A 142,018-nucleotide genomic window follows, 5' to 3' on the forward strand; every position below is an offset into this window, starting at 1 on the left:
GAGTATGATTAGTACAATCTTTACGGGGCAGCAACTCAATCTTTACAGCGGACAACATGGCATACATTTATCAAAATTATAGGTGCACATACCTTTTGACTTAGCAAATTCCACTTCTAGAAATGTATACTACAGATACATTTGCATGCTTGCAAAGTAACATACGTTCAAGGTTATGCACTGCAGCATTGTTTGAAACAGCAAAAGTTTGGAAATAAGTGCCCACTAACAGAGAACTGGTTAAATAAAGTATGCTACATCTATTCCGTGCAGCCCCAAGAATGAGGAAATGCTGTCTACTGACCAGAATGATTTCCAAGATATAGATTTCTAAGCAAAATCCAGGAAATGGGTTTGGTATTTTTTCATTTGAGGAAAAACTTCTATATGTATTTGCTTGTATAGGTACAGACTACCTCTGGAAGAATATACAAGAGACAGATAACCTTAGTTGCCCCTAAGAAAGGATAAGGTATGACTGCAGGAGGAGAGGGTAGTTAAAGTAAGAGTGGAGTGAAAACTTTATTTCTTTAAATTTTTAACCATATTAATATACTAGGTAGTCAGGAAAAATAAGCTGAATTAAAATTTAAAATAAAAAATTAAATAAAGCACATGCAGTTTAAGGTAACTTATGAGTAAGGCATAGAATGCCTTTTTTCAAAAGTACATTCACATTGCTGTGAAGTTATTTCCACATCCATCCCCATAACTCTTCATCTTATAGATCTGAAACTCTCTACCTATTAAACAATAACGCCCCATTCTCCCCTCACTCTGTCCGCTGGCACCCACCATTATACTTTCTGTCTTTACAATTTTGACTACTCTGAGGACCTCAGATAAGTGGAATCATACAGTATTTGTCTTTTTGTGTCTGGCTTATTTCACTTAGCATAATGTCCTCAAGATTCATCCATGTTGTAACATATTACAGAATTTCGTTCCTTTTTTTAAGGCTGAATAATATTCTATTGTATGAGTATGCCACATTTTGGTAATCCGTTCATTGGTTGATGGACACTTGGTTTGCTTCCATGTTTTGGCTATTGTGAATAATGCTGCCATGAACATGGGTATACAAATATCTCCTCAAGATCCTGCTTTCAGTTCTTTTGGGTATATACCCAGAAGTGGAACTGCTGGATCATATAGTAATTTTTTTTTTTCCTCAAGGAACCACCATACTGTTTTCCACAATGGCTGCACCGTTTTATATTCCTGCCAACTGTGCACAAAGGTTCCAATTTCTCCACATCTTCACCAACACTTGTTGTTTTCCTAATGGTAGTGAGGTGGCATAGTATGTCTTTTGGGGAATCAGCAATATGGTTAGTTGATAGTGGTGTCAGACCCCAATGAGACTTGGTCTTGCCACTTACTAGCTGTGTGACTTTGGACATTACGCCAGTTTCCCCATTGGTAAAATCAGAATTATCTCGGAGGGTTGGTGAGAATTGAATGCGCATGAAGCACTCAGGCTCACAGAAAGCACTCAAGAAATATAAGTTATTATTCTTTCCACCTTAAAAGCTCCAATAATAAACCAAATTCCGACTTGCTCTGGCTCCTTCTGGACGAGTCAGGAGGCAAAGAGACAAACTAGATGATTTTATCAAGGAGTTTTCTACTTAGAGGCTTGAGTCTGAGGACTTCACACAATCTTCACAGACATTCTTCCTTCCTGCTGTCCCCACTCAGCCTGCAGACCTCCCACCTGTGCCCAAAGAAGAGTGCTTGAAAGGAAGAGGTTACTCAGAACCCAGCCGGTTTATGTTTTCTCAGGGGTGGAGGTTGGGAAGAAATCCTGTTGACACAGTTTTGTAAAGCCTGTCACTCAGTCCCCTGCCTATTACCTTTGCAGACCGTTATGCATATTAAAGAAGGGGGGGCGGCAAATACAAAAGAAAAATAAGCGAGAGTGAGTGAGAGAGGGAACAAATCAGGATGCTTGAGGGAATCCACGTGGTCGCCAATCTGTAACTGATCAGAGCAGCGACACTGAAGCAAAACCCTCAGCGCCTAACGCTAAATATATTGCAATGGAGAAACCGTCCACAATGGGGTGTCTATGTCCTTAGCAGAGTCCTGGGGCTGCCGTTTAAGAGACTCTCCCCGTACTCCCACCCTTTTTGCACCTAGTAAACCACGCGATGTAACAACGGAATCTGGTTCTGTGTGTGCGCTGTGGGAGTGTGAGCTTTGCAAACCATCTGGGCTCCATCCTGCGCGGTTGGAACCACGATCGATCCAGGACGAGTTGGGGGAGTTGGAGCTTGCCTGTGTCTCCTTCCTCTCCCTGCTCCTCTCTAGCCCCCACCCCATCGTTCGCTCTGCACAAACGTTTCGCGGGTGGAGGGACGTAGGTTTTCAGCACCAGGAGGCCGTGGACCTTCTCTGGAGGCTGCAGTGCATCCAGAGGGCCAGAGCTGATTGCAACCTGCTCACCACGACCCTCCCCCTCCTCCCCAAATTCGCTGCCCCAGGCTGTTATATTACAGGCGGGGCGCTGTACCGGTGCGGGAGTCCAGGAAGGCTGCGTGACCTTCCAGCGAACTCCACCTCGGCCAGGGGTGGGAGGGATGGAGGCTGCCCCGGGGCCTGCTGGCTGTGTATCGATCCCCCAGCCTCAGCCAACACAAGTTCTCCCGGTACAAACCCCTCCCTCCCTTCTGTGCTTTCCCAGCCTTGCAGGCTTCTAACGCCTAGCTTGAGGCGCCCTCCTATCTTTCCCGCAATAAAGTGAACCGGGTGGGTATGCATCCCCCGCCCTAACCCTCCCCTTCCCCTTCCCCCCTCTGCCTACTAACCCCGCGCACAGAGCTCGCTGCCGGCGGGCCCCTTCCACCCAGTGTATCATAATGCCCAACGCTCTTCTCCTCCCCCTCTCTTAATCAGAAACGTGGTCGCGAGCCCCCCCCCCCACCCCTGCGTGCATACATTAGGGTCTGCTTTGCATGCAGCGGCAGGCAGAGAACTGAGGAAGAAGGGGCGGGGGCGCTTTTGCCCGCCTCTTCCCTCCAGGCCCCGTTAGCCACCCAGTTTCAGCTTCGTTGTAACGCCGCCTCGTTAGCGGAGCACGCCGCGGCCCCAGTGCCCGGGCTGGAGAAACACAACCCAACTCTCTGCAGAAGGGCACCAAAGCCAGAGGTTTCTTAGCCCCGAGCGCACAGTAGGGCGAGGGGGTGGCGAGAGGCCGACCACTCGGTGTGTGCATTTTGGAGAGAGCTCCAGCCTGAAAATGGGAGGGGCTCTTTTTTTTTAATTATTTTTTAAAGCGCATTCATTGAGGCCCTTTCTATTTTGCATATTGTAAACTGGGCAACAATTCCGTCTTGCCTGTAGCACAATAAGGGCTCTTTTATTCTAGAAGTGTTAAATCCGGGCTAACCCCTCCCGTATCCGTGCCTCGAGGCGGAGAAGGCGCACTCGTCCCCGGCCCGGCAGCCGCGTTAGACTGGAAGCTGCTCTCCCGGGCGGTTCGATTCCCAGCGCATCCCGGGAACGTGTGTAATCGGCCTCTCGGCTCTAGAGGCTGCAGGCGGCCGGCCTCCCTCCGCCTCCATCCTCTCCGTAGCCCTCACCCCTCCCCCTCTCCCCGGAACCCGCGCTCCGCGTCGGGCTCCTGGGCTTCCTTCCCCCCTCCTTTTCCCGAGTAATGCCGCTCCCGGAGGGCGGGGCACGCAGTTATCCAGGTTGCGGGGCGGGCGGGCGGGCGGCAGGCTGCGGCCCGGGCCTCGGGATGGCGTAGCCGCGGCCCGGCGTCGGCAGCGCGGGCCCGAGCCCGCTATACAGCTTGCTGGGCCGGCTGGCGCGGCCCGGCCCTCGGCATAGAGGCCGCGGGGTGCAGGCGGCCGGGCGGCGCCGAGCGGGCCAGGCAGGTTCCGGGGCCCGCGGCCCCCCCCTCCGCCTCCCCGCCCCCCTGTGTTGTCGCCTCTCCCTCTCGCTGCTTCACTTCACGGGGCGAACATGGCGCACAGCTGTCGGTGGCGCTTCCCCGCCCGACCCGGGACCACCGGGGGCGGCGGCGGCGGGGGGCGCCGGGGCCTAGGGGGCGCCCCGCGGCAACGCGTCCCGGCCCTGCTGCTTCCCCCCGGGCCCCTGGTCGGCGGCGGCGGCCCCGGGGCGCCCCCCTCCCCCCCGGCTGTGGCGGCCGCGGCGGCGGCGGCGGCGGCGGGAAGCGGCGGGGTTGGGGTTCCAGGGGGAGCGGCCGCCGCCTCAGCAGCCTCCTCGTCGTCCGCCTCGTCTTCGTCTTCGTCATCGTCCTCAGCCTCCTCTGGGCCGGCCCTGCTCCGGGTGGGCCCGGGTTTCGACGCGGCGCTGCAGGTCTCGGCCGCCATCGGCACCAACCTGCGCCGGTTCCGGGCCGTGTTTGGGGAGAGCGGCGGGGGAGGCGGCAGCGGAGAGGTAAGGGGGCGAGGAACCCCCAGGTCCGGGGTCTCGACCCTCTGCGGAGCCCCCTCCCCTCCCCCATCCGGGATTGTGGAGCATCCCAATTCGGGGACCATCCTGGGGTCCCTGACCCGGGGCAGATGGCCCTCCCATCTCGGGACCCCCATCCAGGGGTGCAGACCCCCAGGCGTCCCCACCCCGGGGTTCGGACCCATCTGGCCGAGGGCGTTTGACCCCCCACCCTCCTTCCCCTGACCCTTCCCCACATCCTCTGGCACAGACCCCTCGCCCGGGTTTCCCATCCCGGGACTGAACCCCTCCTCCCTTTCACAGATTACCTCATCCGAGCGAGATTCCTCCCTCCCTTCCTCCTAGAGACTTGATCCCGCCACATCCCCGCCTCCCTCTCTGGGCAGATGTTTTACTCCTGGGGCAGTTTTCCTCTTGGGCATCTCTCGGGGGATGGCCTCATCCAAAGCCACGTTCTTCTCCCACCCTTGGGGACCGATGTCCCTTCTAGCACCTTGCTTTCGAAAACCTGATGAACCCTCGCTCCGTCCCCGGGCCCGGTCCCTACACTACCAGCCACTCCCCCTTCCTTCACCTCCACCCGCACCCCCCCCCCCCCGCCCCCAGAGGAGAGGTCCTCCCCTCATCCCGCCCTTCCCCACCAGGAAAAAGCTACTTGCCTCTCCACCTTGCCTCCCTTCGCCTTCTTTCCCTCTGAAGATAACGGCGATCTCCTCCTACAGCAGTCTGTTTCTCCCATTTTACAGAGCTGCAGTTTCTAGCCTATTGGTAGCAGGGGATTACTCTACCTTCACTCCACCCTTTCCCTCCTTTAGAATGAAGGATTAGTGGCATCTTCGAGGGGAAAATTGTCCACTGTCCCCTAGGCTCAGAGAAGAGCAGCTTTCCACCATTCCCCCTGGAGAGGAGGCAGGTTTTCCCTCCAGCTCTGGGGAAGGGGGCCCCCGTGAGGGGCGGTGTTTGTGGGGTACTTGGGCAGCATCCTCCCAGGGGAAGCAGCTGCTCTCCTACCCCACCCACTGCGCCTGAGAGCACGCAGTCTTCAAACCTAGCTCCCTCCCGCCCTTCTCCTTTTCTCCGTCATTTCATTATTGATCCACCTTTTCCTAGGCCAATCCTGGGGCTTGGAAGGGGTGGGGGAAGCAGGGTTGGGGTGAGGAGAGTAGATAAGGGACAGTTTTACTGTAGTGAGGTGGTGGTGGCTGCTTCTGATTGAGAGAAAGAGGGTTATGAAGAGGTTATGAAGCAAAGTTATTCCTTAGAAGGAGTTAGCGTTCTCTCTCTGATTTGTTTGAGGGGGACCCAAGGTGGATGAAGGATCTCCAGCTTTACCCCTTCCCCATTTAGTACTGGGGCGGGAATGGGGATGCTTTGATAGGCATTATTCTGCCCCCTTCAGCCAAAAGGAAAGTTGCCCTGGGAAGGGAAGTTGAGTTCAGGTTCAGCCAGTGGCGTTGCGCATTTGTTTTACATTGGATGCAGAAGGGGGAGTTTGAATCGTAGGGGAAGGGGGAGAATGGGATGGGGGATGCTAGGAGGAAGAGCAGCTGCTAGGGGCTGAAGCGGAGGCGGGTAGGGGGTTGCTGCTTTGGAGTGCTCTTGATTGAAACAGAAAGGGAAAGATAACAACCAGCCGTTTCCTGCGTGCTCTGCCGTTGGTGCACACAAAATATCCTGGGCAAACCCCTCGTCCCCTATTGTGCCCCGCACCCCTTTAGATTTACAGAAAGATCCTGGGCAGAAGGGGAGGGAGGAGATCCCAGGGACCCTGGCCCCTCCTTTCAAGGAGCTGGCATTTTTTAGTTGTTAGTCTTCCTGCCTCCTTTTTTAAATCGTTTCTAAGGCATCCTGATCAGGAGACTGACAACAACCCGCCTTCTGACAGAGCAAGGAGGACATGATGGGGGCGTGTTCCTTGCGATGTAGCTAGCTGCAGCGTCCCTTTTCCCTGCCTCTCTCTGCTCTCTCTCCACCTCCTTTTCCCAGCCTTCAGAAGGCAGCTGCAGTCAGCAGGGTTGTTTGAGACTATTTATTGGTTGCTGTAGATTATTATTTTTTTTTTGAAAGGCCAATTCTGTATTTTTTAAGCTAACAACACAGATCCCATGTAGTTGGAGAACCAAAGGCCTCATACATGACAAAAAGACTGAACCGTTCAGGTTACTTGCATGGAGTTGGTGCTTAAATGTGAGTTGATTTTGCTTTTTTAAAAGATACAGCAGCAAAAAAAAAAAAAAATAGACTTACTGACATTTCATTTACCTGCTTGTTTTCAAAATTGAGACTTGCCTGGTTATATGTAGAATTTTAGCCCCATGTATATTTGAGTATAATAAGAAAGTCTCTATTAGGAGAAGTTAGTCTATTTTTAAGGGGATCCTGAGAAGCATTTTCTTTTTGTCTAGCATGCTTATTTATTTTATACTGAAGGACCAAGTGTTCACATTCCAAATGTTGTTATCACATATTCAAAAGCAAAGTTTTATGCTGACAGCTTCCAATCATAGCTTTTCAAGAGACTGGTTAGAAAGAGAGCCACCTGGATTCAGGGACCTAATGTCTGGGCACCAGAATATTTTATCTGTTGGTCTTTGACAAATCACCTCTAAAGTTTTAATCAGGTGCTAACATTTTCTTATCCACTGGCATTATTTTGCTTAGCAGTAGTGTGTAGTATAAGGCCTGTCAAGGAAATGCAGTAATTTCAAATAAGATCATATTAATACTTTTTTTCTTTAAAACTTTTGCCTGAACAGTAGTTGCTACTTCATTATGAGGAAAGTGGTTGACTCCTTACATTAAACTGAAGTATTTTTTCTGAATTAGGCTTGAATGAGCTGTTGTTCCATTGGTAAGCCTTTTATATGGTAGTTTGAGTTAATCTAGGATGGGTTAATGGTATGCATTCATGAGTGCTAACCCATGGTATGGCTTAGTACTAAACCATGTGATTATATCCTTTGACCTGGTTGTTTTCAAGGTGGAAACCAAGCATTTTGTTACAGAGTCTTACAAATCAATGATAAAGTTCCAACAAGGAGGTTTAGGGTTCCCACGGGCTGACATAGAGTTCTAAAGATTGTTTCTCAGAAGTTGCTCACGGATCTGTATCAAGGCTTGTCTGGATTCATGAAGACATGGTTTGTGATCCAAAAGGATTCTAGCCTCTTTAAATTCTGGTTCGCTTTAAGTGAATAATGACTATAACTTCATAACAACACATAAGTTAATACTTATTGAATACTAAGTTAAGGTGGTTGAAAGGTGACAGAACTTCCAGATCAGTTCCCTGTTTAAACTCCTTTAGCTGTAGAAGATTTGTCCTTTACTGCCACAGGTTCTGAACTTCCCTCGGGATTGATATCTCTCTGAGAAATAACTACATGTAAGAGTTCTTCATGACCAAGGTCTGTCAGAATGGGATTATCTTAAAAAGTATATAGGTGTTGCTGATCTCCTATTTGGGCTTTCTGTGTGACAGTTATGAAGTAGAATTAGAGTTTTATTTGATTGAGCACTGTGAGAAATCACAGAGGTCTGCTTTTTCGCCTTCCCTTTCCCCTGCATGGTATCAGGGCCCCACTTTTCTGAGGATTGTCTCAGGTGGTATATATGTGACTCTACTTTGCCATCTAATTAAACATAGTACAGCATCCTCTCTGTTGACTAGAATTTGGGCTATTTTAATGTGAACCCCAGAAATGGTCTATTTATCAGCAAGTAATCTTTGTTTATTACTTTCATAATCCAATTGCCATTCCTACCACCTCACAAAATGTTAAAAGCAGAATTTCCACCCTGATCATAACATGGTGAACTTTGATTAGATATAAATGGAAACCGAATCACAACATTGGTATGTATTTGTATTTGAAATGGCAGTTTAGTTTGGCTGGACTAAGGTGGGCTCTTGGGTTGGGCTTAGAAAAGATGGTGGTCCTGGAGTGGGAAAGTGATTTTTTTTTTTTTTTTTTGATTTTCATTGGGCATATGTGCCAAGAGTGGGAGTTGCTCCTTCATTGCCTTCACAGCTAATCCTGAGCTGGGCAGAAGGAAAGTGAAGCAGAGAACACAAGTGGACTAGAAGAAGCCCCTCCGCGAGAAAGTCGATGGGCATGGGCTCTCCTCGCACTCATCTCTCATCTCTGTCACTCACCAGTCTGGAGGGTTTCACTTCTAACTTGAAACTTCAGTAAAATGAAAAGATTGGGCTAAATGTCAGCTCAGGAATCTTTTCTGCTCCAGTGTTCTGATTCCTCTCTGTTTTATTAATTGTTTGCTCAGGTCAGAACTTCTTATTCTGAATTTATTTAAAAAGTCAGAGTGAGTGAGCCTGTTTGGTAATTTTTTTTTTTCTTTTTTCTTTTTTGGCTGCATTGGGTCTTTGTTGCTGTGCGCGGGCTTTCTCTAGTTGTGGCGAACGGGGGCTACTCTTCGTTGCGGTGCGCAGCCTTCTCATTGTGGTGGCTTCTCTTCTTGCGGAGCACAGGCTCTAGGTGCGCGGGCTTCAGTAGTTGTAGCACGCGAGCTCAGTAGTTGTGGCTCGCGGGCTCTAAGAGCGCAGGCTCAGTCGTTGTGGCGCACAGGCTTAGTTGCTCCACGGCATGTGGGATCTTCCCGGACCAGGGATGGAACCCGTGTCCCCTGCATTGGGAGGCGGATTCTCAACCACTGTGCCACCAGGGAAGCCCTGTTTGGTAATTTTTAATATCAGAGTGTATATTTGCCATTAAACTGCCATTATTATTGGGAAGAGAAATTTGAACTTGGTGGGAAAGTTTTCATTGTATGGACAAAATGTAAGGATTTTATGGAAAAAGTTCTTTGCTGAAGTCGACCAATTTCATTTATAAGAAAAGTAAAGATAAAATTTTAAGTATAACTCATTATCTGGTGTTGAGAGGCCCTCTTGTTTGGCTAAATTTGTTTTCATGTTTTCAATATTGTAGATTCCTGACTCTCCAAAAGGGAAGTTATTTTCAGTCTAGGTGGTATATTCCTTTAGGTGTGTGAGCTTTTAAATGAAAAAAATCCAATACACTAATGTATTTACAGATCCAAAGTGGTGGTACCAACATTGCAGGGAGTAGTTGTTAATACGCTCTAAAACGTAGTTTGGTTTGTACTGAGCATCACAAATGCAGTCTTTAGAACTTTTCTTCATCTTTCACTGAAAGGCATATCACTTGTCCCCATCTTTACCTTCCATCTAATTATCTTAAGGCACATGCTCTTGTAGGAAATCATCGTTCACAAAATAGTGACTGATCTTTTGATTGGAAGTTGAGAAGAGAAAATACTCCCCTCTTGACTCCCCTCCCATCTCTGCTCACCTGGGAGCTGGCCTTCCATAGAGCAGCTGTGCAGGCTTAATACCCGTTGCCTTCCTTGCCCTGTGGCTGGGTGGGGGGTGGCGACACTTGTTTCGCTTGCTCTGAGGCATAACAGACTGCAGTGCCTCTCTCTCCTTTGGAGACTCACTGTTTTAATTGTAGGTCTCCTAATTAAGATCTCTTTGTGCCTGCCCACATTCCACTAGTGTTGGCACAGAACTTCAGCTTCCTTCTAGCACTTAACTGAAGGCCTTCAATCCGGCCTTTTGTGAATATCTTGTCTCTTTCCATTCTTCCTCTGCCAAGGTGGAGAGCCCAGTGGCATAGACCTATGAGAAAGGGGGAAGCTTTGTGACTGTCACTACTTTGGGAGGAATTTATTCTAGAATTGCTGGGATGGGACCTTCTTTTGTTTGTATATGTTATTTTCAGGAATTAAGAAAAGTTAAATTACTAATGAGTCTGACATGAGGTACCCACATTTTAGTCAGATTCTTAACCCTATAGGCACTAGTAGGAAGAAGGAAGCTCAAGAGTTTACTATTAAAAAGTGTTTGTTTGGGTCTTATCTAGATTGATTTAAAGCTTGATAAATAAAAGCTTATGGAGTAAATCACAGACTTGGGGGTTTTGTGGTTGCGAAGACAGTCAATCAAATGAAATTACTGATTGTTCCTAAATTGTATCAGATTTTAAAGCATAGAGTTAACTTTGATATTTGAATTAACTTTTTTGATTAGAAAAGACTGCAGGAGGATCTAGAAATTATTGAGTTAATTAAGAATACTCTTGTAGCCTCCAGTATTTCTTGAGAAGATCAGGAATTGGCTAGGTTTCTAGAGCAGTTTCAGAATAAGGGAAAGTAATTTTTCTGGAAAATGTAGTTTCACTCTAGTTCCCATTATGACAGTGCTCAGAATACAGCATGTCCTTTTAACGGATCTATATGTGCCATGCTAGAGGAAATGCAGTCTTTATTAAGAAGAAGGAATCTTGAATCCTTCACCTGGACCCAGATGGTTTCATTGAACACATCAATATGAGGCGGACAAAGGGCTACTTTTTTGTTGTTATTGTCATTTCCTTGGTTGTGAAGAAGGCCTGAAAGAAGGAAGTTTATGGCATGCATGAAATAAAGCTGGAGGCCTGCGCTCTTATACCTGAGTGGGTGGTTTTATGGCCTAATTCTCTAATTGCTGGCATTTATGACAGTGTGGATGCAACTGGCCCTGTGGCTGAGGTGGATTATGTTGGGAATAGGGAGAGAAAAGGGGTCCTTTTGTTAGCCTTTTCATTTTCCCCCTCAATAAGTTCTCTGAGAAAGCCCTGAGGAAATACAGAGACACTTGGACTGAGGGAATGGCATCCCATAAAATGGTTCTTTATGTTTTGAAAAAGGATGAGCTGCTTTTCTTGATCTATCCAAAGAAATCCATACCACCACTGTTAAATATTTCAATGAGCTTTGTACCTTGTCAGGTTACACACCAGGGGAAGCCAACCAGGAGGCTGGAGGTGCTGCTAGGCGTTTGCTTTTAAAGACTAAGACATTTGAAAGAAGAATGTTGTCGTGTGACTTGTAGTTGTTTTGGATGATATAAATCCCCTTGTAGGATTCGTATGAAACTTCTTAGAGGCCAAACTTGGTTTAACTTTTTAGATTTTGAATGCAACTATTCTAATGAGTTTTAGTCTTAAGGAAACTGTTAAAGATATAAATGTAAGAGTTAGTTGGCAGTTTTCTGTGCTGTGTATGAAAATTCCCCTTTCTTTGAAATGAGTAGTTGTTTTTCTGTTGGACAAATAGACTAAAGGGATTTCCCCAGCTGTTTTACCTTTAATTATCGCTTCAGCAATGCCTTGTGGGGCACCAGTGGGTAGGATCTATTCAACTGCCATTTATTTCTGGAGTTGGAGTTTTTTCCATATATTTTATCTGTTTTCTTGCATTTTTGTGTTTTGGGTTTGGTTGGAATGTTTGGGTGTAGATGTTTTGATGTCCCTCATCAGTAAGAGCTACGAACCTTTCTAACATTCGAATTGTTTTAGAGAGATCCAACCCTTATGGTCCACGCTTTGCTGAAGCATCATTGTTTCATTCTCATTTTACAGCATCAAAGTAATTGTGGCTTTCTGTCTTGAATTAAGGGAGTAATATTACTTGTGAGGAGTGTTTTTGGAGAAATTTTTTTTCACTGAGCTCTCCTTTGTACTATCTCAGTTCTAAAAACTGGGGAGTAGTTAATCACACGTATCTGTAATAAATATCTACACCTAAAGGAATAAATATTTACACGTGCTTCTATTCAACTTCTGTCCATCCATGAGTATTGACTGATTTTTAGATCAAACACAAGCATACAACATTGTCCCTAGATTATTGCCTTTAATTATAAGCAGTAAAACCATGTGGATAACATCTCTTAAAGCTTAGTTAATGAGGAAATCCTTTTGTAATCTCTCCAGCAAGGATTTTTTATTTGTGCATATATAAATACCTTTATAAAGGAAGGACAGAATCTCATTATGTAATCTGTAATAGTGTGAGATAGTACAGCACGGTAATTAAGAGCTATTAAGACCATGGGCTCTGGGTTCAGACTGCCTGGGTTCAAATCTTGGCTCCACTATTTATTAGCTGAATGACCTTGAAAAACTCTCTTAACCTCTCTGCTTCAGTTTCTTCATTTGTAAATCAATGGTAATTGTGCTTCATAAGATTATTGTGAGGCTTAATTGAAATTATGCATGCAAAGTACTTAGCACTTTGCCTGGTACAGAGGAATCCCTAATTATTATTAGGACTCAGATTGAAAGGACAGGAGTGCTTAATCTTTTTTTTTTTTTTTCCCTCCAAGGTAGCAGGTTTTTTTTACTTGGAGGTATACATATATATGTGTACACATATATACCTATTCGAGTGCTATAATCTTGACTTTAGAATGTTCTTGATTTTGGTAAGGGTGTCAAGTTCATCAGTAAGCTAGGTGGAACCAAACTGAAGCCAGTCACACATCTTGGTAACAGTGGGTACCGTTGGTATCCAACTAGAATGTAATTAGCGATAAGGCACAAAAGGGAATAAAAAGAACAGGACAGTAAATAGGCAGGTAGGTAACCAAGGAAGGCAGTGCCTTCATGAGTTACATAACTGTCAAGCCAAGGCAGCTATACTGGGGTTGCTACCCTTGGTCCCTGTAACTAGTATTCCTTATCTTTTTGAGTATGAGTACTTGGTGATTTCCTAAAACAACTCTGAGGTTCTTCAGGGTTCTTGTCCCCCAAGTTCAGATTCATTAGTCTGTACTTGGTAACTCTTTGACATTTGTTCTCAAGTTTTAGCTTAGGGAGAGTAAGTGTAGGTCTGTGGAGATCAATGCAGCTAACAATTTAATTACAGAAGAAATGCTAAGTTGTAACTTAACTTGAGAAATAAAAATAACCACAAGTAGAGTAGTCAAAACCAAGTTAAACTTCACCTAGTAGAGGATAGTATGCTTAAGGAGGAAAAATATAGTTCTGTTTTATCTCACCTAAAAAACGATGTGCTGAAATACTTAATACACTGTCTTTTACAGATGAAGAAACCAAGGTACAGACATGTTAAATAGATTTCCTAAGTCATATGGCTAGTAAGTGGCAGAGCTAGAATTCAAATCCAGCTCTGTAACTATGTGAAGGCTTGTTCGTGCTCTCTGCACTGTGGTACCTTCAGTCCCTTTCTCTTCTCACCCCATCCAATAAATTTCTAAGGCTTGTCTGTGATACTATTGTATTGTTTCTTTAATCTGTCCCTGTTTTTCTGTTTTTACCATCCTACTTTAAATTTCCATTACCTTTGCATGGATTAAAACCATAAGCTCCTAACCGGTCTCTCTGCCTCCCTTTTCACTGTATAGTGGTGCCAGTGGTTTTCTTAAATACAGATCTGATTCTGTCACTTTATTCCTAAAACCCTTTGACTACTCACTGAATGTAAAATAAGATTTAAAATTCCCAGCCCTTTATAATCTAGCTGGCCTACATTTCTACATTTTGAACATTATCTCCTGAACACACATTTTCACTTAAAGTGCTTCAACCATATTGAACTACCAGTCTATTAGATATTCTTCACAGTCTGTGTGTACCTGCCTTTATACCTTTGCTAATGCCTTTCCTTTGCCTTAAAATGTTTCCCATCTTGACCTGCCTCTGACTTATTCATCTTTCATGGCTCAGTTCAGATCCCCAGATCCCAGCTCTTCCGTGAAGCTTTCAAGATACCACAACTAGCTGAAATTCAACTTCTTTCCTGTTTTCTTACTGCACTTTATACCTACCCTTAAAGAATTTACTCCAGAATACTTTACGTTGTAAATACTTTTGATTGTGTCTGTCTTTCCCCCTTTAGATTATGATTTCCTTAAGACACAGACCATTTCTGAGTCATCATTTATGTTTTATATTGTTTACAGTGGTGACTTTTCATATAGAAGGTGATCAGTGAATGTTTGTTGAACTGAAAATTTGGTATACATACAACTTCTAGGAACACTTTGCAAGGACATATCGCATAAGCTATTATGTTGTTCAAGACTATTAGCAGGATAGTTTTGAGTAATTTTGAAAAATAGTAAGCTAACTTAAGCACAGCAGAGGAAAGTCTTAAGAGCCATCAAAGGACATTTTTGTAAAAGTACCGATTGGGGCTTTAAAAGTGATGTTGAGTGTTATAAAGCAGAAACCAACACACCACTGTAAAGTAATTATACTCCAATAAAGATGTTAAAAAAAAAGTGATGTTGAGGAATCCTGATGGGATGGCATCATCTTTTATATAGATAATGCTGGCACTGATCACCCACTTACTTGAGTGTTGTTTCCACTTCTAGGTTCCTCAACTTAGAGGGGATGAGGATACCTTGGAGAGGTTTCTGAGGAGACTCAAAAGATGATTATATGATTGGAAGTCAGTCCTATGAGGAAAGGTTGGGAGAATGAAAAGTTAAGAGGCAACTTAATAACTCTTCAAAAAACATGAATGGATCCATTATTGGGAATGGTAACCAGCTGTTTTCCAGCTCTACTGATGCTAAAATAAGAGAAAAACAGGTTTAAATTGAAGCAAAGGGTAGTTGTGTAAGGAACTTGTTGCTAATGATGGTTTTCATTATAGTGATGGCGAAAAGATTACTGAAATAATTTTATGATCTTCTCTGGAGGTTAATTTTAAAGGACAAGAGTCCTGCCTATGTATGTGTAAAATGACTTCTCAAGCTACCTTCTCATTCTCTGAATCAATAAGTATATTTCTATTTAGATCCTAGAGGGCATGGATCATGTTTTATACTTTTTAATATTCCCCAAGGGGTCCTAGGGTCTCACTGGCTCCCTAAGAAGTATTTGAATTGTCAATTTATGGCAATAATTAACTTTCAGTAGTAAGCTCCAAAGAAATGTCTTTATGAAATTATTATTATTATTATTATTATTTTTTGCCGTACGAGGGCCTCTCACTGTTGTGGCCTCTCCCATTGCGGAGCACAGGCTCCGGACGCGCAGGCTCAGCGGCCATGGCTCACGGGCCTAGCCGCTCCGCGACATGTGGGATCTTCCCGGACCGAGGCACGAACCCCTGTCCCCTGCATCAGCAGGCGGACTCTCAACCACTGCGCCACCAGGGAAGCCCCATGAAATTATCTTATAGTGGTTTTATAGGAGAATAAAAACTTAGTAAATGGAGCTAAGAGGGAAACCTTAAACATCAAGAGAAACCAGGTAAAGTAGAAGGCGTGGTCTCAATATAGGAAACAAATAAATATTTATAGCTTTTATGTCCATTTTCAGTTGTAGTCTAAAGAGCTGTGCTTCAGAATATCCCTTGTTAAGGGTATCACTGCTTGTGGATGCATTATAACAAGTGCTTTGTAAATCCTTTCCAGTCTAATAAGTTGGCTTCATGTGAATGAGGATTATAAAGGCCTCTGACCCTTGGCTTTTGAGGCCATGAGGAGGGCTTACATTACTTAGAATGAAACCTTTTTAGATATGTTGGGTTGCAAAAAGCATTTCCGGTACAGTCAGAATGAAAACTGTGAATTGGGATTATTCATATAGATTACCAAAAGTCTGGGCAGAGCTGATACTCACACCAGCTCATTCTCCTACTAGCTCTTAGTTCCAAATCCTTGAGTGGGTTATTGAAGCTTTAGGACTTTGGAATTTAGTACTGGAATTGTGTATAATTTCCTTCTTGTAGATAAATGGATACTAGGCTTATTTAAGGTTATTTGGCTTTAAATATTAAAAATATAATGAATATTTTCTAAGTTTCATATAGTGAATGCTGTCTACTGTTAACCAGACCATCTCATAAAATGACTGGAGTTCAAAGGTGAAGCTGGATTGTTGCAGGGATACTGCAAGTGGTGGCACAGTGAAGGGCGGCTTGATTCCCTAATTGTAAAATTGTGTCATTTGAGAAACTGGGAATTGGAAATATAAGGGAGTCATACTTTTCCCGTAACTTTTTAAAAAAATTTTTTATGTATTTTATTTATTTATTTTTGGCTGCATTGGGTCTTTGTTGCTGTGCGCGGGCTTTCTCTAGTTGCGGTGAGCTGGGGCTGCTCTTCATTGCGGTGCAGCGGGCTTCTCCTTGCAGTGGCTTCTCTTGTTGCAGAGCACAGGCTCTAGGCGCGTGGGCTTCAGTAGTTGTGGCTCGCGGGCTCTAGAGCGCAGGCTCAGTAGTTGTGGCGCACGGGCTTAGTTGCTCCGCGGCATGTGGGATCTTCCTGGACCAGGGCTCGAACCCGTTTCCCTTGCTTTGGCAGGCAGATTCTTAACCACTGCGCCACCAGGGAAGCCCCTTTTCCTGCAATTTTTTTTTTTTTTTTTTGCGGTACACGGGCCTCTCACTGTTGTGGCCTCTCCCGTTGCGGAGCACAGGCTCCGGATGCGCAGGCTCAACGGCCATGGCTCACGGGCCCAGCCGCTCCGCGGCATGTGGGGTCTTCCTGGACCGGGGCACGAACCCGTGTCCCCTGCATCGGCAGGCAGACTCTCAACCACTGCGCCACCAGGGAAGCCCCCTTCCCGTAACTTTTAATTGCTAATCATACAAGTATAAATTCAGAAAGCAAAAGATTATAAACAGCTAAGAATAATTCTCATGATTCTTTATTCTACTTGAGAGATTCCAGTGTTAGTTAGACTAATAAAATACCAGGGACTTTTTTTTAAAGTAAGTTAATGCCACATAATGTGTGCTTCTCAGAATGTGATGATGAACTTCCAAATATGATGTAGTAGTCAGAAGAGTCAGTTGGTTTTTTAAGCTAGTAAGAACACAAAACTTCCCAACTCATATATTGAACATTAATTCGTCAAAATTGTGTTGGCTGACAAAGTAGCTTTGTTGTTTTGCCAAAGGTAATGTTTACTTTTGTCATGTAACTTCACTTTGCTCCTTCAGAAAACTAGCTTTTTGGACAGATAACTCTTTTTACCTTTAGAGGAAAGAAAGTTGTGAATTTCTCAATGTTACTTTAGTTGCTGTTGATCATTCGACAGCCCAGAAGGAAAGATGCAACCTGACTTTTGCAGCAAGATCAGAACAAGCTGGAAGAAAAAACTACAAATTTTATAGTACAAACTTGTAGTTGAATGAACATATAGCTCAAAATGAAGTTAACTGCTGAAAGTTGGCATATGGAGGACACCCAAACCTCTTGTAATAAAAAGAACCATCTCTGAAAACAGTGTTGGTGTTTGTTTAATTTTTCCAGCCTATTCAAGTGGATCTAGTCATTTTGTGGTACTTTCCTGTGAAACAGAGAAGAATAAACCCTGTCATTGTGCTGATTAATTTAATTTCTACAGTATATCAGTTAAGTGGGCTTATTTCTTCTGCTTCAGCAAGTAGATAAACCAGTTCAGACTTGGAACCTAGGAGTTTGGAAGTCCTGATTTTTTGTTTGTTTGTTTGTTTGTTTTTTAAGGTCCTGTGAAGTAATTTGGGGCATTGCCAAGAATCTGTATAGCTTACTATCTGATGTAGTGCATTCATTTTGCCTTTTTTTTTTTTTTTTTAAGACAATGAGCTTCTTTTTGTCTACCTCTTTTTCCGGAGCAGGATGGGTGGAGTTCACCTGTCTCATTTGTTTAGCTGTTTTGAGCATCTTTGCTTCTTGCTCTTGTTGATAATGGAGTGAGGATGAGGAGATACTTCTTTCTTTAATTATGAAGTGGTATCATTTGTATTTCTTAGGTGAGAGTTGGTAGGTAGAATTGAATTAAATATTTGAAAACAATTTCATTCTTGTGTGGGTGAAATTTTACCAACTGTTGTTATTGAAGAACATTGTATTACTGTCTTTGCACTCTTTAATCCTACGTGACTTTTGGGGTTAACATTTCTCAGTATCAGGCAGAGATCATATTTAAAACAGTGTAAATCTCTTCCTATCTGTTATGCATTCAAACAGCCACAGTTCTCTTTGAGGCACCAATAGCCAGAGAGAATCTGGCCTTGGCCCTGTCCCTGCCATTTTGTTGACAATAGACTATGATGTCAGTTCAGTAACTGTGTACATTTCTAGACTGCTTGGATTTCAGAGACCATCTTGGCTTAAGAAGTTTGTCTCCTGATATCTGTGTATTTGACTATGCTTGTATTTTATTCCTTTCCCTTCTTATAAATTCAACAACATCATTGTTAAATTCACTTTTTGGAAATGATTTACAGGTGTCACTATCTTTTTTCTTTTACAAATGGTGAAAAACTGCTTGCAAAGAGGCTCATCTTCCCCCTAAATGGCATTCATAAACATAGCACTCCACAGTGTAAGAAATGGTGACTGGAAATCTAATCTATTCTTCAAAGAACATCTTTTATGTACCAGGCAGATGACCAAGTGTTGGGGCATTAGCATTGAACAAGTCCCTTCCCCGCTTCCCTCATGGAACTTACTGTCTAATTTCTCTTTACTGAGCTCGGCTTAAAATATAGCATGAATATAAATACTAAAATTATAATACCTTGCAAGATACTTTGGAAGTTGGTAATTTGAAGGCCAAAGCTCTCAAAACTAGTATTAACAGAACTGTTCTTGGGAGCAATTCAAGTAGTAGTCTTCAGTTACTGATTCTTTTTTTTTTTTTTTTGCGGTACGCGGGCCTCTCACTGTTGTGGCCTCTCCCGTTGTGGAGCGCAGGCTCAGTGGCCATGGCTCACGGACCCAGCTGCTCTGCGGCATGTGGGATCTTCCCAGACCGGGGCACGAACCCATGTCCCCTGCATTGGCAGGCGGACTCTCAACCACTGCGCCCGAGTTACTGATTCTTGAGAGTCGGTTATACCAAGTGTAATATATGAATCAAGATATTTAAAGTACTCCCAGGGTATTTAATAGCTTTCCCCTTCCTGTTAAAAGGGAACTTACGCACTAGCACATCCTTTACTGCCTTCTACAACTGAAAAAGTGCCACTCTCCACTTGTGCTCTGGATTCCATCCCCTCTCATCTACTCGGGTTCATTCCCACAGTTATTCCCCCTCTCTCCTGCATCACCAGTTTCTCTCTCATCAACATATAAAACTGTCTAACTGTCTTAATATCCGTGTATTAAAAAACCCTTGACCCCAGGTCCTCCCCCCGCTACTGCCCAATTTTCTACTCCCTTTCACAACAGAACTCCTTGAAAGTGCAGTATGTAATTGCAGGTGCCACTTTCTCACCTCTCAGCCACTCCTCAACCCCTGCAATTGGGCTTTTATCCCCATGACTCTAGGAAATTGCTCTTATCAAAATCCTCAAGGGCCTCTCTCTTGCCAGATTGAATAGATAATTCTCAGTCCTCCTCCTGTTCAACCTTTGGGCAGCATTTGAACCAGGTGACCACTCCCTTCTTGAAACACTCTTTTCTTGGATTCTGTAACACTACACTCATCTGATTTTTTCTTAACTCATTGGTTATTAATTTTCAGTATTCTGTATGGCTTCCTTCCTCTGCTTAACTCCCCTGAATGCTGGCTTCACCTAAGAGTCTGCCTTTGGCCACCTTCTCTATCTGTGCACTTGTCCTCAGTGACCTCATCCAGGCCTCATCTGTATGCTGAGGACTCCTAAATCTTTGTCTCTAAACCTTGACTACTACTTTGAGTCCCAGGCTTGTATTTCCAGCTGCCTATTTGACATTCCATTTGCATAATAATAAGAATAAGCATGATGAGCGTTTATTGAGTGTTGTGGGCCAGGCAGTATTCTCAGTGCTTCACATGTATTATCTCACCTAATCTTGCCCACCTGCTGAGGTAGCCACTGCTATTCCCAGACAAGGAAACAGATATGCATTGAAGCACTTGGATATTTAGTAGGTATCTTACACTTCCCATGTCCAGGAAGTCTTCATTTTCTCCTTTCTCCTTGTTTCAGAATGACTCTGCCCTTTACCCAATAGCTCAGGCCTAAAATTTGAGAGTTATCCTTGATTTCTCTCTATATTCACATTCTAAATAACCCATCAGCAAATTCTGTCTGTACTACCTCCAAATACCTTAAATCCAACTTCCTCTTATTAATTCTCCTACCAAAACCCCACACTTACCCATTATAATCTTTTTTTTTTTTTTTTTTTTGCGGTACGCGGGCCTCTCACTCTTGTGGCCTCTCCCGTTGCGGAGCACAGGCTCCGGACGTGCAGGCTCAGTGGCCATGGCTCACGGGCCCAGCGGCTCCGCGGCATGTGGGATCTTCCTGGACCGGGGCACGAACCCGCATCCCCTGCATCGGCAGGCGGACTCTCAACCACTGCGCCACCAGGGAAGCCCCATTATAATCTTTTGGCTGGACTATTCTCTTATCTCCCTGCTTGTGTTCTTACCTCAGTGAAGTTTGTTCTTCACACAGCAACTGTAGATTCCATGTGTGAATCAGTCAGATCTTAACTATTCCCTCACTTTAAACATGTTGGTATCTCTCCCCCATCTCCCTTCTCCCCAGTGCTTGGATAAATCCAGATTTCTTACCCTGTCTGGCAAAGCCGTACATGATCTGGCCTCCGGTCAGGTCTGCCTCTTCCAGCACCACCTCTTCTCACCTCACTCATTCTGCTGCACGGCCACACTGGCCTTTTGGTCTGTCACACATGCTATGCTCGTTGCTGTCTCTGGGCCTTTGCACTTACTATCTAGCTAGAATACTGTGCCACCTAGATCTTTATATGTCTGTCTTTTTCTCATCATTTCGGTCTAAATCTGGGTTCAGCCACTTTTTTCTGCAAAGGGCCAGATGGTTTCTGTCGCAACGACTCCCCCCTGCTGTTGTGGTCCAGGAGCAGCCATAGACAATACAGAAATGATGACACACGGGGCTGTGTGCCGATAAAACTTTATTTATGCACACTGAAATTTGAATTTCTTATAACTTTCATGTGCATGAAATATTCTTCTTTGGATTTTTTTAACCACTTAAAAATGTTAAAAACCATTCTTAGTTCATGGATTGAACAAACCAGGTGGCAGGCCGGATTTGGCCTGTGGCCCACAGTTTGCCAAGGTCAGAAGCCTTTCCTGACCACCCTAGTGAAAACAGCCCTCACAGGTAACCCCCATCAATCCTTCGCGCCCTCGTTGCGTTCTTTATTTGTTACATGGTTATTTACTCATAGGGCAGGAATTCTGTCAGTTCTTCACCTGTGTAGAGTCTGGCAGTGCCTGGCAACACTCAGTAGATACTTGCTGGAGTGATTGAATGACAGTCACATTTGAATTTTGGCTGTAGACTGCTATCTGGTCTCCAGTTATTCAGTCTCTTTCCTACCCTAATTTCATATGTATGTATCTAGAATAGACTTCAAACTTCAAAGTTATGCCTTGTCCACATTTGAGACCCAAAGGTAGCTCCTGCTGTTTATTGGATGAGCTTTGACCATACCATCCTAGAATTGACAAGGTTCTGATACTTTATTTGTCTTTGATCTTGGCCCTGCTGTGGCTACCCCTTTCCAACCAAATCAATTTTTATCAATTTTTGCATCTGATTTCCCACTTCTCCCCATTACCCCCTCCCACTTATTCTTTTTTTAAAAAATATTGATTGATTGATTTGGCTGCACCGGGTCTTAGTTGTGGCACTGGGGATCTTTGTTGCAGCATGCGGGATCTATGTGGGGATCTTTAGTTGTGGCATGTGGGATCTAGTTCCCTGGCCAGGGATCAAACCCGGGCCCCCTACGTTGGGAGCGTGGAGTCTTAACCACTGGACCACAAGGGAGGTCCCCTCCCTCCCATTTATTCTTCCTTTTTTTTTTTTAATTCTGTTTTTTTTTTTTTAAATAAATAAATTTATTTATTTATTTTGGCTGCGTTGGGTCTTTGTTGCTGAGCGCGGGTTTTCTCTAGTTGCGGCGAGCGGGGCTACTCTTTGTTGCGGCGCGTGGGCTTCTCATTGTGGTGGCTTCTCTAGTGGCGGAGCATGGGCTCTAGGCACATGGGCTTCAGTAGTTGTGGCATGTGGGCTCAGTAGTTATGGCTCACGGGCTCTAGAGCACAGGCTCAGTAGTTGTGGCGCATGGGCTTAGTTGCTCCGCGGCATGTGGGATCTTCCCAGACCAGGGATCGAACCTGTGACCCCTGCATTGGCAGGCGGATTCTTAACCACTGCACCACCAGGGAAGCCCTCCCATTTATTCTTAATCAGCCATTGTCCATGATTTATTTCCTTTAGAGCTACGGTCTAAAAAACTTTTGTAGGTTGTGAGCCTCTTTTTTTCTTTGAGGATCTGAAGAAATCTGTGTCTCTCGTCTGGCAGATGCGCATATAAACAGAGTTTTGCCTGTGATTTCAGCAAACTCTCTAAGCTTACTCCTGCCTATCAACTTGTCTGCAACTAAATGCATGCTTAGCCCCTTTTCTGATAGGAGAGAGCTCCCTTCCGTTGCACTTTGTCTTCATTCTCAATCAGTGCCAACCCCTCCTCCCCACCCCTTTTCAATTTATTAGCGATTTGCTGTTGAGAATTTTCAGTCTCTTCCTGGCTGCTGTGTTCTCTTTCAGCATGTAAACACATTCAACTCAAAAAGTAGTCCTGGACTTCCCTGGCGGTCCAGTGGTTAAGACTCCACGCTGTGGGGAAACTAAGATCCCACATGCTGTGTGGTGCAGCCAGTAAACAAACAAACAAATAAGTAATCCCCCCAGGCAAATCTTTCCCTACGTTGTGCCCATTGTCTCCTTTCCCATGTAATTGAGTTTTTTCAGAAGAGTGGTCTATACTGCCGTTTTTTGTCACTTTCTAATCACACCTTGACCCACTGCGCTTTGGTGCCTCCTGCCTCTAACACTGCCTTGAAGTTGACCTTGGTAAGGTCATAGGTGACTTCCCAATTTTGATATCCTCTGTACAAAATCCTTTTGTATCCCTCCCCAACTTGGCCATCTCTTGATGTGTATTCTTCCCTTGACTGTTCATGATCTTTCTCCTTGGCCATTCCATCTCTGTCTTCCTCCTTAGCGTCCCTTTCCCCTGTACGTGAAGTGTGGCTATTCCCTGGGGATCTGCCATGTATCCTCTTTTTCTCTCTGTATTCTCTCCCTGGGTGACTGTTTATACATACAGTTTCAGCATTCATAAATTCATTGAATCAGATGCGTTTTCTCCAGATCATTATATCTTACAACTTGGACAGACATTTCAAATTCAAGCGTCTAAACTGATTTCCCTCCTGCTCCTAGAAACCTCTCTTCTTTCTTTTTTCCCAATCTTATAAATATATCACCATAAACCTAATCAACCGAAGCCCAACACCTGCAAGTCTTTACTGATTCTTTCCATCCCCTGAACCTTTTATATTGAAACCTTGTTCATTTTGCCTCCTAACTGTCTATGGAATCTGCCCTTTTCCTTAATCCCCATTGCCACTGCAGTCATTTTATAGCTGTTCTTACTGCCTCTGGTTTTAAAGGCAGTCTCTACTTCCCCACTGCTGTCATAGTGATCTTTTGAAAATATAAATCTAATCATGCTTCTCTCCTGCCCGAAAGTGTTACTGATGAGCTGTAGCCCTCAGGATGAGGCCCACACTTCCTTGAAGATAAACTTCAAACTCAGAAAGGCATTTAAGACCTTTCATGATCTGCCTCTGCCTTTTTTCCTCCTCAATATCTTATGCTCCTTTCCCACATCAGCTAGGGCCTCAGCCCTACTGAACTGTCTGTAATTTCACTCCATGCCATGCTCTTTTGTATCTCTGTGCCTTTGTATGTGTTATTCTCTCTGCCTGAAATATCTCCCTTCAACCCTAATTTACCATCCTTCAGAAGTTTGAGTAAGCTTTCACCCTCTCTGCAGTGGCTTTCCTGACTCTTTCTCCTTGACTAGGTTAGTCACCTTTCTGCTGTGCTTCCATATTCATTTTTCTGGCATGTGTATTCCTCTGGCATAGCAGGAAACACACTGCATTCCATTCGTTTTCGTGTTTTTAAAAATTAATTAATTAATTTTTGGCTGTGTTGGGTCTTCGTTGCTGTGCCAGGGCTTTCTCTAGTTGCGGCGAGCAGAGGCTACTCTTTGTTGCAGTGTGTGGGCTTTTCATTGCCGGGCTTCTCTTGTTGCGGAGCACGGGTTCTAGGCACAAGGGCTTCAGTAGTTGTGGCATGTGGGCTCAGTAGTTGTGGTGCACAGGCTTAGTTGCTCCGTGGCACATGGGATCTTCCTGGACCAGGGCTCGAATCCATGTCCCCTGCACTGGCAGGCGGATTCTTAACCACTGTGCCACCAGGGAAGACCCCTCTCTATGAATTCTTAAAAGAAGAATCTTATTGTCTATTTCTTTTGAGTCCACCAGTATTTTCTGCTACTGTGCTATTACCACATAATGTTTTTTAAACAGTTAGTGTACTGCATTTCCTTTATTTTCATTTTACAAACATTTATTACTCTAAATTTGTGCCAGATACTAAAATACAACAATGAATAAGTAAACTTTCCCTGTCTTTAAAGAGTGAATGCTCTAGAAAAGGAGACAAACTTGTAAACACATTCTTTATCCATTATGCTAATTAAGCACTGGTGATTATATATGTCTTTAAAATACAGCACTAAGACCTTGGTATTTTACTTTTTTAATTTATTTATCTTTTTGGCCACACTGCCCAGCTTGTGGGATCTTAGTTCCCCAACCAGAGATCAAATGCAGGCCCTTAGCAGTGAAAGCACAGAGTCCTAACCACTGGACCACCAGGGAATTCCCAAGCTCTTGTTACTTTAGAGCTTGTAGCGATAGACACTCAGAGAAATGTGCCAGCAGCAGTGGTAGCCAACTGGAATAAATTCCCAAAGGAGAAGTGTTACTCTTCTTTAACTAGAGCTACTGAGACACACAATATGCCTCCTTGACGTTTCTTTGTCTTCTTTAGGTGTTCTTAGTAATTTTCTTAGTTCTGTGGCCTCCTCATATGATGGAACCATATATGATGATACCAAAAATTATAAGCCTTCAAAACAAAGAATTTCAAACAATTACGTATCGGGCGCTTTTGATACTGTCTATTTTTTTTTTTTTTTTTTTTTTTGCGGTACGCGGGCCTCTCACTCTTGCGGCCTCTCCCGTTGCGGAGCACAGGCTCCAGACGTGCAGGCTCAGCGGCCATGGCTCACGGGCCCAGCCGCTCCGCGGCATGTGGGATCTTCCCGGACCGGGGCACGAACCCGTGTCCCCTGCATCGGCAGGCGGACTCTCAACCACTGCGCCACCAGGGAAGCCCCTGTCTATGGTTTTTGATGTTATTTTCAGTTGATACATCAGTAAACCTCTGTAGGTGAAGAAATTTGATTTTTTTTTAAACTCTAAAGACTAACCATTTGGGAGACAGAAGAACGCTAAGGTACTTACCACCTAATTCAGTGCTTTGAAGTGCTGAGTCTCTTGCTAGAAAAGAAAGAAGGTTATGAGCGGTCATCCTAGGCCTTATTCATCAAAGGCCAGTTGTGGCCAAGCTTGTTTAATAGAAGAGTTTTCAAAATAGCTTTGGAACCTCCACATTAGATTAGGAGGTGAAGAACTCCAGGTGAGTGATTTCTGCTCTGACTAAATTGGGAAGAACTTACAGGAGGAGCTAAAATCTATTTTAGTTGGGGGTAGGAAGGAAAAGGCCTTGACGTCTATCAGTTGCAAGTTTATCAGATCACTGGTATTACTAGGAACTGTGTCGCATCTAATCACTGCAGATGATTTAGGTCTCGATTACTTAAACTCTCTCAGATTTCTAATGCTGGAGTGGTGCCTAGTACAATACTGAGGCATGGAGATACACATTGCCATCCTTTGGAAGAATTTTGAAATTTGTTGAATATTTCTCCATGAACCTAATACTAATACAAGTGGAAGAATGAACTATTCCAAGATTTAAGCCAGTTTTTTATTCCAGAATATGAATTACATAGTAATTTATCCTTCACCGGCATTTTAAGGGATTTTGGCTTTCTAAAGGAAGGCTGAGATTGTGCACCTGCCTGTCTGCTTTAGATACTTCTTGGAAGCAGGATCATGTCTTACTACTTATCTTTGCATTGGGAACAGATAGCATATAAATGGTTTTTGAATGAATGGACAAGTAAAAGAAATAGTGTTTTGTTTGCAGAGTTGTCCTAGTAGTACATAATTCCTTGAAATACAGAACTTCATGTAGTTTTCTAAAATACCTTCATCATTACATTTATCTGTAAACATCATTGTAATACTTTGGGTTCACTTAGATTCTCTTGTGGAAAACATATTCCTATTGCTTCATCACAAATATAATAGCCACTAAAGGATTAAAATTCTGCCATTAAAATAAAAATCATCAAACGTTAAGACATTTATGGGTAACGTAGAATTTGCTAGTAAACATATGTTTGGAAGTTCTCAAATAACCCCTAGAGATAGGGGTAGGGATAATAAAGAAATTCCACACATTTATTATTTTAGAATTAGCTTTCACTTGGGAAACGACATTAGCTTCATTGCATTCCTAATCTCTGGAAGCTAAATACGATCCAACAGTATTTTATGGTGCTCAACTTGGCAAGGATATTTTTCTGTCTTTGGAGGTAAGAAAAGGGTAAAATCTTGACGATCTCGTGACACCATTATCCAGAAGGAATAGGTTTGTTGCTTCTTGCCTATACTTTGTCTTGGAGTGCTGTGCTCATCAGAGGAAGCCAGAGTGAAGGGAAAAGTATGGGTGGCTGTTTGGGCCCAGATTCCAGGAATACTTCATCCTGTGTAGCGTGGGGTCTCCTGTTTCCTCTCTTAACGAGTGTCCAGGCTTATGATGCCATAGTGCCAAACATGGATTTAATTGCAGCTTCTCTTGTTACCTTTTTTGTAGACATTTTGACTTAGTCTTTTGATTTCTAGGCAAGCCTAAATCCCTGGGAAGCTAGCACTGTTACCTTGTTTACTGCATCTTCCAGGAGCCCCATGTGTTTAAAGGGGATGATGGGAGCGACAGGAGAGGCAAAAAGGACTTCATTTGTAGCGCCTTCTTGCAGCATTTTTTTCCCCAGTGCTTTCTCAGCTTGTTTTTCCTTAGATTTTGGGGGACTCTTACGTGGAATTGGAAGTTCAGTTAGCCGACCAGAGGTCTTTAACATAACAATGGTGGCTTTTGTTTTTGGCTAAACTGTCTGGATTATTTAAACAATGGGTGCTTATTTTTTAAAGCATGCTTCAAGAAGTCAGTCTATATTTGAAGTGAAAAGAAAGCTCTTGGGTGGAAGTCAAGTCATTCTTTTCTTATTCCAACTATAAGACCACAAAGAAAGAGTTAATGCTTTCTGTCATTTTGGAAAGTACTTGGAAACTTTAAACATTGGCAGAGTTAGTTAAATTACTGCTTGACAGCTCAGTAGTACTCTTCTGGAGCACACTGAATTAGGGTTGTACAGTTACATATTGTGAAAGTTAGAAATATAGACAAGTGACTCACTAAGGTTGCTGATAATAAACATAGCAATGTGGATCTCTTATGTTTCTTTTAAAGATTAAACATTTTTCATTACTTCAGCTGTTGGTTACTTTACCTGTTGGCTGTTGTATGTATAGTTGCTAGAACTCTCTCATTGCAACACTTGGAGCATAGAACTTACGCATTTAGCAATGTAGTCCCCTGGCAAGCGTTAGGAAATCCTCAGATGTCTTTGTGAAATGCATAGATTAGCAGTTGTTCCATAAGGATAATGCAGGGAAAGAATGAATTAAATCAGAAACTTTAAGGATTTGAAAATGGGTGTCATCTTACTTTAATAGTAGCTGAAAGAATAGGGTATTTTGTACTGTAGGTAATTTATTGGATTCCTTTACATATTTATAGTTTAAGATTGTAGCCATTATGGTAGGAAGTTATTTGTAAATAACTGTATGATCTTGGGCAAGTCATTTGGCCCTTCAGAACTTCAGTTTCTAAAACCACATCAATAATAAGAACTACAATATGGACACCACATTATAGTTTTATGAATGATTTTACATAAATTATATAACTTACATAAATTATTTCATTTATTCCTTAGAACGCTCCAATAAATTAAAAAATTGAGACCTCAGACAAGCCCTTCCCTCTCTTCAGTGGTAGCATGTGCCGACAAACGAGAGGATGAAGTGGCCCCCTTTACAGTTGGGGGGCTTTAACTGTTGGAACTTAGTTTGGGGATTATCAGTATAAATTGGAGGTACAAGAAAGTCTGTCTATAATTCCTTATTTTGTTCTTATTTTATGTGGATTTTGTTTCTGGCATCTGAAATTCTTATCTCTTTGTAGAAAACTCTTAGTTTCTGAGTCGGTGAATTTCTATTAATCAGGTTGTTTAAATAGACCATATTTCTTGACAATTTGTTCAAAATCGGTTAAATCCTTAGTATTTTTTTAAAAGGCAGGTTAAAAGTTAGAGGTAAAGAGAAGTTTTTGCCTTTTCTCAGTATGACTGAAAATAAGATGCTTCCTTCAGTTATTCTTGGATGCATTCTTGAATTGATGTGGTCAATTCTTCATCCCTTTCACAAATGCTGCTGCCCACCATTAAGTCTCTTATCACAGGGCATTTAAAAATGATGCCATAAAATGCATGTTGAGAATCTTTGGATCTCAAATGTATAGAAATCACATCTAAATGTCAATTCCTGAGTTAAGGAACTGACGATAATGGCAATTTCAGTCTCTATTAATATTTAGTAGACAAGAGATTATGATATTGTAGATTATTCCTTATGTGTCTGTAGACTTAACTACTTGTTGAAAAGATATATTTGTTTTATTGGGGCTGTATATTTCTGCCATTGTACTGATTTGCTTACTTGAATTAAAGTCATTCTTTAATTGTTTTGGGCTGTATCTATAGTTTGAAATTTAGGACTGTCCCCTATGTACTGTGCACCAAAGATGACTTATCAATGCATTGTTCAATTACTACACAGCTCCTATTTGTCTGTAATGAAGCCATATGGCTGGGTCCATTTATTTCAGTATTAAGTTATTTTATAATAATATCCATATGAATGATGATGAGTAATACATAGAGGCTAAATTTTCCAAATTCATTTGTGTCTCCTCTGGGCATTTCTTTGGGATATGTTCAGATTCATGTTTTTTTTTTTTTTTTTTTTCCTGATTTTAAAATAATTTTCCTTTGTTATAGGATGAGCAGTTCTTAGGTTTTGGCTCAGATGAAGAAGTCAGAGTACGAAGTCCCACAAGGTCTCCTTCAGGTATGGCCAGTTAAATGCATGGCATCTTTACGTTTTGTTTGTTAAGAGACTGTGACTTCCCCTTGCCTTCTTTGCATGTAAAGGGTGGTCTTAAATACTGGGGTTTTTTGGGTGCATCCTTCCCTTTCCCTCACACTAAGTAGGAAATGGCTTATGAGCTAGACCTCTTTAAGGGACTTCTCTGTCAGGCCGCTTTTGGTTTATCCTTGATTATGCTTCTCTGTGGGAACCACCAGAGGCATGAGGGCTAGATTTCCATGGAATGCTTGCAAAACCTGGTAGGCAAATTGAAGGTTACCTACTGAGAGCAGCATCCTCAGATATACACATTTTGAATTGTATGGCAGTAAATATGACTTTGGAAATAATTTGGCCATTGTTTTTTACAGATGAAATTTGGTCTACTATTGTCAAAGAACTAAAAACAAAATGTTGGCACTGTATGAAACTATTTTATCTCATCCTTGAAAAACTGTGTTAAAATAAAGAAAATAAAAACGACATGGGTATTTCCATTTATTAGCAATATTTGTCATTGTTCTCAATAAGAATATATCTAGAATGTCTTGAAATTCTAGACTTAACAGCAGTTTCCTGCAAGATGATCCTCAGTGGAAATAACATTTAATGGCTTGCAGAATTCTGTTCTGTATAGGAGAGGGCTATAGATCTTTTGATGAAAAAAACATTCCCCATCTGTGCTGCCATTCTGACTTCTTGCATGGTTGTCTTTGATTGTATGTGCATAGACAGTCTAGTTAAATATGATGTTGTTAGCTGTGCTTTTGGTCCTTGATGTTGACATAGTTTGTGATGTTTGTTAGCATTTGCATTTCATTTGAGTCATCATATATTATATAGTAATCTAACTCAAACACATAAGTTGACAATTCTTCCTTTCCCAAGTGGGGTGGTATTGCCATTCTAGTTGAGAGGACTTAGCCAGTAGTATTCCAGTATCTGTGCCATTCAGACAGTAGCAATATTCTCTTTAAGATGTGATGATATCTTAAAACTTCGTATCAGGTGATGATAGAGATTGTCTGGTCTAACCCTTCATTTATAGATAATAAAATGAGGCCCAGAAAAGACATGATGAGCAGTTACTTCTGACTGATTTGTCAGTTCTTTGAATGTGTTGTGGATTATGGAAGTTAGCAGAGCAGGACTCTTCTCTATTCTGCTTTTTCTACCTGTCCACCAAAAGCTTTTTTTAAAAGATGGATAGAAGAGGTTTTCAGAATTAATAAAGGCGTATGAGTAGCCAGGTTCAAGTCTACCAAGATTATAAGGAATCTTGTGATGTACTTCTGGGTAGGAGTTTATTTTGTTAATTCACAACCCTTTCTTGTCGGTTTCCTCTTAAGTTTTTTTCTTGGCTGTCAGTGTACCTTAAATGTTGTTTGTTTTTTGTTTGTTTTTTTAAACCATCTGTATATACTTTATTAAGAACTGTTTCTCTGCTGTCTTCTAGTCCATTACTTTCATTGTAATTTAGTATATATTGGGAACAAATTTGTGAATCTTAATCTATTAAGAAGTTTCAAGTTAATTGGTGAGGAAAGCATTTATATTTAGAAAGCTCAACAATAAGACCTTTGTTGATTTCTTTTCTGTTAGAAAGCTGGTTCCATAGTCTAAAATGTTCATCATAATGGCATAAATCTCTTCTGGTGCCTCTTAGGGGAGGTTTTAATCTCAGAAGAATGTTGAGTCATATAAAACATTGAAAAGTCACGAGAGAAGAGATGATATGATAGAGGAGGCAACTCTTAATACATTTAGAAAGTACAGACTATATGTGGTGATCAATCTGTGGTGTATATAAATCAAATCACTATGTTGTACACCTGGAAGTAATATATATTGTATGTCAATTATACTTCAATAAAAAAAGAATGCATCTTTAAAAAGAAAAGAAAGTACAGACTATACAAAGAATTTTAGGGAGTTCCCAGGTGGCCTAGTGGTTAGGATTCCAGGCTTTCACTGCTTTCAGTGCTGGGGCCTGGGTTCAATCTCTGGTCAGGGAACTGAGATCCCACAAGCTGTGCAGCATGGCCAAAAACAAAAACAAAAACAAAAAAAGATAATTTTAGAAAACAGTGGTTTTCTGAAGTCTCTTGATAAGCAGCAAATTGAGCTGATTTATAAGTTGGCAAATTCCTTTTATTTAGAATAGAAGAAATCTGATTTAAATTGTCAGTTTGCTCTTGACATCAATTATGGTTAAATCTTTTTTGTAATTTGAGACTAACTAGTTCAAGAACCTGTAGGTAGGAGAATAGATTAATGGACATCTCATGTCATTTCACTGATTAGTTCACCTACCACTGAGTTCAGTGATCTTATTCTGATGTCTCATGAATGAATGTTTTTCTTTTCAATGAAACTTTCTTAACTTACTCTGGCAAAGCAGATTGAAAATATAGGAAGCTGAGCTGCCTATAGAAGTTGGTATATTATTGTAGCCTATAGAAGTTGGTATGTTGTTGACTGAAGAGCATCTTGTTCAGATTTATTAAAGCCAAAATTCTGAGTTGAAAAAATGGGATGACTTACTATAAATGTTTTCTCAGATATTAACTCTTGGTGGCTACGACATGGAAAAGGTCATACAGATTTTTTTAAAACACACCTTTTTTTTTAATTCAGAAAAAACCTTCTTGTTCACCCAAAGTTGTAGGAAAATTAGTTTTATATATTAATTGCTCAGTTGAAAACCTCTTATTATCTTAGTTTTTCTATCAAAAAGGTAGTTAAGTGTTCTTTTAGGTAGGATGTTATTTACTTGATTTCTTTGAGGCAGGTTTTTGGTGAAAAGAAACTAAACACAATTAGGATGTTTTATTGACTGATTAGACCCAGGTAGAGTTCAGTACAGAATGGCTTGTGCTAAATTATATTCAGCTTAGTTAAGACCTAAACTACAAAGCTAAATATATGCTCTTCATTGTTTAATTTCTATACACAGTTAAAACTAGTCCTCGAAAACCTCGCGGGAGACCTAGAAGTGGCTCTGACCGAAATTCAGCTCTCCTCTCAGACCCATCTGTGTTCTCCCCTCTAAATAAATCAGAGACCAAATCTGGATATAAGATCAAGAAGAAAGATTCTAAAAGTATAGAAAAGAAGAGAGGAAGACCTCCCACCTTCCCTGGAGTAAAACTCAAAATAACACATGGAAAGGACATTTCAGAGTTACCAAAGGGAAACAAAGAAGATAGCCTGAAGAAAATGAAACGCACACCTTCTGCTACATTTCAGCAAGCCACAAAGATTAAAAAATTAAGAGCAGGTAAACTCTCTCCTCTCAAGTCAAAGTTTAAGACAGGGAAGCTTCAAATAGGAAGGAAGGGGGTACAGATTGTACGCCGGCGAGGAAGGCCTCCATCAACAGAAAGGATAAAGACCCCTTCAGGTCTCCTCATTAACTCTGAACTGGAAAAGCCCCAGAAGGTCCGGAAAGACAAGGAAGGAACACCTCCACTCACAAAAGAAGATAAGACAGTAGTCAGACAAAGCCCTCGAAGGATTAAGCCGGTTAGGATTATTCCTTCTTCTAAAAGGACAGATGCAACAATTGCTAAGCAGCTCTTGCAGAGGGCAAAAAAGGGGGCTCAAAAGAAAATTGAGAAAGAAGCAGCTCAGCTGCAAGGAAGAAAGGTGAAGACACAGGTCAAAAACATCCGACAGTTCATCATGCCTGTTGTCAGTGCCATCTCCTCGAGGATCATTAAAACCCCTCGGCGGTTCATAGAGGATGAGGATTATGACCCTCCAATTAAAATTGCCCGACTAGAGTCTACACCGAATAGTAGATTCAGTGCCACGTCCTGTGGATCTTCCGAAAAATCAAGTGCAGCTTCTCAGCACTCCTCTCAAATGTCTTCAGACTCCTCCCGGTCCAGTAGCCCCAGTGTTGATACCTCCACAGATTCTCAGGCCTCTGAGGAGATTCAGGTACTTCCTGAAGAGCGGAGCGCTACCCCCGAAGTTCACACTCCACTGCCTATTTCCCAGTCCCCAGAAAACGATAGTAATGACAGGAGAAGCAGAAGGTATTCAGTGTCAGAGAGAAGTTTTGGATCTAGAACGACGAAAAAGTTGTCCACCCTACAGAGTGCCCCCCAGCAGCAGACCTCTTCCTCGCCACCTCCACCCCTGCTTACTCCACCGCCCCCGCTGCAGCCAGCCTCCAGTATCTCTGACCACACACCTTGGCTCATGCCTCCAACCATCCCTCTAGCATCACCATTTTTGCCTACTTCTGCCGCTCCCATGCAAGGGAAGCGAAAATCTATTTTGCGAGAACCGACATTTAGGTGGACTTCTTTAAAGCACTCTAGGTCAGAGCCACAGTACTTTTCCTCAGCAAAGTATGCCAAAGAAGGTCTTATTCGCAAACCAATATTTGATAATTTCCGCCCCCCTCCACTGACTCCTGAAGATGTCGGCTTCGCGTCCGGGTTTTCTACATCTGGTACTGCTGCTTCAGCCCGATTGTTTTCGCCACTCCATTCTGGAACAAGGTTTGATATGCACAAAAGGAGCCCTCTTCTGAGAGCTCCGCGATTTACTCCAAGTGAGGCTCACTCTAGGATATTTGAGTCTGTAACCTTGCCTAGTAATCGAACTTCTGCTGGGACATCTTCTTCAGGAGTATCTAACAGGAAAAGGAAAAGAAAAGTGTTTAGCCCTATTCGATCTGAACCAAGATCTCCTTCTCACTCCATGAGGACAAGAAGTGGAAGGCTTAGCACTTCTGAGCTGTCACCTCTCACCCCACCGTCTTCTGTCTCTTCCTCGTTAAGCATTTCTGTTAGTCCTCTTGCCACTAGTGCCTTAAACCCAACTTTTACTTTTCCTTCTCACTCCCTGACTCAGTCTGGGGAATCTGCAGAGAAAAACCAGAGACCAAGGAAGCAGACTAGTGCTCCGGCAGAGCCATTTTCGTCCAGTAGTCCCACTCCTCTCTTCCCTTGGTTCACCCCAGGCTCTCAGACTGAGAGAGGGAGAAATAAAGACAAGGCCCCTGAGGAGCTGTCCAAAGAGCGAGATGCTGACAAGAGCGTGGAGAAGGACAAGAGTAGAGAGAGAGACCGGGAGAGAGAAAAAGAGAATAAGCGGGAGTCCAGGAAAGAGAAAAGGAAAAAGGGATCAGAAATTCAGAGTAGCTCTGCTTTGTATCCTGTGGGTAGGGTTTCCAAAGAGAAGGTTGTTGGTGAAGATGTGGCCACTTCATCTTCTGCCAAAAAAGCAACCGGGCGGAAGAAGTCTTCATCACTTGATTCTGGGACTGATATTGCTTCTGTGACTCTTGGGGATACAACAGCTGTCAAAACCAAAATACTTATAAAGAAAGGGAGAGGAAATCTGGAAAAAACCAACTTGGACCTCGGCCCAACTGCCCCATCCCTGGAGAAGGAGAAAACCCTCTGCCTTTCCACTCCTTCATCTAGCACTGTTAAACATTCCACTTCCTCCATAGGCTCCATGTTGGCTCAGGCAGACAAGCTTCCAATGACTGACAAGAGGGTTGCCAGCCTCCTAAAAAAGGCCAAAGCCCAGCTCTGCAAGATTGAGAAGAGTAAGAGTCTTAAACAAACTGACCAGCCCAAAGCACAGGTACTCTTTTCCATCTTGCCCATTAAAATCAGCAGTTTCTCGAGCCCCATCTAGGAGCAAGTTTTAGGCTGAGTGTTTCAGTTAGATCCACGTATGGGAATCAGGAAAAGATGGTGGCATTCGCAGTGGTCCTTTACGGACGGGTAGGATTTTGATAGGTAGAAAATGATAGGGGAGAAAGTTTTAAGGAGAGGAAACAGTGTAGGGTAGAGATAGAAAAGTATAAAACGTACTTGAGGAACGGGAATAGCTGGACTGGTACGTGTAGGAAGGCGGTGAACCAAGACTGAAAGGTACGTGGGGCCACATTACCCTGAATGCTGAGTTGTTTGTACTTAATGGGATTGGTGTGATGGAATCTGTGACTTCATTTTGAAGATGCATTTTTGCAGTCAGATTGTTTTACTGTTGTTTACTATAGGAAACAGGGCGGGGGGAATCTCTTCCTCTGAGTTGTGAGTGATCAGACCAATAGAAAATAGGTATTTGCAGAATACATATGAGAAACACTTAGCCTCAAGTTGTGGTACAGAAAAGCTGTACAATTCAGTTAGTTAAGATGATGACAAACAGATTTTTGTAAAGAAGAGCTTTTTTTTTTTTTTTTTTTTTTTTTTTTAAATTAACAAGGCGAGCTAGGCACTGGTCTTTTCTGAGAAAACCTGCCAATCTTTAGATTGTTTTTAAACACTGTCATGTAGTAGATGCATGTTTATACCAACATATCAAGTTAGGTTAAGATGACCACAAACTTAGGTTTTAACGTTATTCAACGTAGGGCCACATTTACATTTAGTAATTCTGCCAGTTGAGAGGTCTAGCAGGAAAATGAAGAGACTTGTTTCTGACACCATTTTGGATGTTTTTGGTTAACCTCCTAGTGGTAGGAGCCGTGGCTCTTTAAAATGTGAGACATTTCTGTTTGGAGCCGTGGCCTTTTATACTTCCATTTATAGGTTATTTCCCCCTACTTCTCTGTTGATCAGGGAAATATAAGAAATAGTCTGTGGTTAGATAAGCCCTATTTACACGAGAATGAGCTTCTTGATAATGCAGACTGGCAGCTTGATTTTTTTTTGAGGGAAATTTTAAAGAAGTAGTATAATTGGGAATAGAAGCTTAGTTGATTCCTGTTTTTTGATTAGAATCCTTTTCTGCCAGTTTTAGAAGTAGGTGATTTCTATATGTTGATATGGCATATCAGCTGGGAATAACTAGAGTTGTATGTGTTGAATCTAGATTATAAGTTAATCAACTATACCTTGGCTTCATTCAATTATATTTTCAACGCATATGGTTGTTATTGTTTGTTTTTGGCTTGCCTCCTACTCAGGGTCAAGAAAGTGACTCATCGGAGACCTCTGTGCGAGGACCCCGGATTAAACACGTCTGCAGAAGAGCTGCTGTTGCCCTTGGCCGAAAACGAGCTGTGTTTCCTGATGACATGCCCACCCTGAGTGCCTTACCTTGGGAAGAACGAGAAAAGATTTTGTCTTCCATGGGAAATGATGGTAGGTCGGGGGTGTCAACCTTGAGGTCTAAACAGACACTGGGTTCGTTTGCTGATCATCCTGGGAGTGCCCAGTAGGCTCTTCATAGCATTATATGTTAGGCTGGGTCCTCCAAAAACCAGATGGCGGAGGGCAGGGGGATTAAATGTGTAAGGGTGTTATTAGAGGAAATGCCTGAGAGAGAAAATGGGGAGGGAGTCAGGAAAGGCCGGGAGAGCTGTCAGACTGCTGCTCTGTAAGTCTGACCCTAGTGAAGGAGAGCGGGAAGGAAGGCTGGCCAGAATCCTCCTGGATGCCATGCAGTGTGAGAAAGCTCGGCAAGGCTGTCAGGGAGCCCTTGAGCAAGCATTGACTGTCAGAGGAGTCTCGTGTCTCCCAGGAACAGGCCTACCCTAGTATCCCTGCCACACTTGTCACTGCCTGAGAGCAACCTCTGTGGTAATTGTGGCCTCTGTACCCCTGGATTTTAGAGCACAGCAGCTGGGGCCCTGTGGTTTCAGGTCTGTGAGGCACATTCTCATGGGTCTCAGATGAAATTTAGAGGTTTAGAGAGTCTTCAGAAGCATTCAATTCATATTCTTTTTTTTTTTTAATGCTTTCTTTACTTTCTTTTTTTTAATCATATTTTCTTTTTTTAAAAAAATTAATTAATTATTTTTTGTATTTTGGCCACGCTGCGTGGCTTTCAGGATGTTCCCCAACCAGGGATCGAACCCGGGCCCCTGCAGTGAAAGTGCCAAACCCTAAGAACTAGGTCACCAGGGAACTCCCTCAATTCATATTCTTGACTTTAGGTTACACTGTATTTTGTTTTCATTGTTTGGATTTCTGCTTTCATCAAGCTGCAAGTTATAGGCATTTTTAAACATTTAAGTAATTATTTAAAGCAGGCTCTGTGTTCTGCATATGAATATTTTTATTGTAATGAATTTGATTTTTGGAGTCCCAATTAAAACAAGGTTTGAATGTGTATACTAACATCAGTAGATTTTGAGAATCTCCCCTCTGCTCCCAGGAAGGAACCAGATACTCTGTCAGAGCTAATGCCACGTTTCTTTAACAGACAAGTCATCGATTGCTGGCTCAGAAGACGCCGAACCTCTTGCTCCGCCCATCAAACCAATTAAACCCGTCACCAGAAACAAGGCGCCGCAGGAACCTCCAGTAAAGAAGGGACGGCGGTCAAGGCGGTGTGGACAGTGTCCCGGCTGCCAGGTGCCTGAGGACTGTGGTGTGTGCACTAACTGCTTGGACAAGCCCAAGTTTGGTGGCCGCAACATAAAGAAGCAGTGCTGCAAGTGAGTGCGCATCTCTCTGGGGGGCTGGTCTCAGCCACTGTCCCGCTTGTCACAGAGAAAATGCACCCGAACGCCCAGTGTGGTTGTACCAAGTCACCTCAAGTTGCAAGATGAGTTGCACGCTTGGATTTTGTGCTGTGCTGGGTTTGGGCTGTGCTTAAATCAGAAACCCTCAGGCGCGGTGCTGTGAACGTTCTGTATCTGCTCAGGTCAGTGTGGTAGCCCTTAGCCATATGGCTATTTAGCACCTGAAACATGGTTGGTGTGACTGAGGAACGACATTTAAAATTTCCATGTAATTTTAAATTCCCATAGCCACATGTGTCTAGAGCTGCCATATCAGTGCAACTCTGGAGGGTTTCTACTTAATCACCAACGAGTTTAGGCCTACTATTTATCAGGTCAACTGAAATTACCTTTATCTTTATGGCATTCAGGAAATAGTGGTGATATAAGTCTCTCCACTCTCTAACTCTCAGAATATTTTCATGCCTATGGAAGTCTTCCCCTGCCCCGCACGCTACTTGCGGAATCTTAGTTCCCCAGCCAGGGATCGAACCCGGGCCACGGCAGTGAAAGCGCCGAGTCCTAACCACTGGACTGCCAGGGAATTCCCTGGAAGTTTTGATTACTCTACCTTTTTTCCCTTTTTCTAGTCAGTTTGTGGATGCACTTTCTGCTCTCTGGGATAATTTGTTTACAGTGGATCAAGAGAATTGCATAAATAAATTTTGGTGGTTGAGTATCTCATCAAGTGCCTGGCACCAGGAATAGATATTATCTATAGATATTTGCTGAATGAACGAATAACATGAAAGTGATTTATATAAAACATAATTGGGAGAAATGCTGCATTACTTACTTAAGGGGAGACAGTTTCTAGGAGACACTGAGAAGTTCTGTGCTTTGGTTTAGTCTGGCCTTAAGCAAGAATCTTGTCTCAGTCCCATTAGTGGAAAGAAGTGAGACAATTCACAGAACAACAAAAAAAGGTACATGATAGCAAGATAAAATTGCACTAAATTTAGGGGTTGCAGTGGATTCCGTCCAATATTAAACTTCAAATTAAGTTTTGAGTTACAGTAAACTGAGGATTGAAATATCTATCAAAGCCCTGAGATAGACCTGTAGCATTGTAGTGGCAGACAAAGGACTCGGGTAATTTTAGTCCATTTTGTATTCAGATTACTATATGAATAATAATCTCATAAGGGGGCAGAACTGATTTGACTGCAAGAAATAATGACTGATCCTTTTGTGGGTGGCGCTAGTCAGTACTGGGTTGCAAGACATTTGAGTCCCATTTCAAAAATAATTTGATATTTGCTCCTTTTAGATCCTCAAGATAGGTGAAATTGCTGATCAAAGGATTTAAAGGCTTCAATTTAAATAATGAGCAGTCCTTTTTTTCAACTCTCTAAATGAACCTGAATAAAGGTTCATGGATTCTTTTTTTTTTTTTTTTTTAATTAATTAATTAATTAATTAATTTTTGGCTGTGTTGGGTCTTCGTTGCCATGCGCGGGCTTTCTCTAGTTGTGGCGAGCGGGGGCTACTCTGTCGCGGTGCACAGGCTTCTCATTGCAGTGGCTTCTCTTGTTGAGGAGCACGGGCTCTAGGTGCGCTGGCTTCAGTAGTTGTGGCTCGTGGGCTCTAGAGCGCAGGCTCAGTAGTTGTGGTGCACGGGCTTAGTTGCTCCGTGGCATGTGGGATATTCCCGGACAAGGACTCAAACGTGTGTCTGCTGCATTGGCAGGTGGGTTCTTAACCACTGCACCACCAGGGAAGCCCAGGGTTCACGGATTCTTGCAGACGAATTAATACTTGCTTCAGTTGCTTCTCTCCTACATGAAGTTTACTTTATGGTATCCCTTATTATTCTAGGATGAGAAAATGTCAGAATCTACAATGGATGCCTTCCAAAGCCTACCTTCAGAAGCAAGCAAAAGGTAGTGTTGTCAAAAGATCTTCCCCCAAATGCTTCCTGCTTTAATGTCATATAGTTGTGTACATCTAGTGTAAAGAGAATACTAGCCTTTTTTCAAGTTGGTTGTTGAAGCTGGGTGATAGGTACATGAGTGTTCATTTTACTCTTCCCTTCACCTTGGAGTATGTTTGAATATTTCCATAAGAAAAATTTTTTTAAATTCATACAAAAAATTACATTATATTTCATTTCCTAGAGTAATAAAAGTATACCTGTTTCACTTGCCAACTTGGCATTAACTTCCTTGAGTCTTCCGGTGTCAACTTTAGCTGTAGGAAACTGAGACTAAGATTGTTACATTCCTATACTTATATTTTAAATAAAATTTTCTCACTTACAGAAAAATAATCTTGCTTTCCCCCCCCACCCCCAGCTGTGAAGAAGAAAGAGAAAAAGTCTAAGACCAGTGAAAAGAAAGAGAGCAAAGAGAGCAGTGTTGTGAAGAGCTTGGCGGACTCTAGTCAGAAGTCTACCCCATCAGCAAGAGAGGATCCCGCCCCCAAGAAAAACAACAGTGAGCCACCTCTGCGCAAGCCCCCGGAAGACAAGAGTGAGGAAGGGAATGCCTCCACCCCAGGACCTGAGGCCAAACAAGTGGCCACGCCCTCTTCCAGGAAGTCCAGCAAGCAGGTCTCCCAGCCGGCACCAGCCATCCCCCTACAGCCCCCCAGCACAGCACCACCGAGAAAAGAAGCCCCCAAGACCACTCCTAGTGAGCCCAAGAAAAAGCAGCCTCCACCTCCAGAGTCAGGTGAGTGAGGACAGCAGGAAGAACTGCCGAACCAGAAGTACCAGCACAGGACACTGACATCTTAAACAGCATTTGGAAATCTGAAATGTATATTTTTAAGTCTTTGGTACAAGAAAATTAGCTCTCTTTTAAATATTTAATTTTTTTGTTTGGCTGCGTCGGGTCTTAGTTGTGGCACAAGGGATCTTTTAGTTGCGGCATGCATGCGGGATCTAGTTCCCTGACTACGGATCAAACCCGGGCCCTCTGCATTGGGAGTGTGGAGTATTAACCACTGGACCACCAGGGAAGTCCCAATTAGCTCTCTTTTAACTGTTATATAATAATAAAGAAATAGAAGCAAAAACCAGTTAAGTTGGAGATACTGTCTTAATTTCCTGTTTAAAGCCTAGAGTTTAAATAGTTTGTTTTTTCTAATGCCCTTTTCTTTGCAGGCCAATCAGTGCTAGAGTCATCGTTGCTATTTAGCATTAACTGTAAATTTAGTGGCATCTGACTGCAGTTTATTTTGAATTCTTTAGGTCCAGAGCAAAGCAAGCAGAAAAAAGTGGCTCCTCGCCCCAGTATTCCTGTAAAACAAAAGCCTAAAGAAAAGGTGAGGAAAGATGTGTTTCCCTGCCATTTGTCAAAGATGTGTTCTATTCTGTAGGGAAATAGCCTTATCCTTGACATTTACGAAATTGAGTGAAACTGCATTTCTGCCTCTGTGTAGATGGCAGTGGAATTTCTTAAAATTAGCAAACTTCAGGTTTAGGCTTTAGCTCACTTGCTTTTTTTCTCTTTTTTTTTCCCGTTGTTGTTTTCCCCTTCTTTGTAGTCCCACACGCTTATGCTTATGCTGCAGGCTGATGAGTATAAGTTTTTTTTTCCCCCTCAACATCCACTAGCAGTATTTGTCTTTAACAGTCACTCACTATTTTTATTATGTGGAGAGAGAGGTCTTTAAGACTTTTCCAGTTCTTTCTGTGCCCCCATAGTGGTGTGCATGCACGTCCAGGCTGATGCTCTCGAGAGCATCAGCAATGCTGAAAAGGGAGGCACATGCCAGGTTCTTATTAAGTCATGTTCCAGAGTTACTGTCCAGTTTCAAACTGTGATGATGAAGCATGGTTACATTGGCAAACCTGAAATCATTGATGATCACAGAGCGGGGAAAATTGTTTTGAATCTCATAGGCAGGTTACTCAAGTGTGGAGTGATCAGCCCCAGATTTGATGTGTGCAACTCCAAGATCTAGAAAAATGGCAGAATAACCTGCTCCCATCTGGTCAGTGTGGTTTCATTGTACTGACAACCTCAGCTGGCATCGTGGACCACGAGGAAGCAAGATGAAGACACGCAGGAGGGAAAAGCCTGGGATGTGTTTTCTAGGGTATAAATACATACGTGCCAATAAAATGCTTCAATGGAAAAAAAAATCTCCTGAAGATTACTTGTCTGTTTCTGTAGGATACTTATATTGGAAACATGTTTTCCAGATCTATTAAGATTTGTCATTTGCATTATTATCTGTTGCAAGAGTGAAGGCAGGCAGGGTTTGGATTTGTTCTTTATCCATCTTCTATCCCCATAGGAAAAACCACCTCCAGTCAATAAGCAGGAGAATGCAGGCACTTTGAACATCCTCAGCACTCTCTCCAATGGCAATAGTTCAAAGCAAAAAGTCCCAGCAGATGGAGTCCACAGGATCAGAGTGGACTTTAAGGTAAAAGTGTTCAGTGACCACGGAGTATATTGAGTGTTGTGGACTTTAAATCAAGAAAATGATGTTACCAAAGGTGTTGAAAGAGAGGAAATTCGTTTGGGGGGTGGGGCGGAGGAATGAAGATCTGCCATTAATAGATGGGTTCAGGTGTGTGAGAACTCCGGTCATTGTTACCAGGTCAGTCTGTGAACTGACTGAAGTACAGAGGCACGGAGCCAGTCCTGCCCATCCTGAGCTGTAAAGTGCTTTTAGCTGAGAACAGTATCTGAGGAAGTGCTTCTTTCACATAGGTATAATCAAACCATGATGATCGCTTGAATCAGCAAAACTCTAAGGGAAATTCAATCCCAGTAAATCTTTGCATTGTAGTTAACAGGTGAGCCTTTTAAGAGTTTGTGTCTGAGATTTAAAATTTTCAAAGCAGCAGTTATTTTGAACTCATTGAGATGAAATATTCTCGACATTCTGGTGTCACTCTAATTTTATGCTTTTCGTCCTTATTTTCAATGCAGCGTTTTTTCATTGCAGCGTTGTGTCGTAAAACTGTCAAAAGTATCTTTTTCTCTCTCTCCGCAGGAGGATTGTGAAGCAGAAAATGTGTGGGAGATGGGAGGCTTAGGAATCTTGACCTCTGTTCCTATAACACCCAGGGTGGTTTGCTTTCTCTGTGCCAGTAGTGGGCATGTAGAGGTAAGATATCCTGCTTCTTGGTACCCCAGACAGTATAATGATAGATTATTTTGCTGTGATGAAAGAAATCATTATATTCTGTTTTGTTGGTATATAGCAGGCACTATATCCTGTTGAAACCTGCAAATGAAATGCTTTGAAGTTTTTTAGAAATTTCAGGAAGGAGTCTGCTTTTTATTAGAGTAGCAGGTTTTTTTTTTTTTTAGAGTAGCAGTTTATTGAGTGTGAAAAGTTTAATAGTTTCATCTCTTAAATTCACTCATTATTAGAGTTCTGATTTTTTGCTAGATGTCCAAACATGGAAGAAATGATAAATGTTTTTCTAGAAAAAGAGATGCTGTTGATAGTTGCTTTATGTTGAATAGCAAAACTTCCTTGTCTATAAAGAGCTCTTAGCAATTAATAAGAAAAAGGAAAACACCCAGTAAAAAAAATAGTCTAAGGGCAGGAGTATATAATTCACAAAACGAGAAGTAAAAAGATGGTGGGAGGGGAGCGTTAAGCCTTCCGATTATCAAACACTGTAAATTAAAGCTTGATAAAAAGGATCAAGTGGAAATGGAGACTTTCTGTTTCTGGAAATTTAAATTAGTTACAGTCTTTCTGAGAAGATTGTTTGGAAACATGTATTTATCTTTAAAATGGGTATACCCTCTAACCCAGCAATGCACTCCAGGCATTTATCTTGAGGATATAATTAGATAAATTATATGTGTATGTATGTTTGTATACATGTATGTATATAATAAACCCTTCTATATGTATAAATATTTGTATATATATAATAAATAGAAGGGTTTATTTCAGTATTTATGATAATAAAAAATTGGAGACAACCCAAAAAGTCATCAATAAGGGGCTGGTACTTTGGTTAAAATAATTATAGGACATGCATATAATGGCACATAGGAAGTCCTAAAGATGATAATATAGATTCATATTGACATGGAAAGATGTCCATGACACATCACTGAGTTAACAGAGCAGGTCACAAAATAGTATGTAAAAAGCATTATCCCATTTTGGTTTGGAAAAATGTTTTTGAAATATATATGTAGAAAGAATTCTGAAGGATTTACACCAAAATCTTAAGAGTGTAGTTGGATTGTGGTTGACTTTTGTTTTTTCTTTATCTTTTTGAGTTTGTTTGCAGTGAGTATGTGCCACCTTTATCATAAGGGGGGGAAAAGGTAGCACAATTTTAACTAGGAAGCAGTAATTTGTCATTCATGTAGTTCTCAATTCCTGAATACCTCCTTAGGTTATTATTTGTCACATATGTATTCTAAGGTCATAAAGAAAACCCAAAGCCAAGTTGTAATCCAGATGTTGAGCAGTCATTGAGACTCACTAGCTAAGACATTCAGTCCTGCCCACTTGCTATTTTAAATTACACATTAGCAAGTGCGGACAATATTGAATAAGAATTCACCAAAACTGCCTCTGTGATTTAGTTTAATGCAGATCCTTTATGTATGCAGATTATATAATCCGATATGCTATTTTTCTTCTACATCTTTAAGCTTTCTAAATAATTTCAAAAATAAACTATCAGACATAAAGTAATTTTTCTGCAAAATTATATTCACAAATAACTGTATGCTGAAAGTTATATATTAAAGAGTGACTTTTTAAATGAAAATGATACCAGTATGTGGATTTTTAAATATGCAAAGAAAAAAGTAGTTTTAATGGGCAAAAATTAGCAGCTTAAATAGTAATGGGATGAACAATAATTTTGAGGTGTAAGTTTTGTTTTCCTTGGGGTTCTTATTATATGGTTGTATCTTAAATGTAGATTTAAGAAATTAAGAATATATGACATCATTATATGATAAAGTATATGGAGAAATGCAAAATTGTCATTGTAAACGTTCAGCAATATTTTTTTTAAAAATTTAGTGATTCAGACATTTAATGAAATAAAGGCATTAAAAAAATAAATTACACATTAGCAGAATTATTGCCTGGTATTCATTCATTAAGGAAATATTTTTTTAGTGCCTGTTACGAACAATATATTGTTCTAAGTGCTGGAGTTGCTTTAGATAGCATTGAAACTGAGACTGTTCAGTCTATGTAAGTGCCAGGGGTCTACTGTACCTCTTTTCCTACATAATTTTAACTCTCGTTACATCCATACACATGTTACCCACAGGAATAACTTATTTTCGTAACACCAGTACTTCAACTTCTGTGTTAAAAGTTTTTTTTTTTTCCAGAGTATAATTGCTCTAATTTAAATTGTGTAGCTGTGCACAGCAATCCCACAGGATTCCTAAAAACTGAAATTAGAAAATGAATAGCCCACTGCCTACATTGCACTCCTAAAGCATAACCAGTGCTTGATGAATTTTCCCTCCATTCAAATTTTTAAAAACTTTTTATGTTGACATGATTTCAGATTTACAGAAAAGCTACAAGAGTGGTACAAAGAATTCCCACATAACACCCTTTACCTGGATTTCCCAAGCATTAATATTTTTTTTATTGGAGTAAAATTGCTTTAGCATTAATAATTTTTTTAAGAGTATATTAATTAATTTATTTTTTGCTGTGTTGCATCTTCATTTCTGTGTGAGGGCTTTCCCTAGTTGTGGCAAGCGGGGGCCACTCTTCATCGCGCTGCGCGGGCCTCTCACTATTGCGGCCTCTCTTGTTGCGGAGCACAGGCTCCAGATGCGCAGCCTCAGTAGTTGTGGCTCACGGGCCTAGTTGCTCCGCGGCATGTGGGATCCTCCCAGGCCAGGGCTCGAACCCGTGTCCCCTGCATTAGCAGGCAGATTCTCAACCACTGCGCCACCAGGGAAGCCCAGCATTAATATTTTTAATTTGCTTTATCCTTTTCTCTTTGTATATGTATTGTACAAAATAAATAAAATATGTACACACATTTTATATGTAGACATTTTTTTTCTTAAAATTTGAGAGCAAGTTGCAGACATATGCCCTTTTACCTCTAAATTTTATACTGTGTATTTCCTAAAACCAGGGACATCCTCTTATATAACCACAATATAATTATCAAAATCAGGAAATTAACGTTGGTATTTTACAATTATTTAAGTAGACTTTATTTAGTTTTGACCAGTTGTCCCACTGATTCTTTTATGGCAGAAGAAAATTATGAGTCACGCTCACTTGGGTTTCTGAAAATCTCTTTATCAGTATGAAAATAACTTACTTTCTAAAATTAGAGATGGGAAGGACAAACCAGAACTTACAGTCATTTAGTAGATTATAGAGAGCCTTTAAAACCATCCCTGTTTCCCCTTACCCCACTCTTTTACATCACCTTAGCTCTTTGTTGATACCTCTTTTACGGCACTTAGCACATTCTATTAAATCTTAGATTGTATCTATTTAGTTATTTTATAATTCTACTATTATTACTGCTTTAGTCCCCTGAAACTCCCCAGTATTCTGCTTTTTTAACATAGTCATTGCTTAGTGAACATGTTGAATACAGTATGTATACCACTACTCCTAAAGCTCAAAAAGTAAGCAGGTAGGATTTGGTTGATATTTCTATGTGCTATTTGACCGCCTCTGTGTTCCCGTCTTACCCTAGTTTGTGTATTGCCAAGTCTGTTGTGAGCCCTTCCACAAGTTTTGTTTGGAGGAGCACGAGCGCCCTCTGGAGGACCAGCTGGAAAACTGGTGTTGTCGGCGCTGCAAGTTCTGTCATGTTTGTGGAAGGCAGCACCAGGCCACCAAGGTACGATGCTGAGTAATGGGGCCACTTACAGTATTACTCTGTATCTCCATTTCTGCCTTTTAATCTAGGATTTCGTACGCACATTTTTCCTGTTGGCTTAGCCTGTTTTTACTGTTTAACTGGGTGTAATCAATTGCCTATTGTGGTGTTTTAATTTAATTTTGGGAGTATAGCAGAAAACGTGGCATTGGATAAAATCCTCAAAATAAATCAAATCTCCTTTATCAGAATGTTCAACCCTGAGTACCTTTGGCAGGACATAAATCCCTATGCCTTGAGAGTAAATAATTTATGAGGAAATTGAAGCTGTCACAGTGATGTGCTGTATTTACTTGAAGAAAAGTATGAAATGGGGTACTAAGTGACAGGTGTCCAGTGAAGGTGAGGTGATGCCCACCTTTTTGCCTTCTTGTTTTCTTACAGCAGCTGCTGGAGTGTAATAAGTGCCGAAACAGCTATCACCCTGAGTGCCTGGGACCAAATTACCCCACCAAACCCACAAAGAAAAAGAAAGTTTGGGTGAGTTTCTCACACAATGGGCAGTTTCAGAGAGAATTGTCATGGGACTGTTAGGCATGCACAAATTGTAAGAGGACTACCCTGCTTGAGGAAGAAAAGCCGTCCCAGTAGAGAAGTCAACTCTAGAAATGGATTGCGTTTGAGACCTTCTTAAATAAGAAGAGATATTAAAAAACAAGAAGTTCCTATTGAATTTCTTTTGTCTCTTCCAGATCTGTACCAAGTGTGTTCGCTGCAAGAGCTGTGGATCCACGACTCCCGGCAAAGGGTGGGATGCACAGTGGTCTCACGATTTCTCCCTCTGCCATGATTGTGCCAAACTCTTTGCTAAAGGTACCTCAGAAAAGCCAGTTTTGTCAACTTTCAGAGGTTGTACTTAGTGTTTGGGAGGTGAACTGGACACTGCAGTGGAATGGAAAGGTCTTACCATTCTTGTCAAGGACGCCATTTAGACAAATTTCCTAAGTTTCTGGTCTTGCTCTTTTCCTTACACAGAGACTTAGAGCAACTAGAAAGGTTTTGTTATCTTTGGGGGGATGAATCAAGGAAGACTTTTGATAGTAACTCACCACAAAGAAATGCTCTAAACCAGTATTTCCCAAAGTGAGGTATATATCCATTTGATTGTTTCAGAAATGATTTTAGGTGGTACTGAGTCAAGGATTTTATCTTAATAATTGTGCTAGAAAAAAATTATAGCCAATACATTAAACTGACTTAGGATAATAATGATATAAAGTTCACTATTGAAGTTATTTAAGCAAATCAATATTAAGTCTATTAGGTAAAAAATAATAAGAGATGATACATGGATAAAACAAATTGATGAAGGGTGTATATTTTTCTGAATTTTAGGAAGCACTGCTCTAAGCTCTAAGGTAAAAGCACTAGGAATAAGGGAAAAGTGTAAATTAACTGTGTTTTTTTACTCCCATTACCCTCTCCTCTTTTTTAAAAATTTAAACATTTCTTTGGAATGTTTAAGAGAGAAAGTTCTCTCTTCCATTCTTTTTCTATTACGTTATCTATAAAATCTACCTCATGACCTTTAAAAATGGGTCTTAAAGAAGAGAACTAGTGGCATATTCTGAGAGCTCAGAATAATCTTGACACTTTACAGATGTGTAAACATTCCATGGTAGATGCATGCTGGCATTTGTAAGTAGTTTCAGAAGCAGAATATGGTGGCTGGCATTTTACATCACATTGGCATAGGTGAGTCAAGGGCTTTAGAGGCATTGGTATGTGAACCAAAGCTCTGCTGAAAACTTCGCTTTGCTTTCAGGAAACTTCTGCCCTCTCTGTGATAAGTGTTATGATGATGATGACTACGAGAGTAAGATGATGCAGTGTGGGAAATGTGATCGATGGGTCCATTCCAAATGTGAGAATCTTTCAGGTACAGAAGGTTGGAGTCTTTTTATTACAGTTTCCTTCTTTCTTGGTACAGCTGCATTTACAGCCCCCAAAGTACTATAAACATAAAATTAGGGTAGTGTTGTTACTTGAAGTCTTTTTAAATTTATTTTTTAGTCTCTAAAATAAGAACATTGTGTTAAATTTGTGCTCATTTATCTTGAACACATCCTTTAAGATACTTATTTGCTGTCCTTTGTGGATACCATAACCTATTGATTCTCCAGTGACTAAATCCTGAGTTAGTGTTAATAACGTCCCTTCAGAGATCAATGCATATGAGTTCTTCAGGGGTATGAGAGTCTTAATACTGTTCTAACCTGCAGCTTGATATTAAGTTCAGTGGAATAGCTTTCTCTTTTCCCTGTCTCCCACTCTTCAGAGCACCTCATCATTGTAGGTTTTTGTTTTCCCAGATGAGATGTATGAGATTCTGTCTAATCTTCCGGAAAGTGTGGCCTACACTTGTGTGAACTGTACTGAGCGGCACCCGGCAGAGTGGCGACTGGCCCTTGAAAAAGAGCTCCAGATCTCTCTGAAGCAAGTACTGACAGCCTTGTTGAACTCTCGGACCACCAGCCACTTGCTACGCTACCGACAGGTAGGCCCACGTCTCATTTTGTATTCCGAATGGTGGTTTTTGCCCAGTCGTGGAATGTGTGCGTTTTTGTGTGTGTGCGCCTTTCAGTTTTATTTTCTTTTGCCTCACTCTTCATTTAGTTTTGTAGAGTTCCTTGCTTTGGCCTTAGGCTATTAAGAAAATTTTTAGCACCAAGAGTAAAACCCTTCTCTGGGGTAAGAAGAAGGAAGGGGCCATATCTCTTTCAAAGGTCTTGCTGTTGTAATATGAAATTTGGACTTTGTATTCTGAAGGCCATGGGGAGCCCAATGAAGGACTTCACCCAAAAGAGTAACCTGATCAGAGTTGCTTCTTAGAAAAAAATTAAAAAACAAAAAAATGATTCCGACTGGAGTGAGAGGAAGGATTGGAGAAGCCTGAGCCTACAGGCAGGAGCCGTGGTTAGGAGTCAGTGGTGGTGCTCTAGGCAAGAGGGAGCAGGATGGTGGCCTGATCTGCGAGGGTGGTAGTGGGGCCAGAGACCCTTCGGCTCCAGGAAAGTTCCAGGGCTCCTCAGGACACGATTTGAAAATCACTGCTTCTTGTCCGTTTAAGTCATGAGCTATATACATAAAGTAGTCTTTGGGAACACAGGTATAATGTTGGAAGAACCACATGGATAACTTTAACTCAGAGCTAGGCTGCTGCTTTATCTTTTAATAGAGTCTGTTTTTTGAATAGGAAAATTAGCAGTATCTGTGTCTTACTCAAAAGGAATTGGACAGTTTCTGTTTCTTCATACTACGTTGGGAGTTGTCAAGCAAAGCTCCTCAGTGAACCTAGCCAAGCTATTAGATAGCCAGCTCGTTTTAACTTTCCTTTTCTAGTATTTGAGAAATCTGTGATTATTTTCACGTTCTTTAGGTTTTATAATACGCATCATTCAGTACCATCTTTATTCATTTTAGTAGAATCTGCATAGGTGCCTCATTTTCAGTGTTAGATAAAAGAAACATATCTTTCCTGACGACAGGCTGCCAAGCCTCCGGACTTAAATCCTGAGACAGAGGAGAGTATACCTTCCCGCAGCTCCCCAGAAGGGCCTGATCCACCAGTGCTTACTGAGGTCAGCAAACAGGAAGATCAACAGCCTTTAGATCTGGAAGGAGTCAAGAGGAAAATGGACCAAGGGAACTACACATCTGTGGTATGTCTCTACAGCAAACTACCTAAATTTCCAGCTCCAGTTTAGCTTCCTTGGGTCTTTTGGGCGATGAGGCTGGGTGTTAGCATTAAAAGATGGTTTGTATTGTATTTAGAAATGTCATGTGGTTTTAAATACCTAAAAATATGTGAGTTATTTTAGTTCTGTGTTTTGGAAGATGGTTATGATAGGGAAGGTAGTGTCTTTTTATTTGGCTTTCACCTGAGTTCTTCAAAAATTATTTTTATATTAAAATTATTTTTATATTAAAACTATTTATGGAAAATTACTAATGTGCAATTAATTGGTTTGCCCCTTTTGAGATCACATCCGAGTAATATGTCTTTTTATAATGGATGTTCATTTCTAGATAGATGCCTTTTAATTTTATGATTTTAAGGAAGTGTAGGAAATGATCATCTGTTATCTCATGGTCCGTGTTTGCTATTCAGTTGTTTATTCATTTTAGTCTAAGTAAAAAATCGTGGCCCTGTTTGGTAACTTACCAGGATACAGCTAATTTATCTGCATTCTTACCTTATTAGCCTGGCATGTCTTGACTGCCACAAGTTAGTTATAAACTGAATCCCAAAGGTCTCCACTAAAGAGAAATTACACCGTATTAAAATGGGGTGTCCGTTTTCTATTGGATCTCTGTGCTGGATGATTTAGGAGGGAAGAGGAAGTGGTTTTGAGAGCACACTGTTCTATGAATAATTAATGCTTTCTTTTTGTATACAGTTGGAGTTCAGTGATGATATCGTGAAGATCATTCAAGCAGCCATTAACTCAGATGGAGGGCAGCCAGAGATTAAAAAAGCCAACAGCATGGTCAAGTCCTTCTTTATTCGGGTGAATGATATTAATAGTTCGTGTCTTTGATGCTTAATCCGTGGGTTGTTACCACATGAACAGAACAGACTTGTTCTCATCTATGTTTTGCTTTGTCATGTGTATAAATCATTTTTCGTTTAATTCGTTCCTCTGATTCTTTGGGAGGAGATTAGTGAGGTTCCAGAGTGGATGGATCTTTCCCTTGGTGGCCTGAAATCATCCTTATATTGACAGAGAAGCTGGTGTGAAGTTGTTGATTTTTATGTGCTTTCCAAATGAATGGTCACATGCTTACATTTTGTTTGTTTGTTTTTCTGTTAGCAAATGGAACGTGTTTTTCCATGGTTCAGTGTCAAAAAGTCCAGGTTTTGGGAGCCAAATAAAGTATCAAGCAAGTGAGTAAATTCAGTATTACTTTTTTTCGCTTCGTCAGCTAGAAATCTGAGCGTTCTTATATTTTTAGATTGAGGGGTTTTTTTAGACTAGGTTTTAATATTAAAGATTAATCAGTTGAAATGCCTTTTTTAAAAAATAAATTTATTTATGTATTTGTTTGTTTTTTGGCTGTGTTGGGTCTTCGTTGCTGTGCGTGGGCTTTCTCTAGTTGCAGCGAGCGGGGGCTACTCTTTATTGCGGTGCGCGGGCTTCTCATTGTCATGGCTTCTCTTGCTGCAGAGCATGGGCTCTGGGCACGCGGGCTTCAGTAGTTGTGGCACGGGGGCTCTAGAGCGCAGGCTCAGTAGTTGCGGTGCATGGGCTTAGTTGCTCTGCGGCATGTGGGATCTTCCTGGGCCAGGGATCGAACCCGTGTCCCCTGCATTGGCAGGCGGATTCTAAACCACTGTGCCACCAGGGAAGCCCTGAAATGCTTTTTTATTGCTGCTTTAGAGACAACACTTAATGTTTATTGCAGTCTGCTGCCCTTTTTTTCTTTATTTATGTATTTGTTGTTTTAGGGAACTTGTGGCATATGTACAATACATGTACTGTATATATAGGCCAGGTATAACTGGGTTCTATCTTAATTCGTTCAAATAGTGCTCTCAACAGTTCTTTTTTTTTTTTAAGATGTTGGGGGTAGGAGTTTATTAATTAATTTATTTATTTTTGCTGTGTTGCATCTTTGTTTCTGTGCGAGGGCTTTCTCTAGTTGTGGCAAGCGGGGGCCACTCTTCATCACGGTGCGTGGGCCTCTCACTGTGGCGGCTTCTCTAGTTGCGGAGCACAGGCTCCAGACACGCAGGCTCAGTAGTTCTCAACAGTTCTTGATTCTCCATATTTAACCTTAAATTTTTATTCCAGTAAATCCTTTTGACACATTGATAAGGTTATCATTTGTTTCTAGATGTTTAACCAAGAGTCACAATACATCGGGATTATATTTTTAAGAATAATAAAGTCCTGTGTAGGCAGTTTTCAAATTCTGTGACTTGTTCTTACAGTCTGAAAGGCTTGTGCCCGGGCCTGAGACCTGATGATATCAAGAATTTGACTGTTTTGTACAGTTCTGGGTATCTTGTAGGAGTTCAATAAATACTTGTTGAATCGATTATTTCCAGCAGTGGGATGTTACCAAACGCAGTGCTTCCACCTTCACTTGACCATAATTATGCTCAGTGGCAGGAGCGAGAGGAAAACAGCCACACTGAGCAGCCTCCTTTAATGAAGAAAATCATTCCAGCTCCCAAACCTAAAGGGCCTGGAGAGCCAGACTCACCAACTCCTCTGCATCCTCCTACACCACCAATTTTGAGTAAGACACCAAATGAAGACTTGTTATCCATTTCTCTCTGGGTGCAAACGATTGACTTTGTGACTCTAAATTTAATGTACTTCCGTATTGGAAAAATTTCCCGGTGATCCTTAAATGTAATAAAATCATTGTTTTTGCTTCACTTGGAATGTTACCAGAGAATTGATACAAGTAATGTAACGGATAGTAAGATAGCGTAACTTTGAACACTTTTTGAAAGTGTTGATTTCATAGGCTCTAGGCTATTTAAGCTGAATTGTTTTCTTTTTTCCTGATATCAGACATAGTATTGCCAGTTTTAACTGTATGTCTTCTGGGTTCCAAGGTACTGATAGGAGTCGAGAAGACAGTCCAGAACTGAACCCACCCCCAGGCATAGAAGATAATAGACAGTGTGCATTGTGTTTGACGTACGGTGACGACAGTGCTAATGTAAGTACCTTGGTGCACTGGGTCCTGCTTAGTAGACTAGCCAATAACGACCTCTTTGTGTCTAAACTTGGTGACCAGTGCCATTTATTCAATGAATATTTGTCACTTAGTTTGTGGCATTTGGGGTTTTTTTTCCTATAACTGATTTAATTGATTTAAAGGATGAGTTGCCTTAAATTAACGTGCTGATATCTTGTAATTTCTATTGGCAGTTCCTCAAAAAAATATTTTATGAAAGTGAATAAAACAGAAGTTGCACATTAAGTAGCTTGTGTTTAATGTAGTTATTAGCAGTGTGGTTAAGGTCCCCAGGTCTGGCAGTTTGCCTGGATTCGTTTCTGTGCTCTGCCGCCTACTTGTTGACCTTGGCAAAGAGTTGAACCTCTCTGACCCTCAGTTTCATTTTTAAAATGAGGATAATAATAATCTTACCTCAGAATGGTTATGAGGATTAAAGGAAATAATGTATGTAAAGCCTTATTTGGGTCCTGGCACATAGTAAGCTTACAGTTTTTTTAAAAAAGGTTTTTAAGGCAAGCTGAGAGAACTGGCTTTGAAATATGGTTTTAAAGAAGTCAGGGGGCACTTCTATAAACCTGTCACATATTGCTTGTTCTTTAATCCTTTATGATTATAAAATATTTCCAGTCTGTGGAAAAGGTAATCGAAAAAGGTGAGAAGTGAAAACAAAGAGACTTTGAATTGTGATTTTTGTGTGCACCCCTAAGTTAAAGAATTAGACTTGATTTACTGGAGTTATCCTGAATGAGGTAAAGCTAATACCAAGGAAAACCCTATTTGACATTATATTCTTCAAAGAAAAAATGAAATGTCTTGTTTCCTAGGATGCTGGCCGTTTGCTCTACATTGGCCAAAACGAATGGACACATGTAAATTGTGCTTTGTGGTCAGCAGAAGTGTTTGAAGATGATGATGGGTCACTGAAGAATGTGCATATGGCTGTGATCAGGGGCAAGCAGCTGGTAAGAACCTGTGGGTGAATGTTACGGAAGAGACTCCCTCTCAGTTTCCAGATGTTCTTTCTGGGGCTAAATGCTGCCTCGCTGATGTTTCTCATAGCTCCTTCAGAATGGTTAGCCAGCAGCAAATATTTGTGCACATTGTAGGTAGATTGCTATCCTGACCCTTGGAGGATGGGTACAAAAGACATAGAAAACAAAGTCTTATCCAGTTGGGGAGATAATTCAGATGCCCAAGAAAGGTATTAATTTATTAAGTGATTTAGACAAAATGACCTCAGAGGTTCCAGTTGAATCAGCACTCTGAGGCTCCATAGGATAAACCCACAAAATATATACACGAAGCGGGGATGTAGAAGGTGATTGGTAGCAGCTTAGAGTAATCAGAAAAGGCTATGAAGGAGTAAAATTTTTAAAACTATATTTTGACGGGGGGAGACAATGAAGGATTATCAGGAAGAAACAAAAAGTAGCGCATGCGTAAGAAGCATAAGTAAAATGTGCAGAGAGCACAAATAAAAAGTCTTCCCTGGAGAGGAGCCCAGACCGTGACTGTGACAGAATGAGGTAGTCACATACAGCCTAGTTGAAGGAAATCTTTGAATCACAGAAATTCATCAGTTAAGCCTAGTAATTAAGAACTGTTATGTCTCTGACTCGTATAATCTTTCCAGAACTGAGTTCTTTTGGATATAACAGCTTTCTACCAAGATGATGTTTTTACATCGATCTTCAAAGTTTCATCTTCTCTAAATCCGTCGTGCATCCTAGAAAACACTGTTTCGATTCAAGTTCTAAATCAAATTGTAATATTTAAAAATGATCATAGGCCGCGTGGGCCATAGGAAAGAAAGGATTTGTAGAGGAGGCTTTATGGCTCATATCACTTCTCTGTAATTCAGCAGATGACCGATAGCACAATGAACTGTGGGAAACCCAGCATGGGGTGACTCTCTAGGGGAGATGGAAAATGGCTCCAGCTTCTGAAAGTCTGACCTGGACTCTGTTCTTTCTGGGTTGGTAGAGATGTGAATTCTGCCAAAGGCCAGGAGCCACTGTGGGTTGCTGCCTTACATCCTGCACCAGCAACTACCATTTCATGTGTTCCCGAGCCAAGAACTGCGTGTTTCTGGATGATAAAAAAGTATACTGCCAACGACATCGGGATTTGATCAAAGGCGAGGTGAGACGGCTTTAGCTGCTTTTTGAGTTCTCGAGGAAAAGAGGCTGAAACTAGCAAGACGGTAAACTGTATTTCACCATCCTCCTAGGCGTTCCTAGTAGGTGATTCTAGGTATTCCTAGAATCACCTCCTCTTAGGAGCAATAACAGAGGCACTGCTGGTGAAACAGAAGGGTGATTTTGAGATACGCTCTGCACTTTCCCTCTGAGTCAGTATCATGGGTATGGTGTGTAAAAGGGATCGCCTAATAGCTACCCTGGCCTTTCATTTAAGGTGGTTCCTGAGAATGGATTTGAAGTTTTTAGAAGAGTGTTTGTGGACTTTGAAGGAATCAGCTTGAGAAGGAAGTTTCTCAATGGCTTAGAACCAGAAAATATCCACATGATGATTGGTATGACGTGGGCCTTGGTTGTTGGGGAAGGCTGGCTGTGTCACTGAGGTACTTTCTAGTCTTCAGTTATAAAGTGGGCCTTCTCGTGATTGCCTCTAATCAGTTCTTCTTTTCTTCCTCAGGCTCCATGACAATTGACTGCTTAGGGATTCTGAACGATCTCTCTGACTGTGAGGATAAGCTCTTTCCTATTGGATATCAGTAAGTAGCTCTGTAGAGAGAAGACAGCAGCCGCACCCCTTGAGCACTCTGAAGCAGTGAGTAGGTCATTAAATGGAGAGCCATACTTGTTAGCGACTGTTAACTAATTCCTTTTTTTTTTTTGCTACTTCTCGTAGATGGGGACTAAAGATCATTTTATGTCAGCTAGATCCAGTTGTAGAAGGAAAGTATTGTTGACATAATTTCAGAATCATTTCCAAATAAAACCTAGGTAGAAAACACCAGGCCAGTCTCTTAAGATCCCACTGAATTCCATTCACCTCAGTTCAGAAGTCCAGTTTGTTGTCAGGGATCAAACACCTCATGCCTCTGTCCTCATTTTACGTTGTACATTTTATAGGTCCTTCTAAAAATAACCCCTACAATAACAATCAAATAGTCCAGTAAGAATTTATAATCTTTCCCACGTGAAGCAAATTGTTTAAACTTCTGGCAAACTGACGATATAAATTTAAAATTCACTTTCTCTCTCTTCCCCTTTGGAGTCTTCCTTTTGTTGTATATACTCTGATTTATTCTGCATTTCAGTTGTGAAAACACAGTCTCTACTCCACATTCAGCTGGCAGCTCTTAATGTAAAGAGCTAGGCTCCATCAGCATCCAGCAGATTTGAAGCAGTTCCATTTCTCTTGTCTCATGGGGCTTTTCTCCCAAAGGAAACACGCCAGGTTTATTCTTTCCTCACTTTGTACGCATGGTGGGGCAGTTATCCCTTCCTGAAGGCCAATAACTATTTCTTGTAGTATCAATAGTTAGTATTTTTTTTCCTTTGCATTTTAGGCTGTTTTACTAATTTTGTCCCCTGCTTACAACACAATAAAAAAGGATTTGATACTGTTTTCTGAGAGGCCAGGAAAAACCAAGGACTTCAAAAAACTTGGAAGACCCTAACCAGGAGACCCTCTAATAAGAATCCATGAAATAAAGCTAAATTTTGTAAATCAAGGAGGCCAGGGAACCTAGGCTGAGAAGAGGTTTTGACAAATGTCAGTCTCTGCTTCTGTCCTCGCACTCACGGTGACCGTTGCCGTCTGCGTGCAGGTGTTCTCGGGTGTACTGGAGCACCACGGATGCTCGCAAACGCTGCGTGTACACATGCAAGATAGTGGAATGCCGCCCTCCGGTTGTGGAGCCAGATATCAACAGCACTGTTGAACATGATGAAAACAGGACCATTGCTCACAGTCCAACATCTTTTGCAGGTTAGTCTTTAATCAAGATGGGACTTGAATTCGATGTGGGGGGATGTTGTGATGGACGGGTGGGAAAAAGGCATTGCCTTGGGAGGTCACATTTGCTTCTGTTCTGGTACTTACCTGACCGCTGGCTTTTTCTTGGTTCATTTGTTTGATATCTTAATTAAACTTTTTTAGTAAGAGTTTTTATTTCCTGCCACAGAAATTTCACCTAAAGAAAGTCAAAACACAGCTGAAATTGTAAGTCCTCCATCACCAGATCGACCTCCTCATTCACAGACCTCTGGTTCCTGTTTCTATCACGTCATCTCAAAGGTCCCTAGGATTCGAACACCCAGCTATTCTCCAACACAGAGATCCCCTGGCTGTCGGCCACTGCCTTCTGCAGGTAAAGGACTTCACTGATCTACCCGACCCAAGGAGGTCAGCTCAAAGATTAGTTTGTTATGCTGTCAGGCACCTTTATCGTGGTGACTTCTGCCAATGGAAAAATGTTGATTTTCCGTTAGCTCTAAACATATCTAGCCAAGTCATTGAAACCAGTGGTACAGCACATGTGTCCAATCTGTAATGGACTTTATTACTTTCTCTCTCGTTTAGGAAGCCCTACCCCAACCACCCATGAGATTGTCACAGTGGGTGACCCTTTACTCTCCTCTGGACTTCGAAGCATTGGCTCCAGGCGTCACAGTACTTCTTCCTTGTCACCCCAGCGATCTAAACTCCGGATAATGTCTCCAATGAGAACTGGGAGCACTTACTCCAGGAACAGTGTTTCCTCAGTCGCCACCGTAGGGACCGCTGCAGATCTTGAGTCAAGTGCCAGAGCGGTTGATCATGTCTTAGGGCCGCTGAATTCTAACACTAATTTAGGGCAGAACACTCCCACCTCTTCACATCTGCAAAGGACGGTAGTTACTATGGGCACTAAAACCAGTCACTTCGATGGCTCTTCATCTTCAGAAATGAAGCATTCCAGTGCTTCAGACTCCGCATCCAAGAGCTCCTCTTCGAAGGGAGAGAAGACCAAAATGCCGAGCGCCAAGAACTCAGAGGGATCGGCACATAGTGTGGCTTACCCTGGCCTTCCGAAACTGGCCCCACAGGTTCATAACGCAACAGCTGGAGAATTAAACGTTAGTAAAACGGGCACTTTTGCTGAACTGTCTTCAGTGCCATTTTCTTCTAAAGAGGCCCTCCCGTTCCCGCCACTCCATTTGAGAGGGCAGAGGAATGATCGAGACCAACAGACAGATTCCAACCAGTCAGCAAACTCCCCTCCCAATGACGATACTGAAGTCAAAACCTTGAAGCTATCTGGAGTGAGCAACAGATCGTCCATTATCAACGAACACGTGGGCTCCAGCTCCAGAGACAGGAGACAGAAAGGGAAAAAATCTTGTAGAGACGTGTTCAAAGAAAAGCATTCCAGTAAATCTTTTCTGGAACCTGGTCAGGTGGCAACTGGTGAGGAAGGAAACCTAAAGCCAGAGTTTGTTGATGAAGTTTTGCCTCCTGAGTTCATGGGGCAACGACCATGTAATAATGTTTCCTCTGATAAGATTGGGGACAAAGTCCATTCTATTCCAGGAGTCCCCAAAGCTCCATCCGTGCAAGTAGAAGGGTCTGCCAAGGAATTACAGACACCCCGGAAACGCACAGTCAAAGTAACACTGACACCTCTAAAAATGGAGGGTGAGAGTCAGTCCAAGAACACCCTAAAAGAAAGTAGTCCTCTTTCCCCTTTGCAGATAGAGTCAGCGTCTCCACCAGAACCAATTTCCACTTCCGAAGGTCCAGGAGATGGTCCAGTCGCCCAAGCAAGCCCCAGTAATACCTCATCCCAGGATTCTCAAAGTAATAACTATCAGAATCTTCCAGTACAGGACAGAAACCTCATGCTTCCAGATGGCCCCAAACCTCAGGAGGATGGCTCTTTCAAGAGGAGATATCCCCGTCGCAGTGCCCGGGCACGTTCTAACATGTTCTTTGGGCTCACCCCACTCTATGGAGTAAGGTCCTACGGCGAAGAAGACATTCCGTTTTACAGCAGCTCAACTGGGAAGAAGCGAGGCAAGAGATCCGCTGAAGGACAGGTGGACGGGGCTGATGACTTGAGCACTTCCGACGAAGACGATTTATACTATTACAATTTCACTAGGACAGTGATTTCTTCAGGTGGAGAGGAACGGCTGACACCCCATAATTTATTTCGGGAGGAGGAGCAATGTGATCTTCCCAAAATCTCACAGTTGGATGGTGTTGACGATGGGACAGAGAGTGATACTAGCGTCACAGCCACAACGAGGAAAAGCAGCCAGATCCCAAAAAGAAACAGTAAAGAAAACGGAACAGAGAACTTGAAGATGGATCGGCCTGAAGACACTGGTGAAAAAGAGCATGTCATTAAGAGCTCTGTTGGCCACAAAAGTGAGCCAAAGATGGATAACTGCCACTCTGTGAGCAGAGTGAAAACACAGGGACAGGATTCCTTGGAAGCTCAGCTCAGCTCCTTGGAGTCAAGCCGCAGGGTCCACACAAGCACCCCCTCAGACAAAAACTTACTGGACACCTATAATACTGAGCTCCTGAAATCGGATTCAGATAATAACAACAGTGATGACTGTGGGAACATCCTGCCCTCAGACATTATGGATTTTGTACTAAAGAATACTCCATCCATGCAGGCTTTGGGTGAGAGCCCAGAGTCCTCTTCGTCGGAACTCCTGAATCTTGGTGAAGGTTTGGGTCTTGATAGTAATCGTGAAAAAGACATGGGTCTTTTCGAAGTGTTTTCTCAGCAGTTGCCGACAGCGGAAGCCGTGGACAGCAGTGTCTCTTCCTCCATCTCAGCAGAGGAGCAGTTCGAGTTGCCACTGGAGCTGCCCTCAGACCTCTCTGTCCTGACCACCCGGAGTCCCACTGTCCCGAGCCAGAACCCCAGTAGGCTAGCTGTAATCTCAGACTCAGGAGAGAAGAGAGGAACCATCCCAGAAAAATCTGTGGCCTCCTCTGAAGGTGACTCCTCCCTGCTGAGTCCAGGAGTAGACCCCAGCCCTGAAGGCCACATGACTCCTGACCACTTTATCCAAGGTCACATGGATGCAGACCACATCTCCAGCCCTCCTTGTGGTTCGGTGGAGCAAGGTCATGGCAACAATCAGGATTTAACTAGAAATAGTAGCACCCCTGGCCTTCAGGTACCTGTTTCCCCTACCGTTCCTATCCAGAACCAGAAATACGTGCCCAACTCTACCGATAGCCCTGGCCCGTCTCAGATTTCTAATGCCGCTGTCCAGACCACTCCGCCCCACCTGAAACCAGCCACCGAGAAACTCATTGTTGTTAACCAGAACATGCAGCCACTTTACGTTCTCCAGACTCTTCCGAATGGAGTGACCCAAAAAATCCAGCTGACCTCTTCTGTTAGTTCAGCACCCAGTGTGATGGAGACAAATACGTCAGTATTGGGGCCCATGGGAAGTGGTCTCACCCTAACCACAGGACTCAGTCCAAGCCTGCCGACTTCCCAGTCTTTATTCCCTCCTGCTAGCAAAGGATTGCTCCCCATGCCTCATCACCAGCACTTACATTCCTTCCCTGCAGCTACTCAGAGTAGCTTCCCACCAAACATCAGCAGTTCTCCTTCAGGCCTACTTATCGGGGTCCAGCCTCCTCCAGATCCCCAGCTTTTGGTCTCAGAAGCCAGCCAGAGGACAGAGCTCAGTGCCACGGTAGCCACTCCATCCTCTGGACTCAAGAAAAGACCCATATCTCGCCTGCAGACCCGAAAGAATAAAAAACTCGCTCCCTCTAGTACCCCTTCAAACATCGCCCCTTCTGACGTGGTTTCCAACATGACATTGATTAACTTCACACCCTCCCAGCTTCCAAATCATCCCAATCTGTTAGACTTGGGGTCACTTAATACTTCATCTCACCGAACTGTCCCCAACATCATAAAAAGGTCTAAGTCCGGCATCATGTATTTTGAACAGGCGCCCCTGTTACCGCAGAATGTGGGAGGAACTGCTGCCCCGGCGGCGGGTGCGGCCACCATGAGCCAGGATACCGGCCACCTCACGTCAGGGCCTGTGTCTGGCTTGGCCTCCGGTTCCTCCGTCTTGAACGTTGTATCCATGCAAACGACAACCGCCCCTACAAGTAGCGCGTCCGTTCCAGGACATGTCGCGTTAACCAACCCGAGGTTGCTTGGTAGCCCGGATATTGGCTCCATAAGCAATCTTTTAATCAAAGCCAGCCAGCAGAGCCTGGGGATTCAAGACCAGCCTGTGGCTTTACCGCCAAGTTCAGGAATGTTTCCACAACTGGGGACGTCACAGACTCCCTCTACTGCTGCAATGACGGCAGCATCTAGCATCTGTGTGCTCCCCTCGGCTCAGACTGCGGGCATAACAGCTGCTTCGCCTTCAGGGGAAGCAGAAGAACACTATCAGCTCCAGCATGTGAACCAGCTCCTCGCCAGCAAAACGGGGATTCTCTCTTCCCAGCGGGATCTTGATTCTGCTCCAGGGACCCAGGGCTCCAACTTTACGCAGACGGTAGATGCTCCTAATAGCATGGGGCTGGAGCAGAATAAGGCTTTATCCTCAGCTATGCAAGCCAGCTCCACCTCTCCCGGGGGCTCTCCGTCCTCTGGACAGCAGTCAACAAGTCCCTCAGTGCCGGGGCCCCTGAAACCCAAACCAAAAATCAAACGGATTCAGCTGCCCTTGGACAAAGGGAGTGGCAAGAAGCACAAAGTTTCCCACTCGCGGACCAGTTCTTCTGAAGCACACATTCCAGACCAGGAAGCCAACACGACGCCCCCGACCTCAGTCACAGGGTGAGAGCTGCAGACCTTGGCTCTGCTGGGTCTGAGGGGTTTCGTGCCCTGGATTAGAGGCCGTTGAAGTGGTCTTCTGGGAGGGACACACCTCTGCCCAAGTTGCATTACTTGGGTTTTCTGGGCTTTGACTTTGATTTTTTTTTTTTTTTTTTTTTTTTTTCCCTCACAGTGGTGATTTATAGAGTAAAGTTTAGTTCCATCCGTGGGCAGTTGGTCCCTTGGATAGAACCACGTCTTTAACCGCTGTTTGCGCTGATTTAGAACAGTGCTGCTGTTTGCTCCTGTTTCCTTTTTGCTGAGGCTTAGTTAGGATACTAAGGGATGACTCCTGTCTGGAAGGCAGAACCACCTGTTGTAGATCCTCATGGTGTCCTTTTCTGAAACGTCATCATTAAAATATACATAAAGTACACAAAGTGAATTTTTACCTAGGTACGCATCCATGGAGCTGCCATTCAGATCATAACATAAAATATTTCTAGTGTTCCAGAAGGCTCCTGGTGCCCTCTCTCAGTCAGTACCCCCCAAGGTAACCACTGTCTAACCCGTATCACCACAGGTTAGTTTTGTCAGCCCATAAATTTTATCAGATCCTGTTAGAGTCGTTTCTTTAGACTAACCTCCATGTTGGGTACATATTTACTGTTGTTCTTCTTGAAAAGATACACATGATTTTGTTCCAGGACTCCAGGAGCAGAGGCTGAGCAGCAGGATATAGCTAACGTGGAGCAGTCACCACAGAAAGAGTGTGGGCAGCCTGCAGGGTAAGTATAAGACTTAGTTCCTTGAGGGGAAGCACTCAGTTCTGTCCACCTCATTTACAAAATAGTCCTTCCTGATTTGTGTTGATTTTTTTTTTTTTTTTTTTGGCCAAAGTTTTTTTAGTGGAATTAATACATGTTTGTAAAGAAAAAGAAAAAAAAAAAAAAAAGAATTATTTAAATAATGGGTGATGGCTCCATGTTCTTCCTGCCTACCCTGTTCCCAGTTTATTGCCTAGAGGTAATCGTTGCTCGTAATTTGTTTTCATTCATACCAACATTTCTATGCATACAGATATGCATGGTGTACATTTGAATACGTATATACCTTTTTTACATAAAATAAATAATGCCGTACATGCTGTTCTATACTTGTTTTTTTTCAGCTCTTGTATTGTGCACATATCTCTATGCCACTTCATTTTTTAATGGCTGCCTCCAGTTCTGTTGTGTAGACCTACAGTAGTTTATTTAACTAGTTCCCTCTTGGTCTGCATCTGGATTGTTTGCAGGATTTAATTAATTGTAAAAAGTGAAAATAGGTATGGTTTACTGGTTCATCATGCAGGCTGCTTTTATTTTTAATTAAACCAGCTAACTCACTTAAGGAACTCCAGAACTGCTTCTAACAAGCGTCCTTTTATTTTTTTCTAACAGTTAGGGTAGGTATGAGAAGAATTTTAAGGACACAGTCTACAACTCCAAAAGCAAAAACTTCATGTCAAATGTTTGGGAGAGAATCTCACAAAAGATAGTTGATGTTATGTATCGTACAGTAGTGTGGTGGTGTGTTCATTCAACAGGTTGTTCACAAAGCATCCTGTGATTCATGTCTAGTGGTTGTTTTCTATAACTGATACAGCTGTATGGTAGATTGTGGACAGTTTTTATCTTTGAATTGAAGAACTAGCTGGTGTTACATCTCACATTTGGTTTTCTTTTCATGTAGGCAAGTGGCTGTTCTTCCTGAGATTCAGACAACACAGAATCCAGCAGATGAACAAGAAAATTCAGGTATGTGGGTGGGTAACAGGTTAGATGGGTAACGGGTTAGAATCAGAATTTTCAAGCCAGAAGTACTGTAAAAGTCACCTTCTCTACCTATTGACTTTCTAGATTAAAAAAAAAAAAAGGTCAAAGCGCTAAAGATGTTAAGTGATTGGCCAAAGGACATGAAACTAAAACCTATAAATACTCTTCTGCTCTGTTTGCTGTAACAGCAGTGTGACTGAAATAGGTCACAATAAGCTGCCTTCATCCTTTAGTTGTCACTAGTGAAGACCAAGAACCATTTTTATTATATAATAGAGCCAGATTTAGGTTATGACTCCAGATACATCTCCATAGCACTTCTGTCCTGATGAATTTCATCAGTAAACAACTAGTCACTTCAAGACAGAGAACTCTGGATATAAGACTTTGTCCTTTTCCGTTGAGGGGATTCCCAGAAGAAAAGCAGGCAGAGAAAATGCTTAGCCATATGATTTGGGATGCAGTCACATTCTGCTGATTTGCTGATTCCTGGAGAGGATTGATCCATCTCTCTGTAAGAAGGCAGTGTGAGGGGTGGTGGCTGAGAGTACCGGCTCTGCAGTCAGATAGGTTGAAATCCCAGCTTTACCACTTACTAGCTGTATGAACATGGGCTGCTTAACCTCTCTCTGCCTCAGTTTTCTCACCTTTAAAATGTAGATAATTTCTCACCTACCTCATTGGACTTGTGAGGTTTATCTGAGTTAATACAGGAAGTTCCTAGAAGAGTGCCTCATATGTAGTGTTTCATACATGTTAACCATCGTTATTTTTTAGCTTTGACTCTGTTGAGGGCAATTACTGAAAAACTGTCAGATTGTTATACCAGAAACTACCAAGAGAGATAGCATAACTTCACATTAAAAAAAAAAAATTCTAGTTTTGGTCACTTCCTAGCTATAACCTCAGGCAAGCTGCTCCACCACTTTGAACCTCAGGTTTGTTATCTGTAAACGGGAGTAATAAAACCAGCTGTGTAATGTTGTTAGGCTTGGAGATAACGTGCATAAAGTCCTCAGTAGGTGTTTGCTATGGCATCCACTTTGGCCCCTATCTATTTTCTCCCTCACAGAACCTAAAACAGCGGAAGAAGAAGAAAGTAATTTCAGCTCTCCACTGATGCTTTGGCTCCAGCAAGAACAGAAGCGGAAGGAAAGCATTGCTGAGAAAAAGCCCAAAAAAGGACTTGTTTTTGAAATTTCAAGTGACGATGGCTTTCAGATCTGTGCGGAAAGTATCGAAGGTGAGTGGATTAAATTAGGCCAGCCCAACAGCCCAGGCTCTGCTCAGCTAGGGCTGCAGTAGTACCATTTATGTGAGCAGCTCCATATGAGATAGATGGAATTGGAGACACTAGAAGGCAAGAGGCCACTAGTGAGAGTATTGCTACAGTAGAGATGTCAGGTAATAAAGCCCACTTCCAGTGGGAGAAGAAAGGAGAGAAGAACAGACACAGTCATGACTGCTTGGATATAGAGGGTAGAGAGAGAGGACTCAAAGATGCCTCTGGGGCTTCCCTGGTGGTGCAGTGGTTGAGAGTCCGCCTGCCGATGCAGGGGACACGGGTTCGTGCCCCGGTCCGGGAAGATCCCACGTGCCGCAGAGCGGCTGGGCCCGTGAGCCATGGCCTCTGAGCCTGCGCGTCCGGAGCCTGTGCTCCGCAACGGGAGAGGCCACAACAGTGAGAGGCCCGCGTACAGCAAAAAAAAAAAAAAAAAGATGCCTCTGAAGATTCTGGCCTGGGTGACTGAAAAAAAAAAAAAAAAAAAAAGACATGTAAGGAGAACAAAAAAATAACTAGTTTGAGTGTACACACTCTGCGTAAGATGTATTGAGTGTGGAGTGTGGGAAAAAATCCAACAGATAGGAAGAGATCGTAGACTCTTAGGTTAGAGCTGGAAGGGATTGTAAAGGTTTTCTAGTTACAGCCCTTCATTGTAGGGGACTGAGAGGTTGTGATCTCCTTCCCACCGTCCTGGTTAACCGTTGGTGCTGGTGTTGTTTGGGTTAGCAGTACAGGGAGTAGAGTTAATACCACACATTCAGGTTTGGGACCTGGACTCCCCTCGGGAAGTGAGTGCTTTGAGGATGCAGGGGTCATTTTCAGAAGGTGGAAACCTCCTCACATCTTCTGTATCCTTTGTAACAGAAGGGAGCACTGTTGGGTGGGGCACCTTCCCAGCTTCTTTCTTATTCACTGAACTGATTTAAACTAAGAAAATGACAAAAAGCTGTTCTAGCAGGGGATCTTTTCACATCATTGGCGTTCAGAGATGTTTGACTGAATTATCTTATTTCCTCACAGATGCCTGGAAGTCATTGACAGACAAAGTCCAGGAGGCTCGGTCCAACGCCCGCCTAAAGCAGCTCTCATTTGCAGGTAATGCTGCAGCGGTCATTTTACTGCCGTCTCGGTATCCTCTGGTAACCTGTGGGTCTAAGCTACAGGGTTGATTTCACCAAAAAAAAAAAAAAAAAAAAATCAACCTTCTTTTTAAAAAAAAATCATTTTTCATAGCTTTATTGAGATATCAACCTTACACTACACAGTTTACCCATTTAAAGCATACAAATTGATGGCTCTTAGTGTATTCACAGAGCTGTGTAATTGCAGAACATTTTCGTCGTCCCTAAAAGAAGCCCCATAGCCATTAGCAGTCATTGCTCAGCCCCAGCCCCCGGCAGCCACTAATCTACTCTCTGTCCCTCTGGATGTACCTGTTCTGTACATTTCCTACAGAAATGAATCATATAATACGTGGCCTTCTGTGACTGGCTTGTTTCATTTAACATGATGCTTTCAAGGTTTCTCTCTACTGTAACATTGTCTCAGTACTTCATTCGTTTTTTTCTTTTACAGATGAATCTTTTTTATTGTGGTAAAATACACATAACATAAAAGTTACTGTCTTAATTATTCTTTTTATTTTTTTTAACTTCTTTATTGGAGTATAATTGCTTTACAGTGGTGTGTTAGTTTCTGCTGTATAACAGAGTGAATCAGCTATACGTATACATACATCCCCATATCTCATCTTAATTATTATTATTATTTTTTTTTGCGGTGTGCGGGCCTCTCACTGTTGTGGCCCCTCCCGTTGCGGAGCACAGGCTCCGGACGCGCAGGCCCAGCGGCCATGGCTCACGGGCCCAGCCGCTCCGCGGCATATGGGATCCTCCCAGACCGGGGCACGAACCCGTATCCCCTGCATCGGCAGGCGGACTCTCAACCACTGCGCCACCAGGGAGGCCCTTAATTATTTTTAAGTATACAGTTCAGTGGTGTTAAATACATCCACCTTTTTGTGCAGCCAGCACCACCATCCATCCCCATAACTTTTCATCTTGTAAATCTGAAACTCTATGTCCATTAAACAGTGACTCCCCATTCTCCTCTTCCCCCAGCTTCTGGTAACCACCATTATTCTTTCTGTCTTTGTGATTTATAACTATTTTAAGTACCTCATATAAGTGGAATCATACAGTGTTTGTCCTCTTGTGACTGGCTTAGTACACTCAGCATAATGTCCTCAAGGTGCATCCTTGCTGTAGCATGTTGCAGAACTTACTTCCTTTTTCAGGCTGAATAATATTCCATTGTATGTATGTATCACATTTACTTTATCAGTTGATCCATCTGTGGGCACTTGGATTGCTTCCAAATTTTTGTTGTTTTGAATAATTCTGCTGTGAACATGGGTGTACAGAGAACTCTTTAAGATTTTGCGTTCTGTTCTTTTGGGTATATACCCAGAAGTGGAATTGCTGGATCATATGGGGATGCTATTTTTAATTTTTTGAGAAACCACCATACTGTTTTCTACAGTGGCTGTACCATTTTACGTTCCCACCAATGGTACACAAGAATTCCGATTTGTCCGCATCCTCACCAGTACTTACTGTTTTCTGTACATTTCCCTAATGACTTGAGATGTTGAGCATCTTTTCATGTGCTTACTGGCCATTTATATATCCTCTTTAGAGAAATGTTTATTCAAAGTCCTTTGTCTATATTTTCATCAGGTTGTTTGCTTTTTTGTTGTTGAGTTTTAGAAGTTCTATGTATTCTGGATATTAATCCCTTATCAGATATATGATTTGCAAATATTTTCTCCTATTCTGTGGGCTGCCTCCTTTTTTACTCTGGATAGTGTCTTTTTTGTTTTTTGTTTTTTTTAGATTGGTGAGGGAGATATTTTGGGGGCAGGAAAATATGGTTCATAGGTCCTGCTCTGTCCAACTGTGGCAGTCATTGGGTGAACTATAATTAAATTTGTACATGGCCTCTCCCAGGAGTCACTCTGAAATGATTACTGATAATATGTGTAAGACTCTGCTCCTGGAGGAAACCAGCATCCCGAGCTCAGTGTTCTCAGTCTCAAATTGAGTAGCTCAGCCCTTTTCGCCAACGGCACAAAGATTGCTTTCATTTATCCATGTCTTTTGCTGCCACATGGAATGGTGGTTAGAAACCATGAACTCTGGAGACAGAAACTGAGTTCAAGTCCCATTTCTGCCCTTTTGCTATCAATATTATTTCAGGTGCAAGCTAATTTACTTCTTCAAGGCTTAATCTCCTTAAGTGGGAATATTAATGCAACCTTCAAAATTTGTTGTGAGGATTAATTAAAATAATGAACCTGGGAATTCCCTGGCGGTCTAGTGGTTAGGACTCTGTTCTTACTGCCGAGGGCCCAGGTTCAGTCCCTTGTAGGGGAACTAAGATCCCACAAGCTGTGTGGTGCAGCAAAAAATAAAAAAATAAAAATAAAGTAATGAACCTGACATGATTTATTTAAGTACCCTAATATGCCAAATTAAGATCATTATCCTGACTGAAGGGATTTGAGATAGAATTCAGAGAAATCACTGAATACTAGGTTTTTTTTTTTTTTTGCGGTACGCGGGCCTCTCACTGTTGTGGCCTCTCCCGTTGCGGAGCACAGGCTCCGGACGCGCAGGCTCCGCGGCCATGGCTCACAGGCCCAGCCGCTCCACGGCATGTGGGATCTTCCCGGACCGGGGCACGAACCCGTGTCCCCTGCATCGGCAGGCGGACTCTAAACCACTGTGCCACCAGGGAAGCCCAATACTTGCTTTTTTTAATACTATCGATGCACAAAATTTTTTAATCATCATGAAGTCCACTTTGTCTCTTTTTTCTTTTGTTACCTGTGCTTTTGATGTCATATCCGAGAAATCATTGCTAAATTCAGTGTCCTGAAGATTTTGTCCTATGTTTTCTTCTAAGAGTTTATAGTTTTAGGTCTTACGTTTAGGTCCTTGACCCATTTTGAGTTAATTTTTATATATGGTATTAGGTAAGGGTCCAAGGGTTCTGGTGACATTAAAGCTGAGACCTGGGCTTCCCTGGTGGCGCAGTGGTTAAGAATACGCCTGCCAACGCAGAGGACACGGGTTTGAGCCCTGGTCCGGGAAGATCCCACATGCCGCAGAGCAACTAAACCCGTGCACCACAACTGCTGAGCCTGCGCTCTAGAGCCCGCGAGCTACAACTACTGAGCCCACGTGCCACAACTAATTAGCCTGTGCCCTAGAGCCTGCGAACCATGGCTACTGCAGCCCATGCGCCTAGAGCCCGTGCTCCGCAACAGGAGAAGCCACCACAATGAGAAGCCCGTGCACCGCAACGAAGAGTAGCCCCCGCTCACCGCTCCTAGAGAAAGCCCGCGCACAGCAACAAAGACCCAACTCAGCCAAAAATAAATAAATAAATTTATTTTAAAAAAAAAAAATCTGAGACCTTTCTGTCTCGGGTACCTTCCTGTCTTGTTCACCTTTGTTTTCCCAAGATTCTGTCTGGCACAGTGGAGAGATGGAAAGAATGCGGGAGATACAGTAGGTGCTCAGTAAATGTTTGTTGGATGAACAAGTGAATGGCCCACATGAGAAAAGATTGTTCCCTGTTGTAGTACTTTATACTATACCTTTATCTGGTTGCTTTCACATTGCAAGGTTTGTGTTCATATCTGCCTCCCTCTGCCAAGGGCTCCTTGAGAACAGGGGCCATGTGTAACTCATCTTTCTTTTCCCATTATTGACACAGTGTCCAATCTCATTGTAAGCCCTGCAGTGAAGGTTGAACACTAGAGATGAACACTCAGCCTAAACATTAAAATGAATTTTGTGAAAATACACTTAAGTATGTTTTTTAATGGCTTTTTCTACCTAGGAATCCACAGCAATCTAAAACTCCTAGGAAGAAATTCTTAGGGAAAGTCAGTGTTGTATAGAAAAAAAAAATGTTTGCCATTGTCTTATATATGACTTCAAGCTCTTATATTGTCGACTTGTGTTTTATACTTTTATAGGTTAAGTTCTAATCGGAGCAACGATTGTGATCATAACAATGTTGCTTATCTGGAGACTTAACTTTCTGCTTGCCACTAAAACCAAATTATATTCCTTAGAGATTATTGTAAGTGAAGTGGAAATTAGGCACCTGATAATAACTTTCCCCTCTTTTTTTTTTTTTTTGGTGGTACGCGGGCCTCTCCCGTTGCGGAGCACAGGCTCCAGACGCGCAGGCTCAGCGGCCATGGCTCACGGGCCTAGCTGCTTCACGGCATGTGGGATCTTCCCGGACCGGGGCATGAACCCGTGTCCCCTGCATCGGCAGGCGGACTCTCAACCACTGCACCACCAGGGAAGCCCACCTTTCCCCTCTTTTAAAAAATTATACAAGATGTAGAATTTTAAAATTTGGAGAAGCTAATCACCACAATAACAAATTGGTGGACGGGGTCCCACCTCCTAGAAGTAGTTGTTAACACTGAAACACGGATATCCTTCCAGACATAGCATATGGCCCCAGATTACACTGGGGTTGCATCTCTATAAATATGCTTTATAACACAAACTGTGTGTCTGTTGGAATTGCATGTGTGATCCTAACACAGTTATGCCTATGAAATATCTTGTCCACAATAGATGCTATTATTATTTTGGTATCTATTAATACCAAAAACAGTAATTGTAAATGATAGACTACTATTTATTTAACTAGCTATTTGCTAGTGTTAAAAAGAGGTATGGCAATTATTACTGTGTCCCATCCTTTAAGGAAAGAAGCCAATCATTTAATTTTTTTATTATTATTATTTTTAATATTTATTTATTTATCTGGTTGCACCGGGTCTTAGTCACAGCACGTGGGCTCCTTAGTTGTGGCATGCAAACTTTCAGTTGTGGCATGCATGTTGAATCTAGTTCCCTGACCAGGGATTGAACCCGGGCCCCCTGCATTGGGAGTGCAGAGTCTTAGCCACTGCACCACCAGGGCAATCCTGAAGCCAATCATTTTAGAAAGCCTTTCACCATCTATGCCAGCAGACTTACATAAATGGTTTTTTTTTAATAAAAAGAAATAAGAAATGCTCATTAATGGAATAAGACTGAGTAAAACAAAGTGGCTATTGAGTGTATTTCTTCATAAGCTCACTGTAACAGCACGGAAGAGAGTTCTGTGTTAGAGGTTCACTAACATTCTTTATGAATTTTAGTGAGGTGCCTGTGTGCATGTGAGCTTATTACTCCACTACCTGTAAACAAAAATGGAATCATAGTTAGAGTTATACAGACCAAGGTTCAAATCCTGTCACAGTAGCTCTGTGACCTTGGGTGTGAGCCCAGGTTTACTTACCTTGAGATGGAGCTAGCATTTCCTGCCTGGTGTGGTCATTATGCCACGAAATGAAATAGCACATATAGCATTTCTGTGTACATAGAGAACATAGAAAATAGTCCATAGTTGGGTGGCATGCTTTTTTCACTCAATCTATCATTATCATGAATGTTTTCCATATTGATGGATCTGTACCTGCATCACTTTAATGGCTATCTAATGTTAATTTCTAGCTTGTCTTTAGTATAATTCACCCTTGAGCAGCCTCTGGCAGAGTGATTCGCTAGCTTAGGCATTTCTGTGGTTCTATGCAGCTTCCTGTTGGCTGGGCTCCTCACTACCCTGGTGCCTTTGATCCTGCAGGTGTGAACGGTTTGAGGATGCTGGGGATTCTCCACGATGCAGTTGTGTTCCTGATTGAGCAACTCTCTGGTGCCAAGCACTGTAGGAATTACAAATTCCGTTTCCACAAACCAGAGGAGGCCAATGAACCTCCACTGAATCCTCATGGCTCGGCCAGGGCTGAAGTCCACCTGAGGCAAGTTCTCTTCCTTTCCGTAAGCAGTTTGAGGTCTTGATTTTATGATCTAATGATACAATTATTTTCCCACTTAACCTTTGAGATTTCCAGTGTTAACACTGTCCTTCACTGGTTCTGTTAAAGTATTTCTCTAAGTATATTTTCATCTTTTGGCTCCAGGAAGTCAGCATTTGACATGTTTAACTTCCTGGCTTCTAAACACCGGCAGCCTCCTGAATACAACCCCAATGATGAGGAAGAGGAGGAGGTACAGCTGAAGTCAGCTCGGTAAGCCTGGAGTAGAGAGCGGTCATAAGAAATACTTTTTACGAATGAAATGCCATTTGCGGCAACATGGAAGGACCTAGAGATTATCATACTAAGTGAAGTGAGTCAGAGAAAGACAAATACCATATGATGTCACTTATATGTGGAATCAAAAATATGATACAAATGAACTTATTTACAAAACAGAAACAGACTCACAGACACAGAAAACAAACTTTGGTTACCAAAGGGGAAAGGTGATAGGGATAAATTAGGAGTTTGGGATTAGCAGGTACAAACTACTGTATATAAAATAGGTAAACAACAAGGTGCTACTGTATATAGCACAGGGAACCATATTCAATATCCTGTAATAAACCATAAAGGAAAGGAATGTGAAAAAGAATATACATATAACTGAATCACTTTGCTATATACCAGAAACTAACACAACATTGTAAATCAACTATACTTCAATAAAAAATTTTAAAATAAAATAAAAAAAGAAATACTCTTTGCTTCCCTCTGTTGCAGTTTTGCTTAGATCACAATTTCCCAGATAACATTTAAGAAGACTGAAATAGAGTTTGTGTTGAAGTAACAGTAGCTGGCTGTCAAAGAGAGAGGAATGTGTTTTAGAGGAGAAATTCAAATAACTGTAAGATGTATATTTTACTTTCTTTAACTGTAGTATCTGTCAGCTTTGCATGTACCACCACAGACTTCATATATAACATACTATATTTTAGGCCTAATTTTATAAGGCATTTGTTATGCTTGGGATCGAACACACAGAATAGTGTAGTCATACGTTCTAGGAACCTTGGATCCAAGACTCAAAACTGATGATTTCCTGAAGAGAATTCATTAATAACGAACCGTCTCTCTTTAGGAGGGCAACTAGTATGGATCTGCCAATGCCCATGCGTTTCCGGCACTTAAAAAAGACTTCTAAGGAGGCAGTTGGTGTCTACAGGTATGGCTAAAATTGTAGAAAGAATTATAGAAAACTAATGAAGTTTTCCAAAATCAAAGTGGATCAAATGCTGGAGTGACCTCCTTCATTCAGTAAGTGAGGTTTTTATCGATATTTCTAATTGAACCTGATATCCTGGGACCCTGCAACTCCTTGTGTTGAACGAGGAATTTAACACAGTAAGCTTTAAAGTATTGCTACTTCTGGTGGGCTTTGGAACAGAGAAATCTTTAATCCTTGGCTGTTTGTTAGAGTGATTAATATACTCAAATCAGGTGGGTCCAGATTCTTTCCAAGTCTGTCTCTCCTGGGGAACTAATAGACCAGGAGATTTTATTCATATATTCATGTATTCACACATTTAACCTTATTTGCAAAATCTGCGGCTGATGTCTTTTCCATCTTTATGTCCTAGGTCTCCCATCCATGGCCGGGGTCTTTTTTGTAAGAGAAACATCGATGCAGGTGAGATGGTGATTGAGTACGCTGGCAACGTCATCCGTTCCATCCAGACTGACAAGCGAGAGAAGTACTATGACAGCAAGGTGAGTTCCACACTTTCATTCTCCAGTTCTTTCATTATAGAAAGGGGCCATCAACTATAAAGATGATCCCTAGATTGCAGAAGAATTAGTATATTTTAATTAGACTTTTTTTTTTTTTTTTTTTTTTACATTTTAACATCTCTGAATTTGTAGTGGGCCCAGTCCACTCTCGGGATTAGCACACAAAGATACTCTTTGAAGGTTTGTCTGAATGGATCCCAGGATCACAAGCACACAGTGACGGGAATTCCCTGGCGGTCCACGGTGGTTAGGACTCGATGCTTTCACTGCAGGGGCCCGGGTTCAATCCCTGGTCGGGAAACAGATCCCGCAAGCTGCTCGGTGCAGCTAAAAAAAAAAAGTAGTGACACAAGTTTTAGGTTTCTCTTGCCTGTGGAGACATTAAGAAACCTCTGGTCTAGTGCCTGTAATCTAGGAATTTGTCATGGAAGCATCCTGAAAGATGGGAGAAATCCAGAAATTTTACCAGAAGAACCTGTTCATCAGTGGCTAAGGTCACATCAGAAAAAGGTTGGGAAATGTTGTCAAGCCTGTGCTGTAATAAATAACAGGTTCTTCTCTGCTCTCCTTCCTGTAGGGCATCGGTTGCTACATGTTCCGGATCGATGACTCCGAGGTGGTAGATGCCACCATGCATGGAAACGCCGCCCGCTTCATCAATCACTCATGTGAGCCGAACTGCTACTCTCGGGTTATCAATATCGACGGGCAGAAGCACATTGTCATCTTCGCCATGCGCAAAATCTACCGAGGGGAGGAACTCACTTACGACTATAAGTTCCCCATTGAGGATGCCAGCAACAAGCTACCCTGCAACTGTGGTGCCAAGAAATGCCGGAAGTTCCTAAACTAAAGCTGCTCTTCTCCCTACTGTTGGAGCACTAGGACCCAGGGCCTCCAAAACAGTGCCGAAGGCCTTTGCCAGCAGCCAGGAGTTCCAGGATTGAGTGGGCACAGTTGAGGGGCCTCCGTGATGGCTGGGCTCCCTTAGGTCCCATATTCACATTATACATGTGATCATAGTCCTGGAGAGAGATGAGGTCTCGAAGAAAAGATCTGCGATCGGCCTTCTGCTGGGATCCCTCTGATTGTGTGCCATTAAAAAGCGGGAAACGGGTCCCTAGCAGACTTGCCTGGAAGGAGCCTATAGAGGGTTAGTTATGTTGGGAGATCGGGCCTGAGCACCTCCTCAGAGAGAAGTTGCCATCCTTGCCTTGGCCTTTCCAGAGCACTGTAAGCAAGGGGTCAGGCACAGCCCCAGTGCGGGTGGGGTTGGTTGCCAGCCGGGCCCAGCCTGTAGCCGTGTGTTGAACAAAGACGGTCTGGTGGTTTTCCCTACTGTGCTCCCACTTGAGAGTTCCCTTCTGGTTGGGAGACAGGATTTCTTAGCACCTTTGGTGTCAAAAGGCTGTCTTGGGGTTGTGCCAGTTCATTACCAGACGTTGAGCCTGTGGGCTGTAAGTGGGAGTGTTACCCCCATGAGCCTTATCTCAGACAGTCACCTTCCTAGACAATAGGAGCGGCTTCCCTCTCATTCCTTCTCTTCACTCCACTTTTCTCGTCCCCCCGTTCTGCATCCCACTGCGTTCCCGTGCTCTCTGGGTGGTAGGGGAGAGTGACTCCCAGCTCGAGGACACTCCCTGTTGGGCATAGGATGTGCCTACAAAACGTTCCCTGAGCCTGTAAGCACTCCCAGTGGGGAAGTGGACAGGAGCCATTGGCCATAACCAGACAGAATTTGGAGACGTTTTCATAAAACTCCACTGAGAGTTTTAAAGAAATACATGTAGCATGATTTTTTAGAAGAGGAAAATTATTTAAATAGGAGTTGAATCATGCAACAACCAGAGTATCACAACCAGGGTAACCCCTGGGCCCCATTCCTAGGACGTGATAACTTTATTTTCCCCTTGTTAAGACATAGGAAGACTTAATTTTTAAATGGTCAGTGTCCAGTTGAAGGCAGAACACTAATCAGATTTCAAGGCCCAAAACTTGGGGACTGGACCACCTTGTATCGAGGGAACTCTGCCACCTGCACAAAATCTATGGATAAAGTAAATTAAATGACACTACTGCCCTGATTACTGCCCTGATTACTCCCTAGGATGTGGTCAAAACAGCATCAAATGTTTCTTCTCTTCCTTTCCCCAAGACAGTGTCCTGAACCTGTTAAATTAAGTCATTGGATTTTACTCTGTTCTGTTTACAGTTTACTATTTAAGGTTTTATAAATGTAAATATATTTTGTATATTTTTCTATGAGAAGCACTTCATAGGGAGAAGCACTTATGACAAGGCTATTTTTTAAACCGCGGTATTATCCTAATTTAAAAGAAGATCGGTTTTTAATAATTTTTTATTTTCATAGGATGAAGTTAGAGAAAATATTCAGCTGAACACACAAAGTCTGGTTTTTCCTGCCCAACTTCCCCCTGGAAGGTGTACTTTTTGTTGTTTAATGTGTAGCTTGTTTGTGCCCTGTTGACATAAACGTTTCCTGGGTTTGCTCTTTGACAATAAATGGCAAAGGAAGGTCCCCCCAGCTCCATCGGGCCACTCCCCTCCTTCCCAAATCGAAGCTCCTGAAAAGGCTGCGGTAGGATCTCGACACAGCAGTTTCTCCTCTTCTTTCCTGCCCTGTCTCTCTCCTTTCTGGCACAGCTCAGTGCTGAGAGGTGGGAACCTACACTTCCCTCGTCTTTCCTCCTTCAGAGTTAGCAACCAAGCTGAATGGCAACCTGACATTTTCCATCACCATCTGCTTCATAGGTCACCTCGTTCCCTCTCCCTCTGCCCACCAAGTCCTCATGCCTGCAAAGACCCCCCCGGATTCCCCTGTGCCCTCTTTTGGGGCAGCCCGTTGAAACTGAAGCACAGTCTGACCACTCACGATAAAGCAGATTCTCCTCTGCCTCTGTCAGCTACAAGGTTTCAGAGCAGCGTAGTCCAGTGGAGGGCGAGGCACCTTTTCTCGCCTCGAGAAGCCCATTTCTACGGAAGGAAGTCTAGCGAAGCAATACGACTCAGCCCAGCGCTCTCTGCCCCGGGACTCGTGGCTCTGCTGTGCCTTCCATCCTGGGCTCCCTGTTCTTCCGTGACCTTAATTAAGAACTTTGGTGGCTCTGCTGGAACATTGTCACTGTTTTCACTGTCATGCAAGGAGCCCAGCACTGTGGCCAGGAAGGCAGAGACTCCCTGTCATCGTGGAGAAGTGCCAGCAGGGGACTGGGGAAAAGCACTCTACCCAGACCTCACCTCCCTTCCTCCTTTTGCCCGTGAACAAGATACGGTGGCCCAAGGGGTTCCACTAGTGTCTGGTTTCCTTTATTATTGCACTGTGTGAGGTTTTTTTGTAAATCCTTTTATTCCTATTTTTTTTTAAAGAAAAATACCTTAAGCTGCATTTGTTACTGAAATGATTAATGCACTGATGGGTCATGAATTCACCTTGAGAAAGACCCAAAGGCCAGTCGGGGGTGGGGGAAACTCAGCTAAATAGACCTAGTTACTGCCCTGCTAGGCCGTGCTGTACTGTGAGCCCCTCCTCAGCTCTTTCTACCAGTCCCAAACCCTGAGGCCAGGGGAGGAACCCCCAGCTCTCCTTCTCCTGCCAGCTGCAGATGGTTTGCCTTGCCTTTCCACTCCCTGTCAACCGCGGAAATGAGGAATTCCTCTTAGAGCTCAGCCTTGAGTCCATTGCCAAATTTCAGCGTACCTGCCAGCAACTTGGGGAATAAGCTAAGGTTTCCCTACAAGAGGGAAAGAAGGCAAAAAAAAAAAAAAAAAAAAAAAAAAAAATGGCATAGCTATCTCCAAAACACCTCCGAGTTTGTTTTGAAAGTGACCAAGGGAATCTCCGCACAAAAGTGCAGACTGAGGAACTGTGGTGGGTCATTCCCAAGAATCCCCTAAGGGGCATCCCGAATCCCTAAGGAGTAACAGCTGCAAACCTGGTCAGTTCTCAGTGACAGAGCCAGCTCACAGCTTTGCTGCTAGAACCTGTTGTGGCTGCATTTCCTGGTGGCCAGTGACAACTGTGTAACCAGAATAGCTGCATGGCGCTGACCCTTTGGCCGGAACTTGGTCCCTTGGCTCCCTCCATTACCGTCCGCCACCTCCAGCCCGGCCCCTCCTGTTTTTAGACCAATGACAAGAATCAAGGGGGAAGCCCTGGCAGCTACATAAAAGTTTTCAACCAGACTCCTTTGCCGGGATCCACTCCACCACCCCGCTTGCCTCTGTCAAACCCCCGGCCAATGCCGTGAGCACCATGCAGCTCCCTTGATTTAAAAAAAAAAAAAAAAAATACAACAACAAAAAACAAACAAAAAAAAAACCTTTTAATGAATGTATCTTTCTAAAGGACTGTCGTTCAATCAAGTATCTGAAAATACTAAAGGTCAAAACCTTGTCAGATGTTAAGTTTGATTTGGGATTTTTTAAAAATAGAAATCAAGTTGTGGTTTTTTGGGGTTTTTTTTTTTTAAAGGAAAAGCGGGTCATTGCAAAGGGCTGGGTGTAATTTTATGTTTCATTTCCTTCATTTTAAAGCAATACAAGGTTATCTAGCAGATGGTTTTGTGCCGAATCATGAATACCAGTCAAGTCTCACACTCTGAAAACTTGCAACTTTTTTGTTTTGGTTTTCAAATAAATATAAATATGATATATATAGGAACTAATATAGTAATGCACCATGTAACAAAGCCTAGTTCAGTCCATGGCTTTTAATTCTCTTAACACTATAGATAAGGATTGTGTTACAGTTGCTAGTAGTGGCAGGAAAATGTCAGTCTGGCGCTCCTCTGGTCCCCCCCACCCCCGCAATGCGGGGGGACCCATCCTAAGGGGATGGCGGAACAGTCCATTCCTGGGATCAGAGAGAAATGCAGAAATGGTGTCACCTGGATTTTTTCTGCCTGTGAATGTTGCCAGTCAGTACCTGTACTCCTTGTTTCTCTATTTTTGGTTATGAATGTTGGGGTTACCACCTGCATTTAGGGGAAAATTGTGTTCTGTGCTTTCCTGGTATCTTGTTACGAGGTACTCTAGTTCTGTCTTTCAACCAAGAAAATAGACTTGTGGTGTTTCTTTTCTTGAACTTTTACCAGTCTCTTTAGTAAATACAGGTAGTTGAATAATTGTTTCAAAAGCTCAACAGATGACAAGCTTCTTTTCTAGAAATAAGACATTTCTTGACAACTTTATCATGTATAACAGATCTTTCGGTTTTTTTTTTTCCTTGTGTTCTTCCAAGCTTCTGGTTAGAGAAAAAGAGAAAAATAAAGGAAAAAAATGTGTCTAAAGTCCATCAGTGTTAACTCCCTGTGACAGGGATGAAGGAAAATACTTTAATAGTTCAAAAAATAATAATGCTGAAAGCTGTCTACGAAAGACTGAATGTAAAAGTAAAAAGTGTACATAGTTGTAAAAAAAAAAGGAGTTTTTAAACATGTTTATTTTCTATGCACTTTTTTTTATTTAAGTGATAGTTTAATTAATAAACATGTCAAGTTTATTGCTGCACATGGTTGAACTTTCTTTTGGCTTTGGCTGAGGTGGATGAATGGGAGGGGCGTGGCCCGTGACCTGATTACAAAGTCCCTTCCACAGTCCTTTCTTTTAAGGTGGAATCATAAAATCATTCCCCACCGCCTTCCTTCAGGCCCCACTCTACACTGTCTCTCAACCATATTTTCTTCCCCTATTCACCAGTGATGTATGTTCAGGACCGAATGAACTCTGGATATGAGGAACGGGTCAAGACGACAAAGGAATAGTTCCTTTACTTTGTACATATATCCCCCTTCTTCATCCACGGGTGGTCAAGCGTTGGCTTCTAATGAGTTCCTCCCCATCTACGAATATAATAAAATGAAAGCATTTCAGGGAGAGCCTGGGCAGTACCCTCTCTTTGCTCCACTCCACCTTAAAGCTGAAATGCAATTTATTTACTCTGTTTCTCCCTAGGACTGGGGTGGGGGTAGGGAGGCAGTTGAGAAATATTTGTAAATATATTCTGCCAAGCCAGGGTCACTATCCCCAGGCTAAAGGGGGCTGAGTTTACACTGCAGCCCAGGAATGGTCAACACTCCTCCTCATGGGGGCTGGTCCTCAAACGGACCTCCTCCCTCTGGATCAGCTGGCTGGAGGCTCGGCCCTCACCCCTTTTTCCTCCCTCTCACGGGAGTCACCTTTTTGGATTTTGAGTTGAGCACCATGGGGACTCCAAATGATCAGGCAGTGTTGCAGGCCATCTTCAACCCCGACGCTCCGTTTGGAGACATTGTTGGGTTGGACCTGGGAGAGGAAGCAGAGAAGGAAGAAGGAGATGAAGGTCAGTATTCGACCTTGGAGTATAGCTCTCCACATTGGCTGGTCTGCTGCCTTGCTGGGGTGGCAGAGGTAGGTGGTCTTACGAGGGCCCTTGTTCCACGACCCTTGGATGATGATTGCTGATCCTCAGTGCACTGATGGGGGCTTGGCAAGAGTCACTGTGCCCAGAGGAGAAAGCCAGGTTTCTCCTCCACCACCACCCTCTGAACTTACCTCCCCACTCAGTTCACCCCATGGTGCAAGCTTAACTGTGCTGATGGGGAGAGGGGCCATGTGAAACGCTCACGTCTTTGTCACAACAGAGTATGTCACCCTCCACAGCAGGGAAGAAAGAAACAGGGCCGGGGGTGGCTCAGCTAAACGGCTCCAACCTAAGCAAGTATTCAGTGTCACGCACCTTACAAGCCAAGCCCTGAGCTAATTCTTCCAGAGCGAGTGTGCTCACTGGCTTTTCCACCAGCCCCTTAGGGCGCCTGCTGTCCGCGTCAGGGGTTTTTCATGCCCTTTGTTTCTAAAGGAGTGAAACCTAAGCCTTAATGAAACTTCAGGCTGAAAAGCTGAGAGAAACACTGGAAATGGTTTTCATGACCCGGGTATGTCACGGAGGCCTTCCTGTTGGAAGCAGTGGAGTAGAACAGAACAAAATAGAGACAGACTGAAGAGCCAGAAAGACCTGGGTTCAAATCCAAGTTATGGGCGGTGTGACCTTGAGCAAATCATTTAGCTACAGGCTAAGGAGTTTGGGTTTCATTCTCTTGGCAGTGGGGAGCCAACCAAGGCCCCTTTCCCAGGTCCCTTTGGAACTTTAAGCAGTGCTAGTTCTCTGCCTTGCTGACCTCAGTTCCCCCTGCCCCAAACACTGCATCTGACTCCTGCTGTGACCTACACCCCTGCCCAGTCAGCCCTGGCTCGTGTCCCAGGTTTCCAAAGCCCCAGGTGGCTTTTGCTTCCTGCTCCCAACTGCACACCTGTCCCCTCCTGGCTCCCTCCCTGGCACAGATGGAGTTTTCCCTCGAGCACAGCTGGAGCAGTCCAAGGCCCTGGAGCTGCAAGGGGTGATGGCAGCAGAGGCTGGCGACCTCAGCACAGCCCTGGAGAAGTTTGGCCAAGCCATCAACCTGCTGCCTGAGAGGGCCTCGGCTTACAACAACCGAGCCCAGGCCCGGCGACTCCGGGGAGACGTGGCAGGTGAGGAGAGTCCCTGGAGCCTGTGCAGACCAGAGACGGTGTGTCTGTGGGGCTTGGGCACGGGGCGTGGGAAGTCACTAAGCCCCTCTGGAACCTATGTCTCTATCCGTAAGAGACATATCATGGGCTCGGCTAATCTCTTGGGGATATTGTGAGAGTCAGGGGGACTGCATTCCATTTACTTATTGATAAAAATTTAATGAGAGCCTACCATTCTAGCAGTGGGCTAGGTGCTGAGGATTATAGTGCTTATAGCAATTACTATGTGTCAGGCACTCAGCACTTCACAGGTGAGTTGTAGTCATTCATATAATCCTCACAACAACCCCAAAATGTACGTGCTACTGTTATCTCCATTTTACAGATGAAGAAACTGAAGCATGGAGGTTAAGTAGCTTCCTACTCACGCAGCTGAGAAGCAGCAGAGCTGGGATCTGGTCCAGGTGGCAGGGCTCCAGAGCCTGTGCTCTTAATCCCCACATGATACTGCTTCTCAAGAAGCTCACAGCCTAGAGGGTAGAACAGACACATAGATATAATAGCAGCATAACAAGCCAACAGGGTTCAGTATGGGATCTGTTCCTGAGGGGTGAGTTTTGAAGGATGAGTGGGCGTTAGCTGGATGGAGGGCAGGGAGTGGGAGAAGGCACGGCCTGTAGAGGTCCTGAAGTCATGGACAGGTACAGGGAATCTGGCTGGAAAAGGGAGTGCTGGAAGAATGGAGCCTCTCCAGAGCCTGGAGAGGTAAACAGGGGCCAGAGAGTGAACAACTGCGAACATTAGGCCGAGATCGGACTTTTGTCTTGAAAACACCGGGAATCACTAATGGGTTTCAACGAAAGGGTAAACCACAGAAGCCTAGTAGGGAACTACTAGACTATCGAGACCCGTGGTGGTACAGGTGTTCCTGGGGCCAGGAATGCCAGGCTGGGGAGCTTGGACTCCATTCTGGGAATATTGGGGGACTCTGAGGGCCTTTCCCAGGCTTGTCTGTCACCTGGCTTTGGCAGAGAAGGGCCACAAAGGCCGCTGGGACAGCCTGCAGACCAAAACCCGAGAGCATCAGAGGGGATTCTGCCTGGAGAAGGTCTTCAATTCCTCCTGACCAGCTCCTCTGAGGGAAAGCAAAGAATGCTGTGATTAGAAAGCTTCTCAACCGACCAGTCAGGATGGGGAGCAGAGCCTCTGCTGGGTTCCGGGGACCAAAACGCACAGAGAGAGGACAGGCAAGATCAGCCTTGCTGTAGGATGCTGCTGGCGCTCCCCCAGCGCCCTGCCCTGACAGGCGCGATAGACTAGAGAACTTGAGTGAATTGAAGAAATGCAGCTCAGTACCCTACAGTGGACACCAGCTGGCTGCCTGAGGTTGAGTTCACAGCTCTGATGCCTAACGAGCCAAGTATTTATGAGGATGATAAAAACAAAAATGCTGCAGGCCACCTCTGGCTCCAAGACCTCTTTCAAAGAAAATTAGATACAAAATAATGAAGACCATGGAAATAAAGAATGAGAAGAGGCAGTCAGTAGAGAACACAGGTGAGAGAAGCGGTTTTAAGGCATCAATGGAAAAGAGGAGAGAAATGTCTTCAAAAGTTAGAGAGGGACTTCCTTGGGGGTCCAGTGGTTAAGAATCTGTGCTTTCACTGCAGGGTCACGGCTTCAATCCCTGGTCAGCGAAGATTCCGCATGCCCCGTGGTGCGGCAAAAAAAAAAAAAAAAAAAAAGAGAGAAAAAAAGGACTTTATTGTATAAGACATGGTTGTCAGTTAATTCTAATGTTTTTGGACTCTGGGATTCGGAGTCAGTCACCTGGCACATGGTAGATGGTTAATAACGTATGCGTGCCTGGCAACAGGGCCAGATTCATAACATAGTGACCCTCCGTCCGTGTTCTGACGTATCAGATGGTGGAAAATAACACGGACAAGGCGAGACCTGGACTTCAGTCCCAGCTCTGCCACTAACTGGCTGTGCAGCCCAGGCCGAGTCTTGCCAACTCTTCCAGTCTTCATCTGCGTAAAGGGAATAACAATACCGATCTCTAGGGTCAAGTGCAGGAGGGATGTAAACGGCCGAGCCCCAGAGACTCCACTCGGGGCCGGATCGCTTGCTGGCCGCGGCCCTGACCCCCACCCGTCCGTCGGTCCCGCAGGCGCCCTGGAGGACCTGGAGCGCGCGCTGGCGCTGAGCGGCGGTCGGGGTCGCGCCGCCCGCCAGGGCTTCGTGCAACGCGGGCTCGTGGCGCGACTGCAGGGCCGGGACGACGACGCCCGCAGGGACTTCGAGCGGGCAGCGCGGCTGGGCAGCGCGTTCGCTCGGCGCCAGCTGGTGCTGCTCAACCCGTATGCGGCGCTGTGCAACCGCATGCTGGCCGACGTGATGGGGCAGCTGCGCGGGCCCCGCGACCGGCGCTGAGCCGCCGGCGGGCGGGCGGGCGTGGGGGGAAGGGGGGCGCCCGCAACCAATAAACCTGCCGGCTCTCCCAGCCACCGCCTGTGTCTGCGTCCTCCGCCGTCCCCGCAGGGAAGGGCGCTCAAGTATCCCCGGCGCGCGAGGCAGTCAGCCAGGCCCGGGATGTGGTCCCGGAGCCGCCGCCCTGGGGTAGGGCGTCCTTTGGGCCGAGGTCGGGCATCGATTGGCCCTGCCTGGCGCAGCCCGGGCCCCTGCGGACGACTGCGGTGCTCATCAGACCTGAGCAGTCGCTCCGGCTGCTCTCAGGGAGTGAGCCAGGTGAGCCGCACCGGAAGGCGGGGCGAGGCGGGGGCGGGCATGCTTCGCGACCCCCGCCTCGCGGATCCTCTCCTCTTCGGCCCAAATCCGGAGGAGGGGAGAAGGGGCGTAGGTGGGTGAGGGAAGCGGGCAGGAGAGAGCCGGGTCGGGAGAAGGACGGTCCCTTTGGGGGAGGGGCACGTGGACCCGAGTGTTTACGCGCGCGCGTGTGTGCTTCTGGGCCTGGTGCGGGCTGCACGGTTGCAGGTTGTTTCTGTGTACCTGCGAGCGTGTGCCTGTTTGTCCCGTGGAGTCAGTGCTCAGTTCTGAGCCCGCAAGGTGTACAGGTACGTGCTGGCTGGGTTTGGACCTTTGGGCTCGACCATTTGCGTCCTTGCCTTCACCACTGTGGATCGTTCTACATTGGTGTTTCCGTGCATGGTTTATTTTTGTTTCTGGAGAGTAAATCCCTGGAGCAGTTATTAAGCTTCTCTGCTCTCACTTGGCTAACATCGAGGCCTGTCCCCTTCTCTCGGCAGCCTGGGGCCCAGGCCGGGGCCACCATGGCGCTGCCTCCAGGGCCAGCTACCCTCCCGCACACACTTCTGCTCCTGCCGGCCCTTCTGAGCTCAGGTACACCCCTGTTCATCCCTTGGCCATGCATTTGTGCGGTCAAGTCCCCCTCTCTCCCCTCCTTGCCTGCATCTTCAGTTTGGGTACCCACTCCAGGCACCAGAGCTGGGTTCTTCCCTTCATCCACCTCCCCAAGGTCCAGCCGTCCCTGCTTAGAGAACCCAGGAGCTCTGTCTCTTGGCCTGCTGCCCCTCTGTAACTGGACCTCATCCCGGTCACAGAACAGTACTAAGCCTCCACCAGCTCTCCCCAGAATCCCCTGTGTTCCAGGTTGGGGGGAGTTGGCGCCACAAATTGATGGTCATACCTGGGCAGAGCGGGCACTTCGAGAGAATGAACGCCACGCCTTCACCTGCTGGGTGGCAGGGGGGCCTGGCACCCCCCGATTGGCCTGGTACCTGGATGGACAGCTGCAGAAGGCCAGCACCTCAAGACTGCTGAGCGTGGGCAGGGACGCCTTCTCTGCAAGCACCAGCACTTTCACTGTCACTGCCCAGCGGGCCCAGCATGAGCTCAACTGCTCCCTGCAGGACCCAGACAGTGGCCGGTCAGCCAACGCCTCCGTCCTCCTCAATGTGCAATGTGAGTGCCCCTCCGGTGGTTCTCTGCCCAGGGACCCCCAGCAGCCACCAGGCAGGTGGTCTGGTAGGACATTTAAAAAACACTTAAGCACTCTGCAAATATTAACTCACGTTATCCTCACAGTAATCCTATGAGGTAATTACTATTGTTGTCCCCATTTTACAAATGACAAAACTGAGGCACAGAGAGGTTAAGCAGTCTGCCCAGGGTCACACAGCTGGTAAGTAGCAGAGCCAGGATTCAAATCTTGACATTTTGGTTCTAGTGTTTATACTCTTAATCTTCATTTGTACGAAATGCTGCCTCTCGGGCAGACCCAGCCATCCTGTTTCCCAGTGCCCCCTAAGGAGAGGTCCAGACCCCTGGCTCCCTTCTGGGTTTGGGAAGAAAGGGAAGGCGTGCAAGGGGCTGTGGTGGGAACATACTGGTCTCTGCTTTGCACCAGTTAAGCCGGAGATTGCCCAGGTTGGGGCCACGTACCAGGAAGCTCAAGGCCCGGGCCTCCTGGTCGTCCTTTTTGCCCTGGTGCGTGCGAACCCGCCTGCCAACGTGACCTGGATCGACCAGGATGGGCTGGTGACTGTCAACGCCTCTGATTTCCTGGTGCTGGATGCCCAGAACTACCCCTGGCTCACCAAACACACCGTGCAGCTGCAGCTCCGCAGCCTGCCACACAGCCTCTCCGTGGTGGCTACCAACGACGTGGGTGTCACCAGCGCCTCGCTTCCGGCCCCAGGTGAGCACTGCCAGCCATGGGCCCAGCAAAGCCTCGGATGGGTGTGGGATCATGGTGCAGAAACAGGAAGGCTTGTTGCCTTTTGGGCGAGTCTGGTGAAAGCTGTCCCTGGCCACCTGGGGCAAGGAGGGCAGAGCAGTGACCTGTGGCATCTCAGAGTTGGGGGGCCCTGCCTGCTGGGAACCTAACCAGAGAATGACCTGCAGGGCTCCTGGCCACCCGGGTGGAAGTGCCACTGCTGGGCATCGTTGTGGCTGGAGGGCTTGCCTTGGGCACCCTGGTGGGGTTCAGCACCTTGGTGGCCTGCCTGGTCTGCAGGAAAGCGAAGAAGACCAAAGGTAGGGCCAAAGCAGGGCGGGGGCAGAGGGTGGCTGGGGAAGGGGAGACGAGGTCAGGGGGTGGGCAGCAAGGCCGTGGCAGCGAGTGGAGCTGGGCAGAACGCCTCTGACAAGTGGTAGGACCGGTCTTCCTGGGCGTGGCCATGATTTAGGCCACACCCACCCCAGGTAGCAGGGCCAGGCACTGGGAAGCCAGTCTGGGCATCTGAGAGACCCCTTGCCTGAGGGTTCTGGGCCTGAAGAGGGCAGGGGGCAGAGCCCAGAGCAGGTGGGCACACTGAGACACTGCTGTGGTTTCTTTCTCCTCAGGCCCCTCCCGGCACCCATCCCTGATCTCTAGGTAACTCTCCCTGGGGCTGGGTGGACGGGCCAAATGGAGAGGCAGCATGGGGACGGGGGGTATCCTGGGCTTTCCGGTAGTTCGGGAACGGGCCGCAAGCAGGAGTCTATGCCCGCTGGTGCCAGGGCCCATCCAAGCCTTTTTCTGCCCTGTAGTGACTCCAACAACCTGAAGCTCAACAACGTGCGCCTGCCGCGGGAGAACATGTCCCTCCCGTCCCACCTGCAGCTCAACGACCTCACTCCGGACTCCAGAGGTACATCCAGGACGCTCTGTTGGCCCCAGCTTTATCTGTGGAGGTGCTTCTGAGAAAAAGAGAGACCCTGGGCCTTAGGAGGGTCTAGACCCCGTCGGGCACACACCTCATCCCGGGCACCATCCCCTTTGTCACCCCACAGGGAAACCAGCGGACCAGCAGATGGCTCAGGACAACAGCCAGCCAGAGCTTCTGGATCCGGAGCCCGGCGGCCTCCTCACCAGCCGAGGTATGGGAAAGGGGCCTGCTGCCCTGCTCCCCGGCCCTTTTGCTTGTGCCAAAGGGCCTCTGAATCCCCAAGGGGCAGAGAGTGGTCTCCCAACTTTCAAGGAATGAGGGTGACTGAGTCTCCTGGGATCTCTGACCCGCAGGTTTCATCCGTCTCCCAATGCTGGGCTACATTTATCGGGTGTCCAGTGTGAGCAGTGATGAGATTTGGCTCTGAGCTGAGGCTAAGACAGAGGGTGCCTTCTTGGCCCCTGGGCACCCCCCCGGTTCTCCTCCAAGGCATCCTCTGCCTGGCCACATTGCCAACGGGACGAGGCCATGCCACTGCCACTTTTGCTTGTCCTCTGGGTCACTGGTATCCTTGGCAAGGCTGCCAGCTGGACCTAAGCCCTTGTTCCAACTCTGGTTGAGGGCCTGCATGATTGCCTGTGCCCAGGCGGATGGGGCTCTCTGTCCAGGTGTGCCTGGAGGTCGTCCAGCATCTAAGCGTGGCATGGCCTGTCGGCTTGGGGCAGCTCTCTGCCCCACACCGGTGCTCCTCAGCACCGTGTACAGCAGGCATGGGGCAAGCCTGGTTGGGAGGGCCCCGCACGTCCTGGATCTCCTTCCCATGCTATGCAGCTTTGTTCCCTCAGGGAAAATTTAGGACCCTGCTAGCTGTAGAGAACCAACCTGCCCTTTGCACAGGAACTCACCTCTGGCCCAGCAGCGCTGGCCAAGCACAAACCAGTACCCTTTGCTGCATACCTCTCTGCCCCAGCCCCCTCTTGGGCATCATAGGTTATACAATGGACCTTCTCCACTTCTTCACTTGGCACTAGACTTCCCCTCTGGCCTGGGCCCTGGTGGTGCCAGCGCCTGGTGTTAGCACAAGAAAGGGGAAGAATGGGAGGTGAGAAGTCTGGTGCGTCCAGACCTGCATGTAGCTATGCCTTGTTTTCTTACAGTGTTAGCACTTTAAGCACGTCTTCCAGGGAGGGGGTGAGCAAGGGCCCCAGGGCCCTGTCTGGGGCTTCCCCAAGTCTGGCCTTTTTATGATTCACTGTGAGTGCCCTGAGCCCTCGGGGTTGACGGGTTCCCGCTCAAAGTATCTACCCCGCTATGGGACCCAGCCCTGACTGCCCCATCAGCAGGAAGCTGTTCTTCCTGTCCCATCCTCTGTTCTTTAGGGGATGGCCACAGTAGCACATAACTTGACAAGTGCTGGAAACCTTAGGGGGACGTGGAAAAAGCAGGGAGATGACATATCCCAGAACGACCCAAGAACACTTTTGAAAAGCAACGTGGAAAAGATTGCAGATTAACAGAGTGCAAAGTGTATTTTCCCCTTCTTGGTATCTTGTTTGGTAATTTTTCTCACGTTACTGCCGAGGACAGTGCTGAGCACGTGGTAGATTCTCAATAAACTTGACTGAGTGAGTGCTGCATGTCTGTTTCATTCCCTCAAATATGTTTTTTTTCTAACTGAAGTATAGTTGATTTGCAAAGGTGTGTTAGTTTCAGGTGTACAGCAACGTGATTCACACACACACATTCTTTTTCAGATTCTTTTCCATTATAGGTTATTACAAAATATTGACTATAGTTCCCTATGCTATACAGCACGTCCTTGTTGTTTATCTGTTTTATATATAGCAGTGTGATATTCTACTCTTAAATCTTTTAAATCTGGAAAAATTAAAAGACACAAAAAGAATTTATAGTGCATCGAGATAAAAATTTTTTAACACCATGTGGTCTGTTCTGAGAGTTACTACTTACATCTATATACAGCAGTGTGTATCTTTTAATCCCCAACTCCTAATTCTTTTTTATGGATGAGAAATACTCCATTGTGTGTGTGTGTGAGAGAGAGAGAGAGAGTGTGTGTGTGTGTGTATCACATCCTCTTCATCCATTCATCTGTGATGGACACTTAGGTTACTTTCAAGTCTTGGCTAATGTAAATTGTGCTGCTATAAACACTGGGGTGCATGTAACTTTTAGAATTAGAGTTTTCATCTTTTCTGGATATGTGCCCAGGAGTGGGACTGCTAGATCATACGGTAGCTCTCTTTGAAGTTTTTGAGGAAGCTCCATACTGTTTTCCATAGTGGCTGCACCAATTTACATTCTTACCAACAGTCTAGGAGGGTTCCTTTTTCTCCATACCCTCTCCAGCATGCTGAAGTGTTTAAGGGTAAAGTGCACTGATGTCTGCAACTTACTTGAAATGTATCAAAAAATAAGACTGACGAATGGATAGAGAGGTATGGCCGTGTGATAAAGCAAATATAGCAAAATGTTAATGGTAGGATTTAGTTGGTGAGTATTTAGAATTCACTGTACAATTCTTCCAAAATTCTTTTATTTAACAGTTTTCATAATAAAATATTGGGGGAGGATCCCTGATCTAGTTACTTCTCTGATATTTCTGAAATCTTTTTAATCTAAGGATCATGGAATTTTCAAGCATTACTAGTACCCTTAACATGACAGTTCAATCTTTCCTGGGAAAGAAGACCAATTTTTATTTTTATTTTTTATTTTTGGCTGCACCGCACAGCTTGCGGGATCTTAGTTCCCCAACCAGGGATTGAACCTGGGCCCTCGGCAGTGAAAGCGTGGAGTCCTAACCACTGGACCGCCAGGGAATTCCCCAATTTTTATATACTTCACTCACCTCATCTTTAATCTTTACTCTCCAATAATAGGCAGGTCACTAGTTACCTTAAGCTGGAACATACAGCAGTCCAGCATTTTGGGCAGGCACAGCTCAGGCTGCATTTTCCCACCTGGACTATGTTTTACTGAATTCCTCCAGACACAATAGACTATTTAATCAAGACTTGTAAAAATTAATGTTCAACTTTGTGCATTGCTGGTGGGAATGTCCATGGTGCAGCCACTATGGAAGCTAGTATGGCAGTTCCTCAAAAAGTTAAATATAGAATTACCGTGTGATCCAGCAATTCCACTTCTAGGTTTATTCCCAAAAAAACTGAAAGCAGGGACTCTGTTATTTGTACACCAATATTAATAGCAGTGTTATTTGCAGCAGCCAACAGGTGGAAATGCAAATGTCCATTAACAGATGAATGGATAAAGGAAATGTGGTATATACACACGATGGAATATTATTCAGCTTTTTAAAAAGGAAGGCCATTCTGACACATGCTGCAACATGGATGAACCTTGAAAACATTATGCTACGTGCAGTAAACCAGATACAAAAGGACAAATTGTGTATGATTCAACTTACGTGGTACCTGGACTAGGCAAATCCATAGAGACAGAAAATAGAAGTTACTGGGGACTGAGGGAGGGAAAGGAAGGAATCGTTGTTTAATGGGTCCAGAGTTTCAACTGGGGATGATGAAGAAGTTCAGAAGCTGGACAGTGGTGATGGTTGCCCAACAATGTGAATGTACTTAATACCCCTGGATTGTACACTTAAAAACAGTTAAAATGGTAAATTTCATGTTTTGTGTATTTTACTTTGATTTTTAAAAAATTTTTGATTACTGATTCAATCTTCTAATTATAGGTCTTACAGGTTCTCTTTTTCAGTATTGGTAAGTTTTGTGTTTCTAGGAATTTGTCCGTTTCATCTAGGCTGTCCAGTTTGTTGGCATAAACTGTTCACAATACCCTCTGCTCCTGTTCACTTCTGTAGAATTGGCAGTAATGTCCCCACTTCCATTTCTGGCTGGAGTCGAGTCTCTTTCTTAGACAATTGGCTAAAGGCTTTTCAATTATGTTAATCTTTTTGAAGAACCAACTTTTGGTTTTGTTGATTTTCTCTATTGTTTTTCTATCCTCTATTCATTTATCTCTGCTCTAATCTTTATTATTTGCTTCCTTCTGCTAGCTTTTTTTTTTTTTGGCTGCGCCATGTGGCAAGTAGGATCTTAGTTCCCTGACCAGGGATCGAACCCACGCCCCCTGCATTGGAAGCGCAGAGTCTTAACCACTGGACTGCCAGGGAAGTCCCCCTTCTGCTAGCTTTGAGTTTAGTTTGTTCTTCTTTTTCTAGTTCCTCAGGTTGTAAAGTCAGATTGCTTATTTGAGATCTTCCTTCTTTTTTAATGTAAGCAATTACAGCTATAAATTGCCTCTGAGCACTGCTTTTGCTGTATCCCATAAGTTTTGGAATGCTGTGTTTTTGTTTTCATTTATCTCTAAGTATTTTCTTTTTTTTTTTTTTTTTTTTTTTGCGGTATGCGGGCCTCTCACTGTTGTGGCCTCCCCCGTTGCGGAGCACAGGCTCCGGACGCGCAGGCTCCGGACGCGCAGGCTCAGCGGCCATGGCTCACGGGCCCAGCCGCTCCGCGGCATATGGGATCCTCCCAGACCGGGGCACGAACCCGTATCCCCTGCATCGGCAGGCGGACTCTCAACCACTTGCGCCACCAGGGAGGCCCTATCTCTAAGTATTTTCTAATTTTCCTTGTGATTTCTTCTTTGCCCCATTGGTTAAGAGAGTATTGTTTAATTTACACAAAATTTTTCAGTTCTCCTTACTGTTTTCTAACTTCATTCCATTGTGGTCTGAGAAATTACTGTGTTTGTTATTTACCTTTTTATTTTTTAAATTTTTTTAAATTTATTTTAAAATAAATGTATGTATGTATTTATTTTTGGCTGTGTTGGGTCTTCATTGCTGCGCGTGGGCTTTCTCTAGTTGAGGCGAGCGGGGGCTACTCTTTGTTGTGGTGTGCAGGCTTCTCACTGCGGTGGCTTCTTTTGTTGCGGAGCATGGGCTCTAGGCACATGGGCTTCAGTAGTTGTGGCACATGGGCTCAGTAGTTGTGGCTCGCAGGCTATAGAGCTCAGGCTCAGTAGTTGCGGTGCACGGGCTTTGTTGCTCCGCGGCATGTGGGATCTTCCTGGCCCAGGGCTTGAACCCAGGTCCCCTGCATTGGCAGGCGGATTCTTAACCACTGCGCCACCAGGGAAGTCCCACACGTTTTTCATTTTCACCAAGAATTTTATTGAACAATGTATTCACTAACCGAATGAACTTTTTGGCCAGCCCAATGGCCAGCCCAATATTTTGTGGATATGGAATCTTCTCATCTCTCTTTGACAGTGGTTCTCAAATTTGTCTGCATATTGAAATAATCTGAGGAAGTTGAAAAATATGGATTCTTGTATCCTACCTCCAGAGATTGTGATTTTATTAGTCTGGTGTGTTGTCTGGGAGAGGAAACTTATCTTTAAAATATCTCCAGTTGGGACTTCCCTGGTTGTCCAGTGGCTAAGACTCCGCACTCCCAATGCCGGGGGCCTGGGTTCAATCCCTGGTCAGGGAACTAGATCCCACATGCCGCAACTAAGAGTTCACATGCCGCAACTAAAGATCCCACGTGCTGCAACTAAGACCCGGTGCACCAAATAAATAAATAAATATTTAAAAAATGATAATAAATATATATATATATATATATATATATATATATATATATATATATCCAGTTGATTCTAACATGCAACCAAACTTGAGAACTACTGCTCTATGAATATTATAGTTAAAAAAATTTTTTTCATATCTTGCCTGCTTTGCTTCTCTGATATCCTTTGTTCTATTTTTGTCTTTTTCTGGCTTTCTTCAAATGCCTGGTGACTGTACATTCATATTTAAGAATGAGAGTTGCAAGCATGCCTGCGCACCCATACACACACACACACACACACACACACACACACACAGGAATGAGATACCCACAAGCTGAATGGAAGTTGATGGTAGGTAGGGGGGACCAAATAGGTCTATAAGCTTGAAGACTCCCTGTCAATATCTTTAGGTCTTTTCTCTTTGGCTGATCAGTTTCCCAAGGGAGGACTCCTCCGATATTGTGCTTTGGAGGGATAAGCCGGAAGAGGGCTGAGAGTCTCATTGCTCATTCCTCTATTTTGTCCTCTTATTTTAAATATGGCCCCTTATTCCTGTCCTCAGAATTGCTTGGTGTTCTCATGGCCAGAGGCGCCTTGGTTTAAAGGGGACTATCTTCTGTCAGGGTAAGGAGGTGGGCAGCACAGATGGGGAAGGTTCTGGGGATCCCATCTTTCTACAAACCTTCAGCCAATCCTCCTGTCTGCAGCCCCTCCCTGCTCACATGCCATCAGAAATATCTGACACTTTCGATTCCTGATCCTTTCCAGGATTCTGCAGTGTCAAATGGCTTACTTATTGGTTTCTCTGTCCCTCTCCTCTACTGGAAATCAAGTATCAGGTTTTTTCCCTTCCCCCTGCCCACTAAATCTGTTACCACTTGTCCATCTTTCAAAATTGTATTGCTCTCTGGTCTACAGTCATTTTCTTTCCTATTATCTGTCCTTGCTGGTTTATACCTTTAAAAAAAATTCCTATACTGTCATTTTAGGAAGGTTAAAGGAGGGAATGCAAATGTAAATACTTGTGTTCAATTTTTGTTTATTTAGAAATGTTGAGAGCCTGGGATAGCAGAGGGGAGGGACACTTCAAGCCAGGAAAATAGACTGCATAAAGGTTTAGTTAGAAGAGGGAACTCATGAATCATGTGTAGAGCATGGCAAGCAGGCTGGTTTTGTGGCTTTCGCTGGGGAATTAGAAAAACGAGAATCTCGGGCAGGGAGAGAATAGCCAAATGGAAAATCTAAAAGGCCAAGTGAAACATTTATACTTAGTAACATAATTATTAGATCTTACATTTTGTGGCATTTAATCTTTTCACATATTTTCACCCATAGGACAAGCCTAGGAGTTAAGTTAGTGTTTATTATAACTGTTTCACAGCTAGAGTAACTGAGGCATAGAAGTTAACTTATTTTTCTAGGGCCACAGATCAAGTAGCCAAAAGAGAGTAACCTCAGATTGTGGAGGAGGAGGAGCCCACGATGGAAACAGTGTCTGAAGTGCTCACTGGAGAGGTCAGTGGACGTGCTAGAGTAGGGAGACAGGCTAACATTACAGGCCTGCGCATCAGCCAGTAACTTCGGCAGGAAGTACAGCTGACCCTCGTTATTTGCAGATTCTGTATTTGTGAATTCACTTACTAAAATTTATCTGTAATCCTAAAATCGCTACTTGCAGCGTTTTTACAATCGTTTGCAAACATGCTTAGAGCAGTGAAAAATATGAGTCGCCCGACACGTACCTTCCCAGCTGAGGCTGAACAAGGCGACGTCCTGCCTCCTGGTTTCGGCTCTCACACTCTAAATGAGTGCCCTATCCAAGGTCTATCTAATGCCTCATTTTTTGCTTGTTGGTGGTGGTTTCAGTGTTTAAAATGGCCGCCCTGGGACTTCCCTGATGGTCCAGTGACTAAGACCCCATGCTCCCGATGCAGGGGGCCTGGGTTCGATCCCTGGTCAGGGAACTAGATCCCACATGCCACAACTGAAAAAAAAAAAAAAGATCGGGTGCTGGCTAGAGTTACCTAAGTGTAGTAAGGCTGTCATGTGCCTTACAGAGAGAGTGCGTTAGACAAGCTTCATTATGGCATGACTTACAGTTCTGGTGGCTCTGAGTCCAATGAATCAATGGTTGCTGATGATGTTATGACAGAGGCACACAGGAACCGTACCTTATATTTCCCCCAGGAGCAGTGGTTCAGTATTTGCTAATTCAGTGTCTGCGGTGACTTGATAGAACATAGCTACTGTGAGTAACGCGAGTCGACTATACTTACTAGTGCTGAGTCTCGGTTCTAGCCAAAGGAGGCAGTCTGATTGTTCCCTGAAAACCTGATGGAGAATCTGAGTTCCTATCACGTTTTTGCCTCTCTTTTTCCTTGAGTGAAATGTGAGCATTAATGGCATCCATCTGAGAGAAGAGCACCTGGTCCCAACATGGTGTCAAAGTGAGGCCTGAGCTCAGATGTTCCTGCTCAAGTTTAAGCATGAGATGAACATCAGAGTTGGCTTAAGGGTCTGTAGGAAACGATGCCCCTCCTTTCTCGTGTTTCTCGGGTATGTATTAGGCTGTAGCATCTTCTGTAATTTTCCCCTCCGACCAGTTCTTGCCCCGTATATCAGTACTTGGCTCCATTACCCGCCCAGCTGCTCAAGCCAGAAAACCTGGGAGTCGCCCTTTCTTCTCTTCCCTCTCCCACATTCGCTCTATCACTAAGTTCTGTTGGTTCCACCTCTCCTGGTTGGTTATCTGTTGTCTCGTACCCCACACCTTCCCTTCTGTACTTTATTCTGCTCGATTTTCCAGATTCCCTTGCCAGCTGTTAATTTCTTTTTTTTTTTTTTTTTTTCTTTTTTTGCGGTATGCGGGCCTCTCACTGTTGTGGCCTCTCCCGTTGCAGAGCACAGGCTCCGGATGCGCAGGCCCAGCGGCCATGGCTCACGGGCCCAGCCGCTCCGCGGCATATGGGATCCTCCCAGATCGGGGCACGAACCCGTATCCCCTGCATCGGCAGGCGGACTCTCAACCACTGCGCCACCAGGGAGGCCCGCTGTTAATTTCTGGCAGTGGGAGGCACCAGCAAGCTAGGAGAGGGTGGGAGAGAGCCCAAAGGCAGCAGCCCTTGCCCAGGGTGGCTGTAGTAGGGGTGAGGGTCTCAGACCTGCTCGGCCAACCCGGCCACTGCGGCAGCTCTTCTGTTTCCAGCCCCTGCAGTGGACACTCCCCTTTAACCTCTTGTTCCTTCAGCACTCTCCATTCTCCCTTTTGTTTCTTCAGCCCTTCCAAAACTTGTGTAACCAACTGCCCATACTTAACATCCTTTGTTAGAAATAATTAGTATGGTTTCTGACTGGAGCTTAGCTGATAAAACCTCCAAAATATTTCCTGAATCTGTCCATCTCTACCACTACCACCCAGTCCAAGACACCATCATCCCACACCTGGGTGACTGCATTAGCTAGGCTCCCTGAGACCACAAACAGACAGGTCTGGAGCTAGACAGGCAGGTAGCCTGTAAGGCAGGTAGCACTACCTGGTGGGAGACCCCCAGAAAAAATAAGTTCTGGGAGAAAAAAGTTTCCCCTCTATTGCCAACCTTGGAGGACTGGGGTTTGATTTTATTTCACAAAGTTGATTTGCTTAAACTGCTATTCACTTAATGCCTATTCCTAGGCCAAGTTCCTTATCTCTGCCTATGCTCAGTCTGCCTTCTCTCTTTCATATTTAAAGGACAGCAGGATAACCTGAAAGATAAGAGCATTTTATTTGTAAAGTCTTTGCCAACTAACTTTAAGAATGAAAGAAAATAATTCTATTGTTATCTCAACATCTTTTAAGCCTTCCCCCCCACCTGAGCATCCTGGGATCCCAGGAATTCCAGTGCTTCTAACTCACATCCCCACAGTAGTGTAGATGCATAATTAATTTCCATGGGAAGGAACTCTGACACAGGCATTAGCCATTTAACGACCATGGGCAGTGCTTTCTGGCAGAGAGAGCAGTAAGACGTGCGCTGTCTCCGAATCAAGCTGTGAGGCAGGCAAGGCCGCCAAGTGGCTGACACTGATCCCTCCTTCTCAGACGGGGCAGAGAAGCCAGCTCAGCCTTGAAACAGAGTGACATGGGAGGTGTCTCAGCTGAAGGTTAACGTCTCTGCATCTCCTGCTTGGGAGGTGGAGTTGGATGGAGGGGTGAATGCTTTCTTGCCTTCAGCTAGAGCTTTAAAATGCTGTGAGGAGAGAGAGGGAACGTGAAGGATTGGGGACATACTAGTTACTACATTTTAGCAAGAACTAACTTGCTTCCTGCTTCCATTCATTAGGCCACTTGGTTCTCCTGTAAGAATGAGTGTCCACTGTAGATCCTCACCTAGCCTTGTCTAAGGCCCACATTGCTTCTACTTCCCCTTCCTTTACAAGCCCCACCCCTGCCTGCTTTGCAGTTCCCTTCGTTATGGGGAAGGGTGATGGTAACTCCAGGCAGAGACATCCTCCATTGTCACAGGACAGAATCACAGCAGACCCACAATAGTGGCGACAGCAGCAATCCTCACTACAGCTTAAGTCAATCTCCAATGCTGGTCTTACCTGTGAGTTCTTGAATTCCAAGTAGAGGGAAAAGAGCAGATGGAGGGACTGAATCCGACTCTTGTAGATGGGGATGTCTAGGATGGCTGAAATCGAGAACCCCCGTGAGCAGAAATAAACAAAAATCTGGAAGCTATGGGGCATTTCTTTCTAGGATGGCCAGTCCCCTCCCAGATGGGATGTGTTACTATAACTCTGGGGGTTAAATACCCAGCAGGTAGTCACATAAACCCAAATACCACCCCCGCGTGCTGCCAAATAGCACAACGGGCTTAAAGTAAAGGCTGTAACTCAGAGTAAACCAGCCTTTTCACCAGCCCACAATGAATTTATCCAGAGATGGGGTCAAGGAAGGGATGGAAGGGCTTACCACAGATCATGTCTATGTACTCTGCCAGGCTGCAGTCAATCTCTGCTGTGGGCAGGCTCACCTAGGAGGGGCACGGGATGGACGCGAGTCAAAAGGCTGAAATTTCAGTGGTCCTAGCATCACTCACTCTGAAGGAAAAGAGCTCCGAGCATAAGGGGTGACATGGGCTGAATTGTGTTCCCCCAAAATTCATATGTTTTAAGTCCTAACCTCTAAGTGCCTCAGATCATGTGACTATATTTGCAGATATGGTTGTAAAAAAGAGAAGTTAAAATGAGGTCATTAGGGTGAACCCTAATCCAGTATGACTGGAATCCTTATAAGAAGGGGAAATGAGGACCTAGACACATACAGAGGGAAGACCATGTGAAGACACAGGGAGGAGACAGCCAAGGAGAAAGGGTCTAAAAGAAATCAACTCTGCTGACAATTTGATCTCCAACTCCTATCTTCCAGAGTGTGAAAAAATAAATTTCTGTTGCTTAAGCCACCCAGTCTGTGGCACTTTGTTATGGTAGCCCTAGCAAATAATACAACGTGCCTTTTCTTTTCCCCCGATCAGTAAAATGGAATTGGTTATACTCATTAACCACCAAAGTAGCATATGATATAACAGGGCCAAAATATTTTATAAGTAAAATATACTGCCATGCAGTCTTCCTGTATGTATTTGTGAAGAAGAAACTGGTCCCAAGTTATGGCCAAGTATTTATAGTTACTTGGTGTTAGAAGGCCTAATGGTTCTTGGACACCACAGGAACAGAAAAAAATGACATCTCAGTAGGCTCCAGATCTAAACTAATATTGTAAGTTTAAAAACCACTGGCTTCTTAAAAATTTTTTGTTCTCTTTTTACAAAAATCAGAGTAGATGGTTCTGCAATTTCCTTTTTCCATGTAACAAATGTCATTGATATTTCTCTGTATCAGAGCAAAATAAGGCCAAACGATATTCCATTGTGTATTTCACTGAATGGATGTACTACAATCTATCTATTCAATTCCCTAATCAGACAGTTTTCTTCAGCTATAGCTTTAAAATGCTGTGAGAAAAGAGACTGTTTTCAAATTCTTTGCTTTTACAACAATTTCTCAATAAACATGTACCGAAAACTCTGTCTTCATGGAGCTTATATTTTAGTAGGGAGAAACAAAAGACAAAATAAGTAAGGTATACAATATGTTAGAAGGTAAGTATCATGGAGAAAAAAGCAGGGAAAGAGCTTGGGGAACGTGGTGAAGCAATTTTAAACACCATGGCCAGGAAGGACCTGTTATCATCTTTGCTCAGTTTTCTTGATATGTAAGAGCTTTTTGCTTGGACAGTAATGTTGTCACATATATATGTAAGTAACTTTTTTTCTTCTTGGCCGCGCCATGTGGCATGCGGGATCTTAGTTCCATGATCAGGGCTCGAACCCGTGTCCCCTGCATCGAGAGTGTGGAGTCTTAACCATTGGACCGCCAGGCAAGTCCTATATAGTTTTATTTTTGTTTTAACTGTTTAATTCATTTGGAATTCCTGTATGCATATGGTTGAGGCTTAGATCTATTTAATTTTTCTCAAATGGCTGGTCAATCATCTCATCACAACCCATCCTATCTCTAATCATTTAATTCCCAACTACGTTTTTTTTTTTTTTTCTTTTGGCCACACAGCACGTGGGATCTTAGTTCCCCGACCAGGGATTGAACCCACACCCCTTGCTTTGGAAGTGCGGAATCTTAACCACTGGACCGCCAGGGAAGTCCCTCTAATCATTTAAAATAACCATCTTTCTTATACAACAAATTTCTACATGTACATGGGTTTGTTTCTGGATTGTTATGTGCTGCTGATCTATTTCTATTCCTAATCAGTACATTATTGTTTTATTTACTACAGCTTTATAATGTGTTTCTAATGTCTGACAGGGCAAATCCTCATTTTTTGCCTCAAATTTTCATGATTAGTCTTTTTTTTTTTTTTTTTTTTTTTTTTTTTTTTTTTTTTTTTTTTTGCGGTATGCGGGCCTCTCACTGTTGTGGCCTCCCCCGTTGCGGAGCACAGGCTCCGGACGCGCAGGCTCAGCGGCCATGGCTCACGGGCCCAGCCGCTCCGCGGCATATGGGATCCTCCCAGACCGGGGCACGAACCCGTATCCCCTGCATCGGCAGGCGGACTCTCAACCACTTGCGCCACCAGGGAGGCCCTCATGATTAGTCTTAAGAATTGATTCTCTCAGATAAACTTTGTTACCGAATTTTCAGTTTCTAAAACAATGCAGTTAAAATCCTAATTGAAACGGCCTTCCATTTCCACGGTGAACTGGGGAGGACTGACAGTGCTGAGCGACTGACCCCTCCCTTCCAGGAACATGGCTTGACTCCTCATTCACTCAGAGCTTGTGTCTGCCCTTCACTAAAGTTTTATAATTGGTTTTCAAAAAAGTCCTGACAATTTCTTATTAAATACATTCCTGGGCACTTTTAAAAAATTTAGGATCATTATGAATAGGACTTCAGCTTCTTAGAATAGCATATACACCTCTGTGGAAAAGGTGGAGTCTAAAGTGATAATACAAAAAGTACATATGTTCATCAAAAGGTACGGACTCATAGTAATAGGACACTAATATTACAGAGTAATTTGCAATATCCCCAAACTGGAAACTACCCAAATGGCTATCATAGAATGGATATATTCAAACAATGGAATACCATACAGTTGTGAGAACAAATATATAACCATGATGTATGAACAATATGGATGACTCTCCATATGGATGAACAATATAGATGAGCAAATAAGACACAAAGGAACATGATTATATTTAGATAAAATACAAAACTGGCAAACCTAGGGAGTTCCCTGGTGGCCTAGTGGTTAGGATTCCAGGCTTTCACTGATTCCAGGTTCAATCCCTGGTCGGGGAACTGAGATCCTGCAAGCCATGTGGCATGGCCAAAAAACAAACAAAAACAAAAAAACCAGGCAAACCTAATCTGTGCTATTAGAAGTCAGGAAAATAGTTACGTTGGGAGGTGGAATCCTGAGGGGGCTTCCAGGATACCAGAGATGTTCTGTTTTTTTGGTCTGATGTGTTGGTTACACAAAGGTGTTCAGTCGGTGAAAGTTAATCCACACTTACGTGTATGTTTATGATTTTGTATTATACTTCAATTTAAAAGTTAATGATAGGGCTTCCCTGGTGGCGCAGTGGTTGAGAGTCCGCCTGCTGATGCAGGGGACACGGGTTCGTGCCCCGGTCTGGGAAGATCCCACATGCCGCGGAGCGGCTGGGCCCGCGAGCCATGGCCGCGGAGCCTGTGTGTCCGGAGCCTGTGCTCCGCAACGGGAGAGGCCACAGCAGTGAGAGGCCCGCGTACGGCAAAAAAAAAAAAAAATAAAATAAAAAGTTAATGATAACAGTAATACAAGAAGAGAGAAAACACTGGGCCCTAGAATGAATGCCACACTTTCTTAGCTCCTGCTACCTTCCACTCACCTTTCCCAAAAGCTCTTCAAACTCTGGAGACCATTCCTGCATTAGCATGTCAATATCGGGCATAGGCCTACAAGTACAGAGGTAAATGTGAATAGAAAACATGGGCCGGTATCAGCAGTCTCTGCATCAGGATATCCTAGACTGAAGGGAGATTCTCAGTCTGGCATATTAGGATTTCAGGAAAACATAGACTGGGTGGGCCAAACTTACCCAGGACCTGGGGTTTGGAGAAGCTGGCTAAGTAATAGTACCAGATAAATCGTAATCTTTATGTCTGTACTGTTAGCCAGTAGCAGCCAGGATCCATAGATCCTCAGGTTGATATATCTCAAATATGTCCCAGCCTTGGGACCCCCTTCTCAGAAGCAATGGCTTCACAGGTGGTGAAGGTTACCATGGGTTACTATAGTGAAGAAATACTATTTCTTACCTGGTGTAGTGCACAGTCGCAGGGGGCTTGGAGCGGTGTAATTCAGAGATGCTCTCAATCCATGTGTCAATGGCTTTGGGATTCTTTTCTGCATCTTCCAGGCTCTTTACTTTCATATGTTGCTAGAAAAATAAGGGGAAAGCCTGGCTGATGGCACTGAAGGATGTTCTTTTGTTTGTTTGTTTTTCTAGAATTTTTTTTAAAATAAATTTATTTATTTATTTATTTTTGGCTGTGTTGGGTCTTTGTTGCTGTGCGTGGGCTTTCTCTAGTTGGCAGCAAGTGGAGGCTACTCTTTTGTTGTGGTGCACAGGTTTGTCATTGCGTTGGCTTCTCTTGTTGCAGAGCATGGGCTCTAGGCACGCGGGCTTTAGTAGTTGTGGCACACGGGCTCAGCAGTTGTGGCACACGGGCTCAGCAGTTGTGGCTCACGTGCTCTAGAGGGCAGGCTCAGTAGTTGTGGCACACGGGCTTAGTTGCTCCGCGGCATCTGGGATCTTCCCGGACCAGGGCTTGAGCCGTGTCCCCTGCGTTGGCAGGTGGATTCTTAACCACTGCACCACCAGGAAAGCCCTTGAAGGATGTTTTTACTCTTGTTTTTACAGAGTGGCTCATCATATGCTGTTCGTATTCAAGGTAGCTGCTGAAAAGGGAAGCCTGCCAGGAGCCAAATGAAGATTATAGGAAACCCTGATAAAATCTTCTGTAGCCAGGGGAAGGGGGCAGGTCAACAGGACAGAAATGACCACAGTAAGATACCATTTCACACCTACTAGGATGGCTAGAATAAAAAAGACAGACAATACCAAGTGTTGGCGAGGATGTGGAGAAATTGGAACTCTAATTCATTGCTGGTGGGATTGTAAAATGATTCAGCCACTCTGGAAAACAGTTCAGCAGTTCCTCAAAATATTAAACAGTTTCCATATGGCTCAGCAATCCCACTCCTACCTATATACACAAGACAACAATATATGTGCATGCAACAACTTGTATATGTTCACAGATGCAGAATTAACAGAAATGGAAACAACTGGTAAGTGGATAGACAAAATATGGTATGTCCATACAATGGAATATTATTCAGCCATAAAAAAGGGAATGAAGTAGTGACCAGGGTTTAAGAGCAGGGGAAATGAGGAGAGGAGTGACTACTAATGGGTATGGGGTTTCTTTTTGTTTTGTTTTGGTTTTTGGCCCTGCCTCACAGCTTGTGGGATCTTAGTTCCCCCACCACGGACTGAACCCAGGCTCACCGCTGTGAAAGTGCTGAGTCCTAACCACTGGACCATCAGGGAATTCCCAAGGGGTTTCTTTTTGGAATAATGAAAATGTTCTTAAATAGTGGTGATGGTTGTACAGCTCTGTGAATATACTAGAAGTCACTGAATTGTACAATTTAAAAGGGTGAATTTCATGGTAGGTAAATTATATCTTAATACAACTGTTGCTGAAAAAAAACAGGGCTGGTTGAAACCATAGCCATCCCTTTTAATAGGCAGTAAGTCAACTGTTCAAATACCAGCAAGGCTTCTACTCTCGGCCCCCTGGAGCTAGGGCCTGTGCTAGGCTACTATCTTACTGTGACGTTGTGCTGTTTGGAATTCTCTGTTAACCAAAGTGAGAGCACTGTAGGGTCCGACTGCTTTGTAGAAGGCTCATCCAATACCAGTAGGCCAAGGCTGTCAGGTTTTCCATCAGGACGTGGAACCTGGTTAGGAGAAAGGTAAGAAAGCAGAGAAAAAAACCATGGGAGGGATATAAAAAGGTACACTTGCTTCCAATAAGCTGAAGAGGAAGAACTCTTCTGGTTCATCATTACTTCTAGTATTAAAAAGCATGCCTGTATATCATGCTGTACTGAAGTACTACCTAGAAAAAAATACATGATCTATAGGACCTTAAATATAAAGCTGAAGTCATGGATAATTAGGAGGCAGATATATGACAAATTTTTAACACCTAATGAGATAATCAATGAGTATAATTTGGAGTTGAGAGCAAGTTAAGAACTCCAGTGAAATGAAGAATATATATTAAGGTAGCTATTGCTAGTCAGGGAAATTAGTGGAACTGTTAGAGTGATAGAGGGGTCAGAAGAAACACCTAAGGAGTCAGTTTTAGGATGTTCTGACTGTACCTTTAAGAATGCATCAATATCCCCGACAGCTGGGATAAAAGCAGGAATGAAAGGTTTCAGTTTGTGGTCCAGGTCAATCAACTGAGGTGTATACCTAGGAGATATTGCCACGGGAAGGTGGAGACTGTCAGAGAAACTTACTTTATTATTCAGGCTGAAAAAACCTAAGGGGAATGGCCATGTTTCAGACTAGAGGAAGGAAAGGGCAAGGCAGGGCTGGGGATTATGGTGGCAGGGCCTGGTACTCACCTACTGATGTACTGGAAGAGTTCCTTAATCTCAGCAGAAACTGGCAAATGCTCATAACCTGCAGGATCATAGGCACTGGGGAAAGGAAAATGTGGTTCAAGGTAGCCAGAGAAGAGCAGGGGTTGCTGAGCCCTGGTTCAGCCCGGGTGTTACTCTGGCCATAGGGCATATGACTCTGGACCTAGTTTCTGCTCCACCCACATCTGCCTTTTCTGAGCAGCTTGCAAGGTAACTTTAAAAGTGGTTATAATTAGCTCTCAGCTATCTCTGACAATGAAGAACAGAGCTACAGAAAATCAAAAACGTAATTTTAAAAAATTTTAGAATGCAGCAGAAATTGTTTTCCCTTTTTTTTTGAATGAAGGGGATGAAGAGAAAAGATGGAATGAGATCTTAATTTCTGACATGAAAACGGTTTACCCCAAGAAAAAAAGGAATTTTTACAAAGATGTTTTTCAGTGTTATTTATAAAAGTAAAAAATTAGAAACAAAATGTCCAACACTTGAGAGATGGTTAGATATGTCAAGATGAATACCACAGTTATTAAAAATACTTGTATTAATACATGAAATGTATACAGTAAAAAAGTAGTAGAGTACATATTAATGACTATAATTAAGTAAAATGTAATGAATTGACAAAGTATATAAGTGACTAGGAAAGTTATTTAATGTTCTTCTGGGAAGAGTTGCTTAACAAAAAAACTAAATAGTTTATATTTCCCCAGATTATAATTTATGGAAGCAGAATAATGAAGTAAACTGGGAAGCATGAAAAGTCAGTCTGGTATTAAACATTTGCCTAATTTACTTAGTGTCTACCTTCAGGTGGATAATTCAAAGGTAACTTTTTATTTTTACTAAACTACTTCATTGAATAAAGTACGCATGCACATGATAGGAAATAAAAGGTACAAAATGTATTCAGTGGAAAGTTATGTCCCCTTCCACCCCTGTTCCCTTGCCACCAAGTTCCCCTCCCAAGAGTAATCAGTATTATTAGTTCCTAGGTAGCCTAGAGATAGCTTATGTAGTATTTGTTTTATACACATGGTAGCACAGCATAAAGACTTCTATGCCTTTTCAAAATGTAACAGTGTCCCTTGGAGATGGTTCTTTACAGTGCACAGAGTGCTGCCTCATACTTTTTAATGGCTAGAAAGAATTCTACTGATTGGCTACACCAGTTAATTGTATTTTAAATGAATGGGCTTTAGAATCTACTTTGATTAAAACCTACAGGGGTGGGTCATGAGTAATCTAGCACCAGAGCTGGAATATGGTGAGGAGAATTTTTACTGAAGCATCATGCAGGGACATTTTGCCTCAATACAGGGTTCCGGATGCACCTATTCTCTACCCGTCCTAAAAGGGTCTGAGCCTAAAATTGAAATGTTCCTGTGCATGTATGTTTCCCTTGCTAAATAGAAATGCTTTCGTATGTGTATAAATTTATCTTCTCTTCCCTAGAATGTGAGTTCCTTGGAGTCAGAGACCATCAGTTAAACTGACTCAGCAAATCCTCATGAAATCCCTGAGCCCACAAGTGTTTCCGATAGTGCAAGTGACATCATAGGATTCGGGCAGTAGAGCCAAAAAAGAAGGAAAACTCATTACGCTGGGTTTCTGAGCATCTGATAATCCTAAATAGAGGAGATCAAAAGAGCTGCTGGGGGCCTCCCTGGTGGCGCAAGTGGTTGAGAGTCCGCCTGCCGATGCAGGGGATACGGGTTCGTGCCCCGGTCTGGGAGGATCCCATATGCCGCGGAGCGGCTGGGCCCGTGGGCCATGGCCGCTGAGCCTGCGCGTCCGGAGCCTGTGCTCCGCGACGGGGGAGGCCACAACAGTGAGAGGCCCGCATACCGCAAAAAAAAAAAAAAAAAGAGCTGCTGGAATTTCACTTCTCACTGACGTCCTCCTGTCCAGTGTTTTTTTTTTTTTCTTTTTGCGGTATGTGGGCCTCTCACTGTTGTGGCCTCTCCCGTTGCGGAGCACAGGCTCCGGATGCGCAGGCCCAGCGGCCATGGCTCACGGGCCCAGCCGCTCCGCGGCATATGGGATCCTCCCAGACCGGGGCACGAACCCGTATCCCCTGCATTGGCAGGCGGACTCTTAACCACTTGCGCCACCAGGGAGGCCCCTGTCCAGTGTTTTGAAGGAGGCGTTTTCCTCCTTGGCAAGGGGGCTTTTCTCACCCTTCCAGAGGGGCCCCGTGCTCTTCATCATCACTATCGTCATCATCAGAATCAGTTTCAGATGAGTCATCATCGTCGTCATCATCATCGTTTTCACTAAAGCCCCGCTGAGGAGTGAGCTGCGAGGTCTTCTTTTTCTCCTGAGATAGGGCAGGAGATAGAAAGGTCCAGGTAAGGAGAAATTTAGTGTACCTTTACCCAGTTCTCTCCTACTGCTCCAACCAGTACCCTCCCGCCTGACACCAATTCACTGGAAAGAGAAGGAAGCACTCCCCAGAAGGGCCTCAAGAACCTTCTTCTGCTCCTCCTTAGCTACTAACTGAGTCCCCACTTTCTATAACCATGGTCTCTTCCTCTGCTTGAGGCTTGGGTATAAATTTTATCCAATACATATCTCTTTTACCTGTTACTTAGGAGATTCTGAGAACTCTCCATAAACTTTAACCAGTCAGCTCCAACTCTAAAACTGAGGGACTTCTGAAGAAGAAAGCAACTCTAAATATAATAGTTATTTTGGGAAGAAATGGGGGAAGATGAAGTAGGGAAGACACACTTTAGGGAATCTTAATACTCACAAAGATCATAGGGCAGAAATCTAGTATTTAATTTGCAAGACTGCCCAGGGTAAGCTGCTTGTAACTATCAAAAGAAGAAAGTTCATAGTCAACCCCGGGCCTGGATTCTGACCAGCAGTTCCGGAGACTGTGGGTTTTCCCTTTCCATTCAATGGGTATCTGACCTATGCATGGTTCCCCTCCCTTCCCCCGTAAGTTAAATGCAATGACTGTACATTATATCTTGAGATAAGAGACTCTTCTGTCCTTGGCATTATGACCTACCTTTCTGGGCTTCTGGTTCTAGATGCACCACCCCACCCTCAAGCCGACGAGAAGGGGTAAGGTGGTGCTTGGGCTTGCCGGGGCAGTTGGGACAGGGTCCATGTCTTTGACTCTAGGGCCTGGAGCCTGTGGCATGCCCTCACTTAGGACCTAAAGGGTGGCCAATTGGCCCCCTTTAAAAATAGGTTTTTCAAGCTTGGTTTCCATATGCCATATGGCTTACACTGAGGTTAAGAGATGATTGGTTCTAGTTTTTTAAATTATTTAACATTTCTTTTACATTAAAGCAGCTACTGACATATAAAACTGTGACACATTACAGGACATCAAAAACTTCTCTGGGTTACATTCTCCTCTAAGCATAACACAGATTTATTATACATAGATAAAAATATATTTTAACTCATCTGTAACATGTGAGACTGATGACACAGTTGCAGAATATGCCTCATTGGTATACAACTGGTAAGAATCTCCCACAGTGTTCTTTCCTAATTCAAAATCTGCCCAAATTATTCTTGGTCACATGGGAAGCAGTCTGGCAAGGGGAGATTTTTAAGAATATCGTCAGCTCAAAGATTATTCAAAAGTGGATCCTATCTGCTGATTCTGGGTGCATATTAAATTGGAAGGAGAAATGAGCCTTGAATATTGACTACATCATGATGAAAACTAGAAAAATTTAGGGTGAATATACAAAATTAGGAGGTCAATTTAGGAAAATTGTTCACTTTTCTTTTGTCTGCTTCTTCAAAGTAGTGCTTTGCAAAATCTCTGACCTATGGGAGAAGACTTTATATACCACAGACAAGATGCCAAAAAATTACTTTGTAGGTAAGATGTCAAACAGCACACTAGTCACAAAGTGGGGCTATCTTAAAACATTACCTTTTAGACTTTCTATGAAATCCGTCTCTGTTACTACAGCTTTCTGCATTAGTTCAAATATTCTCCTTCACCTGAGTTTTCAAAATGCCTGTTCTTGGAGGACGATTAAAACATAACCATTGGACCATGTGCTAAGCCTAAACACGGGCTGTTAGACAGTGCACATGTGCAAATTTAAGGCCGTATCTGGCTAGAGCTGTAGGTATCTTTTCATCTCACTTTCAGAAACGGTGATTCTCTTGGTTCACAGAATGACACCAAAGTGACATCTGGGCCTTAAGACTTCAAAACTAAAGTCTCTTTCACAAAATACTAGCAGTATCACAACTGTTGACAGTGAACCAGTGCCAGGATCAATCATTCCAAACTTTCTTTATCATAAGAATTACTTGGAGTGCTTGCTCAAAATATACATTTGTAGGCTTTTACCTTCAAGATTCTGATTAGGCAGTTCTGGGTGGGGACTGGAAATGTTTTTGTAAATTTAAAATTTTATTTATTTATTTATTTACTTATTTATTTATTGGCCGTGCCACGCGGCATGTGAGATCTTAGTTCCCCAACCAGGGGATCGAACCCGTGCCCCTTGCAGTGGAAGCACAGAGTTCTAACCACTGGACCACCAGGGAATTCCTATCTGTTTTTTTTTTTTTTATAATAAGTACCCCAGTTGATTATTATGATCAGAAAAGTTTGTGAAACACTGGCCTGTGTTATATGAAATTTCTCACCAAAACATCAGCTATAACAGTAAGCTTTATTCCTGAAGGAGAGTCAAAATCTTAATGCTCTTGGCTCTTGACTGTCCTCCACGAGCTCAAAGGAACCCAGTCACTGGAGGTGAGTATTTAAGAAATGTTTGTTACTGAACTAGTGTCATTTCAAACTAACTACGAAAAATTCAAAGCAGAGATTTCACAAGAAGCTGTGGGTTATACTGCACCTTGTTATTTTCCTCTTTGTACTCATCACTGCTGTTGTCAGCCATAGTCTTGTTAGGAAGATGGGTGGAACGACGAAGTCCTTGGAAGAAAAGTTTTCCTTTTAGGTTATTGTTTTTTGGGTTTTTTAAAAAATATTTATTTGGTTGTGCTGGGTCTTAGTTGTGGCAGGCGGGCTCCTTAGTTGTGGCATGCAAACTCTTAGTGGCGACATGCATGTGGGATCTAGTTCCCTGACCAGGGATCGAACCCAGGCCCCCTGCATTGGGAGCGTGGAGTCTTAACCACTCTGCCACCAGGGAAGTCCCTAGGTTGTTGTTAAAATGATTTTCAAAGACAGATATTTTTCATTTATATTTTATGCTCTAACCATTTTATGGAACAGGGTTTATAAGAATATCTAGCTGAAAGACAGGAAACTGAATTCTAGTCATGGCTCTGTCAATTCAATTTGAGATATACTTACTAAGTTTTTTTTTTTTTTTTTTTTTTTGTGGTACGCGGGTCTCTCACTGTTGTGGCCTCTCCCGTTGCGGAGCACAGGCTCCGGACGCACAGGCTCAGTGGCCATGGCTCACGGGCCCAGCCGCTCCACAGCATGTGGGATCTTCCCAGACCGGGGCACGAACCCGTGTCCCCTGCATCGGCAGGCGGACTCTCAACCACTACGCCACCAAGGAAGCCCTTACTAAGTATTACTATGCTTAAGGCATTAGGTTAGACATTATACTAACTGATTATCTGCCATTACATATATAGCATAAAATCTGCCCTTAGTTTACATATTGGTGAAATGAGGTTAGTAATTAGTAAAGCAAAAGGAGTGCTGGATTTATAGTCAGAAGACTGGGTTTACAGGACAATTCTATCAGGTGGACAAAATGACTTAACCTCTCTGAGTCTCAGTATTCCCACTTCTAAATGGGGTCAGTAATATTTCTCAGTCAGGATTGTTGTAAGAATCAACTGAAAACAATTTTTTTTTTTTTTTTTTTTTTTCGGTACGCGGGCCTCTCACTGCTGCGGCCTCTCCCGTTGCAGAGTACAGGCTCCGGACGCGCAGGCTCAGCGGCCATGGCTCACGGGCCCAGCCGCTCTGCAGCATGTGGGATCTTCCCGGACCGGGGCACGATCCCGTGTCCCCTGCATCGGCAGGCGGACTCTCAACCATTGCGCCACCAGGGAAGCCCTGAAAACAATTTTATGTGGAAGGAAATGTCCTAGTTCCTGGCAAATAGTAGTCACAAATATGAATCTGAATCAGTGTCTATAAGATAAAAGCAATAAAATATTCTGAACAATTAAAAGCATAACCAGATGTAAGATATTATTAACTGGCATGAAAACATGTTCAATGATTTCTAAGTCAAATGAATGCCCACTAAACACCATTTTTCTGCCTTTTAAATTGCCTAAACTGAAAACAAATTATAATGTCCACAGCTGGCAAGATTATAAATGTGCTCAAGTCAAAAACCTGGGTGTCAGGGGACTCCCCTGGTGGTCCAGTGGGTAAGACTCTGAGCTCCCAGTACACAGGGCCCCAGTTCAACGCCCGGTCAGGGAACTAGATCCCGCATGCTGCAACTAAGAAGCCTGCATGCAGCAGCTAAAAGTTCACATGCTGCAACTAAGACCCAGCACAGCCAAAACAAATAAATAAATATTAAAAAACAAAAACAAAAAACCTGGGTGTCACATAACTAACAAGGACCTACTATATAGCACAGGGAACTATACTCAGTATTTTCTTTTTTTTTTTTTTGAGATGTTGGGGGGTAGGAGTTTATTAATTTATTTATTTTTGCTGTGTTGGGTCTTCGTTTCTGTGCGAGGGCTTTCTCTAGTTGTGGCAAGCAGGGGCCACTCTTCATCGCGGTGCGCGGGCCTCTCACTATCGTGGCCTCTCTTGTTGCGGAGCACAGGCTCCAGACGCGCAGGCTCAGTAGTTGTGGCTCACGGGCCTAGTTGCTCCGCGGCATGTGGGATCCTCCCAGACCAGGGCTCGAACCCGTGTCCCCTGCATTAGCAGGCAGATTCTCAACCACTGCGCCACCAGGGAAGCCCTACTCAGTATTTTCTAATAACCTATAAGGGAAAAGAATCTGAAAAAGAATGTATGAATAAATAAAGAAAGAAAGAAAGAAAGAGAAAGAAAGCGGAATTACTGTGCAATACATCTGGAAGTAACACAACATTGTAAATCAACTATACTTCAATAGATAAATAAATACGTATGACAGGCATTAAAAAATTAAAAATTAAAAATTTAAAACAAAAAAGTAAGTAGGTCAATGACCTGGTTAAAAAAAAAAAAACAGGGCTTCCCTGGTGGTGCAGTGGTTGAGAGTCTGCCTGCCGATGCTGGGGACACGGGATCGTGCCCCCAGTCCGGGAAGATCCCACATGCCGCAGAGCGGCTGGGCCCGTGAGCCATGGCCGCTGAGCCTGCGCGTCCGGAGCCTGTGCTCCGCAATGGGAGAGGCCACAACAGTGAGAGGCCCGCATACCGCAAAAAACAACAACAACAACAACAACAAAAAACACCTGAGTGTCTAGGTATACATACACCGAAAGACTGAAAGCAGGGACTCAAACAGATACTTGTACACCAATGTTCATAGCAACATATTCACAATTGCCAAAAGGTGGAAACCATCCAAGTGTCCATTGACAGACAAATGGATAAACAAAATGTGGTTATACAAACAATGGAATATTATTCAGCCTTAAAAAGGAAGGAAAATTTAACACATGCTGCAGCATGAATGAACCTCGAAAACATTACGCTACATGAAATAAGCCAGACAGGAAAGGACAAACACTGTATGATTCTGCTTATGCAGTACCTACAATAGGTAAATTCATAGAGGCAAAGTAGAATAGAGGTTACCAGCAGCTGGGGGGTGGGGGGGAGGGAAGGGGAATGGAGAGTTATTGTTTAATAATAACTCTGTTCAGGATGATGAAAAAGTTCTGGAAATAGTAGAGATACTTACGCAACAACACGAATGTACTTAATGCTACTGAATTGTACACCTCGAAATGGTTAAAATGGTAAATTTTACATTAGGCAAGTTTACCACAATAAACAAACAACCCTGGATGTCACCCCTGATTCCTAACTCAAGAGCTAAATCCAATCCATCAGCAAGTCTTAGTGATTCTACTACAACAATACCTCTAGCATTTGCCAATTCTCTCTATTCTCAACTTCCTCCCCACATCCAAGCCACTATCACCTCAACTCAGCCATGGCGACAGTCCTTCTAACTGGCTCCTTGCTTTCACCTTTGCACCTTTCAGTCCATGCCATGCATAACAGCAGTATGGCCTCTAAAGCCCTGCTTGTTATACCTCCTGACTACCTCTGAGGTTACTCTCTCCTACCATATGCCGGTCTCTTTCAAGTCCTCAAACTAACCCAAGTTCTTTCTGGCCTCAGGGCCTTTTCACATTTCACTAGCTGCTCCCTCTTCCTGGCCTATTTTTCCTCTGTGTCTAAATCCTCCTCACCTTTCAGTTTCAACCATCACCTCCTTAGGGCTTCCCTGACCTTCCATCAAAAGTAGATCCCACTCCTCACCAATATTCTCCATAACATCAAACTCTTTGCTTCCATCAATGCACTTAACACATTTGTAATTGTGTTTCTTTATTCATTTGGCATCCGTCTCCCATAATTACAGGCATCAGGATGGCAGGGTCAATGTCTCTTTTAATGCTGTATACCTGGGAATTCTCTGGCGGTCCAGTGGTTAGGACTCCGAGCTCTCCCTGCCGAAAACCTGGGTTCAATCCCTGGTCGGGAAACTCAAATCCCACAAGCCACGCGGCGCGACCAAATCAAAGAAACAAACAAAAAACTGTATACCTAGTGCCAAGCATAAGGCTGAGGGATAATAGGCATTCAAAAAATGTTGAACAAATGATGGTGTCAAGTCCTCTAAAAATATTCTGTTGAGGTTTCAATTGGAATTGCAGGTTAAGGATAGGTAACTGAAGCATCTTCAGAACTGAGCAAAAGAGTTTTGATAAATTAAACAAACAATCGTGAACCCCCGGCAGGCTGTGGGCAGAACACTATCATGAAGTAAATGGCGATGGGGAACACTGGTTAGGTTGATGGAAGATCCTGCAATCTGGGTGGCTGTGTTTTCTCCCCCCTTAACTATTTGGAAAACAGAAGCAATGGCAAGTAACTTGACTCTGAAAGCCAACATCTGCTAATAGAAAATAGAAAATTCTTGGGGACAATCATGAATCCATCTTGCAACCCTTAAGGCGGTACCTACCAGGGTCAAACGTATTCTCCATGTGGTAATAGACAATTGTTTTGTTTCTGTTTCTAAGAAAATAGGGCTAAGTTCTAAGCTACATGTCATTCTAAGCTACATGTCATTCACGTGAGATCAACAGTTTTGATTCTCATGGTTTATTTGGAGATGACTTTTTTTCTTTTTTTACAAATTTTGGTTTGTTTTTAATAACCGCTGACTTACAATTGCAAAACAAACAAAACAAAGAGAAAAACAAAAAACAACCATTTCTTTCTTTCCTCTTCATGCCTCTCTTACCTTTGTGTCCTGTGGTTGGAGCATCAATACTCGCAACCTCTTCAGGGTCGTTAATCTCTAGACGCTCATCATATGTCTGGTTTTCAACCGTCTTGGTCTAAGCAAAAGGAAATATGATTACAGAGCTCCTATCACGGGACATTAAGCACTTTGTGGGGAGGTGGATTCCAAACCAGCATTGGTTCCTCTTCCTTACCCAAGACACCAGTTTTACCTGAAACCTTCACCATACCCCCCATTCAAACTTTCCTTAAGGCTTCTTGGCCCCAGGTCAAGCAGTTAAGTCATTCTGCTGCAGCCCTTATTTAGGAACTGCTGGCAGGCCGGCTGAGGAACAAGGGAATCGTGGAGAGAAACGACAGCCAACTTCTGAAGCAGCTCCCCAAAGCTGTTAAGATACCCGCGCAAGAGCAAAACAGTATTTGTCTGTAGATAATGGCTGTCTCCTCCGGTTCGATCAGTTTCGCAAGGCGGCCGGAGCTTCTCAAGGGAGGCTGTAGAGGCTCTAGAAAGAGTTCTGTCTCTGGGGTTACCTGGGAGGGAGGGGCGTTCCCCGAAGACAGGGTAAACTCCAGTCTCTTGGTCCCACCCAATAATCCCGAAAGCATCACCCTCGCCCCCACCACACCACCCCCGTCTTGTATGTCGGATCCACTTAAGTTTCTTGGGGAGTAAAGGAAACAGGATGGTTGGTGATGGCGTGAAGGAAGGAGGGAAAGAACAGTTGTCAAGAAGATGGAAAGAGGTGGAGGGGAGGTGGGGAGAGGGAAGGGGAGTCCTTTCTATTCCTCTACGGAGGGAGAAACAGAGTTCTCTTTCTGCTAGGGTGAGTACGAATTACCTGTAGCCCCTCTGAATCCGTCTTCTCCATGTGGAAAGAACCCCAGCCTAGGGCTTGGGTCTCACTCCAATCTCAGGCCAGGCCACTTCTACTTGGAAGAAGGCCAAGGGCTTCTACTCGGAGCAACCGGCCTGTTGTCAGTCGCTAAGCAAAAAAAAAAAAAAAAGAAAAGAAAAAATCGCGAGACTTTCTTTCACTCTCGTGAGACCTTCTCCACTCGCGTGTTAAGTCTCTTCCAGCATTGAGGGATGATCCAGGGAGGATCTAGAGGGGCTCGAATCCTGTTTGTCTAGGGTTTCAATAAACTTGTCTGTGGCGGCATCTAGCGGCCGGGGGCGGCAAAGCTGACGGATGAATTTCGGTTCGCATAGAGTTAGCCTTCCAATCCAGAAATATGGTGTGCCTGTCTTCCCCAGGACAAGGACCACTGGGTATGCAATTCCTACTAAGTCAGTCCAATCACACTTTAGGCAAACTCGGAAGTTTAGCTAAATTCCCAGGACACTTTGTACGACCTTTTATAGTATTTATATTACATTATAGTCCTTCCCCTCCACTGTGTCCCATTGCATGGGACATAACTTATAGTACTCTCAAATTATTCATTATCTGAGATTCAGGTTTAACCCATTCTCCTGCATTTTTAAAAAACATCTTTATTGGAGTATAACTGCTTTACAATGGTGTGTTAATTTCTGCTTTATAACAAAGTGAATCAGCTATACATATACATATATCCCCATATCTCCTCACTCTTGCGTCTCCCTCCCACCCTCCCTATCCCACCCCTCTAGGTGGTCACGAAGCACCGAGCTGACCTCCCTGTGCTATGTGGCTGCTTCCTTCTCCTGCGTTTTTATTTGCTAAAGAAGACTGTGGGCTTCTTTAGGGCAGGGTCTGTGTCTAATTAGTTTTTAAGCTTTTCACAGCTCAGTGCATTGCATAAATCAGTCACTTTCAAAATGCTCATTGTGTGGATGAATGAAGGAATGAATGAATGAAGATGTAAGGGACAAATATTTCAAAACTACAGACATAGTTAATTTGGGGAGTCAGAGGGAGAGAAACAAAAGAATTTTGGAAATTTGATCATGAAAACCTGCCAGAGGAAAGTGAAAATTGGCTTTAAAAAGGGAAATCAGAGGGCTTCCCTGGTGGTGCAGTGGTTGAGAGTCCGCCTGCCGATGCAGGGGACACGGGTTCGTGCCCCGGTCCGGGAGGATCCCACATGCCGCGGAGCGGCTGGGCCCGTGAGCCATGGCCGCTGGGCCTGCACGTCCGGAGCCTGTGCTCCGCAACGGGAGAGGCCACAACAGTGAGAGGCCCGTGTACCGCAAAAAAAAAAAAAAAAAAAAAAAAAAAGGGAAATCAGAGACACCTCTTCTGAGACACTTCTGGTTAAAAGGGAAATGCAAAACATTAAAAAATATTTTGTCATGTTATTGCTAACAATAATGGACATGTATTGTTGAGCATTTAGTATGTAGGAGCACTTAGAGTGGATAATCTTATTTATTAATATGTAATCTAACTTCATAACTTTATGAGATAGATGTTACTGCCAATATACAGATTAGGTAATTGAGCTTTAGGAGAGTTAAAATAACTTGCCTAAAGTTACCCAGGCAGTAAGTGCAGAAAATGGGAGTCACGCACAGGTCAGTCTAATTCCCAAGTCTCTGCTTTTAACCACTGTGACATACTGCCTCTAAGGCACTCCTCACGAAGCATGCTTGCAGAGGTGCTTTTCTTCTGCAGTTTAATTCAGCTAATTTCATATTTCCAAAGAATCAGTATCAATTGGTCTTTGCTGAACTTTGGTGTTCCATATTGAAAGCCCCTGGAAGTTGCCATAATAAAGCAATAATTCCAGGCAGAATTTTTACTTTTTTAAATTAAGAATTTGTTCATTTTTTTAGACTCACAGACGTAGAGAACAGACTTGTGGTTGCCAAGGGGGAGGAGGGTAGAGGAGGGATGGATTGGGAGTTTGAGATTAGCAGGTGCAAACTATTATATATAGAATGAAGAAACAACAAGGTCCTACTTACAGCACAGGGAACTATATTCAATATCTTGTAATAAACCACAATAGAAAAGAATATGAAAAAGAATATATATATATATATATAACTGAATCACTTTATTGTACACCAGAAACTAACACAACATTGTATGTCAACTATACTTCAATAAAATAAATTTTAAAAATAATTTGTTCATCTTTTTAAAAAATGTGTTTTTAATAACAAAAATAAACAATATGGTTTGATATATATCCTTCCAGACACGTAAAGTTTAAAAGTTTTCGAGCTTTGTAAAGATTCTACTAGAAAGCCATTGGAAATGGAATTGAAATGAGTAAGAGGGAGTATTCTATAATGCAGTGCTCAAGGGTACAGGTTGTGAAGTTGAGCAGCCTTTGTTTGAATCCTGGCTTTGCTACTTTCTAGCCCTGACACCTGTGGTAAAATGGTTTTCCTCTCTGTACCTTGGTTTCCCCACCTGCAAAAGGGAGGTATTAATGGTACTTAGAGAATTCGTGTGAGGATTAAGTAAAATAACCTGGGGGACTTCCCTGGTGGCGCAGTGGATAAGACTCTGTGCTCCCAATGCAGGGGGCCCGGCTTCGATCCCTGGTCAGGGAACTAGATCCCATATGCATGCCACAACTAAGGAGCCCACATGCTGCCACTAAGACCCTGTGCAACCAAAAAAAAAAAAAAAAAAAGTAAAATAATCTGTGTGAAGAATTTGGAGTAACGCCTGGTACACTGTAAGTGTTCAATAAACATTAAGGAGTACACAGGAGATATAGAGAGGCAGTGTGACATAATGAGAAAAGCTGAGTTTGCATCCTGGCTCTACCACTTGCTGGCTGTATGAATTTGGGCAAATGCTTAACTTTTTTGATCTTCAGTGTCCTTATCTGAATTGTTGTGTATAACGATTAGAGATAATATGTGTAAAGTACCTGACATAAAATAAACAATAAAAGATTGCTGTTTATCCATTATTGCAGCAATAATGGAAAAACAGTTGAGCCACTAACATGGCATAAAATAATGTGGGGAAGAACTGCTGAATCACTTATAATCTGAAAAGTCTGACATTTGGCATGGAAGACTACCCATACAATCAGAAGACCAGATTTGAATCTTGTTTCCATTATAGAACTAGAACTTTGGGTACATTTCTTAAACTTGTCATCATTTTCTTCATTTACAAAATGGACATAAGCACAGTAACTGCCCTGCTTCCTACACATTTTTTTGAAAAAAAGATATAATTTACCATAAAAACCATAAAAAGCCACCCTTTTAAAATGTACAATTCAGTGGTTTTTAGTATCTCACGAGGTTGTGTAACCACCACTTCTATCTAATTCCAGAACATTTTCATCACTCCAAAAAGCAAAACTCATTCCCTATTTCTCCCCTCCCCCAGTCCCTTGCAGCCCTACTTCTTGTCTCTATGGATTTGTCTACTCCAGATGTTTCATATAAATGGAGTCATACAAAGTGTGGTCTTCTGTGACCAGCATTTTTCACTTAACATAATATTTTCAAGGTTCATCCATGCTGTATCATATATCAATACTTTATTCCTTTTTGTGACTAAAGTGTCCTTTTGTTATGGACACTTGGAATGTTTCCATTTTTTTGCCATTATGAATAATGCTTGTATGAACATTAGTGTACAAATCTCTGTGTGAATGTATGCTTTTAATTCTCTTGGGTATATACCTAGGAGTGGAATTGCTGGGTCACATGGTAACTCCATGTTTAACTTTTTGAGGAACTGCCAAACTGCTTCCCAAAGCAGCAGCACTAGTTCACGATCCCACCAACAGTGTATGAGGGTTCTAATTTCTCCACATTCTCACCAACACTTACTATTACAGCCATCCTAGTGGGTATGAAGCAGGGTTTTGATTTGCAGATCCCTAAGGATTAAAGATGTTGAGCATCTTTTTATGTGCTTATTATTCATTTGTTTATCTTCTTTAGAGAAATGGCTATTTTGGCCATTTTAAAATTGGATTTTTTGTCTTTCCATTGTGGAATTTTAAGAGTTCTTTATATATTCTGGCTACTAGTCCCTTATGAACAACAGTTATTTTGTATATCAAATGATATAGTGGCTGTGAGAGCCTTATAAACTGCAAGAGACGTCGCAAATTAAACGAAGGCACTGACGAGCAGGGAAAGGACAGAAGCCAGCGGTTCTACGCTGGTGGTCGAGTTCGGGGGCCTCTCAGACACAGCCCGCGTCTCAGCCTGCGCGCACAGTCTTCCCACCCCACGGCGCCCCGCCCCCCGCCCTTTGACCCGTGCCGTTTCCGGTTGGAGACGTGGCTCGAGGCCGCCATCTTGGCAAGAGGAGAAGCGGCCGGCGCTCCTGTCAGGGGGGCAGCAGCTCCGGAGCGGCCGGTGCTCCCCTTCCCCCGACCCCAGCCCTAGCTGCAGTGGCGTCGGAGCTCGGGTGCGCCCCACCACCGCCGTCGCCATGGTAAGACCCGGGCCGGGCCCAACTCCCGGGTCCCGGCCTTGCTCGACCGCTCTCCCTGCTGCCGGCCTGTGCTGGGTCCAGAGGAGCCCCGCCCCGAGGGCCCGGAGCTGGGCGCTTCCCCCGGGCTCTGGGAGCAGGGTGGTCTTCCGCACCCTGTGCCCGACCTCCCGGGAGATCCGAGGGACCTGACTCCCGTCCCTCTGTGGTCGCGCCCACACCCCTCCCCCGCAACCAGCTGGGCACCCTCCTCTGCCGGGACCCGGGCCCTAAAACGGGCCCAGGGTTGTTGCTCTGCAAGAACCTCTTAGTGATGTCCCTTGGACCCCACGCTGTGGACCTGGGCGCTAGTGTCCAGCAGGTTCCGTGGGCACCTAGGCGCAGCAAGCTGGGCCTCTCGAGGGTTCTCTTCCGTTTGTAAAAACTCACCTCTCATCCCCGGTGTTCCGTAGGCCGTTGAAGTTTGAAATCTAAACCCATTAGTGTTCAGGAATTTTTTTTTAGTTTGTTTGAAAAGGACAAATAGAGGAAAGTTCGAAAGGAGGCATAGAACAGGAAGGAGTAACTTCTGACATTAATTTGTCACTAATTTGTCGGACCCAGGTGTCCCAGAAACCTGCCACCTACTTCTGTAGATCTTAGGTGGGTCTGTTTGTCAGTGTGGTTGAGTATACACTGTGTATAAGAGCACTGGGAAAATGTGAGCCGAATTATCGATATCACAGGCTATCTGCCTTCAGGGAGCTTGTCGTTCAGGTGAAGTGAAATGTGAATGTGGCATATCGTAATCAGATATCTCACAGGAGGGAGGAGGGGTTTATACTCTGGGACCTGTTACTTGCCTTCAGTTGCATTATCTTTGTGTTCTCATCTACTGTTAAAATTAACGTGGGTGCGAGATGGGACACAACAGTGCTCAGTCCACTACCTCTTGCTTTCTCACGACGATTTGTGGATATTTATGAAGTAGGAGAAATTTTTTGGTTCCAAACAAGCTAGTAATTTTTTTTAAGTGCACTTTATGCCCTTCAGTCTTTTGAAGGACGTTCTTTTTTTTAATTCTCTTTTTGTCAGTAGATTATTAATTTGATTTAAAGCATCTTCCTATACACTTAAGAGATGACAGTATAATTTGGTGCCAGTCAATAAGTTCTGTTCACGACCTTTTTAGATGAGAACTTGGTTGGTGGGGGGGCGATTCATGCTTGGGCTTTAAACCACTGAAAGGTTTTCTTCAGCTTCAGGCATATCAATTGCACCAAGTAGGTTTACCTCATAAAACTTTCATGTTGGACATAAAATTTCCCAAAACTCCTTTCTTCGTTTCCACTAGGAGGCTTAGTATTTGGGTAGTGATTTTTAAACTACTTCCCTTATACATCCTGGATGTACCTATAGTGCATTTCAGAGTATATTGTAACATTAAAAGCAAAATTAAAGTCTTGTATTATATAAACGAAATATAGATTAATCTTTACAAAAACCTTGTTTGTTGAAAAGTTCTTGGAACCTCATACTATTTTTTTTCCTAGTACGATTTTTAATTCATAGATGACCAGAGGGATGGTAGAGCCCTAGGTGTTGAGTGGTAAATACAAAAATATAAATTTTGCATATTATTTGGACATGTGTGCATATACATACAGTTGTGTCATGTTTAAATATGCATATGTTTCTGAATTACTTGGGACTTGGCATGATCCAGATACCTACAGATTTGTGTACTCTGGATAACAACTTAGTACATTCTGTAAGACATTATTAAGTATTTTTCTGTGTAATGTTTTCGGGTTCTATTCCTTTACAAAGAGATCCCTGGACAAAGAAGGGTCCAAATAGGGTAACATTTTGTAAGATTTCTTGGATCTAAAAGTTGTATCCAAACTTCTGAAAGTTGATTTTTCCTCAACATTTTATTATAAAATTTTCAAACATGTAGGAAAGTTGAAAGGGCTTTACAGTGAGCACCCCATGTAACTAACAGCTAGATTCTGTAATTAACATTTCACTATTCTTGCTTTATCACGCATCTAATGATCCATTCATCCCTGTAGCCATCTTTTTTTAAAAATGTGCTTTAGGGTAAGTTGTAGATATCAGTATGTAAATGTTGATTTTTGAACAATAAATTTCCTTTAGCTTTAGTTACTGAAGTTGGTGCAAAATGTCCTACACTACAAAGTCCTTCTAGAGAAATAAATGAACAAATGGAAAAACAAATGGCCTATGATGACTTTGTTATAAAATGAAGTACAAAAAAAGCATCTTTTGATTTGATCTTTTTTTCTAGCTTTCTGCAAATCAATGAGAACATGTTCTTATTTTCTTAACACTTGTCAGATATCATTATAGTCAGTTCTTTTTCTTAGTAAACTTATATTTGAATGAACTTGATATTAAGTCTCATGGTAGCCCTAATCTGTAAAATTTTTACTTATCTACAGAGTGCTGTTCTCTTATTTACTAAGTATAGGCAATGAGTAAATTTACTGTAGTGATCACATTAAATATAAATGATCACAATATGTTCAGTTCCCAAGAGTCATTTAGAAAGCTAGATTTGGGTTTGTATGGCTGGTCTACACATGATGAGGGCTGGGGGAGACTGAAATCCTACACAGTAATAACAGTTCCCAGTTAGGGAGTTATTATTGTTTTGGTTTTTCTTTTTTCTTTTTCTTTTTTATATACAATACAGCAGCTGCACAGCTATTGTATTCTTTATGTATTTTTTTTGATTGTTGTTTGAGAGGAGAGTGAAGAATGAAAATGATTTTCTTGAGTTTCTTTTGATTTACCATCTTATTTATTCTCCAAATAGAAGGTACACTGCAGAAACTGAGAACAATGTCCTTTTCTTTTTATACCCTACAGGTTTTTGTTTTAGAACAGAAACTTGTGATGAGCTTAAAACTCTCACTGAGTAACTTCAGGTTTTGGTTTTGTATGTGCTCTGTATTTCATTGTAATCTTCCCCCGATTTGATTTTATCTGTAATGACTTCATGCATACAAGAAAGACGAAATGGTCCTCTATGACAGTTGTAGAAGCTGGCCTTAATATGATCATGAATTATATATATATATCATCATTACAGTGAATTACGAGGAACAAAGTGACTGGCTAGTTCTGGAAGTGAGGAATACTGAAGCATTTAGAGGTTCAAGGAAGTCCTTGACTTTTTTCTTTAGGGAATTATACGTATTTATGCTGAATTACTACCTGTTATGCTTGGACCTCTATCACTAGTGGGTATGAAGAGATGATATGGCAGCTATCTGACACACGTATACTATACACACACATGATTTGTTTTGGTTAGTTTGCCTTCTGGTAGCTTAATATTAATGTAAAGTATGGTTCCAAAGTTTTTGTTTGTTTTGTTTTTATTTAACAAATTTAATCAGTTATACATATACATATGTTCCCATATCCCCTCCCTTTTGCGGTTCCAAAGTATTGATAGTGGGACTTCCTTGGTGGTCCAGTGGTAAGAATCTGCCTTCCAATGCAGGGGACGTGGGTTCGATCCCTGGTCAGGGAGCTAAGCAACTAAGCCCATGTGCCACAACTACTGACCTCATGCTCCTCAACTAGAGAGTCCGCGTGCCACAAATTACAGAGCCCATGAGCCGTGGAACCCACGGGCCACAGGTACAGAGCCCAGGCGCACTGGAGCCCGTGCCACAACTAGAGAGAGAAAACCCACATGCCACAACTAGAGAGAAGCCCACGCACCAATAAAAAACCCCCAAAAACCAAACTGTTGATAGTTACCACTGGAGCAGTGGGTGTGAAATGGAGGTATTGCACATTTTCTGTTGCTGTAAAGTTTTCAGATGCTTACACTTATAGAATCTTAAAGATGCAAAGGCACTTTCACATAAACCTCTATTTTCACATAAGCTAACCTCTATTTTATTTTATTTTATTTATTTAAAAAAATAATTTATTAATCTATTTTTGGCTGCCTTGGGTCTTCGTTGCAGCGCTCAGGCTTCCTCTAGTTGTGGCAAGCAGGAGCTCCTCTTCATCTCAGTGCACAGGCTTCTCATTGCGGTGGCTTCTCTTGTTCCGGAGCGCAGGCTCAGTAGTTGTGGCGCACAGGCTTAGTTGCTCCACGGCATGTGGGATCTTCCCGGACTAGGGCTTGAACCTGTGTCCCCTGCATTGGCACGCAGATTTTTAACCGCTGTGCCACCAGGGAAGTCCCTAACCTCTATTTTAGGGATATTTCAAGAAACAATTAAGTGACATCCAAGGTAACATAATTAGTGGCAGAGGCAGAACAGAAACCTAATTCTCCAGGTTTCTTTACTCAAGGAACTTTCTGATCCATGTAGTTAAAGCTGGGTAGCAGAGTGTTGTTATTTAATCCAAAAACAAATGACAGTATATTCAAAGCATTTTAAGTATTATTAAGAGAAAAGTTGTCTGACAAAGTGTAACCTAATGAGAAATTTTATTTTGTTTTTTTAAACAGTCCTGAAGAGATCATCTGCATAACTCCTGGACCCTCAGTTTTTGTATCTATAAAACGATCAAGGGCTCTTGAAAGTTTGTTTTAGGTCTAAATGCTCTTTTCCAAAAATGTAAAAAACAAGTAAAATAACTGTATAGAGAATCATACTTATTCACTCTTCCACAAAGAAAATCAGATCAAATTACAGTAGGAAAAATTAACCTACCTTTTAGTATATACTATTTTTTTTTTTTTAAGGAGATGTTGGGGGTAGGAGTTTATTAATTTATTATTTATTTATTTATTTTTGCTGTGTTGGGTCTTCGTTTCTGTGCGAGGGATTTCTCTAGTTGTGGCAAGCGGGGGCCACTCTTCATCGTGGTGCGCGGGCCTCTCACTATCGCGGCCTCTCTTGTTGCAGAGCACAGGCTCCAGACACGCAGGCTCAGTAGTTGTGGCTCACGGGCCTAGTTGCTCCGTGGCATGTGGGATCCTCCCAGACCAGGGCTCGAACCCGTGTCCCCTGCATTAGCAGGCAGTTTCTCAACCACTGCGCCACCAGGGAAGCCCCTATATTATTTTTTAATAATTGGTAAACATTTATGTGAAGGGAAGCTTAATTATTTAAAGGCATTTAAGATGAATGTTAATTTAGGGTAGGTTAAATTTATCTTGTTTCGAGCTAACCATACCTTCCAGCCATGTTAATAACTGTTAGTAACATGGATAACAGTGAATAGAAACCTGTGTCAGCTTTGTGGATCCTGTGATTGTGGTGTCTTGGGTGTTTTGAGGTTTAGAGCCATGCTTAGTGTTGGGCACTTTGGTCCTACTTTGGGAGCCTTATTCTGCTTATATCTGGATAGTGGAGTGTCTCAAAGAGAGTCCCAGAGTTCTCCTTGGGACCTACTATTTTATCCTACTGTTTCTTCATCTTTACATACTCAAATTCCCTGATTCATCAAAGCATAATTTAAATGCTGTTTCTTCCATCAAGTCATCAGTAATCTTGTGAGCTAGAAGTAATTTCTTCCTCTGAATTCCTATAGTACATTACTTAACACATTCTGCCTAGTATTACAGTTATTTATGTTTGTGTCTTATCCCTACTAGCCTGCTGCTGCCTTTTTTTTTTTTTTGAGTTATAATCGACATATAGCATATTACTTTCACGTGTACAACATAATAATTTGATATTTGTATGTATTGTGAAATGATCACCAAAGTAAGTCTAGTTAACATTCATCACTATACATAGTTACAAAAAAATTTAGTTTTTGGGGGATGCGAACTTTTGAGATCTTACTAGATTTCTTAAGAGAAGAATGCCAGTCTTACTGATTTCTTCATAGTATTCCCAGAGAGCATCTAGTGTGTATAGTGGGTGTCCAATAAATAATTATTTAGTTAATTCTTACAATAATACTGCTAAAATGGAGATTGCCACTGCCTATAATTAGCCTTTGACCATGCCCAATCAATAAAGCAAAGTGGGTGAATTGCCCCTCTACATAGCGTACACCTTTCTGGTTACAGGTTGCCTTTAATTTCCCTTTCATGTCGCCTTGATGTTAATTTTTACCTAAACTCTGTATGGTATGGAGGTGTTTTAAATTCCAGCTGCCTAAGAACTACCCTGAAACATACACAAATTGTTTCTAACAGACTTATTATTATTAGGTATGTTAGACATGGGCTTTGTATTAAATCAGCATATTTATATAGGTCTGAAGGTTTGGTCTGAGCATCCTTTCTCTGAGTAGACTTTTGACTTCAAGTATTTAAATTGTGCTGTGCTTAGTATCTTTACTGTGGCTTATTCTGTTCCTTCAAAATCTCATAAAAGTCTAAGGCGGGGTACCATACTTCTTAGGACTGTGGTTCTCGGCCCTTTTTTTTGGTGAGGAGTGCCTCTATAAGTATTAAATTTATGATGTGCTCCTATTTATTAGTAATATTTCTCACTGCATAAAGTGATTCTCCGTGGGTCTTTTGATAATTACTACTCTAGAGGATCTATGAATTCTCTGACATTATATGTAAAATTTTGTGGGGAATCCATTCGCATTATTTGAGTTTTAAAAACCTGCCAAACCCTTAAAGGTAAAAGTCCATTGCCTTGAAGTGACAAATTTTTTAACGACATGCATTTCTTGGCAAGTTTATTATTAATAATGGTGCTGTTTTACATTGTGTGTGTGTTTTACGTTTACATATTTTGTGACATAAGTTGTATAGCTTTGGCTTACAGTTTTATTACACTCATTTGGTCCTCATAATAGCTTGTGAGGTAGTCAGATGATGCTCCATTTTCTCAGAGAGGAAACTGAGGCTAAGAGAGGTTGAAATGTAACTTAAGTCAGACAGATAGTAAATAGAAGAATAAAAAGTAGAATCCAAATCGTCTCACTTCCAGTCATTTAATTTTCCTGGTATGTTAACTTGGTTCTTCACAAATTTAGAACACTATTTCTAATTCACGTAGTCTTTGGGAGAAGGAGAAACCAATGTGAGGTGATCCCAAATATAAGGGAATTCCTCATTTACCTGATGAGAATATTAAGAAAAGCTTTTCAGAATATAAAACTTTTAGGACTGTAGCACAAATAGTTAAATATGTTCTTAAAGTATTTAATAATTTACTTATACATACTGTTAAAGTTACATAAATAAGATTTTAATTGAGAAATAATTCCTTTTTTCTGTTCTTATATTCATGAAACAGGTTATCCAAATTCTTCACAAGCATCATCATCACTAGGTCTTCTTTTTGAATTACCAGTTTTTTAGAACTTTTATACGTTGAGTTTTTTGATATTTGACACTTTTCGAATTCATATATTATATTGATACTTTTGGAAATTTTAACCCATTTGTATAACATTATGACAGTTGATTTTAAAAGAAATATTTTGAGGGAATTCCCTGGTGGTCCAGTGGTTAGGACTCTGTGCTTTCATTGTCGAGGGCCCGGGTTCAATCCCTGGTTGACGAACTAAGATCCCGCAAACCTTACTTTATTTGGATGTACATGTCATACAAAGCTTTAGTGAACCAATACAGAGACATACTTGCTTATCATATTCACAAGCTAAAGCAGCAACTACCTTTTTCTTTTTTCTTTCTTTTTTTGCAGTGGTTGAAGCATGGTTTGGTTGAAACATGAACCTCATGATAAAAATTAATGTGAAATCAAATTTCTTGAGTATATTTGGTTTTAGTCTTCAAACAAGTCTCTAAGTCTCTTGCCTGGTGATAATTTTAGGTCAATTTCTTCTCTTTCGGGATTAAGGTATTATCATTATGTGTGTACCAAAATTACAGGAGTCCTTACCCTTATTTGAAGAAATCTTTCTTTGTCTCACACTATTAATTTAAAGACATGGATGGGGGACAGTGTGGGGAATATAGTCTATATATAATATCTTTGTACAGTGACAGATGGTAACTAGATTATCATGGTGATCATTTTAAAATGTATAGAAATACCAAATAACTATATTGTATACCAGAACTAACATTGTGTTGTAGGTCAGTCATACTTTAAAAATAAACAAACAAACAAACTCACAGAAAAGAGATCAGATTTGTGGTTACCAGAGGCAGGGAGTGGGGGGAGGGAGAACTGGATGCAGGTAGTCAAAAAGTGCAAACTTCCAGTCATAAGATAAATAAGTACTAGGCATGCATTCAACAGTAAGATAAATATAACTAATACTGCTGTATCTTATATATGAAAGTTGTTAAGAGAGTAACATCACAAGTTCTCATCAGAAGGAAAAAGAATTTTTTTTCTATTTCTTTTTGGCTGCACCGTGCAGCTTGCGGGATCTTAGTTCCCTGACCAGGGATCGAACCCAGGCCCTTGGCAGTGAAAGTATGGAGTCCTCTAACCACTGGACCACCAGAGAGCTCCCTTTTTTCTATTTCGTTAATGTTGTATCTATATGAGATGATGGATGTTCACCAAACTTCTGTGGTAATAATTTCATGATGTATGTAAGTCAAATCATTATGCTATACATGTTAAACTTTTACAGTGCTGTATGTCAATTACATTTCAATAAAACCAGAAGAAAAAAATGAAATTAAAGACATGGAATCACCGGGACTTCCCCGGCGGCCCAGTGGTTAAGACTCTGCCTTCCAATGAAGAAGGCGTGTGTTCAATCCCTGGTTGGGGAACTAAGATCCCATATGCTGTGGGGTGTGGCCAAAAACTTAAAAAAAAAAAAAAAAGACATGGAATCACCATGAGGTACAATTAAAATATCTCACATTTTTATATGTTAATTTTACCTCAGTAAAGCTGAATTAAATAAAATTCTGTGGCCAACAACAACGAAATAGTAAAGTTAAAGACATGAGGTGGGAGATTTCCTTTGAAAAGAATGGGTCATAACCTTGTTGCATTTTTATTCTTTTTCTGGAATCCTTTACTCCCCTTAGTATATCTTCTTGCCTCATGCCTGGGTGGTAGCAGAAACTTCCCAAGTAGTTGGTGATAGTGAAAGATACATTTCTTAACTACAAAACTGTTTATTAAAAAAAAACCCCAACTATTTATTTATTTTTAAAATTATAAATATTTTGGGGAAAGTGACTGCTTTGGGACTTTCAAGCTAGCTTATTTGCCACTCTTGAAGTAACCAACTGTAATTTTATACTCTATACCTCTCTGTATGTCTAAAGTATTTTCTTATCTTTTTAAAAGGATATAACTTACAAAACAAGATTCTTCCTGAGAGTATTTATTTATGATGCAGAACTACTTCCTTTTTTTTAACTTTTTAATTCTATACAATGTAACTTTATGCTGGAATAATTAAGGAAATTTTCAGTATAGAGTTGATAGACTCAGGAACATAAAATTGTATAACTCCCTTAAATGAGCTTCTTTCTAAACTTGCAGTTGTTATTTGGGAAATAGAGCAGTCGATAGCATTATTCTTGAGATTTCACATGAGAAAATTTGCCTGATGTTCATTGGAAGCAAATCAATCAGTAAAAATACAAATCTGTTTGGTAGAGGGAAATTATTTGTGCAGGATATAGATCAAACACTTTTTCAATATAAATTGTTTTTACCTAGCTGCTTGGAAATAAGCGCGATGGTAATTATCTCCCAAATACGCTAATGACCTATCCTTGATGAATAAGGACATTGTGTTCTCCTATAATTATTATAAAACTGTATTGCTGTTTTGAAACTATGAGAATATTTATTCAAATTGACTAACTTGTTTTTTCTTCAAGCTGCTCACCTCTAGAGGACAGGTTTCTGTAAAGCTGAGAAGCCTGACCAGTAGGATGTTGATATTTCAGAGGTTGTATCCTAGGATTGAGGCTTCCAAAATGTGTAAATAGTCTTTTTGTTACTTGTCCTTGTGAACTTTTGGGTTCCTGTACTGAAGAGACTATTAACACTGTACTTAATATTCTTACTACTCTGCTAATGGCATTTGGTCTTCTCTTCTTTGATGCTTTATTCATTTTGTTTAATGAAATGCCAGACTCTGAAAAAAAAAAAACTGTTAGTCTTGATCATTGCCCAGTGTCAAAACCTGTGTGAAACATAGAGTCATTTAGTTTTTCATTTTACAGATTGTTTGCATGTCTGGAGGTAAGATAGTGTGGGATGGGAAGGTTAATCAAAGAGCAGAAGATAAATTTAGACTCACTAGATTGGTTCCATATTCTAGGTAAAAATGAAAGGAAAGGTCAGGGGCCTTGTATAAATCTTCAGTCTGCCTGATCAGACCTCTCTTTTGGCTGTGGAGATCTCTGTTCTCCCTAGAAAAAGTTTAAGCTCTTCTTTATGGGTCTGCCAAAGCAGAGAGCAACCCAGTTTTGAGTCACAGGGGATCCATTCATAATATATGTGTAGACCTAGAAAAAACTATTGCTTTACTAAGTTTTTCTCTAGGTATGTTATTGAAAAACAGGAGTAACAGCTTCATTTTCCTCTTCTTTAGCTTTGTCTTATGAATGACATACTGTAATTAAAAGAGCAATGAAGTAGAGTTTGAAAGTCAGCATTCTAATAGTAGTCACATCACTAAATAACTGAGTGTACCATTCTACAGAAGATGTGAGGATGTTGAGAAAACACATGTAAAGAAATAATTAATTAGTACTTATTTATATGTTCCCGGCAGGTGCTGTTGGCAGCAGCAGTCTGCACAAAAGCAGGAAAGGCTATTGTTTCTCGACAGTTTGTAGAGATGACCCGAACTCGGATTGAGGGCTTGTTAGCAGCTTTTCCAAAGCTCATGAACACTGGAAAACAACACACATTTGTTGAAACAGAGAGTGTGAGATATGTTTACCAGCCTATGGAGAAACTGTACATGGTACTGATCACTACCAAAAACAGCAACATCTTAGAAGATCTGGAGACCCTAAGGCTCTTCTCAAGAGTGGTAAGAGTCCTGTAATATTGGGTTACAGTTTTTGTTTTTAAATTTGTGTGTGTGTGTGTGTGTGTGTGTAAAACTGTTTTTCCCCCAAAGCAGCTGATGCTTATCAGTTTGCATGTTCTATGCCCCCAGCCCTCATCCCAGCATCTTATTGCTACAGCTCCTATTCATTCAGCAGACACTGGGTATCCTAGACTGTAAGTATTACAAAGGAGAATATGAGAACTGCCCTTTTGTTTCCCATTTCTCTAGCAGTTACTGTAACCTGCCTTTGTGGTTCTGACACTTGTTTGGCCATATTTTTAGATAATATTCTTCAGGTAAGATTTGTTGATGTAGCCACACACATAAAAGACTTTATGCCACAGACTTGCTTAAAATACAGAGTAGCAGAAGGAGCTAATAAAGGGATTTAGGCTTATTGAAATTTGTGTATTTTAAAGGATGATAACTGGAAAACAAAACTGCTGATAAATTCTAAATCTTTCTTTTCCATTGCTCTCCATGATTAGATTCCTGAATATTGCCGAGCCTTAGAAGAGAATGAAATATCTGAGCACTGTTTTGATTTGATTTTTGCATTTGATGAAATTGTTGCCCTGGGATACCGGGAGAATGTTAACCTGGCACAGATCAGAACCTTCACAGAAATGGATTCTCATGAGGAGAAGGTGTTCAGAGCAGTCAGAGAGGTAAATAGGGTCTTCTCTGGGACAGCTGGTTTGTATATCTTTCTTTTAGGCTTCATTATCTGATTTTCCCTTTTTTATTCGCTAGTCTAGTCTGTACTCAAAGCTACATCCAAGTATGTATCTTCTTGTAGACTCAAGAACGTGAAGCCAAGGCTGAGATGCGGCGTAAAGCAAAAGAATTACAACAGGCCCGAAGAGATGCAGAGAGACAGGGCAAAAAAGCACCAGGATTTGGGGGATTTGGAAGCTCCACAGTGTCTGGAGGTAGCACAGCTGCTATGATCACAGAGACCATCATTGAAACTGATAAACCAAAAGTGGCACCTGCACCAGCCAGGTATAATCCAGTGTATCACCCAGAATGCAATCCTAGAATGGCAGATGAAGGCTGTATGCGTGTATCTCAGAGTGATATCTGATTTTTAGGCAAACTGTAAATAACGAGTGACTTGATGAAGTAAGATGTAATATTAAATTTGGCTGCATAATATGGGGATAAAGGAGAAATCTGAATGTGGTGTTTTTCCTTTTGTGTAAAAGAGAGTTCTTTTACAAATTATAACATGATCTCAATTTCCTATGAGAGTTGCCTTATTTTGGGAGAAGAGGGGATATTTAACTGTTTAAGGAACATGTATTTTTAATCTAATGTTCATGAATGGATTTAAGGGAGAATCTGAACTACCTGAAATTATGTGAAAAAGTTCGTTTGTACGCAGGTATATTTATCTGGATAGAAGGTACAAAGTTTTCATCAGATCACACATACTTATGAAAGTATACCTGTGGTCTTTGGGTACTTGAAGCTTATATGGGTTTTTTTGTTTTGTTTCTGGCCGCGCCCCTGTGGCATACATGATCTTAGTCCCCGACCAGGGATGAACCCGTGGCCCCTGCAGTGGAAGCACAGAGTCCTAACTACTGGACCACCAGGGAATTCCTGAAGCTTACATGTTAATTGTGACCCAGCTGTCAGTTCAGGCAGGGAATAGTCTAGTCACTAAACACTAGGAAGCTTGTGTTTTTTCCTTGAGGTATTCACATTTCTCTTAAAGAACAGCTTCAAGGAAAGCTTCAGTGATAGAGAATTAATTAGTTTTTAACTTTTTTAATCACATGTGTATTTTTGTGTGTATGTGTGTGTTCTTCCACTTAGGCCTTCAGGCCCTAGCAAGGCTTTGAAACTGGGAGCCAAAGGAAAGGAAGTAGATAACTTTGTTGACAAATTGAAATCTGAAGGTGAAACTATCATGTCCTCCAGTATGGGCAAGCGTACCTCTGAAGCAACCAAAGTGCATGCTCCACCCATAAATATGGAGAGGTAAGTAGTAACTCTTTCAGTAAGAACAGACCACATAGTATTAAAAAAAAATTATCTCAATGCACTGTAAATCTTTTTGTGTCTTAATTTTTCCAGATTTAAAACACTTAAAGAGTATATTCTAAACAAGGTCCTACTGTATAGCACAGGGAACTGTATTCATTATCCTGTGATTAACCATAATGGAAAAGAATATGAAAAAGAATATATATATATGTATAACTGAGTCACTTTGCTGTACAGCAGTTAAGCACAACATTGTAAATCAGCTATACTTAAATAAAAATTTTTTTTAAAAAGCACATTCTAGGTATTAACATGAGGTCTTCCCCCCTCCCCCCTTTAAACATGATTGGGGGCTCTCAGCCATCTGTTTTCTATTAAGTTTAGAACTTACCTTTCTATCAACTCTGTGGTGGCTAAATTAAACAAAAATAACTTTTCTTTGTGCCTAGTGTGTGCTTTGTCTCTTAAAATGGAGTGGAATTAGAGGGCTAGAGCTATGATTAGCACTATACTATATTTTGGCATGTCTTTTTCTAATTAATTTTTTTAAATTTTAACTTTAATTAATTTATTTTTGGTTGCATTGGGTCTTCATTGCTGCACGTGGACTTCCTCTAGTTGCGTCGAGCGGGGGCTACTCTTCGTTTGCGTGCACGGGCTTCTCATTGTGGTGGCTTCTCTTGTTGTGGAGCATGAGCTCTAGGCACCTCGGCTTCAGTATCTGTGGCACACGGGCTCAGTAGTTGTGGCTCGCAGACTCTAGATCGCAGGCTCAGTAGTTGTGGCACATGGTCTTAGTTGCTCCATGGCATGTGGGATCTTCCCGGACTAGGGCTTGAACCCATGTCCCCTGCATTGGCAGGTGGATTCTCAACCACTGCGCCACCAGGGAAGTCCTTCTAATTAAGTTTTAAGGAGGACAAAATTTATAAATATCTTTAGTAGCAAATAATGTATTATCTTTTGCCTTTTAAGTATTTGAACCCAGTATAGAATATTTTGATTTGTCTCTTATCTCAGGACTGTGGTACTGTTTGGTAACATTTTTAAGTGGTAGTTATCAAGTTCACATATTCATGACTCAGATTTCTTGTTTTGAAGCCCAGACCTTCTACTGTTACTGATGGTTTTGAGGTCAAGTGAAAGATGAGTCTGGGAGGATACCTCTATCAGGTGTGCATAAAAGAGGAGTATGTTGTATGTCTTATTCTGTATGAAATGAACAGGGTTACGTCGGGTAAATCTCTTAAATCACTAAAGCTCCTGTGCTATTCCTAGTAGTTGCTTTGAGGGAGACAGAGGCTTGACACTATTTTAATAAGATGTTGGAGACCATCATGTACTAGAGAGGACTTGAGACTCTTTTCTGAATGATGAAATACTTCTTGAGCATGGAGCAAATGCTTGTGAAGGTAAATGAGACCCTGCATTGTCTTAAGATACATTCCTCTGTGGTCTTGAGTCTCATGCCTTTGTTTCTGGGAAGGCTTAGAGGTTAGAACAGAACAAAGTAGGATGCCAGAATAGTCTTTTTAAGCCTCTGCAGTTTACCCAGCTAAAAATAGTTTTAGTAAGGAATATGGATAGATTGTACTTAATAATTGCCCATAGCAGTAGCACCTTTATTTTACTTATTTTGAAAACTAGATTATACATTCATGTAGTTCAAAATTCAAAAGGTTCAAAGGGTATTGAACTAAAACTTCTTCCTCCTGCCCAGCCACGCAGGTTTCTCTTTTTGGAGGCAACTAGTATTAACTAGTTTTTTTTTTTTCAATTAAAAAAATTTTTTTTTAATTTAAAATTTTTTGGCCACGCCTCATGTCATGCAGGATCTTAGTTCCCCAACCAGGGATTGAACTCGCACCCCTGCGGTGGAAGCGCGGAGTCTTAACCACTTGGATGCCGGGGAAATCTCAATATTAACTAGTTTTTGTGTGAATCGTCCAAGAAGGATAGTCTATGTATAGATGAATAAAAACATGATATAATTTCTGTATTTCTCCTTTTTATACATTAGTGGTGGCATACTAGACACATTTCCAATTGCTTTTTTCACTTAATTATTTCGAAGACAAGAATTTCCTTATTTGAAGCTATAGAGACATGACATCCAAATGCAGTACCTTACCCTAGTCTGGATCTTGTACTACTATAAGGGGCATTATTAGGTCAACTGACAAAATTGGCATATGAATGGTAGATTAAAGTATTGTGTCAATGTAAATTTATGAAGTTAATAACAGTACTGTGGTTACGTGAAAGAATATCCTGTTCTTACAAAATACACTCTGAAAATGTTTAGGGGTAAAGGGCCATGATGTATATATTCTGCCTGTAAATGGTTCAGGGAAAAAAGTAAAATATATTTATATAGAGGGAGTGTGCAAATGATAAAACAAATGGGATAAAATGTTAACAATAGGTAAAAAGGTTATACATGGGGCTTCCCTGGTGGCGCAGTGGTTGAGAGTCCGCCTGCCGATGCAGGGGACACGGGTTTGTGCCCCGGTCCGGGAAGATCCCACATGCCGCGGAGCGGCTGGGCCCGTGAGCCATGGTCGCTGAGCCTGCACGTCCGGAGCCTGTGCTCCGCAACAGGAGAGGCCACAACAGTGAGAGGCCTGCGTACCGCCAAAAAAAAAAAAGGGTATACATGTATTTCTGTTATAATTTTAATTTTTGAAAATTTTTTCAAATAGAAAGCTTTTTCAGTTGTTCCTCTTTTTTTTTCTAATTGCCCAGTATTCATTTTTGTGGATTTACTTTTATGTATTTAAGTAGTCCCCCTATTGACAGACATTTGTTTCTAAACTTTTGCTATTACAGACAATTCTTCAGTAAATAACTACTACATTGTTTTGCACAGGTGAGAATTTATCTGTAGGATGAGGATTTGCTGAACCAAAGGGTGTAATGCTTTTATTTTATTTTATTTTTTAGGGATAAAGGTTTTTTTCCTTTTTTTAATTGAAGTATAGTTGATTTATAATGTTATGCTAATTTCTGCTGTACAGCAAAGTGACTCAGTTATGCATACATATATATAATATATACACATTTTAAATTTTATTTGTTTATTTTTGGCTGCGTTGGGTCTTCATTGCTGTGCGCGGGCTTTCTCTAGCTGCGGTGAGCGGGGGCTACTCTTCGTTGCGGTGTGCGGGCCTCTCATTGCAGTGGCTTCTCTTGTTCAGAGCATGGCTCTAGGCACGTGGGCTTCAGTAGTTGTGGCATGCAGGCTCAGTAGTTGTGACTCACGGGCTCTAGAGTGCAGGCTCAGTAGTTGTGGCGCACAGGCTTAGTTGCTCTGCGGCATGTGGGATCTTCCCGGCCCAGGGCTCGAACCCGTATCCCCTGCACTGGCAGGCAGATTCTTAACCACTGTGCCACCAGGGAAGTCCCCACATTATTTTTTAATATTCTTTTCCATTATGGTTTATCCCAGGAGATTGGATATAGTTCCTTGTGCTATACAGTAGGACCTTGTTGTTTATCCATTCTAAATGTGATAGTTTATATAATGCTTTAAATTTTGGTACATATGGCTGCAGCACCTTTAAATAAGTTGCTGATGGCTAATCACCATTAAACCCTGGAGAAAGGGAGTTCTGGTTTTTACCTGTCTGAGCAGATTTATCATTCTTTCTCTGCAGTGTGCACATGAAGATTGAGGAAAAGATCACACTAACCTGTGGACGAGATGGAGGATTACAGAATATGGAGTTGCATGGCATGATCATGCTTAGGATCTCAGATGATAAATTTGGCCGAATTCGTCTTCATGTGGAAAATGAAGACAAGAAAGGGGTGCAGCTACAGGTGTGTAGAGGCTTTTGATAAGGGAGTATTAAGGCTTTTGTCTACCTAACACAGTCTTTCTCAGCTGGAGTTCCTTGTGTGAACCATAGAACACAGAAGATTATTTAACTTATATAACTAGTGCCATTCTAGATGCATAGGAAAGAAGTTAATTTATTACCTATGGTGGAAGCCTTGAATTGATAAATGCCTTCCCAAGCCAGTTGGGAATGATTGGCAGCAGCTGTATTAGTATGGCCTTTTAATACTGGAATTGAGTGAAAGGTCATTTTGAAATCTAATAAATGACTTCATACTCACTAACAAAGGTACAAAGAGACGCATATTTGTTACTATTATGCAAAGAGTAAATTCATTTAGGATATTGCTTGAAATATAATTTAGAAAACAACAAAGTTTTAAAACTTAATAGGGTGGCATTTTATTTTATTTTTAAATTTATTTATTTTATTTTATTTTATTTTTGGCTGCGTTGAGTCACTGTTGCTGCACACAGGCTTTCTCTAGTTGCAGTGAGTCTTTGTTGTGGTGCACGGGATTCTCATTGCGGTGGCTTCTCTTGTTGCAGAGCACAGGCTGTAGGTGCCTGAACTTCAGTAGTTGTGGCATGCAGGCTCAGTAGTTGTGGCTCACGGGCTCTAGGGCGTAGGCTCAGTAGTTGTGGCGCACAGGCTTAGTTGCTCTGCAGCATGTGGGATCTTCCTGGACCGGGGCTTGAACCCCTGTCCCCTGCATTGGCAGGCGGATTCTTAACCACTGCGCCACCAGGGAAGCCCGGGAGGTATTTTATTAAAGCAGGTTATGACACTAAGTTTACTCATTCTGCTGCTATATAAACTGCCAGTGCTTGCTTTGTTAGCTGAAGGGCAATATCTAATGGTATATTTGAAAAGTACATAAAATTCTTAAAAATGAATATGTATGTTCCACCTACCTGGCTATGTAAGAGACCTTCTTTATATTATTACAGTTGTTCTTGTTACAGTTTATTTAGATGGTTGATCTTATATCTCTTGTCACGAGAACAAAGCCTTTTCAGCGAAGAAAGTGGTTTTGTCTGCGTTTTATTCCACTCGTAACCAGCACACAGTTGTCTTTTGGAAGTAGTGCTTATATTATTTGACAGTAGCTTTGCTGGCTCGTAAAGTCTATGTAGTCTGCTATCCAAAAGTTACTTCTTTTTCCTTTTTTCTCCTAATGTGACTTCTTTTAAAAAGATCAGTCCATCTTAGTTGGCCTGAGTTTGAACAACTTTAGCTCTTTAGGCAAAATTGCAACTAAGCTTTCCACAGAGCTTTTCCATCTCCTGTCTCCTTAGTATAAGGCCAGGACTGCTATGTGACACAGCCAGCTGATCAACGTCTGACCCTGGTCTTCTATTTGGCAAGCTTGGCCTCACCATCAGGCTGCTCCCTATGAAGTATTTTTGTAAAGGACTTGGTTAATGGTCTTTTAACTTTTTCAGTTACAAAGTTACTAACTTGTTACTTACAAACAAAATGGCTTAGAGTTGAAATTACTTTATTACTATTTTTTAAATGTCTTAAATCTTTAAAAGTCTTTGAAGGAGGGAAATCTTTCTTCAAAATCAAAAATAATTGGAAATTTTTAGGCACCTTGTTTTAGATGTTTAGATTATGGGCCATGTAAGAACAAAAGGAATTTATTTCCTGTCTTATAATGTCTGAACCTCAGAAGTTTTCTTTCCCTTCTCATTTCAGACCCATCCAAATGTGGATAAAAAACTTTTCACTGCAGAATCTCTAATTGGCTTGAAGAATCCAGAGAAGTCATTTCCAGTCAGTAGTGACGTTGGGGTGCTAAAGTGGAGACTCCAAACCACAGAGGAGTCTTTTATTCCACTGACAAGTAAGTGCCTCTGGCCAGTCCTACTAAGCTAGACTGCACTGAGAACTAGAAATAGCCCTGGCTTGTACATTCTTCGTTGCCACAATTCTTTTTGACAAAATGACCTTTCAAAAAGGACTCAGTGCTATATTTAGTGTATTTTGGTAATAAGTAGCTTAAATTTTAAATACCTTTAATTTTGAAACCATTATTTTTAGTAGTTTACACTAGGATGTTTAAGGCCTGCAGTTGTCAGTTTTGATTTGCCATCTTAACTTTCCTCCATTCTTTTTCTAATGTTCTAATATATCTGCTTTGCTTTTCTCTTCAGTTAATTGCTGGCCCTCAGAAAGTGGAAATGGTTGTGATGTCAACATAGAATATGAGCTACAAGATGATAATTTAGAACTGAATGATGTGGTCATCACCATCCCACTCCCGTAAGTACCCCACATAATCATTTTTTGTATAGCGAGCTTATAGAACTAGTCTTTTGGAACTCATTTTGGAGGCAGCACTTAGCTGGCCATCCATTCTAAGATATTTTGTTTCTCATAAAGGTCAGTTGTGAAAGAAGCCAGGTACAAAAAGCTGCATACTTACTATGTGATGCCACTTATAAGACATTCTGAAAAGGTATTACTCTTGGAACAGAAATCAAGCATTTGATTGCCAAGGGAAGAAGCATTTGATTGCAGAGGAGCACAAAGGAACTTTTGGAGATGATGGAAGTGTTCTATGACTTGATTGTAATGGTGCTTACAAGTTACATTTGTCAATGCATTGAGCTGTACTGTATTAAAGGAGTGGATATTACTGATTTTAAAGCCAAGCAAGCAAAGCTGGTTATATAGTTCTAGGGCTGTGTTTTCAGATATTGGTCTTCAGATTGTTCATGTAGTAATGAAGGTTTCCAGAAGGAGGAGCCAACTCTCAGTCAGACTTTCTCTGCTTTGTTTTGCAACTCTTAAAGGAATTGAGTCTGTCAGACTGAAGTTTTCTTTTTTACTTTGTTCTCTAAATTTTCAGCTGAAGATGAGATTATGTTTTCAAGGGTACTATTCTTGCTGAAACAAGGTATCTACATTAGTTTCAGTAAATTTTCTAAGAGCTTTATTGAGGTATAGTTGACGTGATAAACTACACATATTTAAATTATAAAGTTTGATAAATTTTGGCATGTATGCACCATCATCACAACTAAGATAACAAAAATATGCATCCCCCCCAGAAGTTTAGTTCCGGTAAGTTTTTGATGTGTGCTTAAATGGCCTACTTTCTAGGATCATCTGGAAATACTCTCTACTTTAAGTTTATCTCCTCACTAGCATTTCTAGTGACTGAACTATTATTACTTCACCATTGAATCCCTGCTTCTCTCCTCTGCCTTTCAGCACCCCCATGATTAAGTACAGGGCTTAATTATGAATACCCAGTAAGTGAATTCTTAGTGTGTCTATACTATTAAATTGCTTGGTTATTATTACAGAGAAAATGGTTCTAATTTAATCTGTAGTTTTGTTCAAATTAATTTTAATTTAATTTGAATTAAAACTAAATCTAATTTATTTGTAGTTGGATTCAGGCCTTTACGTGGCCAGGTCTGGTTTTAGTCATTCTTATTTCCATTTTTAAAATATGCTTTATTACCAGTATCCCCTTTAATGGGCTAACCATCTTATTCTTCACAGCTTGGTTATTATTTCAGAACAGTAGATGGCTGCCTTGAACCATTGTGAGACTTGGGCGTTGGTGACAGGTGTGGGTTTTATTTTGTCAAGATTTATTTTACTAGACTATTTTTAGGATGCCACAAGTTTTAGGCCTCTCCATCTACCCTATAATTGTGGTTGTGGTGGTTTCCTGTGTCTTAGTTCAACTTTGCAATAGTCTCCAGAAGAGACCCTTAGACAGCATTTTACCCTATTGTCTAGGACTGATCAAATTAGAGGATCTCAGAATCAGAATTGGAACAAGGGCAAAGGGAAGAAACATATATACAACTGGGACCATAAAATTGATAGGGAAGAGTTAATTGTGTTATATCACCCTTAAAGTTTTCTTTGTCTCCCTTATTTACCCTGCCTTTAACGCAAACATTGGATGTCACTGGTGAATTAAAAGATGGTAAATTTAGAGTGTGTAGGAGTAGCTGGCACTGCCTGTCAGCCATGTGTGGGGATGCACAGTGCGTCCTGACTAGCCCTGGTTCTCCTGCAGACTAAGGACAACCATGTAATGTCTCTCTTTCCCATCACGTTCACATTTTGCCCAGGGGTAATTGTGCTTTCACTTATCAAATAAAAGTTCAGTTACTGGATTATAAATCAAATAAACCCACTGGCATCAACTACAATAAGTTTTAAAACCTTCTAAAATCTTTTAAAAACATCCTCTCAAAGGTCCAAATTCATCTCCATTCTAAATAACCACATAATGGTGTTTAAGTTCTCCCCCACTGTTATTATCAACCTGTTTTCCCCCTCATTGGCATCTATGAAGAGAGCTACACTATGTTAAAATTCCATCATGACAAGGCAGCAAACCATTAGTGCAGTATTTTTGGAAATACATCCCACTTTACACATTTGTCAGTCTCAGTCCCCTGCCAGCTCCAGATCTAGTCCATAAGTTGGAGCAGCCCGGGACTATGTTTGCCCATTACTTATGGTTGAATATATCTGTACCTACAAAAGGAATGAATGAGACCCTTGGCCAAGGTTAAGAGTCCTTGAAGTTATCAGGGAGTCTAATTTTTTCTAGGACTATATAAAAGTGGGCAGAATTTGAGGAGCATAATCAAATTTGGGGCTGGTTTTCCTTGGCATAGTTCTGGCTCTGGACAGCTAACTTGACACGGATGTTTCTTGTGACAGATCTGGTGTCGGCGCACCGGTGATTGGTGAGATTGATGGCGAATATCGACATGACAGTCGACGAAATACCTTGGAGTGGTGCCTGCCAGTGATTGATGCCAAAAATAAGAGTGGCAGCCTTGAGTTCAGCATTGCTGGGCAGCCCAATGATTTCTTCCCTGTTCAAGTCTACTTCATCTCCAAAAAAAATTACTGTAACATACAGGTACCCCTGTTTAATAGAAAACTTATACGGGGAAAGTGGTAGGACAGCTACCTGATAGGCAACATGAATTCATGGTCAGAGCAGAACTCAGAAAAGCTGATGTCCCCCGTGGATTCCACTGCTGCCTCATTATATAATCTTGGTCAGTTCTTCCCCTGCTTTATCTCAGTTTTCCTCTCCAGATCAAAGTAAAGAAATTGAATATGACTACATATAACAGTACTTATGGGTTGTGCAAGACTCATATCTCTTAGTTGCCTGTTTTTTTTTTAATAATCTCATGTATCTTAAAATCCATTTGCCAAAACACGCAACACATGACTTAGTAATGCCTTCTGTATTGTCACTTGGTTTGATCCCAAGGAATGAAAGAAAGTTTCTTTGAAAGACAAAATTACTGCCAAAAAAGGTGATTCTAATACAAATAGATACAGTTTTTCTGTTCTTTTATGTCACAGCTTCCCTTCATTAATACGGATAATCATAAGCCAATTCTGTTGTAAACCTTGTCCTTAAGGTAGGCAGGCAAAGCAGGGGAAATCTCTGAACAGTTTATTTATTTATTTATTTATTCATGCATTCATTCATTCCGTGCCATGCATCTTGTGGGATCTTAGTTTCCTGACCAGGGATTGAACCCAGTCCCATGGCAGTGAAAGCACTGAGTGCTAACTACTGGACCGCCAGGGATTTCCCTGTGAACTGTCCTTCATATCATTATTTTTAACTCTTTGTTCTTCCAGCTTTCAAATTACATTATAAGCACCGAGTTTATATTGTTATCTTTCCCTCTGACTTGTTGATTTGCTTGTCATTCTGGTTATCTTCCCAGATGGTCTCTGTCTCTCCTGAAAGTGCTTGGGAAGTTATAGTTTCATCTGCTGGATAATTTCAAACAGCAGTTCTCCCTCTCCCTCTCCCTCTCCCTCTCCCTCTCCCTCTCCCTCTCCCTCTCCCTCTCCCTCCCCTCCCCTCCCCTCCCCTCCCCTCCCCCTCCCCTCCCCTCCCCCTCCCCTCCCCTCCCCCTCCCCCTCCCTCTCCCCCACTCCCTCTCCCTCTCCCCCCTCTCTCCCTCTCCCCCGCCCCACCGCCTCCCTCCCCGCCATCTCAGTTATTGGCTTAACCCCATCAGTATTGGGAGCACATTGTTGAACCCAAGACGTTTTCCTGTTATTGACCATTTGAAGAACAGGACAGTATAATTGCTCTGTCAGAACCTCACTAGAAAATATGAATCAATGGTTTAAGTTTTGTGTTGGTGCCATTACGCGCACCATTGTTACAGGTAGCTCATTAAATTGGACATCTATTATTATTAATAAAGAGAAATCTCAGGACTTCCCTGGTGGTGTACTGGTTAGGACTATGAACTCCCAACGCAGGGGGCCCGGGTTTGATCCCTGGTCGGGGAACTATATCCTGCATGCATGCCGCAACTAAGGAGCCCGCCTCCCGCAACTAAATACCCAGAGCAACCAAATAAATAAATACTAAAAAAAAAAGTACGTTT

The 142,018-nt window shown here is 42.8% G+C and overlaps 5 protein-coding genes and 1 pseudogene across 18 annotated transcripts in view; 5 read left to right on the top strand and 1 right to left on the bottom strand.

Annotated features, from left to right (window-relative positions):
• Positions 1-3,965: 3,965 nt before the first annotated feature.
• KMT2A (lysine methyltransferase 2A) lies at positions 3,966-79,598 on the top strand. 2 transcript variants are annotated; one of them, XM_060103178.1, is made up of 37 exons: positions 3,966-4,407; positions 6,511-6,609; positions 29,417-29,486; positions 32,461-35,114; positions 36,448-36,625; positions 37,689-37,923; positions 39,808-39,872; positions 40,284-40,661; positions 41,183-41,256; positions 42,235-42,366; positions 42,943-43,056; positions 46,628-46,774; positions 47,198-47,293; positions 47,506-47,626; positions 48,579-48,692; positions 49,126-49,310; positions 50,302-50,475; positions 51,214-51,324; positions 51,628-51,701; positions 52,866-53,059; positions 53,385-53,491; positions 54,337-54,474; positions 55,496-55,654; positions 55,928-56,045; positions 56,168-56,246; positions 57,309-57,469; positions 57,666-57,851; positions 58,064-62,309; positions 62,996-63,076; positions 64,023-64,087; positions 65,178-65,348; positions 66,411-66,485; positions 72,114-72,292; positions 72,455-72,558; positions 73,430-73,513; positions 73,929-74,058; positions 74,657-79,598. In XM_060103178.1, exons 1-37 carry the CDS (start codon positions 3,970-3,972, stop codon positions 74,930-74,932), a joined length of 12,012 nt encoding a protein of 4,003 aa, XP_059959161.1. In that variant the 5' UTR covers positions 3,966-3,969; the 3' UTR covers positions 74,933-79,598. The 2 variants fall into 2 exon arrangements, with proteins under 2 accessions (XP_059959161.1, XP_059959162.1); XM_060103179.1 differs by lacking the exon at positions 6,511-6,609 and having other exon boundaries at positions 48,579-48,701; positions 74,657-79,597.
• On the top strand, positions 41,644-42,032 carry LOC132493062 (small ribosomal subunit protein uS8-like; annotated as a pseudogene).
• Positions 79,599-80,301: 703 nt separating the features above from the next.
• Positions 80,302-84,021, top strand: TTC36 (tetratricopeptide repeat domain 36). Its single transcript, XM_060103176.1, has 3 exons — positions 80,302-80,419; positions 81,418-81,606; positions 83,759-84,021. Exons 1-3 carry the CDS (start codon positions 80,302-80,304, stop codon positions 84,019-84,021), a joined length of 570 nt encoding a protein of 189 aa, XP_059959159.1.
• Positions 84,022-84,122: 101 nt separating this feature from the next.
• Positions 84,123-90,961, top strand: TMEM25 (transmembrane protein 25). Of its 13 annotated transcripts, none has more exons than XM_060103169.1 (9): positions 84,128-84,336; positions 84,855-84,948; positions 85,219-85,530; positions 85,976-86,266; positions 86,473-86,604; positions 86,914-86,944; positions 87,100-87,243; positions 87,343-87,429; positions 90,466-90,567. In XM_060103169.1, the coding sequence occupies exons 1-9, from the start codon at positions 84,181-84,183 to the stop codon at positions 90,503-90,505; spliced, it is 1,287 nt and encodes a 428-aa protein (XP_059959152.1). In that variant the 5' UTR covers positions 84,128-84,180; the 3' UTR covers positions 90,506-90,567. The 13 variants fall into 13 exon arrangements, with proteins under 13 accessions (XP_059959144.1, XP_059959145.1, XP_059959146.1 ...); XM_060103166.1 differs by lacking the exon at positions 90,466-90,567 and adding an exon at positions 87,572-88,855 and having other exon boundaries at positions 84,130-84,336; XM_060103171.1 differs by lacking the exon at positions 90,466-90,567 and adding an exon at positions 88,598-88,855 and having other exon boundaries at positions 84,131-84,336.
• Positions 90,962-96,378: 5,417 nt separating this feature from the next.
• IFT46 (intraflagellar transport 46) lies at positions 96,379-114,487 on the bottom strand. The gene is made up of 12 exons (XM_060103175.1): positions 114,349-114,487; positions 113,508-113,604; positions 108,933-109,012; positions 106,263-106,402; positions 104,068-104,142; positions 103,819-103,912; positions 103,261-103,389; positions 101,679-101,800; positions 101,249-101,315; positions 97,762-97,822; positions 97,392-97,477; positions 96,379-97,033 (listed from the first exon to the last, which is right to left on the bottom strand). The coding sequence occupies exons 1-12, from the start codon at positions 114,376-114,378 to the stop codon at positions 96,938-96,940; spliced, it is 1,077 nt and encodes a 358-aa protein (XP_059959158.1). The 5' UTR covers positions 114,379-114,487; the 3' UTR covers positions 96,379-96,937.
• Positions 114,488-118,699: 4,212 nt separating this feature from the next.
• ARCN1 (archain 1) overlaps positions 118,700-142,018 on the top strand; it is a 25,754-nt gene continuing 2,435 nt past the window's right edge. Inside the window, exons 1-9 of the mRNA XM_060103817.1 lie at positions 118,700-118,860; positions 129,478-129,741; positions 130,251-130,430; positions 130,562-130,767; positions 131,587-131,751; positions 135,414-135,579; positions 137,301-137,448; positions 137,759-137,867; positions 140,304-140,508. Of these exons, the coding sequence (XP_059959800.1) occupies positions 118,858-118,860; positions 129,478-129,741; positions 130,251-130,430; positions 130,562-130,767; positions 131,587-131,751; positions 135,414-135,579; positions 137,301-137,448; positions 137,759-137,867; positions 140,304-140,508 (1,446 nt within the window). The 5' untranslated portion in view covers positions 118,700-118,857. The remainder of the gene's footprint in view (positions 118,861-129,477; positions 129,742-130,250; positions 130,431-130,561; positions 130,768-131,586; positions 131,752-135,413; positions 135,580-137,300; positions 137,449-137,758; positions 137,868-140,303; positions 140,509-142,018) is intronic.

Source organism: Mesoplodon densirostris, chromosome 7 (assembly GCF_025265405.1).
Source record: "Mesoplodon densirostris isolate mMesDen1 chromosome 7, mMesDen1 primary haplotype, whole genome shotgun sequence".
In the NCBI taxonomy this organism is placed as follows: Eukaryota; Metazoa; Chordata; class Mammalia; order Artiodactyla; family Ziphiidae; genus Mesoplodon; species Mesoplodon densirostris.

Coding starts and splice junctions, on each gene's coding strand:
- TMEM25 (XM_060103161.1), top strand. CDS start 84,181: ATGTGGTCCCGGAGCCGCCGCCCTGGGGTAGGGCGTCCTTTGGGCCGA. Junction 86,267..86,472: donor CGCCTCGCTTCCGGCCCCAG/GTGAGCACTGCC, acceptor AATGACCTGCAG/GGCTCCTGGCCACCCGGGTG. Junction 86,945..87,099: donor CACCCATCCCTGATCTCTAG/GTAACTCTCCCT, acceptor TCTGCCCTGTAG/TGACTCCAACAACCTGAAGC.
- TTC36 (XM_060103176.1), top strand. CDS start 80,302: ATGGGGACTCCAAATGATCAGGCAGTGTTGCAGGCCATCTTCAACCCC. Junction 80,420..81,417: donor GAAGGAAGAAGGAGATGAAG/GTCAGTATTCGA, acceptor TCCCTGGCACAG/ATGGAGTTTTCCCTCGAGCA. Junction 81,607..83,758: donor ACTCCGGGGAGACGTGGCAG/GTGAGGAGAGTC, acceptor TCGGTCCCGCAG/GCGCCCTGGAGGACCTGGAG.
- KMT2A (XM_060103178.1), top strand. CDS start 3,970: ATGGCGCACAGCTGTCGGTGGCGCTTCCCCGCCCGACCCGGGACCACC. Junction 54,475..55,495: donor TGATCAGGGGCAAGCAGCTG/GTAAGAACCTGT, acceptor CTGGGTTGGTAG/AGATGTGAATTCTGCCAAAG. Junction 73,514..73,928: donor GAGGCAGTTGGTGTCTACAG/GTATGGCTAAAA, acceptor TTTATGTCCTAG/GTCTCCCATCCATGGCCGGG.
- IFT46 (XM_060103175.1), bottom strand. CDS start 114,378: ATGGAGAAGACGGATTCAGAGGGGCTACAG. Junction 103,390..103,818: donor ATATTGATGCATTCTTAAAG/GTACAGTCAGAA, acceptor TCTCCTAACCAG/GTTCCACGTCCTGATGGAAA. Junction 97,034..97,391: donor TGGAATTCAAGAACTCACAG/GTAAGACCAGCA, acceptor CTCTCCTCACAG/CATTTTAAAGCTCTAGCTGA.